Genomic DNA, 144,179 nt, shown 5'->3' on the forward strand with positions numbered 1-144,179 from the left:
TGGAGCCAGCAGGAGAGTTGCAGTTGTGGGGAGTGGGATCTCAGGCCCAGCCTGTAGAGGGATGTATAAGAGTGACAATAACCATCCCACAGTTAAACACAGGAATGATCTGCCCTATGGAATTGGAAGCTCTTGTATGCTCCATGAAGAAAACAATGTGCGCCCCAATAATTTTGGGTACCAACGCAAGAATGGTGCAGGACATGTTCAGGGCCTACCTAACTGAAGTGGGAGATGTATCTCTAACCAGACTGATGGAAGTCAGCCCTGTTCTAGGGAAAGAGTGCCATCGACTAGCCCTACAAGCTAGACCAGGATCATGCCACTACTCGGGGAAAGAACCTTTATTTGTAAGGCCTGGAGAGACTAAGACTCTACGAGCCATAGCATCTATGCACCATGAAATATCAGGAGGAACCAGGCAATACCTCATTGAGTCCTTGCCTGAGGAGGATGCAAAAAAGGGGTGGACTCTCATACCTGAGGTGAAAGACTGGCGGAATCACTGGTGTAAAGATTTTCCGATAATGATAAGAAACTTAACACCCACAGAGATCAGAATTGATCGTCACCAGAAGATTGGTGTGATTCACTTGTTGGACCAAGTCTCTTCAGTAATGTCTGTAAAGGCAGAACAGGGAGGTGATCATGAAGGACCTATAGTTTTTGAACTGGAAGATTCTCCTCTACCACAAAAGTGGAGAGATAGCCTCCGATCCAAATTAGCTACTCGAGAGAAAGTCTTCTCCAGGAAAGAAATGGATGTGGGATGTGCAAAGAGTGCCACACATGCTATCAGACTTTCTGACCCAGCTGCTTTCAGAGAAAGATCAAGGAGAATACCCCCTCGAGATGTGGAAGATGTCCGGGATATACTCAAACAGATGGAAGAATCTGGCATTATTAGAGAGTCCAGAAGTCCATATGCCTCACCCATAGTGGTAGTTAGGAAAAAGAATGGCACAGTCCGGCTCTGCATAGACTATCGGACTTTAAACAAAAGGACTGTGCCAGATCAATATACTCTGCCACGGATAGAAGATCTGCTAGATGCCCTTTCTGGAAGCCAGTGGTTCAGCGTTCTGGACTTGAGGTCTGGGTATTATCAGGTACCCATGAAGAAGGAGGATCAGGAAAAGACAGCTTTCATCTGTCCCTTGGGATTCTACGAGTTTACCAGGATGCCCCAAGGGGTCACTGGAGCTCCCGCCACCTTTCAAAGGCTGATGGAGAAGACTGTGGGGGATATGAATCCCAAAGAGTGCCTAGTCTATCTTGATGACCTCATAGTGTTTGGAAGGACACCAGAAGAGCACGAACAGCGATTGCTGAAGGTGTTGGATCGACTCCAAGCAGAGGGTCTGAAATTATCAATAGACAAATGTCGGTTTGCCCAGAACTCTGTTACATATGTAGGTCACATTGTTTCCGCACAAGGTGTGACAACTGACCCGACCAAAATTGAAGCGGTGATGAACTGGCCCAGGCCAGATAACATCAGTGAGCTGCGCTCATTTCTTGGATTCTGCGGTTACTACCGGAGGTTTGTGAAAGACTATTCAAAGATTGCTCGAGAGCTACACAACCTGTTAAAGACTACCTCTGCTATAGAGGGTGTTAAGGCGCCAAGTCCTAAAGACTCCTTCGGAAAGAAATGGACCTCAGGATGCGAAGAAGCCTTCTTAATCTTGAAGAAAAGACTCACAGAAGCTCCTGTATTGGCATATTCAGATCCTGAGAAACCATATGTGCTCCATGTTGATGCCAGTATGGAAGGCCTAGGGGCCGTATTGCATCAGAGCTACCCGGAAGGGTTAAGACCAGTGGCCTACATAAGTAGAAGTCTAACTGGTGCAGAGAAAAACTATCCGGTCCATAAGCTAGAATTCTTGGCGCTCAAGTGGGCAATTGTGGACAAGTTACATGACTATTTATATGGAGCAACATTCGAGGTAAGGACGGATAACAATCCGCTTACTTATATTCAAACAACAGCAAAGCTGGATGCCACAGGGCATAGGTGGCTGGCAGCATTGTCGAACTATAGTTTCAGCCTTAAATACAAGCCAGGCCCTAAGAATGTCAGTGCGGATGCTCTGTCCCGCAGACCTGGACTTCCTCCTCATGAAGAAAAGGAGGAATGGGAAGAAATCCCTGTGCCTGGGGTAGGAGCCCTGTGCCAAACATATGTAGTGGCTGAGAGGCAGGATGAGTTCTCTGAACTCAGAGGAATAGACTCCATATGTCACTCCCCAGAAGCCGTACCAGAGGTATTCTGTGCTCCTGCAATGCTCCAACAGTGGTCTCACATAACCAATGAAGACAAGAAGAAAGCCCAGTCACAGGACTGGTATATAGGGACAGTCCTCAAGGCAATGAGAGCCAAGAACCCTAAATTACTGAGCTCCCTTCCCATTGGACAAAGAGATTTGTACCGGAGAGAATGGAGTAAACTACATCTAGAAGATGGAATCCTTTATAGAATTATAAAATACCATGACCACCCTGGTCGAAAGCAGCTAGTGTTACCTCATAGATATCGGGGAATGGTCCTAAGAGCCCTCCATGATCAACATGGGCATCTTGGGGTAGACAAGACCTATGGCCTGGTACAAGACCGGTTCTATTGGCCTCGCATGAGAGAACATGTTGAACATTATGTGAAGACCTGCAGAAGATGTATTCAGAGAAAGACTCTGCCTGTGAGAGCTGCCCCTATGGGCCACCTGAGAAGTACAGGACCCCTGGATCTTGTGTGCATGGACTATCTATGTATTGAGAATGATACTACCGGAATTGGGAATGTTCTGGTAGTAACAGACCATTTCACCAGATACGCTCAGGCTTTTCCCACTAAAGACCAGAAGGCTGTGACCGTAGCCAAGGTCCTCTGGCAGAAATATTTTATGCACTACGGTCTGCCCAATCGAATACATTCTGATCAAGGTAGAGACTTTGAGAGTAAGCTGATCAAAGAACTGTTGGATATGTTGCAGGTTCACAAGTCCAGAACAACACCCTACCACCCTGAGGGTGATGCCCAGCCTGAGCGTTTTAATAGGACACTCCTAGACATGCTCGGGACTCTGAAACAAGTGGAGAAGCGGTCCTGGAGTAAGCATGTAGAAGCCATGGTCCACGCATATAATTGCACAAGGCATGAGTCTACAGGATTCTCACCCTATTTCCTAATGTTTGGAAGGGAAGCCAGACTACCGATAGATGTCCGGTTGGGGGTGTCCCCAGATGGGACAAAGTCAGACTCTCACTTCCAGTATGTGAGGACCCTCAGACAAAACCTTCACAGTGCCTACGAGTTGGCCACTCAAGCTGCGGCAAAAATGGAGGAACGCAACAAAAGAAGATACGATACCAAAGTGAAGCATCGGGAAGTCCAAGCGGGAGATAAGGTTCTCCTCCGGAATCTAGGGGTACCTGGGAAACACAAATTAGCAGACAGATGGAAGGATACCGTATTTGAAGTTGTGTCTAAGCTAAAGGGGCTGCCAGTGTATAATATAAAAGGCCCAGAAGGCCGGATCAAAGCTTGGCATAGGAACCATCTACTACCAATAGCCTATATCGATGAAGAGGAAGGGAGTAGTAGTGAATGGGAGAAAAGCACAACGGAGAGTCCTGAAAATGAGGCAGTAGAGACTCCAGAAGCTCTTAGTGCTGAGGATCAATGGTGGTCTCCTCCTGCTGAGGAAACACAGCACTTTCCTTCCTCTCCTCCCTTAGCCTCCTCTACATTGAATCCCAACAGCCCCAACTTTGTGCCTGGGACCCCAAAAAGAGACTCTTGTATCATGGGAGAGCCAGGGTCTCAAGCATCTGGTGATCTCCCCACCCAAGTGGCCAGAGCTGAAGATTCCCAGGCACATTCTGGACTTCCTCAGAGAGAACAGAGACTGGGTACTAGAATACGACAGCATCCCAGGGTTCTTACTTACGATCAAGTCGGAGAACCCAGTTATGTACATATGCCCCAGGTACAGTCTAAAATGGTTGATTTTCTGTATGCGGTTGCGGACATTATGAATGTTGGAACCCCTCTGTACTAGAATAAACTGTAAGATAGTTAACATTTGTTTATAGGACTGTTAGTGCATTTATTATTATTTATATGTTTTGTTTTTTCAATTACCTCTTGGTGGAACCTTGCCAGTGGAAGGCAAGGATTTTACGAGGGGGAGAATGTAGCCCTTCCTGTTGAACATTTTCCTGTGAACTTTTGCACCTGTATACAATCTGCAGGAGATGTTGCCTAGGCAACTATTAGACTGGTTGGTCATGTGATCAAGTGAAACTGAAAGAAGAGTGTAAGACACAGGAGGAAGCAGACATGTCAGAGCAGTGAAGGTGTGTGTGAGGCCTGGCTGTGAGAGAGCTGCAGAGTTCATCTTGTAAAGTAACAGCATCCCTCTGCTGATTTAGTGTATGCTGCCAGCTGCAGTCTGACCCTGTGAGAGAGCTGTGGAGAAGAATGCAGACAAAGTAAATGACTGGCAGACCTTGGAGTTTTCTTTCAGCCTGTTTAGTGGTAAGAAGTATCCTCTCTCCTTGTCATACTAACATGGCATTCTGTCCATCACATAAACTTATAAGCAGCTCTTCCTGTGGATTGCAGTTTCCTATGAGCTGTAACTGTTTAAATGCATGTGGATTACCTTAAAGGGCCCCAACATTTCTGTGCACCAACTGGTACCCATCAGCCATTAGGGTGAAGTCTGAGGGTGGGTTCGCAGGTGGTTTGGGAGGGTGCTGGGCCTGGTTAGAGAGAGTTGGTGTGTTAGTTAGTCACTGTATTTCTTGCCTTATTTTTTATTTGCCATAATCCTTTAATACATGTTCATACTGTTTTACTGTTATTACTGTGTGTGTTGTAGTTATTTATTATGTTCCTGTCTGGGAAACCCATTCTTGCCCTGGATGCCCAGTCAGGTGGAGGCACTGCCACAGTCATGTACCCCAACTCCCAGGTAGCGGAGACTCAGGATCAGCCTGCAGAGCACATGGAGGTAGCTGGGGTAAAGACCCACAGGGGTAATTGTGGGCCTAGGCCAAACCCCGTTACATATATATTGTGTAGCTTTATGTATATAGTGTAGCTGTAATGCACTAGTAGAGGATATGACAGTGACAATGTGCTCTGTGCCAGTGAAAGTGCTAATATATATTGTGTAGCTTTATGTATATAGTGTAGCTGTAATGCACTAGTAGAGGATATGACAGTGACAATGTGCTCAGTGCTAGTGAAAGTGCTAATATATATTGTGTAGCTTTATGTATATAGTGTAGCTGTAATGCACTAGTAGAGGATATGACAGTGACAATGGGCTCAGTTATTTATTCTATTAATTTGCAGAATTTAAAGTGAAGGTAAACTTTGCACGATGCTATTAGTGGCAATGCAAATACTTGTAAAATGAGAGGTACTTTCATTCATCAATTTTCTTATTTACATATATTTACCTATTTCTAATCCAATCCGTTTTATTTCGGTTTCCAATCTTTTCACAATCAGCCCGTTTTTTTTTTTTGTTTTTTTTCTTGGCCGGTCACGTTCTTTAAACAGCCAATAGTCAGTCTGGCCGTTAGGTGGCCGTCATTTGACGTCACACTATTGCCGGACGTTCTGCGCATGCGTTACCATTATTTCTTTCACTTCCTACCCGGGCTCGCTCCACTTTAGCGCATGCGCAATCACGCTAGAGACATGGATATAATTACTGCGTAAAGCAAATTGAAACTAGCTAGTCATTGAATACTATGTGGCAACGATTGACGCCTGCGCTTTAGGCATAACATTTTTTGGGTCACGCAGGCAGGCGCAAATCGATTGTATGGGGAATGGTGCGCATGCGCAATTGTTCCGGCAATCGGGAACGCGCATTTGAAGTACGTACAGAGCGGGTGGGACCGCTCTGTACGTAATAAAGGCAATTATCCGGAAATACATGGAGGGCGGAGCTAGGAACGGCCGGGAATGTAAATATAAAGTGTATTTATAACAACAATAATATATATAAAAATTAAAAAAAAAAAAGTTGCGATCATACTATATATTAGATGAGGAATAGAATACAGGCTGCAAAAACGAAAAACTTTACCTTCACTTTAAACGTATTAAAAAGTATCCAATTTGTCTTTAAAGTGTTTGCATTTTTTTCTTTTGTCTGATTGGCTGCTGCTTAACATGTGACTTCTGCGTGTGTTCTAGGAGATGTAGTTCAGTATTGAACTGAGCTTTGTTCCCCTCCCATTTACTTCCTGTGGAGCTGTTACTGGGTGAGTGAGTCAGGCTGTGTGTATTGTGTGATAAACGTTTTAGTCACTTTCTGGTCTTCTTAAAAAGTTTTATAATTGTTATAAATGTTATTGTTATGTTAATGCATCTTATTCACCTGCTTGTGCCAGGCAATGGGATAGTAAGTGCTGTTTAACTCTTTGTGTTAGTGAAGGGTTAATACACATTGTGCTGCTCTCTGTGCTAGTGAAGGGTTAATACACACTGTGCTGCTCTCTGTGCCAGTGAAGGGTTAATACACACTGTGCTGCTCTCTGTGCTAGTGAAGGGTTAATACACACTGTGCTGCTCTCTGTGCTAGTGAAGGGTTAATACACACTGTGCTGCTATGTGTGATAGTGAAGGGTTAATATACACTGTGCAGCTCTCTGTGCTAGTGAAGGGTTAATACACACTGTGCTGCTCTCTGTGCTAGTGAAGGGTTAATACACACTGTGCTGCGCTCTGTGCTAGTGAAGGGTTAATACACACTGTGCTGCTCTCTGTGCTAGTGAGGGGTTAATACACACTGTGCTGTTCTCTGTGCTAGTGAAGGGTTAATACACACTGTGCTCTTCTCTGTGCTAGTGAAGGGTTAATACACACTGTGCTGCTCTCTGTGCTAGTGAAGGGTTAATACACACTGTGCTGCTCTCTGTGCTAGTGAAGGGTTAATACACACTGTCCTGCTCTCTGTGCTAGTGAAGGGTTAATACACACTGTGCTGCTCTCTGTGCTAGTGAAGGGTTAATACACACTGTGCTGCTCTCTGTGCTAGTGAAGGGTTAATACACACTGTGCTGCTCTCTGTGCTAGTGAAGGGTTAATACACACTGTGCTGCTCTCTGTGCTGGTGAAGGGGTTAATACACACTGTGCTGCTCTCTGTGCTAGTGAAGGGTTAATACACACTGTGCTGCTCTCTGTGCTAGTGAAGGGTTAATACACACTGTGCTGCTCTCTGTGCTGGTGAAGGGGTTAATACACACTGTGCTGCTCTCTGTGCCAGTGAAGGGGTTAATACACACTGTGCTGCTCTCTGTGCCAGTGAAGGGTTAATACACACTGTGCTGCTCTCTGTGCTAGGGAAGGGTTAATACACACTGTGCTGCTCTCTGTGCTAGGGAAGGGTTAATACACACTGTGCTGCTCTCAGTGCTAGTGAAGGGTTAATACACACTGTGCTGCTCTCTGTGCTAGTGAAGGGTTAATACACACTGTGCAGCTCTCTGTGCTAGTGAAGGGTTAATACACACTGTGCTGCTCTCAGTGCTAGTGAAGGGTTAATACACACTGTGCTGCTCTCTGTGCCAGTGAAGGGTTAATACACACTGTGCTGCTCTCTGTGCTAGTGAAGGGTTAATACACACTGTGCTGCTCTCTGTGCTAGTGAAGGGTTAATACACATTGTGCTGCTCTCTGTGCCAGTGAAGGGTTAATACACACTGTGCTGCTCTCTGTGCTAGTGAAGGGTTAATACACACTGTGCTGCTCTCTGTGCTAGTGAAGGGTTAATACACACTGTGCTGCTCTCTGTGCTAGTGAAGGGTTAATACACACTGTGCTGCTCTCTGTGCTAGTGAAGGGTTAATGCACACTGTGCTGCTCTCTGTGCTAGTGAAGGGTTAATACACACTGTGCTGCTCTCTGTGCTTGAAGGGTTAATACACACTGTGCTGCTCTCTGTGCTAGTGAAGGGTTAATACACACTGTGCTGCTCTCTGTGCTAGTGAAGGGTTAATACACACTGTGCTGCTCTCTGTGCTAGTGAAGGGTTAATACACACTGTGCTGCTCTCTGTGCTAGTGAAGGGTTAATACACACTGTGCTGCTCTCTGTGCTAGTGAAGGGTTAATACACACTGTGCTGCTCTCTGTGCTAGTGAAGGGGTTAATACACACTGTGCTGCTCTCTGTGCTAGTGAAGGGGTTAATACACACTGTGCAGCTCTCTGTGCTAGTGAAGGGGTTAATACACACTGTGCAGCTCTCTGTGCTAGTGAAGGGTTAATACACACTGTACAGCTCTCTGTGCTAGTGAAGGGTTAATACACACTGTGCTGCTCTCTGTGCTAGTGAAGGGTTAATACACACTGTGCTGCTCTCTGTGCTAGTGAAGGGTTAATACACACTGTGCTGCTCTCTGTGCTAGTGAAGGGTTAATACACACTGTGTTGCTCACTGTGCTAGGGAAGGGTTAATACACACTGTGCTGCTCTCTGTGCTAGTGAAGGGTTAATACACACTGTGCTGCTCTCTGTGCTAGGGAAGGGTTAATACACACTGTGCTGCTCTCTGTGCTAGTGAAGGGTTAATACACACTGTGCTGCTCTCTGTGCTAGTGAAGGGTTAATACACACTGTGCTGCTCTCTGTGCTAGTGAAGGGTTAATACACACTGTGCTGCTCTCTGTGCTAGTAAAGGTTTAATACACACTGTGCAGCTCTCTCTGCTAGTGAAGGGTTAATACACACTGTGCAGCTCTCTCTGCTAGTGAAGGGTTAATACACACTGTGCAGCTCTCTCTGCTAGTGAAGGGTTAATACACACTGTGCTGTTCTCTTTGCTAGTGAAGGGTTAATACACACTGTGCTGCTCTCTGTGCTAGTGAATAGGTTAATACACACTGTGCTGCTCTCTGTGCTAGTGAAGGGTTAATACACACTGTGCTGCTCTCTGTGCTAGTAAAGGGTTAATACACACTGTGCCCCCAAAGCGCACATTATTAGCCCTGCTTTATCTAGGGGCGCCCAGTAATTGGTGCAGAGGGGCGCCCAGTAATTGGTGCAGAGGGGCGCCCAGTAATTGGTGCAGAGGGGCGCCCAGTAATTGGTGCAGAGGGGCGCCCAGTAATTGGTGCAGAGGGGCGCCCAGTAATTGGTGCAGAGGGGCGCTCAGTAATTGGTGCAGAGGGGCGCTCAGTAATTGGTGCAGAGGGGCGCCCAGTAATTGGTGCAGAGGGGCGCCCAGTAATTGGTGCAGAGGGGCGCCCAGTAATTGGTGCAGAGGGGCGCTCAGTAATTGGTGCAGAGGGGCGCTCAGTAATTGGTGCAGAGGGGCGCTCAGTAATTGGTGCAGAGGGGCGCTCAGTAATTGGTGCAGAGGGGCGCTCAGTAATTGGTGCAGAGGGGCGCTCAGTAATTGGTGCAGAGGGGCGCTCAGTAATTGGTGCAGAGGGGCGCTCAGTAATTGGTGCAGAGGGGCACCCAGTAATTGGTGCAGAGGGGCGCTCAGTAATTGGTGCAGAGGGGCGCCCAGTAATTGGTACAGGGGAGCGCCCAGTAATTGGTGCAGAGGGGCGCCCAGTAACTAATAACCTCACATAGTTTGCCTTATTTGTAGGAGCCTTGTTACTGAGTAGACAAAGGGTTATGTTAGTTTGTTAGCGACACTTGTATTGTTTTACATGATCTTATCACCCTGCTCAGACTAACTAGGGGCAGATATGTAGCAGGGTCAGATTTAAAGGGACATTACACCTAATATATTTATCTCATTATTCAGTGTTACACTAGATACAGAACTGCACAATGTCACTTATAGTATTATGTATGGGGACTGAGGCTGTGACAGAAATATCTCGGTGTAACATTACACTATAGTGGTCTGACATTGTGCAGTTCTGTATCTAGTACTAAAGACACCAGTACAGGCATTGCATTTTATTTTCTATTGATGTGCAAGGGGTGTGCACTTGGCGCTACCAGTGTGTGCATTAATTACTGGCAATATTATAAAGCTCCCCCCATGGTGTCTGGCTCGTGCCATTTGTATAGCTGCAAGTATTGTGTGTTACGTGACATGGCTGCTTTGTAGGGACAAACCGTATGGTACAGTAATTGTGAGGGGGCGGGGATTATGCAGTGAAAGTCAGGTTAGAAGTCAAGGGAGAACTCGGAGGAGCTTGCACTTATCGCTGTGAGACTAAACTCTTAAATACAATGCGCATGCGCAAAAGACGTACACGAGCTTGCTCGACACGGAACAGTTATTTTCAACAGAGCATTCATTTAGGATGACGTCAGGGAAAGGAGGGGTCTGGCGGCCATTTCAAATCGGCCGGAGGATAAAAAGTGATTTTGAACAAGAAACATTTATGCATTAAACATGGGCTACAGGGGGGTTAAATTAACATTAACTACTACATAGGAATAAGTAATTATAATTGTTGTGTTCACTGTCCCTTTAATGATTCAGATAGGGCGTGTCATTTTAAACAACTTTCCAATTTGGTTTTATCATCAAATTTGCTTTGTTCTCTTGGTATTCTTTATTGAAAGCTAAACCTAGGTTTGCTCATATGCTCATTTCTAAGTCATTGAAGGCCGCTTCTTATCTCAGTGCATTTAATAGTTTCACACAGCTAGGCAGTTCTAGTTCATGCGTGCCATATAGATAACATTGTGCTCACTCCCATGGAGTTATTTGAGTCGGCACCTATTGGTTAAAATGCAAGTCTGTGAAAAGAACTGAGATAAGGGGCAGTCTGCAGAGGCTTAGATATAAGGTAATCACAGAGGTAAAATGTATATTAATATAACTGAGATAAGGAGAAGTCTGCAGAGGCTTAGATACAAGGTAATCATAGAGGTAAAAAGTACATAAATATAACTGAGATAAGGGGCAGTCTGCAGAGGCTTAGATACAAGGTAATCACAGAGGTAAAAAGTACATAAATATAACTGAGATAAGGGGCAGTCTGCAGAGGCTTAGATACAAGGTAATCACAGAGGTAAAAAGTATATTAATATAACTGAGGTAAGGAGCAGTCTGCAGAGGCTTAGATACAAGGTAATCACAGAGGTAAAATGTATATTAATATAACTGAGATAAGGAGCAGTCTGCAGAGGCTTAGATACAAGGTAATCACAGAGGTAAAATGTATATTAATATAACTGAGGTAAGGAGCAGTCTGCAGAGGCTTAGATACAAGGTAATCACAGAGGTAAAAAGTATATTAATATAACTGAGATAAGGAGAAGTCTGCAGAGGCTTAGATACAAGGTAATCACAGAGGTAAAATGTATATTAATATAACTGAGATAAGGAGAAGTCTGCAGAGGCTTAGATACAAGGTAATCACAGAGGTAAAATGTATATTAATAGATTCATACTCAGTAGGAGAATAACTATTTTCATTAAGAAGATCTTTTTAGATAAAATGATCAGAAATGAAGCCCAGCTTTGTAACCTAGTTTTGTATTTTCTTAAATATCTCTCTGTAATTTAAAGGGACAGTCTAGCCAAAATAAAACTTTCATTATTCAGATGCATGTGGACATATTTTAAAAGCTAGACAGTGCTAGTTCATGTTGTCAATATAGATAGCATTGTACTCACTTACATGGAGTTATTTATGAGTTAGCACTGATTGGCTAAAATACAAGTCTGTCAAAAGCACTGATATAAGGGGACATTCTGCAGAGGCTTAGAAACAAGATAATCACAGAGGTTAAAAGTATATTAATATAACTGAGATAAGGGCAGTCGGCAGAGGCTTAGATACAAGGTAATCACAGAGGTAAAAATATATTAATATAACTGAGATAAGGGGACATTCTGCAGAGGCTTAGAAACAAGATAATAACAGAGGTAAAATGTATATTAATATAACTGAGATAAGGGCAGTCTGCAGAGGCTTAGATACAAGGTAATCACAGAGGTAAAAATATATTAATATAACTGAGATAAGGGGACATTCTGCAGAGGCTTAGAAACAAGATAATCACAGAGGTAAAACGTATATTAATATAATCATGTTGGTTATGCAAAACTGGGAAATGGGTAATAAAGGGATTATCTATCTTTTTAAAATTATAACAAAACTGGAGTAGACTGCCCCTTTAAACACAGATTTAAGTGCTTTTTCTATATGGTTACAACAGATCATACTTTGGCCGTGTTTTCATTGCGTTGCTAAAGTTTGGAAACTGCTGGTATCATAAAAATTCTCCATAGACTTTAATGGCGATAAATGTTTTTATCACTTCGTTTTCACAATTTACCACCTCAATGGTATTTAGGTCTTTGTGTTTTACAGCTGACAAAGCCCTTTATGACAATAACATTAGTTTATATAAATGTCTATAATGCACCATCATTTATATCAGGAGTTTATAGAGGAATAAAATATCCACACACACATTTTAAAACTATAAAAAATAAAACTTGCTGATTTGGCCTATTGAATCCACTACCTGTACTCAAAATTGAATACTTAAGTATTGGATATTGAAAAGCTATGTAAACAAGGGCCAACAGAAGACATTACACTCCTAGAGGTTAGTAGGACCTATGTGTACTAAATGTTCAATTTAAAGGATTACTTTCTGTTATAATTTTTAAGCTAAACAACTAACATATTAAAGTTAATAAACATTAATTAAAACCTACTGACCTATATTTTCTCCAAAACGAAGTTTCATAACGTTCTAAAAGTTATATCTTTTATTCGCCAATGATGTCACGTTATCCTGCCCACTATTTTCAGCACTGCGTGTTCAAAATACTTAAACCAATAACTTTGTGTTTAAAGCGCCATTTTGAAACCTAGGTATTGTAAACGGATTGGTACAGAGCAAAGGATACCCACGGAGTTTGTTTGGAAAACAATTAAATTTGCAGACAAGATTTCTGCTATACGGTAGAGATATGTTAATGAAATGCTATTGATAAAAAGCGTATTTGGGGTAGTTAGTTAGTAACAGGCATAGAAAATATTTACTTACAGTGGCCCTTTAAATTGTTCTCTACAAATAAAGGGTTTTGGTTTACAGACAGAGAAAAGATAAGGAATCATTCCTGTGTGTAGATGCGATTAGATAAATAGGTATGATCTCTCTAAAGTTCAGCCCATTTTAAAGGGACACTCAAGTCAAAACTAAACTTTCATTATTCAGCTAGAGCAGCAATTTTAATTAACCATTTGAGTGCTAAGCACTTTCCCACCTGGGTGCTAAGCTATTTTAAGAGTTTTTTTTTATTTTTGTATATTTTGCAAAAAAATTAACTTTTTTTTCCTTTTTTCAGATCCCACACTGTTGAAAAGGTTAGGCGATTACCTTTCCAACGGTGAGTCTTGGGGGTCTTGAGCTGCTTAGATGCCTGAGATACAGGCTTCTAAGCAGCATGCCCCCTGATCCTATACTTAACATTCAGCTAGATTACGAGTTTTGCGTTATCAGCGGTGTGGTAATAACTTGCAAGTTATTGTCAACGCTCACTTCCCTATAGCGCTGCTATTACAGGTTTTCCAAAAACCTGCGTTAGCGGGCAATATGGTTGCGTTGAGATCCCTACCGCACACAAATACCAGCGCTGGTTTTACGTCCTCGTGCATGATTTCCCCATAGACATCAATGGGGAGAGCCGACTAAAAAAAGCCGTGATGCGGGAGGTCCTCGGTTTAGGGGTTAATAGGTAGTTTATAGGTGTTAGTGTACTTTGTAACACTTTAGTTATGAGTTTTATGGTACAGCTTTGTAGCGCAAAACTCATAACTACTGACTTTCAGGTGGCGGTACGAAACTTGTAGTTATGGTCTGTACCACTCCCTTTTTGGCCGGACAGGCAAACTCGTAATACCGGCGCTATGGAAGTCCCATTGAAAAAGGACTTTTCTCCAACATAGGTGTGTCCGGTCCACGGCGTCATCCTTACTTGTGGGATATTCTCTTCCCCAACAGGAAATGGCAAAGAGCCCAGCAAAGCTGGTCACATGATCCCTCCTAGGCTCCGCCTACCCCAGTCATTCTCTTTGCCGTTGTACAGGCAACATCTCCACGGAGATGGCTTAGAGTTTTTTAGTGTTTAACTGTAGTTTTTATTATTCAATCAAGAGTTTGTTATTTTAAAATAGTGCTGGTATGTACTATTTACTCAGAAACAGAAAAGAGATGAAGATTTCTGTTTGTATGAGGAAAATGATTTTAGCAACCGTTACTAAAATCCATGGCTGTTCCACACAGGACTGTTGAGAGGAATTAACTTCAGTTGGGGGAACAGTGAGCAGTCTCTTGCTGCTTGAGGTATGACACATTCTAACAAGACGATGTAATGCTGGAAGCTGTCATTTTCCCTATGGGATCCGGTAAGCCATGTTTATTAAGATAGTAAATAAGGGCTTCACAAGGGCTTATTAAGACTGTAGACTTTTTCTGGGCTAAATCGATTCATTATTAACACATATTTAGCCTTGAGGAATCATTTAATCTGGGTATTTTGATAAGATTATATCGGCAGGCACTTTTTTAGACACCTTATTCTTTAGGGGCTTTCCCAAATCATAGGCAGAGCCTCATTTTCGCGCCGGTGTTGCGCACTTGTTTTTGAGAGGCATGACATGCAGTCGCATGTGTGAGGAGCTCTGATACATAGAAAAGACTTTCTGAAGGCGTCATTTGGTATCGTATTCCCCTTTGGGCTTGGTTGGGTCTCAGCAAAGCAGATACCAGGGACTGTAAAGGGGTTAAAGTTAAAAACGGCTCCGGTTCCGTTATTTTAAGGGTTAAAGCTTCCAAATTTGGTGTGCAATACTTTTAAGGCTTTAAGACACTGTGGTGAAATTTTGGTGAATTTTGAACAATTCCTTCATATTTTTTCGCAATTGCAGTAATAAAGTGTGTTCAGTTTAAAATTTAAAGTGACAGTAACGGTTTTATTTTAAAACGTTTTTTGTACTTTGTTATCAAGTTTATGCCTGTTTAACATGTCTGAACTACCAGATAGACTGTGTTCTGAATGTGGGGAAGCCAGAGTTCCTTCTCATTTAAATAAATGTGATTTATGTGACAATGACAATGATGCCCAAGATGATTCCTCAAGTGAGGGGAGTAAGCATGGTACTGCATCATTCCCTCCTTCGTCTACACGAGTCTTGCCCACTCAGGAGGCCCCTAGTACATCTAGCGCGCCAATACTCCTTACTATGCAACAATTAACGGCTGTAATGGATAATTCTGTCAAAAACATTTTAGCCAAAATGCACACTTATCAGCGTAAGCGCGACTGCTCTGTTTTAGATACTGAAGAGCATGACGACGCTGATAATAATGGTTCTGAAGGGCCCCTAAACCAGTCTGATGGGGCCAGGGAGGTTTTGTCTGAGGGAGAAATTACAGATTCAGGGAACATTTCTCAACAAGCTGAACCTGATGTGATTACGTTTAAATTTAAGTTGGAACATCTCCGCGCTCTGCTTAAGGAGGTATTATCCACTCTGGATGATTGTGACAATTTGGTCATCCCAGAGAAGCTATGTAAAATGGACAAGTTCCTAGAGGTCCCGGGGCTCCCAGAAGCTTTTCCTATACCCAAGCGGGTGGCGGACATTGTAAATAAAGAATGGGAAAGGCCCGGTATTCCTTTCGTCCCTCCCCCCATATTTAAAAAATTGTTTCCTATGGTCGACCCCAGAAAGGACTTATGGCAGACAGTCCCCAAGGTCGAGGGAGCGGTTTCCACTTTAAACAAACGCACCACTATACCCATAGAAGATAGTTGTGCTTTCAAAGATCCTATGGATAAAAAATTAGAAGGTTTACTTAAAAAGATGTTTGTTCAGCAGGGTTACCTTCTACAACCAATTTCATGCATTGTCCCTGTCGCTACAGCCGCATGTTTCTGGTTCGATGAGCTGGTAAAGGCGGTCGATAGTGATTCTCCTCCTTATGAGGAGATTATGGACAGAATCAATGCTCTCAAATTGGCTAATTCTTTCACCCTAGACGCCACTTTGCAATTGGCTAGGTTAGCGGCTAAGAATTCTGGGTTTGCTATTGTGGCGCGCAGAGCGCTTTGGTTGAAATCTTGGTCAGCTGATGCGTCTTCCAAGAACAAGCTACTTAACATTCCTTTCAAGGGGAAAACGCTGTTTGGCCCTGACTTGAAAGAGATTATCTCTGATATCACTGGGGGTAAGGGCCATGCCCTTCCTCAGGATCGGCCTTTCAAGGCCAAAAATAAACCTAATTTTCGTCCCTTTCGTAGAAACGGACCAGCCCAAAGTGCTACGTCCTCTAAGCAAGAGGGTAATACTTCTCAAGCCAAGCAAGCTTGGAGACCAATGCAAGGCTGGAACAAGGGAAAGCAGGCCAAGAAACCTGCCACTGCTACCAAGACAGCATGAAATGTTGGCCCCCGATCCGGGACCGGATCTGGTGGGGGGCAGACTCTCTCTCTTCGCTCAGGCTTGGGCAAGAGATGTTCTGGATCCTTGGACACTAGAAATAGTCTCCCAAGGTTATCTTCTGGAATTCAAGGGGCTTCCCCCAAGGGGGAGGTTCCACAGGTCTCAGTTGTCTTCAGACCACATAAAAAGACAGGCATTCTTACATTGTGTAGAAGACCTGTTAACAATGGGAGTGATTCATCCTGTTCCATTAGGAGAACAAGGGATGGGGTTCTACTCCAATCTGTTCATAGTTCCCAAAAAAGAGGGAACGTTCAGACCAATCTTAGATCTCAAGATCTTAAACAAGTTTCTCAAGGTTCCATCGTTCAAGATGGAAACCATTCGAACAATTCTTCCTTCCATCCAGGAAGGTCAATTCATGACCACGGTGGATTTAAAGGATGCGTATCTACATATTCCTATCCACAAGGAACATCATCGGTTCCTAAGGTTCGCATTCCTGGACAAGCATTACCAGTTTGTGGCGCTTCCTTTCGGATTAGCCACTGCTCCAAGGATTTTCACAAAGGTACTAGGGTCCCTTCTAGCTGTGCTAAGACCAAGGGGCATTGCTGTAGTACCTTACTTGGACGACATTCTGATTCAAGCGTCGTCCCTTCCTCAAGCAAAGGCTCACACGGACATCGTCCTGGCCTTTCTCAGATCTCACGGATGGAAAGTGAACGTGGAAAAGAGTTCTCTATCTCCGTCGACAAGGGTTCCCTTCTTGGGAACAATAATAGACTCCTTAGAAATGAGGATTTTTCTGACAGAGGCCAGAAAAACAAGACTTCTAGACTCTTGTCGGATACTTCATTCCGTTCCTCTTCCTTCCATAGCGCAGTGCATGGAAGTAATAGGTTTGATGGTAGCGGCAATGGACATAGTTCCTTTTGCGCGCATTCATCTAAGACCATTACAACTGTGCATGCTCAGTCAGTGGAATGGGGACTATACAGACTTGTCTCCGAGGATACAAGTAAATCAGAGGACCAGAGACTCACTCCGTTGGTGGCTGTCCCTGGACAACCTGTCACAAGGGATGACCTTCCGCAGACCAGAGTGGGTCATTGTCACGACCGACGCCAGTCTGATGGGCTGGGGCGCGGTCTGGGGATCCCTGAAAGCTCAGGGTCTTTGGTCTCGGGAAGAATCTCTTCTACCGATAAATATTCTGGAACTGAGAGCGATATTCAATGCTCTCAAGGCTTGGCCTCAGCTAGCGAGGGCCAAGTTCATACGGTTTCAATCAGACAACATGACAACTGTTGCGTACATCAACCATCAGGGGGGAACAAGGAGTTCCCTGGCGATGGAAGAAGTGACCAAAATCATTCAATGGGCGGAGTGTCACTCCTGCCACCTGTCTGCAATCCACATCCCAGGAGTGGAAAATTGGGAAGCGGATTTTCTGAGTCGTCAGACATTGCATCCGGGGGAGTGGGAACTCCATCCGGAAATCTTTGTCCAAATCACTCAACTGTGGGGCATTCCAGACATGGATCTGATGGCCTCTCGTCAGAACTTCAAAGTTCCTTGCTACGGGTCCAGATCCAGGGATCCCAAGGTGGCTCTAGTGGATGCACTAGTAGCACCTTGGACCTTCAAACTAGCTTATGTATTCCCGCCGTTTCCTCTCATCCCCAGGCTGGTAGCCAGGATCAATCAGGAGAGGGCGTCGGTGATCTTGATAGCTCCTGCGTGGCCACGCAGGACTTGGTATGCAGATCTGGTGAATATGTCATCGGCTCCACCATGGAAGCTACCTTTGAGACGAGACCTTCTTGTTCAAGGTCCGTTCGAACATCCGAATCTGGTCTCACTCCAGCTGACTGCTTGGAGATTGAACGCTTGATCTTATCGAAGCGAGGGTTCTCAGATTCTGTTATCGATACTCTTGTTCAGGCCAGAAAGCCTGTAACTAGAAAGATTTACCACAAAATTTGGAAAAAATATATCTGTTGGTGTGAATCTAAAGGATTCCCTTGGGACAAGGTTAAGATTCCTAAGATTCTATCCTTCCTTCAAGAAGGATTGGAAAAAGGATTATCTGCAAGTTCCCTGAAGGGACAGATTTCTGCCTTGTCTGTGTTACTTCACAAAAAGCTGGCAGCTGTGCCAGATGTTCAAGCCTTTGTTCAGGCTCTGGTTAGAATCAAGCCTGTTTACAAACCTTTGACTCCTCCTTGGAGTCTCAACTTAGTTCTTTCAGTTCTTCAGGGGGTTCCGTTTGAACCCTTACATTCCGTTGATATTAAGTTATTATCTTGGAAAGTTTTGTTTTTGGTTGCAATTTCTTCTGCTAGAAGAGTTTCAGAATTATCTGCTCTGCAGTGTTCTCCTCCTTATCTGGTGTTCCATGCAGATAAGGTGGTTTTACGTACTAAACCTGGTTTTCTTCCAAAAGTTGTTTCTAACAAAAACATTAACCAGGAGATTATCGTACCTTCTCTGTGCCCGAAACCAGTTTCAAAGAAGGAACGTTTGTTGCACAATTTGGATGTTGTTCGCGCTCTAAAATTCTATTTAGACGCTACAAAGGATTTTAGACAAACATCTTCCTTGTTTGTTGTTTATTCCGGTAAAAGGAGAGGTCAAAAAGCAACTTCTACCTCTCTCTCTTTTTGGATTAAAAGCATCATCAGATTGGCTTACGAGACTGCCGGACGGCAGCCTCCCGAAAGAATCACAGCTCATTCCACTAGGGCTGTGGCTTCCACATGGGCCTTCAAGAACGAGGCTTCTGTTGATCAGATATGTAGGGCAGCGACTTGGTCTTCACTGCACACTTTTACCAAATTTTACAAGTTTGATACTTTTGCTTCTTCTGAGGCTATTTTTGGGAGAAAGGTTTTGCAAGCCGTGGTGCCTTCCATCTAGGTGACCTGATTTGCTCCCTCCCATCATCCGTGTCCTAAAGCTTTGGTATTGGTTCCCACAAGTAAGGATGACGCCGTGGACCGGACACACCTATGTTGGAGAAAACAGAATTTATGTTTACCTGATAAATTACTTTCTCCAACGGTGTGTCCGGTCCACGGCCCGCCCGGGTTTTTTAATCAGGTCTGATAATTTATTTTCTTTAACTACAGTCACCACGGTATCATATGGTTTCTCCTATGCAAATATTCCTCCTTAACGTCGGTCGAATGACTGGGGTAGGCGGAGCCTAGGAGGGATCATGTGACCAGCTTTGCTGGGCTCTTTGCCATTTCCTGTTGGGGAAGAGAATATCCCACAAGTAAGGATGACGCCGTGGACCGGACACACCGTTGGAGAAAGTAATTTATCAGGTAAACATAAATTCTGTTTTTGAAAGGTGCAGTAGTTACGTTGCGTTACGGCCAAAAAGGTGTGCGGTACAGCTATAACTACAAGACTAGTAATAGCAGCAGTAGTGAAAAAGAGCCTTAACGCTGCTTTTTCACTCATACCGCACAACTCATAATCTAGCCGATTTTTAAGTATAAATAAAATTGCGCAGTGACGTCATCACGTCATTGCGCGTGACGTCACTGTGCATAACGTGAAGCCCCGGCGATGCCTGTCACTTTGCAGGCCAGGGTAGGAAGGGGGGGGGGAGAGCCCCCAGATTTCCCTCAAGGTGGGAGAGTGCTAGCAACGGCTCTGAGCCGTTGTTAGCACCAGAGTGGGAAACTCTGCGACGGATCAGAGCTGTCGTTAGCACTCAAGGGGTTAAACAACTTTCCAATTTACTTCCATTAAAAAAATGTGCACAGTTTTTTTATATTTAAACTTTTCGGGTCACCAACACCTACTGAGCATGTGCAAGAATTCAAAGAATAAGCGTATATGCATTTGTGATTGGCTGTCACATGGTATGTGTATGCATTTGTGATTGGCTGATGGTGGTCACATGGTACTGGGGGAGTGGAAATAGACACAACTTTTAAAATTTTCAGAAAGAATAAATAAATCTACTACTCATTTGAAGTTCAGACTAAGTGCTATTGCATGGTCTTGTTATCTTGCATGTGTTGATTATGCAAATCTACTGAGTTTACTGGTCCTTTAATGAGTTGTGGTTTCAAAGAGATACATTACTAAACCTAAATTAACAAATATAAAATAATTTTACCAAAAATCACCTTATATAAAATATACATAATACAATGTATTTTACACTTACCCAACTGTGTGACTAACAGTTTCCGATTTGGGCCAGCATTTCTCTGTGGCTCATAAGTTATACTTTACCTGTGGATTTAACCCTTTTGTGAGGTTTAAACACATAGATTTGCAGGGTGTATAGTGATAATACTACATGATCCTGTCACTTTGTCACTATAATGCCCTGATATAAGAGTGTTACTATAGATATATACACCCTGGCACACTCAGCTCTCTGGGCTACTGAACTGATGGAATAATCTAGTTTAGCAGATCTCTTGCTAATAATTTATTATATACAAATGTGTTACTATATTGTGTTTACAGCAGCATTCAGCCTCTTGAATAGTGCCCTGTATATTGTGCAGGTTTACACCCAGGGCCGCCACTAGAAATTTGGGGGCTCCTGACTTAACCATTGATCAGCCACCTCCCTTTGACATGTGCAATTTTTGACCAAGTGACTAAAACGTATATGCACTTTATTCTTAAGCGTAGTCAAACTTAGAAATGTTGTAAAGTTAGTAACACACAAACAAAAAAACACACAGACACACTCATGCACTGAAACACACACTCACACGTAAGGATACACACTCTAGCAAACACAATCGGACACAGACACTCAGCACTTGTTTACATTGACCTGACAAGTAATGAGGTAGACTACAATTTTGTCAAAAAAAAGGAGATTTACAAAACAAAATATCGAGTTCTGATTATCTTTTTATCAAGGAAGATGCCACCAAAATGATGACAACAGCATGCAGTGGCTGAAAGGAAGGGCCCTGAACTACCTAAACAATAATTGAAAGGTTAAATGGTGGATTGGTGACTTCCAGAAAGGTCTCATTAGTCTCAAAGTCTGTAGAAAGATGTGAATAATCAGTAGTAAGGTCAAAATGTCCTAAAAAGGAACAGACAATGGACACACACACACACACACACACACACACAAACTCAAACACAAACTTGCACATACACCTAAGGTAACACTGACAGAGACAGCCTCAGAAAACACACAAAGACATTCTCACACACACATACACACAGATGTTAGGAACAGGGAATATCCTGGGATTATTCTTGGAATGCTGAGTCTTGGCAAAAGCAGGGATCTTCGGAATTCCGGGAACACTTATGAAATAACAACTTGGGCATGATTGTCATTAGCAAGTGCTCGTTTATTATGGGTACAGCAGTAAGTTATATAGCTTATGGATGTACGCAGCATCCGATACGTAACAAGATATTATTTGCATAGCAGATAACATTATAGCCTTATTTGGTATTTTGCATAACATATTTGTGGAAAATGAACAAAAATGAAATTGTACGTTTGTGGTGACGGAAAAAAGATATACACAGTATATAGATCATGTGTCTTAGTTCTGAGCATTGTGCCAGAAAAATAGGAAGCATTACATGAAACATAATATCAGAGACGCGCCTAATGTCAGTGAAGCACATAATATCAAAAAAAGCACCTAATGTCAGAAAAACACCTAATGTCAGAAAAGTACATAATATCAGAAAAGCACGAGTGGTGTGTGATGAGAGTGCAGGTGGCAATGTACCTGACAATTGGAGAGAGTGCATGTGGGTAAGCAATACTAGAGTCTTGAGAAAGGTCATTATTCGACCGAAACGCGTTGGCTGGTAAGGTTTATTTCATATTATTTACCAAATTGTAGCAATCTACACTATTATATATTTTTTCGGCAGAGGGGCCGTGAACTAGCAAGCAGAGGGACAAAAGCTTGAAGAGGCTTAGGGACCGCACGCTTGAGGGCAAAGGGACCCAGGGTGCCTTGAAGATCTTGTATACATAGAACCAGGGACCGTGGGCTAGCAAGCAAGCAGAGGGACAAAAGCTTGAAAAGGCTGAGGGACCGCTCTCTTGAGAAAAGAGAGACCCAGGGTGTCTTGAAAACCTTGTACACATAGGACCGTGAGGATACTTGAAATTATTATTTTTTAACTGTTTGACATTTCACTGCACTGACTCATCCTGAATTGGATTAGTCCGACACTCCACTGACTTATTGGTTGTATTCTATATTTTATTATACACGTATTTATGGAAAAGCACTGGACTGAGGATTAATCACTAGATTGTTTTTTACTGCAATACATTTTTTGATTTTTATATAATTTTTGGATATTTTTTAATATATTTTTTGAATTTTTTAATATATTTTCTATTCTATCATCATATTTTTCAAATATCCTTTGTCACATTTTTCACCACATCACATGTTTTTGTTCTTTTCAAGCGTTTTTTGAAGAGCATTCTTTTTATCACGGTTTTGGAAGAAATTCCAAAGCAGGTTGTACATTGTATAATATTTTAGGAAACACATGAGCATTTGTAATGGTTATAGGAGTCACGTGATTCTTTAAGGAGACACTAGAAAATCACAAGGTTTTAGTATTTGATAGTTTGTGTCATATTATATTTTACCGCACATGTATCTAGGTCCGGTTTTGGGTGATATCATTTAGCCAATCCGGAGAAATAACTGCATTCTGTCTGCCACCCTTAATATTTAAAAGGTATTATTTGTGGTATACTGTATTTAAGAACTTTTAACAGACCGTAGAAGCTTTAAAAGCTCCAAAATTGATTGTACAGCTCCAATGAAAGGTTGGAATAAGGATTAGATTGTTAACATGGATCCATGAGGGACATTAAGATTGTTTTTGTACTGCCAAGCAGAGATTTTTTTTTAAGATCCTGAGGATTGTGTTTTTTAACTAATTGTTTTTTAACTAATTGTTTGTCAATTTTTAATAAAAGCTGTTTAAATACAACATCGGGTTCCACTAACACTGGTCTCATTGTATAAACTTTCACTCTCATTGATGAAAGATAACAATCTTTCAATAGTGTTGATACCAAAACACTGAAACACATTTGTAAAGCAATTTTTAGTGTAATTTTAGTGTATTTAGACCCTGCCTTCTACGGTTGGCGCTTTGATATATATCCAATTCATTCTATTTCCATATTTTGACCACTAGGGGTCAATCTATCTTAGCTAAGGGTCACTTCCAGCAGGCGCTTGGTGAATTGGTCTAAGAACAACCACATAAAACACACAGGCACACACACACACACACACACAACCACATAAAACACACAGACATACACACACACACCCTCACTGAGACATCAACAGAAAACACACAGACATACACACTCTCACAGAGACATGCACAGACATAAGCACACACCCTCACAGAGACACCCACAGAAAACAGACATACATACACACACACCCACCCACCCTCACAGAGGCATCCAGAGAAAATATGCACAAGTAGTAAGAAGTGAATACAGCGCCAACAAGAGGCCAAGGGATAAATATACTCACAGAGAGATAAAAGAAGATTATTTAATGAACCATGTTAAAAAGCATCAGTAATAAAAGACTATATATAAAAAATGTAAAAAGCACATATAAATAAAATTACAAATACAGGAATATCTTACAGAAGCGGCTCAAAGGGCCAAAGCTGATAATTACAATAAAAACAGAGGTAATAACAGGTGATCAGTGTGAGTGGTACACCAGAATAAGAGTGTATACTGATAAAACAGAATTAGCCTAAGTGCAACTGTAGCAAGTGCATCAAGCAAAAAACTAATAAACAATAATACAAACAATAGTGTTCAAAATTAGTGTTACAAAAATAGTGTTCCAAAAAATAGAAAAATGCACTGCAGTGCAAAAAAAGGGGGGTAGCAAAATAATTGTATAGATACAATCAAGTAGTGAGTGAGTGCAAATGGATATAAAAATGCTAGCTACTTAATCCAGTGAGGTTAAGATATAATTAAATAAAATACACAATATGCAATAACATAAAAAATATAATACACAATATGCAATAACATAAAAAATAAAATATAATCCAAAAAAGTGTTCAAAAAGTTGATCAACAAATGTTAGTGAAGAACAAAAATAAGTCAATCAAAACTAAAAAATGGAAAAAAAGGGTGATGAAAAGCAAGGTGAAAGTGAGGAAATTGATTCCTTCCAATGTTAGTTACTTTAACAGATCCAAATTCCTGAGTGTGGTTGCTGAAGTAGCTGATTGGATCCTAGCACCTGTCAGCTGCTCCTATGGTATCCTAAAAAGTGTCCCTGTAAAAAAAAAGAAATTCACAACATAGTGTATCCAATATGAGAATGAAGTAAAGATTAAAGTAATGCTTACCAATATGTCAACGCGTTTCTGCCCTCAAAAAAGGGCCTTTCTCAAGACTAGAATATTGGTAATGGCAGCTGGCCTTATATACAGTTTAGAAGTAGCCTATATGGTAGTTTAATTGATTAATTGTATTGTTTGGGCGCCAAATCCCTCCACTTCCTGTGTAACATCTAAAAGATTCCCCCATAAAGTGTAGCATCACTTCCTGTGTAACATCTAAAAGATTCCCCTCCACTTCCTGTGTAACATCTAAAAGATTCCCCCATAAAGTATAGCATCACTTCCTGTGTAACATCTAAAAGATTCCCCTCCACTTCCTGTGTAACATCTAAAAGATTCCCCCATAAAGTGTAGTATCACTTCCTGTGTAACAGCTAAAAGATTCCCCTCCACTTCCTGTGTAACATCTAAAAGATTCCCCCATAAAGTGTAGTATCACTTCCTGTGTAACAGCTAAAAGATTCCCCTCCACTTCCTGTGTAACAGCTAAAAGATTCCCCCATAAAGTGTAGCATCACGTCCTGTGTAACATCTAAAAGATTCCCCCATATGGCAAACCGGAAGTATATACATTTTCCCGGATTAATTTTATACATATCTAAATATATAGGTAATTCAAAAGGCATGTATATGGCCTTAGATTTATCCAGTTTCTTTCTCAATTGCCGGTATCTTTGTTTTGGCTTACCAGTTTCAAGCCCAATATCGGAGCTACCCGGTAGTGACGTAACCGTTGACGTCACTTCCGGTCCGGCGATATTACATAGACAAGCCGCTAGCAACATTAGCATGTTGCTAGCATGTTGCTAGGACTTTTTTAATAACTAAGCAGTTTGCCCTCTGTAAATAATTCATCACATGTTAATTTCTTCCTCCTCTCACTATGATTCTGATCTTTTATAAAATAAATTAAAATAACTTTATTTCTTATAAATATGCGAGATCTTACCATCTGAGCATGGCTCAATGACATTGAAGGATCCATAAAAGTATATACAACTTCTCTTCTCTTTATGAAATGTCAAACATATCTCAAAATATTTTAACAATATGTTAACACATATTATAATATTTAAGATCACTTAATCCACTACCAGTGTATCTTAAACACACTTTGACAATATGTTAACACATATTATAATATTTGAGATCATTCAATCCATCTACTAGTATAATGATGGATATATAAAATATGGCTATAGAATGAAAATATTATCTGACCCCTTTGGACTTAAGAGAAATAGATAACAAAACCGTTATTTAATTTCCAAAAATACTTGCCGTTATTGTTTTTATTGTTTCCTTTGTCCCACTGACATAAAATATGTGTTAGTTTTTTGTAAATCTCAATGTTTGTGATTACATAGCCTTTATCTATCGTTATAACGTTTGGGGGCCAATAGTGCCTTGACACTTATCCCCTTTATTGACACATTGGTGGGCATTGTTCTGACATCTTTATCCCCAGGGCTCTCTAAGGATTTAATATACTAGATGGGAGGCGTAACTGACAGCCGCAAATATTAGCATTGTACAGCATGCTAATGTTGCTAGCGGCTTGTCTATGTAATATCGCCGGACCGGAAGTGACGTCAACGGTTACGTCACTACCGGGTAGCTCCGATATCGGGCTTGAAACTGGTAAGCCAAAACAAAGATACCGGCAATTGAGAAAGAAACTGGATAAATCTAAGGCCATATACATGCCTTTTGAATTACCTATATATTTAGATATGTATAAAATTAATCCGGGAAAATGTATATACTTCCGGTTTGCCATATGGGGGAATCTTTTAGATGTTACACAGGACGTGATGCTACACTTTATGGGGGAATCTTTTAGATGTTACACAGGAAGTGGAGGGGAATCTTTTAGCTGTTACACAGGAAGTGATACTACACTTTATGGGGGAATCTTTTAGATGTTACACAGGAAGTGGAGGGGAATCTTTTAGATGTTACACAGGAAGTGATGCTATACTTTATGGGGGAATCTTTTAGATGTTACACAGGAAGTGGAGGGGAATCTTTTAGATGTTACACAGGAAGTGATGCTACACTTTATGGGGGAATCTTTTAGATGTTACACAGGAAGTGGAGGGATTTGGCGCCCAAACAATACAATTAATCAATTAAACTACCATATAGGCTACTTCTAAACTGTATATAAGGCCAGCTGCCATTACCAATATTCTAGTCTTGAGAAAGGCCCTTTTTTGAGGGCAGAAACGCGTTGACATATTGGTAAGCATTACTTTAATCTTTACTTCATTCTCATATTGGATACACTATGTTGTGAATTTCTTTTTTTTTACAGGGACACTTTTTAGGATACCATAGGAGCAGCTGACAGGTGCTAGGATCCAATCAGCTACTTCAGCAACCACACTCAGGAATTTGGATCTGTTAAAGTAACTAACATTGGAAGGAATCAATTTCCTCACTTTCACCTTGCTTTTCATCACCCTTTTTTTCCATTTTTTAGTTTTGATTGACTTATTTTTGTTCTTCACTAACATTTGTTGATCAACTTTTTGAACACTTTTTTGGATTATATTTTATTTTTTATGTTATTGCATATTGTGTATTATATTTTTTATGTTATTGCATATTGTGTATTTTATTTAATTATATCTTAACCTCACTGGATTAAGTAGCTAGCATTTTTATATCCATTTGCACTCACTCACTACTTGATTGTATCTATACAATTATTTTGCTACCCCCCTTTTTTTGCACTGCAGTGCATTTTTCTATTTTTTGGAACACTATTTTTGTAACACTAATTTTGAACACTATTGTTTGTATTATTGTTTATTAGTTTTTTGCTTGATGCACTTGCTACAGTTGCACTTAGGCTAATTCTGTTTTATCAGTATACACTCTTATTCTGGTGTACCACTCACACTGATCACCTGTTATTACCTCTGTTTTTATTGTAATTATCAGCTTTGGCCCTTTGAGCCGCTTCTGTAAGATATTCCTGTATTTGTAATTTTATTTATATGTGCTTTTTACATTTTTTATATATAGTCTTTTATTACTGATGCTTTTTAACATGGTTCATTAAATAATCTTCTTTTATCTCTTTGTGAGTATATTTATCCCTTGGCCTCTTGTTGGCGCTGTATTCACTTCTTACTACTTGTGCATATTTTTTGGAGGTTGGTTAGGATCTCTGTTTGGATACAGCTTGGGGATTACCTTAGCGCTTGTACACACACCCTTTTTCGCATCCAGAGAAAATACACAGACATACACACAGACACCCTCACAGAGACACCCATAGAAAAAGCACAAAGACATACGCACACACCCTCACAGAGACACCCATAGAAAAGGCACAAAGACATACGCACACACCCTCACAGACATCCACAGAAAATGCACAAAGACATACACACCCACCCTCGCATAGAGACCCACAGAAAAAAATACATACACACTCATAGAGACACAAACAAAAGCACAAAGACATAAACACAGACACCCACAGAAACACTCATTGGAGGAGTAAAAATGTCTGCACATTGCATCCCCTAAATCAACAGTGTGTGACATACATGATAAAAAAAATTGCAGAAATTAAGAGTTCACTTTTTAAAGAATCATATTTGTAAATGTGCAAACAAAATTAATTCTGTGAATTCAAAATTCTACATTAATTATTTGGGTAGATGGCTAGATGAAGAAAAGTACTTTTGAAAGGTTGACATATGTTTGGGTTTTTTCCCCATTTTCCCCAACCAAGAGCACCACTTTAAATATGGTGTACAAATGTTCCCATCTGTCAGCTGTAATTATGGATTTTGAAATGCTGTACTCTCTATGGTCTTGGTGGAACCATAAGCTGTGGTATTCAGTCTCATACCATTAGATCTGGTTAAATGCATGATTTAGACTTGTTTGTATGTATTTCAAAATTAAGTCAGCTGTAGTGTAAACTGAACAGTGTTAAGTTAACCTGTCTCATTTCAAACACTGAACAATCTTAGTCTGAGAGTATAACATTTTATGTAGAAGTTAAAATCTTAGATAAAATGCCTCCTTGCATAATGGGGCAGTAAACTGGAATGTAATTAAAATATATTTATTAATAAAAAAACCCTCATATCTTCCAAAAGGGCACCTAACATTTGTGTATTGAGGAGGAAACATTTCTGCATGGCTTTAAATATAGAATTTCTACAGCATTTGTAGTGATGTCGCGAACATAAAAAAAATTTGGGTTCGCGAACGCGAACTTCCGCAAAAGTTCGCGAACTGGGTGAACCGCCATAGACTTCAATAGGCAGGCGAATTTTAAAACCCACAGGGACTCTTTCTGGCCACAATAGTGATGGAAAAGTTGTTTCAAGGGGACTAACACCTAGACTGTGGCATGCCGGAGGGGTATCCATGGCAAAACTCCCATGGAAAATTACATAGTTGATGCAGAGTCTGGTTTTAATCCATAAAGGGCATAAATCATAAAACATAACGGTATACATAACGGTATGATGTTGTATCGATCAGGTAGTGTAAGGGTTACACCCGCTTCACAGTGACAGACCAAACTCCCCGTTTAACGCACCGCAAACAACCGCAAACTGTCCATTTGCACAACCGCAAACTCCCCATTTGCACAAGGTTGGATACCAAGCTAGCCATGTCCCGTTCCTTGTCCTTACTGTTGTCATTGAAGGTCTCTTCCTCCACCCAGCCACGTCCATGCTTGGCAGCCGTCAGCAGGTTTACCCAATACAACCCCAAGTATTGATCTAGGCCCATCTTGGTATATTTCATGCCACCATTTCACTGCCAAATGCGATCAAATTAAAAAAAAACGTTAAAATTTTCACAATTTTAGGTTTCTCACTGAAATCATTTACAAACAGCTTGTGCAATGATGGCACAAATGGTTATAAATGCTTCTCTGGGATCCCCTTTGTTCAGAAATAGCAGACATATATGGCTTTGGCATTGCTTTTTGGTAATTAGAAGGCCGCTAAATGCCGCTGCGCACCAGACGTGTATTATGCCCAGCAGTGCAGGGGTTAATTAGGGAGCTTGTAGGGAGCTTGTATGCTTAATTTTAGCTTTAGTGTAGTGTAGTAGACAGCCCAAAGTATTGATTTAGGCCCATTTTGGTATATTTCATGCCACCATTTCACCGCCAAATGCGATCAAATTTAAAAAAAAAACGTTAAATTTTTCACAATTTTAGGTTTCTCACTGAAATTATTTACAAACAGCTTGTGCAATGATGGCTCAAATGGTTGTAAATGCTTCTCTGGGATCCCCTTTGTTCAGAAATAGCAGACATATATGACTTTGGCGTTGCTTTCTGTTAATTAGAAGGCCGCTAAATGCTGCTGCGCATCACACGTGTATTATAGTTAGCAGTGAAGGGGATAATTAGGTAGTTTGTAGGGAGCTTGCAGGGTTAATTTTAGCTTTAGTGTAGAGATCAGCCTCCCACCTGACACATCAGACCCCTTGATCCCTCCCAAACAGCTCCCTTCCCTCCCCCACCCCACAATTGTCCCCGCCATCTTAAGTACTGGCAGAAAGTCTGCCAGTAGTAAAATAAGAGTTTTTTTTTAAATGTTTTATTTTTTAGCATATTTACATATGCTGTGGTGTAGCATCCCCCCTTAGCCCCCAACCTCCCTGATCCCCCCCAAAACAGCTCTCTATCCCTCCCCATCTGCCTTATTGGGGGCCATCTTGGGTACTGGCAGCTGTCTGCCAGTACCCAGTTTGCAAAAAAAAGTGCTTTTTTTTTAAATGTACACTACTGTTACACCAGATATGAGTGGTGGCACTGGGCAAGTGGGCACAGTATAAGCTGTGAGCCTGACACACACGCTGGCAGGCTGGCAACTGCATTTAGATTACACAGGGAAAAAAAAAAAGCAGACTGATGTTCTAGCCCTAAAAAGGGCTTTTTGGGGTGCTGTCCTTACAGCAGTGACGTGCACTCATAAGAGGCAGGTGAGGCAGTGCCTCCCCTGGCCAATCTATGTATTACACCCTTTTTGTACAAATTAAAAAAAAATAAAATCCTTTTTTTTTTCCAATATATATTTTTTTAATAAACAGGTGACCCCCCCTACCCCCCCACCCCTCCACCAAATTTATTTAATTTGTTATGTGCATTGTGCAAAAAAAACTTTATAATACATGTATTAAATACAAATACATACATTCATATTGCGCAATAATAAACTGGAGGCTAGCTATCCTTATATTGCGCAATATGAAATGTATTGGGAACTATGGGCCGCTGAGAGACTGCTGCTGCCATCAAGAGGATAATCCGTGCTAATGCAGCAGTGCTCTCAATGCGGCCCATGCTCCCACACCGGAGGCTCGCCTCGGGAGCAAGTTGGCCGTCTCAGCCAATCAGATCTCAGTATTGCCCGCAACTGTGTCTGAGTCTCTGGGCGGGCTGCCGGAATTGAGGCGCGCGTCGTCAGCGTCTGTCACGTGCCCGGCGTCATCTCAGCCTCAGACTACTAGTGAGACGGAGAGTCGGACATCGAGCAGCAGCACTGAGTATTATTTTACTACAACACTAGCTACGTAGTAAAAAATCTACAGTCTTAGACGACGACGGATTATTTGATCATCTCTTAGGTAGGTAGTAGGTACTAGTGGAAATATGTTTAAAACATTTATTAATTTTGCATGAAGATCTTTTGCAACTCAGAGATTAATTTATGATTCACATTCAGCAAAAATATATAACCTCCACGTCCCTTTAACAATTCTTTTGCATCTATATTTTTATTTAGCTCTACCTTTTTTTACTCAGTATTTTTTAACATTAAACTTCATAATGTATGAGGTGTATTGCCATAAAATATACTAAATGTGGGGTGTGTTATTGAAACTATTCCACAGTGGAATAGTTTCAATAACACACCCCACATTTAGTATATTTTATGGCAATACACCTCATACATTATGAAGTTTAATGTTAAAAAATACTGAGTAAAAAAAGGTAGAGCTAAATAAAAATATAGATGCAAAAGAATTGTTAAAGGGACGTGGAGGTTATATTTTTGCTGAATGTGAATCAGAAATTAATCTCTGAGTTGCAAAAGATCTTCATGCAAAATAAATGTTTTAAACATATTTAGAACTGTCATTTTGCTAGCAACATTTGTGTTGTTTTACAATTCAGTTACAAACTTCTTAAACAGCCTTTTGAGTATTGTTTATCTTACCTCAATGTGGCCAATACACAACATATATAAAAAGAGCTCCTACATATCACAAAACCACTGTGCATTATTTAGGAGGACAATGGTCCTTTTCAAATGGCAGAAAAAGCAGTTGAAATAATGAATATTAACGAAAGTGCATTGTAAAGATTTTCCTTTAGTTTGCATAATTGAACATTTTAAGGGGAAACATGTTTTGAGTTTAATGTCCATTTGAATTTCACAATTGAACTAATCACAGATTGAATATACTAAGCTAAAAAAAAGCCATTTAGAGACAGTCTATAAAATATATGAGCAAATAATTAACAACTTCAAGTTGATTTAACAGTTTTATGTTGTTTGAAGTAGCAGTCTGTTTTTTCTCATTCACTGGCCTAAATTCAAGTTTTCCAATATATTTATCAAATTGGATGAGAATCCATTTCCCACTCATCCACTACCCAATTTTTGATCCAATTAAGCTTCAACTTATCATAGTTGAAGGGACAGGCTACACCTTAGTCATCTTAAAGTCTTACCTTAGAGTAAGCTGCTAAATAACCTCATGCGCCCTTTTTTATACCATGCAGCAGGAACAGTAAAAAAAAAGTAACTTGAAAATGAATATTGTTTCTGGCCACTTTGAAATGGCTGCCAAGCTCTGTTAAATCCAACTAATGAGCCTTTTGTGATTGGACGCCATATGCAGCCCAGTGGTCGGAGCTTAGCAGCCATTTCAAAGTGGCCAGAAACAATATTAATCTTAAAATAACTTTTATCCTTTGTTGAAAAGCATATCTAAATATGCTCAGTAGCTACTGAGCCTATTTAGATATGATTTTCAACAAAGGATATCTGGTTTTCTTCATTCTTTTGATATCCTTTGTTGTAATTCATATCTAAATATGCTCAGTAGCTACTAAGCATATATAGATATGCTTTTCAACAAAGGATATCAAAAGAATGAAGAAAACCAGATATCCTTTGTTGAAAATCATATCTAAATAGGCTCAGTAGCTACTGAGCATATTTAGATATGCTTTTCAACAAAGGATATCAAAAGAATGAAGAAAATCAGATATCCTTTGTTGAAATTCATATCTAAATATGCTCAATAGCTTCTAAGCATATTTAGATATGCTTTTCAACAAAGGATATCAAAAGAATGAAGAAAATCAGATATCCTTTGTTGAAAATCATATCTAAATATGCTCAGTAGATACTGAATGGTGGCTGCATATAGATATTGGCTCGCCCATGTGCAATTGCTATTTCTTCAACAAAGGATATCTAAAGAATGAAGGCGTATCCGATTCCTAGACACTGCCTCACCAGCCTCTGAAGTCACCGCACATCACTGCCTTACAGCAGAGATCAGATGAGTCCTTCAGGACTGAAGTGGACCCTGAATACACTAGCCTAGCTATAGATTTCCCTATTAAATCGGCAGCAGCTACACTGTCCCTCCTCTCACTAAGAATGCAGCTTCAGAATGAATCTAAAATGGATGCTGTCCAGGAGGTGGGAGGGTCTGGGAGGGAGTGTCTGCTGCTAATTGGCTGGAATGTGTCTTGTGACTGTGAGCTACAGGGTCAAAGTTTACTCAATGATGACGAATAGGGGGCGGATCGAACATCGCATGCTATGTTCGCCGGGAACTATTCGCCGGCGAACTATTCGCAATATCACTATTGTCAAATAATCATAAATACACTGCTGCATATTTTTAAAAAATGTGTTTTTATGGACCCCTGCCCCCACCATACAACTACTACCATACTGAAGTTACAATCCAAAATTGCACAAAGAAATAAAAAACATTTATTAAGTAAGCCCTTCCTCCTCTGTAAATGAAAGTGATCTTCTACACAATGTACAAACTTAAAGGGCCATGATACCCAAATGTTGAAACACTTGAAAATGATGCAGCATAACTGTAATAAAAAGGTGACTAGAAAATATCACCTGAACATCTCTATGTAAAAAAGAAAGAGATATTTTACCTCAAAATGTCCTAAGTATTCAAACCCCATTGCAAAGGACTTTAAGCAGCAAATCAGTATGTCTGTCCCGGGACAGCCAAGGGAGTGAGCTTTGGGCACACTCATATTATTTCCCTATTCAGTTTAAGGAAGTTTACTATGAAATCTCATGAGAGTTAATGGGACATAAAACCCAAGATTTTTCTTTCATGATTCAGATAGAGAATACAATTTTAAACAACATTCCAATTTACTTCTATTATCTAATTTACTTCATTCTTTAGATATCCTTTATTGAAGAAATAGCAATGCACATGGGGAGACAATCACATAAGGCATCTATGTGCTGCCACCAACCAGCAGCTACTGAGCCTATCTAGATATGCTTTGCAACAAAGGAGGTGAAGAGAATGAAGCAAATAAGATAATTTAAATAACTTGGAAAGTTATGTTTTTTCTAAATCATGAAAGAAATGTTTTTGGGTTTCATGTCCCTTTAAGTGAATTCTCATGAGATCACAGTAAAAGAGTTCATGACCTCAGCACAGCTGATGCTTATTGGCTGCTGTTCATTTCTTTTTTCTTTTTTTCTTTTTTTTTCCTGCAGCTGGACAGCAGCTGAATTATAACTTTTTACCCAGAACTTACTCTGGTGAGCTGAGGAAATTGTGAGATAAAATAGCTTCTTTTTTACATAGAGATGCTCAGGTGATATTTTCTAGTCAGCTTTTTACAGTTATACTGCATCAGTTTCAAGTGATTTAGCATATGAGTATTATGTCCCTTTAAGTGCCAAGTCTGTCTCACACTGTGCAGAGTGGTTTAATGCACACTCAGAAATCCTCTCAAATGCTAATACTTTACTGTAATAACATTTCCCATGCTCAATAGCACTCTGCTGTAGTTCCCTCTGGTGGCTGCCAAAATTAAAAAAAAATATTCTTGCCTCATGGGACTCCCTGGCCCATTGGGCCCCTGACAGGAGTCACCCTTGTCACCCCCTGATGGCGGCCCTGTTTACACCGTCCCTTTATTAGTATAAATGAGACAAGAGGAAGTGATGCTAATTTAGCCCATGCTCAGTATTTAGTGTTATTGGCTGTTATGTGATCAGGTAAATACAATACATTGTGTCTAATAGCCCCTTATGTCAGTTACTGCCTCTGTGCTCTATACTCCCCTATACATTATACTTCCCTATCTACCCCACCTTCCCCAGCACCTATTCCTTCCAGTTACACAACACTTTGTGCTGATTGTCACATTCTCCCTTATCTATGTATTCTCAGATACTATTGTGTTTTATATTCTGTCTGTTATTAATCGTTTGTTACTTTACTGATCTGTGCTTTATTAAAGGGACATTAAACCCAAAAAATGTCTTTCATGATTCAGATAGAGAATACCATTTTAAACATCTTTCTAATTTACTTCTATTATCTAATTTGCTTTATTCTCTTGATATTCTTTCCTGAGAAGCATATCTAGATAGGTTCAGTAGCTGCTGATTGGTGGCTGCACATAAATGCCTTGTGTGATTGGCTGACCCATGTGCATTGCTATTTCTTCAACAAAGAATAGCAAAAAAATTAAGTAAATTAGATAATAGCAGTAAATTGAAATGTTGTTTAAAATTGTATTCTCTGAATAATAATAATTTGAGTTTAATGTCCCTTTTTAATATCTCTCTGTTTCCTCTTGTCATGTGCACGTATATGTGAATATATAAGCCATTAGCAAAAAACGTACTTTTCCCCCTTAAGGACCGGGCATTTCAGACTAAGGGGCATATCTATCAAGCTCTGAATGGAGCTTGACGGCCCGTGTTTCTGGCGAGACCGCTGCTCCATAACCCTGTCCGCCTGTCCTGCTCTGAGTAGGCGGACAGACATCGCCGGAATTCAACCCGATCGAGTACAATCAGGTTGATTGACACCCCCTGCTGGCAGCTGATTGGGCGCGAGTCTGCAGGGGGCGGCGTGCACCAGCAGCTCTCCGCATTCAGCGATGTATGTCGGACCTGATCCACACTGTCGGATCAGGTCCGACAGACATTTGATAATTCGGCCTCAAAATCTTTCCCAAGAGACCAGAGCATTTTTAGCATTTTTGCCATCACTACATTTAAACAGAAATAGAGTCTTGTTGTTTTTTATTTTATTTACCTATCAAACTATATATTTTTAGTAGACAACCCAGTATTGATCTAGACCCATTTTGGTATAGTAAATGCCAGCATTTCACCGTCAAATGTGATCAAATAAACTTTTCACGAACTTTGGGATTCTCACTAGAATTATTTACATAGCACTTGTGCAATCATGGCATAAATGGTTATAAAAGTTTATCTGGATTCCCTTTTGTTCAAAAATAGCAGACATACATGGCCATTGCTTTTTGGTAATAAGAAGGAAGCTAATTGCAGCTGGGCACCACACTTTTTTACTATTCTCATCAGTGAAGGGGTTAATCGGGTAGCTTACAGTAAATGAACACAAAATCACACACACATATAATAATATATATATATATATATATATATATATATATATATACATACATAATTTATTGGGATGTAATTTTTCTTGCTTCTTTTCTTTTTTGTGCTTCTCTCTGTGTGTATTTAGTCTCCCTATGGGAAAAAGGGGAACCAGATGTGGTATCCTTGCTCAGTGTGCTTAGAGCAGTGGCGACTCTAGGAACAATATATAGGGGGGGCACATAAGATACCACAGTCAAAACTGGGGGGGGGGGCACTAATAATTTTCACCACTAAATTATACCACAGAAAAAAACACATACACACACACACACACATATATATATATATATATATATATATATATATATATATATATATATATATATATATATATATATATATATATATATATATATATATAATTCCAAAATACCAGAGTAGTGCAGTATGCAATGATACCTTTATATTGTACTAAGCTAATACTTAAAAGACAAGCTTTCAAGAGTTTTCCTTTCTTCCTCAGGTATTGCTTCAGACCCGAGAAAGAGAGGAAAACCCTCAAAAGGTTTTCTTTATAGTTTAAAGCAATTTCAGCAAACACCAGGGCTCTGTAAATTAGGGTTCTTCAAACCTTTTATCCCCAAGACCGAGTGCCATGATACCACATACCTTCCTGACCCTATTTTTGTGTTTGGTCTGAAAATGCACACACACACACACCCTCATACAACACACACACCCTCATACAACACACATACCCTCATACAACACACACACCCTCATACAACACACATACCACATCTAACCCTCATACTACACACACACACACCACACCCTCACCCTCATACTACACACACACCACACACCATCATACAACCCACACACTCATCTTAATACAACACAATCACCCTCATACAACACACACCCCCCACTCACCCTCATACAACACACACACACACAAAATAATGTAAAAAAAACAACAACAAAAAACATGAGAGCAATAGTCATTGTGATACACTGCTTGTCACTGGTGCCTAGAACAGGTTCAGTAATTAAGTAATACTGGTACACAAAGGAAATGGAGGGGCAGGGGCTTAAACACTGGCAGCAAATAAAAGCTAACGTCTTACTTGTAGCTGCTGAATACAGTGTTGGAAAGGAATTCCCAGCCCCCCTGCACTTCACTGTTAGATAAACAATCATTACACAGGCAGGAATGCAGCTGAAGTGTCCTGTTGCTGCTGGCTGAAATTAAATGTCCCAGCAATCTTAAGGTGTTAAATTTTTTAGTTTAATCCAGTCAAGCAAATACCAACCCCCCAACTTAATGATCCATAAATTCAATAAAATACAACACTCGGGGTTCGTAGAAAACCAACCTCCCCCACGGGGGGAGGGGTTGTTTTATTAATAAATACATAAATAACTTTAAATAACAAACTGCTAACAGCTGGCAAGACGATCTTGTCCTATCAACCCACTAAGGGGTGTGGCCGCCCTGGGAATGAAGACGCCCTCATTCCGCCTACCTGTCCGCTAAAGGAAGATCGACCAGCGAGCCGACCAATCCCTAGCTCCTTGGCGACTAGGGTCCTAAACGCCCACTGTACTTTCCTTCTATGCTTGTTATAGTAAATTTGAATTTGTTGCCACACCCCTTTCCTGAACAAACCCGCATAATCTATTCTAATGTTATCATGCAAGACAACCTTCCCACCTGAAGCCAGCACCACCCTACTCGCATCCCAATTGAGCTTCCTTTTTACTCGGAAGCTCGCCTTCCTGGCAGCCATATGCCTCCAGACATTTCTTGAGATAATATTCGACCATATAATGGTCACTCCCTGAAACTGCGCTTTAAGCCATCTGATGTTCGAGACCATGACATCTGACAGATCCCCCATTGGCATCGTCCCTACATCATTCCCTCCCAAATGAAGGAGAATAACGTGAGGCCTGCCCCATCTCCTCCTGGCTTCTGCAACCTGCTCCAGCAAATGAGTCCACATCATACCCCTCCTTCCTAACCATCTAACAGATCTTTTCAGATGGCAGTCCTAGCTGCTGACCTCCCAGCTGCGATGCAGCCCGAACAGCCACCCAATGTATGTATGAGTGGCCCACAATCCAAATCATCCTGCGACCTGACCTGAAAAGAACATCAACAAACCATAAGGTCCTGGCTTCCACAAAAACACTCCCAAACCCCATATCCAACTAACAACTGAACCAAAAAACTGACAAACCCCACGTCACGTAACACTGATTCAGGGGCCTAATATATTTCTTATATTGCCCTGACGACCATCGCCCTAGTGCCTTGATCTGTCCCTCTGAACGCCCAGACATGGCCGCATCCGTGGACAACCCAATGCGGAACGAATGAGGAGCTACTACCGCTGGGTCCCACCCCAATCTGCACACTACCCTTTTTAAAACTGTTCGAAACTGAAATTAAGATAAATATGTCCCATCCTCGTGCAACGGCCCTCCCACATCCGGCCTGATTGCAACAAACCTCTTGCAAAGAACTGCAGGACAAATAGATGGCTCCACCTGCGAAAGCAAATTGAGCCATCTACCCCGCCCCACCTGATCCGTCTTAGACCTTGCCACCAATACTAAAACTGCCTGATCCTCCAATCTCACATGTTCCCTCAATAAGCCTGTACCCGATAAGCTCCTGGACCTTGCCACTAATTCACTTATTCTAAGGGCCGCAAAGTATGACAAGGAGAATGCAACAGAGACAACAATGTCTCAAAACCAGAACTACAAACACTGTCCAATTGATCCATTAATTGAGCTAGCCTGACCCTAGTAATAGGCTCCCTCACATCTTTTCGACTGCTCCCTAACCTACAAACTCTCTTCAAAGCTGCCCTAGCCAAAAAACTCTTAGTCACATCTTCCACCCCGTACAGTTTAGAGAAGAAGGCAACCGCTGCAGCCTTGCCCCCAATAGCCCCGGGAGAGAAACCCGCTACCTCCAGGGAACCTAACCAACTAATGAATAATTAAACCGAAGGTGCTCTCCATGTGGTATTGAAAACAGTTAGAAAGTTACCCCACTCACTCCAAGCAACACTGTATGCCTGCCAAGTCCTAGGCACCAGCGAACCCTTTAACAGCCTTAGTGCAGCTCCCCAGAACTCACCACCTGCCAGAGATATGTTGGACACGTGTTACCCTCACTGACCGCTTCTGGCGCTAACTCCCTAAACTTAGCCCATTAAAACCGCGATAGAGCATCGGCAATCCCATTATGAACCCCAGGTACATGTCTAGCGCTAAAAGTGATATTATGCCGCAGGCATCTACGCACTAACTGTCTCAGTTTGTTAACTACGGGTGGAGAACTAGCAGAAAGCCTGTTGACAGCATAAACAACACTCAGATTATCGCACCAGGAAACTACTACCCTATTCTGCAACATATCCCACCACAGCTCAATGGCTACTAAGATTGGGAACAACTCCAAGAGGGTCAGATTCCTGACCAGGCCCGTATTGTACCATGCCTCTGGCCAAACCAACGCACACCATCGACCATTAAAATAAGCCCAAAAGTCTGCGCTACCCGCTGCGTCCGTGAACAGGTACAATTGCTAATTGGGAACTGGTGAATCCCTCCAAATCATCACCACATTAAACTTCCTTTAAAAATTATAACTGCCCTGGACAGCCTAATGCGCGACCTAGGATTGCTCACGCCCCTTGTGGCGGCCTCCATCCTCCGGTTGAATATTCTCCCCCATCGCTGTACTATTGCCAAAGCAGATTTAAACGACTGATAGGCCACAGAAGTGTCAGCCTCATCAAGCTCGTCATTCACTGAATTCCCTCTAGGGTGCAACAGGTGCTGTATGAGCCTGAACTTCCCAGGTTCTTTTTTGGGAACCATTCCCAGAGGGGAAACTACCAAATTTGTAAATGGAGGGAAAGAAAAGGGGCCTGCGATCCTACCCAACCTGACTTCCTTATCAATTTTATCTTGCAGCACCTGTGGAAATTGATACGCTGATTTTTAAATTGCGTATCGCAAATGGGGGGGAAACTAACCTACGCACCGGGATTTGAAAACCATATGACAGACCAACTCTAAGAAACTCTGCCCCCTCTCTATCCGGTAATTCCTAAGTGCCCCAAATTATTGCTGTGAGGTTCATTGGTGCCCTTTCCTGCAGAACCCTGTCTGAATTGCTGCTTGCCGACGTAACTATCTCTTTTCCGGTTACAATTGTGCCCTGGGTGTGCCCCTCCACAATAGATGCACATGTGCCAAAAAAGGCACTGTGCCCCCCTGTCACATAACTTTTCTTGAAAACGCCAGCATTCCCTACCCCCTTTCTTATGAAAGGGACGGTCCTGCTGACACTAAACGACTTCGCTGGTACTGCAACTGTCCCATCCAGGAGATCCAGATTGGACCAAAGGTCCATTTCCTTCATCCCAAAAGTCAGAAGTGCGTTTGCCTCCAACATACTCCTAAACTGAGCGTCATATTGACGCCAAGCCGTACCCTTACCCCTTTCATGGATATCATCAATGACTTCCATATATTTGAGTATATTAACTGCCTGGCTCGGATTTGCTTCTATGTAGCAAGAAGCAAGCACCCTAAAGCAACGCATCCACTCCTGATAAGTTTCTGGCCTCTTCACTTTCTTATCCCCTGTACCATTCTCTGCCATCTCCTTAACCTGATACGCTGCTCTCGAAAAAGATCTTAACATAGCGCCCCTCTCTACTCTTTTTAGCAATCCTGGGTTTCAAGTGAGAGTGTAAAGAATTTTACAATGCAGGGATAGGTGTCCGCTGTACCGGCCACCCCTGATTTTTCCCCCTACTAGAACCCTGCACTGCCACAATCCCCATAGACCCTGATACCTCACTCCCTGGCAGAACACGTTGCACACCTACTGTCTTAGGCTTCTTATCTACCAACCTACGAATCTTCCTAAATAACTTACGATGTCTCTCATCCTTCAGCCCCGTGGAACTATCTGAATCCCCTGATGTAGAGGAATCATCTTCCCTAATGTGTGGTGCAATTATTGACTCGCCACTCCCTGACGCCCTGAAGAAGGGACTGCCCCTGCCATTGATGTTGTGGCTCCAGATGACCCCTCCACCGCCTCTCCTTCAGTAGTCACCACTGCGGTGGTAGAAGTGGGCACCTCCAGACCGCTAGAAATCACCTTCACCCTCTCCACATTATGATTGGCCCACCTGTGGAACAGAAAAAACAGTGGGAGCACCACAGGAAGAAACAGATTACTCAGAGGACCCCCAGCTGCTATCTCAGATGGCCTAGCCCCTAAAAATTGGCCCCAGAAACGTTTATAGCTAATAACCTTTTCCTAAGACTAGACATAAGATCCATGTGTCCCAATCTAACTTTTGAAACTCCCCTACCAGGGGTTATAAATGGCCCTACTGGCCCTTTAACTGACCGTTTATTCTGCACAGTCTTATGATTGCCAGTGGATACCTTATTCACATTCATGCCCCACCTACCTCCATCGTTGGCTGTTGCAGAAGACTCTGTGTGCCCGCAGACGAACCAGGACCGACCACCGCCGATGCAAAGGAAACACTCTCCGGATCCAAGATGGCTACCAGGAGGGCATAGGGTGGGGCCAAGTCGCGCGCCCACAGAGTCTGCAGCAAGAGCCGGAAGAGGATGCCTGAGGCCATGCGCCTCTAAAAACGGTCCACATGGCCTTCCTTCCATCCCCTGCTGCCCTGAGATAAAAATGGGCGAAGGGGATCCCCCAGTTCTCCGCTGAGAAAAGCGGAGATCTGGGGACAGCAGCAGCTGTTCAGCTGCCAAGGAAGACTGCACCACAAGGTCAGAAGAAAAAGAAGCCACAAGAGGAGGGGGGAATATTGGAGCAGGGAGGGAAAGGCTTGAGACCGGAGGGGTGAAAAAACGGGTGGGGGGCACAAGAGACTCCAAAGAAACAGTACAGATAGGGAAAGAGGAAACAGTAGATGTAGATAGGCTAGGCAGAGAAACAGGAGAAGAGAAATAGGGGCAGAGGAATGAGTAGGAACCGAGATAGAATAGATAGGCAGAAATGCACCAGTCCTAGGAAAAGCCCCAGCAGCAGAGGAAACTGCAGGGACAGACATAGACAGCTGGGGAAGTCACTGAAACAGGGATAGAGGGGGCACAGACCACCACCTCGTCACCAGTTGTTGATATTGCTGTCCTCTTCTTCCTTGCAGGTAATTCTTCTTCACCGAACCTCCTTGGAGCCTTCGCAGAACGCCTGGATCTCCCCATGATGACACCTGCAAGACAAGAAACAGGTTAATGATTCAATTTCTGTTCTGCAGTTCTTTTTATCACCTCTGAAACTCCACCTCCTATGCTGGACTATAGCTGTCCAGCATACTCCACCTTTTAACCCTTTCTTCTCTTTCCTTTCTTCCAAAGAAATGACCCCTTAAATTGTTCTGTCCCTAAATAGGTCCTTCACTTTCCTTTGTGGTGGAGTGCAGATGCTAGATGTGCCCAACGTATACATAAGCCAGAACTCGTAGCAGCAATTAGCAGGAAGGAGGGGGGATTATTATGTGTAGGGACCCAGGCAGAGTTTAGAGGTAACGGAGGAAGAGCTGCTGCAACCATGCTGATAATATATCAGATAATGTAGAACGTAGTGCAAAGCAACTTGTGTATGCGCAGAGATAACATACAGTGTGTGCGGCACAGATACATGCAAAAGACTGCATCATTTTTAGTAACTTGCACTCATTAAATCATTTCATAGGATGCTCTTTTTAAATTACTTTTATTGATTCAGAGGAAATGTGATGTAGGCGATTTATAACTGTGTATAGAACAGGTTAAAATTGCTGCTCATCATAACTTGCACGTGCAGAGATCATATGAGATGTGCTGCAGAATAATGTAATATAACTAGTAATAGGTGATGTTAATTTGGCTGCAGAACCATTTTTAAATTGTAAATTGGAGACGCTGACCTTTTAGTGCACATTATAGTGTGTCGCCATTAGAACATGCAAATCCACGCTTCAGGGTGTACTGTCACAGCTTCTTGTATTGTACCCCTGGTGGTGTTTGATACAGAAAGCACGGGCTGACCATTTTCTATTAAGTTAAAGGTGCTAGGGAAAATATTGGTGGAGCCGCCTGGTAAAACAGAACATTCATGTAACAGTATGATCTTTTTGTACACTACCCCAGAATCAGCTCTCTCCTTTGGACCAGGGACGACATCACAGACCGTGAGACCGATCTTTACAATGCGCCACACTCAGCCACCGCAGTGCCAGTCAGTCCACAACATGGAGACAGCCAGTCAGTGCAAGGAGCTCCTTCCCCCGCGCTTCTGCAGAATCTGCACAGTGCACACACTGCACCATGGCTTGCTCCTCTCTCTTCCCAGAGTCTCCGGTCATGAGTTCCTTGTGCTGGGCCTGTGAAGGAACGTGAGGGCACTGGGACTGATCTGGAGGACTTAGGAGGAGGAGCAAATAACGCCAGCAGCAAGCATTGTATGGGGTAATTGTAGGAGTGCCGCCCGTGGTGCTGCGTGCAGAGCAGGCTTGAGGCACGTGCTGAGTGCTGTGTAAAAAATATAAATAGTCTCTCACACATACTCCTGACTCCTCAGTCCTCCCTCCTCCTGGTCCCTGAAGAATTATGAAAGTGCCGGGGCTGGCCCCCCTTGCCCCCCCCTAGTGACGCCACTGGCTTAGAGGAATATGGCTACACCTCACTGACAAGGCCCAATGAAGGCCGAAACGATCATCTGGGGTTGCTGTGTTCCTTAGGAATTGCCTGGTATTTTCGGTGCTGGACTGACCGTAATAGGCGAGATCAGACTGATATAGTACATGAAAGTTCTTCTCTGTGAAAAGCATTTCTGGGCTAAAATAAGCTGCACCCAGGTGGTAAATCGCCATGGAACAGGCTAACAATGATATTGAGCTAGTTGCTTCTTCCTGTGATTGTGCTTCTCTCTGTGTGTATATGTGCATGTGTATGTATATATGTATATGTGTAAATAAAAGCAAGAAAAATTCCATCCCAATAAATTATGTGTGTTTATGTGTGTGTGTGTGTGTGTATGTATGTATGTGTGTATATATATTCTTGGTTTGTTATTTTTGAATTTAACTTATTGCACATTATAAAGCTTATTTGTGAATTAAAATTTTTAATAAAAAGTTAATTGAATTAAAAAAAAATATTTTTAATTAAAAAATTATTTAATTTGATCATCTGAAAAAAACTAAGGAGACCAACAGAAGGTTCATTATTGGAATCTATGCTTCTGTTTTCAATTTTATTATATAAACTGAAGCTTTTAAAAGCTATAGTGAAAAGGCCTCTAATTTTATTCTGTATTATGTCCGCCTTTCACCATGAGTGTGTATTATCTTATATCCAAACCTCACTTTAGAGGAGGGTAAAATATTTTTGGTGTATGTATGTATGTGTGTATATATATATATATATATATATATATATATATATATACACACACATATACACAACATATATATGTGAATGATAATGTAGACATGCACGCCTCCACCTGCGTACAAACACACACTTGTACCCACCACACACACACACATGTAATATGCATATCTTTCTAGATCCTTAGTCAATTTGGCTTAAGTGTGTTTAGATGTTGTGTACTATGTTAGAAAGGCCTGGATATCAACTTCCCTATTCATGCCAAAGGGTTCCATAGTCTGGAGGGAGTGAATCCAGAAGGTCTCCCTTTGTCGTAGACGTAACATTCTATCTCCCCTTCTTTCATTTAGTGTGACTTGTTCAATAGCTTTAAATCGAAGACTTGAAGGGTCATTGTTATGTACCTTCCCCTTCTAAAGTGATCTGTCACTCCATGCGATACATCGCCTTTCTCAATGTTAGTTATATGTTCCAGGACCCTCCTCTTCACGGTTCTTTTGGTCCTGCCTACATATTGACAATGACAAGCACATTCTAAAACGTATACTACGTATTTAGAATGGCAATTCATACAGTTTTTTATTGGTTTCTTGAAACCATTAACTTGGGATCTTATTTGTTTATTGTTTGTATCTATAATGGGACATGTATTGCAATTTTTACGATTACATCTAAAAATCCCATAATTTGCTTTATTTAACCAGTTAGGTTTAGTGTCTTGTTTTAAACGACTTGGGGCCAGGATATCCTTTAGATTTTGATTCTTCCTAAACACCACTGTTGGTGTCTCGTCCAAAGTGTCTTTAAGGACTGAGTCCTCCAAAAGAACATGCCAATGCTTTCTAATCGCTTTCTTAATACACCAAGCTTTCTCATTATACTTAGTTAAAAACAGGTTGTTTTTCTTACTGTTCTGCATAATTTGATTGTGATTCCCTTTCTGTTTTAATAAGTTACAGTGCTCTAATTCGCGGGCTTTTTTATACCCATTTTCCACCAATTTTTCTTGATAACCTTTCGCCCTGAATTTAGTTTTTAATGTGATAATTGGGGTATGGAAAAACTAATGAATGGCTTAGACCAATATACCCTAGACTTACTTTTTGATCTAGAAAAATCGAATGAAGAGTATAAAAAAGGTCATTCCTTTAAACCCAAGTCCATTTTTTATCCCCTACAGTCACAGGGTAATCACATACCGTTTTTTTATGAACTAGTAGAAAAAGAATTAATGGACTTGTGTAAAAAGGAAAACCTGACATCAAAGAAGAATCCAAATCTAAATGAATTTGAGATGAGAGCACTCAATAGGTTAAAACAAGACAAATCAATAATCATTAGGGAAGCGTATAAGGGGGGAGGCATAGTCATTCAGGACAAAGATGACTATTTGGCAGAAGCCTATAAAATCCTGAATGACTCTGCCACCTATCTAAAACTAAGAAGTGACCCTACAAACCACTATACGAAAGAATTGAAACTCTTTCTAGAAGAGAGCTTACAAATAGGTGTAATTACAAAAAATGAATATGACTTTCTTTTATTGGAAAAGTGTAGAGTGGCAATCTTCTACCACTTGCCAAAAGTCCACAAAAATTTAGAACATCCACCGGGATGCCCAATCATCTCGGGCATAAATTCTTTGACAAGTAATCTATCCCAATTTGTGGACTTCTACCTGAAACCTATGGTTATTACACTAAAATCATATGTACGGGATACCCCACACATATTATCCATTATGAATAATATCAAATGGGAACCAGATTATATCTGGTTGACATTGGATGTGGCCTCTCTCTACACCTGCATCCCACATGATGCAGGTGTAGAGAGTATCAAATACAGTTTTAACAGATATGACCATCTTCCTCTAGTACAGAGAGATTTTCTATTGAAGGCAATAACATTCATCTTGCAGAAAAATTATTTTTTGTTCGGTAGAGAATACTTTTTGCAGGTTGGGGGCACAGCGATGGGTACTCGCTTTGCCCCCAACTATGCAAACTTATATATGGGAGCATGGGAGGACAAATATATATGGCACAACAACCCCTTCAAAGATAACATTATTGTTTGGAAACGTTATATAGATGACGTGATTGTCATCTGGAAAGGGGAGATGAATGAAATTGAATCATTTTTTGAATATGTGAACAGGAATGAATTCAATTTAAAATTTACCAAAAATGCCAGCAAAATACAGATAGAATTTCTAGACATAATCTTGTCAGGTAGTGGAGACACTATCATGACTAGTCTATTTAGAAAAGAGACAGACTCGAACAGTTACCTCCACGCCAGAAGTGGACATCATAGGAATTGGATAAGGAATATACCTTATGGCCAATTCCAGAGGGTGAGGAGGAACTGTTCGAGTCTAGAATCTTATGACAGAGAATCGGAAATGTTAAAAACTAAATTCAGGGCGAAAGGTTATCAAGAAAAATTGGTGGAAAATGGGTATAAAAAAGCCCGCGAATTAGAACGCTGTAACTTATTAAAACAGAAAGGGAATCACAATCAAATTATGCAGAACAGTAAGAAAAACAACCTGTTTTTAACTAAGTATAATGAGAAAGCTTGGTGTATTAAGAAAGCGATTAGAAAGCATTGGCATGTTCTTTTGGAGAACTCAGTCCTTAAAGACACTTTGGACGAGACACCAACAGTGGTGTTTAGGAAGAATCAAAATCTAAAGGATATCCTGGCCCCAAGTCGTTTAAAACAAGACACTAAACCTAACTGGTTAAATAAAGCAAATTATGGATTTTTTAGATGTAATCGTAAAAATTGCAATACATGTCCCATTATAGATACAAACAATAAACAAATAAGATCCCAAGTTAATGGTTTCAAGAAACCAATAAAAAACTGTATGAATTGCCATTCTAAATACGTAGTATACGTTTTAGAATGTGCTTGTCATTGTCAATATGTAGGCAGGACCAAAAGAACCGTGAAGAGGAGGGTCCTGGAACATATAACTAACATTGAGAAAGGCGATGTATCTCATGGAGTGACAGATCACTTTAGAAGGGTACATAACAATGACCCTTCAAGTCTTCGATTTAAAGCTATTGAACAAGTCACACTAGATGAAAGAAGGGGAGATAGAATGTTACGTCTACGACAAAGGGAGACCTTCTGGATTCACTCCCTCCAGACTATGGAACCCTTTGGCATGAATAGGGAAGTTGATATCCAGGCCTTTCTAACATAGTACACAACATCTAAACACACTTAAGCCAAATTGACTAAGGATCTAGAAAGATATGCATATTACATGTGTGTGTGTTTGTACGCAGGTGGAGGCGTGCATGTCTACATTATCATTCACATATATATATGTTGTGTATATGTTGTGTATATGTGTGTGTGTGTGTGTATATATATATATATATATATATATATATATATATATATATATATATATATATATATATATATATATATATATAATATACATACATACATACATACATACATACATACATATACACCAAAAATCTTTTACCCTCCTCTAAAGTGAGGTTTGGATATAAGATAATACACACTCATGGTGAAAGGCGGACATAATACAGAATAAAATTAGAGGCCTTTTCACTATAGCTTTTAAAAGCTTCAGTTTATATAATAAAATTGAAAACCGAAGCATAGATTCCAATAATGAACCTTCTGTTGGTCTCCTTAGTTTTTTTCAGATGATCAAATTAAATAATAATTTTTTAATTAAAAATATTTTTTTTTAATTCTATTAACTTTTTATTAAAAATTTTAATTCACAAATAAGCTTTATAATGTGCAATAAGTTAAATTCAAAAATAACAAACCAAGAAACTAAGTGTTTCAGTATTTTATTTAATATACAAAAAATACGAATTAAGGTAGGAAGTGTTAAGACAGACTTTCAAATGTTTATGCAAACACACCCTTAAGGCCAAGTCAATATGTAAGAAATTATTAAATCAGATCTAGTTCAGTACAGTATAGTTCAATATATTTGTTTAAGCTTCAATTAGCTTATGCTGCAACTGTTTGTTTTTTTCAATTGATGAATTAACTAATTTTATCAATTTAACAATGTTCAAATAAATATTATAACATGGTATCACACTTAGTAGAGTAATCGCTTATAGGCAGGCGTGTGTTGTCAAATAGGCTTTTATAAGGAGTACATATGTAAACATATACGGTGCTAAAATGACAGGTATTGATTTTTCTTTGCAATACCATTTTCATGAAGTAAGGTGGGAGTGTACCTCTACGCTGACTACAAATGTTCAGCTGGTAAGGTGGGAATCATCAAGCCTCTGACGAAGCGGTTGTTTACCGTGAAACGCGTAAGGCCACGCCCACCTTACGTCATTGCCGACAGACACGCTGAAGAGCGACTCTGAGCATCGCAAAAGGAGCCACAGCGGTTATTTCAAACTCTGAATAGAGTGTTTTTTTACATCTCCACAAAATGAACTTTGATCTCCACTGAGCACATGAGGAGTATTTGCTCAGCTAACCGGAAAAGAAAGCAAACAAGCGTTACCAACGAACTCAAGATTTTGAGACTGACTTCACAATTCAGCGCTTTTCCAGGTTATAAGTGGGGACACTTTGAGAATCCAATTGCTTATACTTACCTCATTCGATTGAGGTTATATTTGTGAGTAAGGATTACCTTCCATAGTTTTTATGTATTTTATATGTTTTTGTAATAAATCCAATTGATCTGCACTATGAGAGGTGTCTCTGTGCGCTTGTTTTATATATATATATATATATATATATATATATATATATATATGTTTCTTTCATGTAATTAGCAAGAGTCCATGAGCTAGTGACGTATGGGATATACATTCCTACCAGGAGGGGCAAAGTTTCCCAAACCTTAAAATGCCTATAAATACACCCCTCACCACACCCACAATTCAGGATAATCAGTATTCCTTCATTCAGACTGTCATTTTTATTATTTGGGATAATGCATATGAATAAATATTTTTTTCTTACCTTGAAAATTTTCAATTGACTTTTTTCCCTGCGGGCTGTTAGGCTCGCAGGGGCAGAAAATGCTTCAATTTATTGCGTCATTTTTGGCGCGAACTTTTTTGGTGCAAAATTTTGTCATTTCCGGCGACGTAGTTGCGTCATTTTTTGTCACTTGTGTGTTCAGACGTTTTTTTGCCCCAAAAAATGTGTGCGTCGTTTTCGGCGTCGGAGGATGTGGCGTCATACTTGGCGCCAAAAAATATGGGCGTTGTACTTGGCGCCAATAATGTGGGCGTCATACTTGGCGCCAAAAATGTGGGCGTAATTCTTGTTCCACTTTTTTTCACATTATTTAAGTCTCACTTTTTTGTTGCTTCTGGTTGCTAGAGGCTGGTTTATTTTGCATTTTTTCCCATTCCTGAAACTGTCATTTAAGGAATTTGATAATTTTGCTTTATATGTTGTTTTTTTTTTTTTTCTATTACATATTGCAAGATATTCAATCACTGTTCCTGTATCAAGAAATGCTGAGGGATTCCTGTTGACTGATATCAGTCCTACCAAAGCTAAGTTCATTTATTTTAATGTTATGAATGTTTATCTTTAGCTATGGTTTGTAATAAGTTATCATGATAAACTTTTACATGCAGAATCCATTTGTATTTATGCTTTATATATTGCTATTCTTTTTATATCTTATGTGCAAGATATACTTAGAAATTTATAAGAATATTTTTCTGATTCTATTTTAAAGGCTTTGTCTGACATCCTGCCTTCTAATAAAATTTTTAGGTCTTTTTCAAACTTCTTTTTTAGTTGATGAAGTTTTAAATGACCAACAACATAATGAATTATCCTTCTCTGATGGTGTTTTTTCTCATTCAGAATTTTTCTTCATCAGATATTGACACTAACAAATCTACTTTTTTATTGTTGATTATTTTGGATATTGAAGTAACTAGTTCTTTTGATTTTAAAAACCTAGCTAACTTTTCAATTCTGCTTATTTATCTTCTGTGGTTTCTTCAGAGGTTTTTTTCCAGTCCCTGATACTAGGGAATGGAATAGGCTGAGAATTTTCTTTTAGTCCTTCTTTAAGGTTTTTAAATTGTATTCTTTGCCGGCAGTTAGTTTTCAGTTTTGAGGAAAGATTCCCCAAGTTTATGGGGCTATCTCTACTCCTGCTAAATATACTATTATTCTTATAGAAAATAGTATTTATTTTTTTCCTTCAGATGGTCGTATCTTATTTAAGGAAAATTATTTTCAGGTTCTTTTCTTAGACCTGTAATTTATTTTGCTGATGTTGCAATTGCTTCATCTTTCTGGTTGGATACTTTAAGATCAAGTATCGGATTATGTTTTGTTTAGCATTGTTAAAAGGACAAAATCTACTACTTATTTGAAGTTCAGACTAGGTGCTATTGCATTGTCTTGTTGTCTTGCATTTGTTGATTGTGCAAGTCCAGTGTGTTGACTGGTCCTTTAATTTGATTAACATGCTAATAATTTCATTTGTGTTTTCATTTTATTAAATATTTTTGCAAATGAGGTTTAATCTATGTCTTTAGCTATTTTAGCTAGAAGAACTTTGTGATTTCAATTTTGATTTCTAAAATCCATATTTCTTTTTTTCCAAGATAATCAATTATTTGGTTCATAATTGGATTCAATTCTTTAACTGTTACTCTGGGCTTCAAGATTGAGTTCTAAGACTAAGACTTTAAGCTTATATTAGTTTTCTGTTCTTACTAAGGAACAGAATCCTGAATTTTTTCCCCAAGTAATATGTTTATAATTAGAAGTTTTTTCCTCATTCAATTAAGCCTTTTAAAAGTTCAAAGCTCCCCAAATTTGCATGTAGGTGCGGTTCTTATTCCAGCTTGGCTGGTAAGGGGCAGGTTAAGATTTTTATTTATTTTTTTAAATGTATTTGTTTCTATTCGGTCCAAACTTCTTAGACTTTGGGTACAGAATAGGTTTCAGAGTAAAACTGTCTGTGAGAAGTCTTTTTTCTCTATCATATTCCAGCTATTCCAGTGAAACTAACACTTTCCTGAAGTGTGTTTCAGACCTATATGTTTTGAGTACTGGTGAAGTGCGGCTGGTCACCCGTTGGGGCTCAAGCGCTGCTCAGACCTGGAGTTTTCTGGGGTATTTATTCCAGTTTCATTTTAGGAACTGGGTTTTGGGGTTTTATTCAAGACTATTCATTGTTCCAAAGATAGAAAATCTTTTTGAACTGTCATATAAGTGTACCATCTTTAAGAATGGTGTTTATATGGTTTATTCTGCCTTTTTGGTCATTGATGGCATTATTTGTTTACAATAGATACAATAGATGCATATCTTCATTTTCTGTTTTCATTCAGATTATTTTTTATTTTCTGAGATTCTCTTTTTTTGACAAGCATTACCAATTTGTTGCTTTTTCTTCTGGTCTAGCGACAGCTCTAAGAATCTTTTCAAGGTTCTCAGTGTTCCTTATTTGGATGGTATCGTGGTACTGGCTCAGTCTTTTCGTTCTGCAGAATCTCATACGATTCAACTTTGTTGTTTCTTCAAGACATGTTTAGAGGATCTTTTTATCAAAAGCTCCTTGATTCCTCACACAAGAATCACCTTTTTTAGGTTTCCAGATAGATTGTGTCAATGTTTTTGTCTCTAACAGACAAGTGACAAGTTTATGGTGAAAATATTTTTATTCATAAATTTTTACAAATACAAAAACAGTAAACAGTGGTCATAAGTTCCAACATTTTCAAGTCGCTCGGTACAAATCACATACATTACAAAGAAAAACACTTTGACATATGGGTACAAATGTGTCTCCATTCTCCTAAGATGTTTTGTGGTCCTATTTTATATAAGTTTTGCTTGGCCTAGTCCATTCCAGCCCCCCCCCTCCTCCTCGAGGCTTCATAGTAATGTATGAAGGGTTCCCATTGCTGAAGAAATGTTTTTTTATCGTCTAGATATTCTGCTGTGGCGCTCGCCATATCAAAATGATATATCATCTTTTGTTTAATCATATCAAAACTAGGGGGGGTTCCCTTCCAGAATTGGGCTATGCTCAGTCTGACAATAGTACAGATCCATCTTGCTAACTTATTATTATGTTTGGAGATTCCTGGAATCGGGAAGTGGAGGAGAGCCTGCTCCATTGTCAACGTTATTGTTTTTTGGAGAATCTCACTCACTAGGAAGGAGGTCTGATTCCAAACTTCCTTAACTAGTCTACAGTCCCACCACATGTGGGCGTATGTCCCAGTTTCGCCGCACCCTCTATAACAAAGTTTGGTGAGAGGGTCTCCCCCTCCTCCCGACCTAGTTGGGAATAAGTACCATCTGAAGGCTACCTTAACAAAATTTTCCCTGAGAGCCGCATTTTGTGAGAAAGATAACCCACTGGCTAAATTCTCCTTCCATGTCTCTATAGACCAGGTTTTTCCTGTGTCATTTTCCCATTTTAGCATTATGGGTGGTTTGCTATCTTGTGGAGTGCTGTTGAATAGTGTATATAGGGTAGAGATCCCACCTCTGACGTTCTGATCAGAAAGGCAAAGCCTCTCTAGTGTGGTACTTATAGGAACCTTCTCCCCCCCCATAATTTGTTGTGCTCTTGATTTTAATTGGAGGTAATGATACCAAATATTTCTATCTTCGCTATCTAAGGCTTGATACTGTTCGTATGAAATTAACTTGGCGTCTTTGTATAAGTCTGCTATTCTGTAAAGCCCTTTATTATGCCATTTCTGTTGTGTAATTTTATCGAGTGGGGTGTTTTTGGGTGTCAAGGGAGTGATCATTGATCTCCTATTGAGGAGGGGGAATTTGGAGTTCACAGTTTTCCAAATGTGTAGGGTATGCTGAATTGCAATAAATTCACATTTTTTATGAGTGATATCATTGTTGGGGGTCCATAAGAGATTGGATAATGGCGAGGTGTTCATAATGTTAGATTCAATTTTTATCCATTGCGAATTATCATGAGGTTTGAACCAGTGTAAGGTCTGGGCCATACGGGCTGAGTAATAGTATGGGACAAGGTTTGGGAGACCCACCCCCCCCCTCTCTTTTTGAAGTACACATGATATTTTTATTGATTCTTGCTCTTTTACAATGCCATACAAACTTCGAGATATCCTTTTGGAGTTTATGTAAGTCTGACAGGGGAAGAGATATTGGCAGGGAGCGGAATAAATACAGCAATTTGGGTAGCAGGGACATCTTGGTAGAGATAATTCGTCCATATAGAGAGATTTTGAGTTTCGTCCATTTTATTAATAAGGCTCTAATTTTTTTAAACATGGGGAGGTAATTTAATTGATATAGGGAGTGTATATTATTAGATAGGTTAATTCCTAGATATTTAATGGACTTTGTTGGCCATTTGAATGCAAAATTAAGTTCCATAAGTTTTTTAGTGTGGTTTGGCAACTCGATTCCTAGGGCTTCGCATTTCTCCTCATTTATTTTATAACCCGATAGGAACCCAAACCGCTGTATTAATTTGTATACCGGTGGGAGGGATAATAAGGGTTTAGTTAACGTCAAGATCACATCATCGGCAAACAGGGATATCTTATGTTCTGTTTGGCCTACCTGAATTCCGGAGATATCTCGATTTTCTCTAATTTTAATAGCCAACGGTTCTATGCTCAAAGCAAATAGCAGCGGGGATAACGGGCATCCCTGTCTGGTTCCGTTGTTGATATGTATGGTTTTAGACTGATATCCTGCCAATTTTACAAAAGCTGTTGGGAATGAATATAGTGATTTGATAGCGCCATAAAATGACCCTGAAATACCCACCCTCTCCAGAACCGCAAACATAAAGTCCCAGTTAATTCTATCGAATGCCTTCTCTGCGTCCAGAGAGAGGAACAGAGAAGGCATTCTTCCCACCGTGGCTATATTGATCAAATCAATAATCTTCCTAGTGTTGTCTGGGGCCTCTCTTTGTGAAATAAATCCAACTTGGTCTGGGTGAATTAGTTTAATAAGGAGTGGGTTTAGGCGGTTCGCTAAGATTTTAGTAAATAATTTAATATCCTGATTGATTAAGGAAATGGGTCGGTAGTTGTGGCAATGTTGTTTATTTTTCCCCGGTTTTGGGATTACTGTAATTCTGGCCAACAGCATTTCTCTAGGTATATCTTTACCCTGCATCATGGCATTAAATACTTTGACTAGCTGAGGTATCAGAATGGGATGCAGTATTTTATAAAAGATGGCAGGGTAGCCATCAGGTCCTGGGGCTTTAGATCGTTTAAGATTTTTAATATTCAATTTTATTTCCTCTTGGGTTATGGGGCTATTTAGGGATTCTAACTCCTCTTCTGTTATAGTTGGCATCGTACTCTCTCCGAGAAAGGCGGATAGGTCTGGGGCTTTGTCTCTACCTTTATTTGCTAATGATATATTATACAGTTTATCATAGAAGTCTGCAAAAATGTTGGCAATGTCCTGGGGGTCATTGGTCATTTTGTTATTTGGAGATTGTACCTGGGGGACTGTTGTGATTTTCGTTATTTCTTTTAGTTTGTTAGCTAGCATTCGGTCAGGCTTATTGCCGTAGATATAGTACTGAGTGTCCACTATTTTTATAGATCTTGCTGCTTCCTTATTTAGAAGTGAGTCTAATTCTGCATTTTTGGTCTTGAGTAGGTTAGTTAAGTTACGTGAAGGGTTAAGCCCTATTTGTGATCGAAGCCTGTTTGTCTCCGCTTTTAGGTTTAATAATTTAGTTTCCCTAAGTTTATTTTGTCTGCCAGATTCAGCCATAAGTAAACCTCGCGTATATGCCTTTAGTGCTCCCCATTCTAAGATAGGGTTCTGTGTGGAGTTATTGTTGATATTGATAAATTCAGTGATTTCTTGCTTAAGTTGTGTTAGTTCCGGACCTTCCCTAAGCAGGGATGCATTTAGAGTCCAGGATTTAGTCCTGTGTGGGTTAATCAGTCCTGACAGAGTGATTTCCACTATGGAGTGGTCTGACCAGGAGCAATTTGTGATAGACGCTTTGGAGAGTAAGGGTACTAGAATTTGACTCACAAAGATATAATCTATTCTAGATTGAGATGAATGCATAGGGGAATAATATGTGTAATCTCTAGTTCCGTGATTTAGAGCTCGCCACCCATCTATCAGATTATGATCTAGTGAGAAGTCAAGCAGGATCCTGCTTGATTTGGTGAGTTTGTTAACAGGCGGCTTCGCTTGTGAGGATCTGTCAATTCTGTCATTCATAGTGAGATTGAAGTCCCCACCCACTATAATTTTATACCTTTTCCACATCGTGAGGTGCTTGCTAAGTTTAGAAATAAAATTGGCTTGTAGCTCATTAGGGGCATACACGTTAACTAACAGAATTGGGGTATTTTGTATTGAACCTTGTATTATTAAATATCTGCCTTCTCTGTCTTTTGTAACAGATTCCTCATGGAAATTTAGGGAAGAGTGTATTAGTATTGAGACCCCGCATTTCTTTTTCGGGCCTATAGCATGATATTGTGTGGGGAACGCCTTATCCCAATATGTGGGTGTGTATGCTGACGTGAAGTGTGTTTCTTGTAGCATTATTATCTTGGCCTTTAGCGCCTTGTATTCTGAGATTGCCTTTTTCCGTTTGATATCGGAGTTTAAACCCCTAACATTATGTGATATTATTTTTATTGACATGATATATCTTTAGACAGAACAGCTATAGTAAGGTACCTTAGGGCCTCTGATGAATGGATCGCGGTCTCTCCTTTCTGGAGGGGGAGCTCCATGGACCAGGCCAAGCTTGGTTTCTGTGGGAAAGTTATGATCAAGCCTACATAGTGAGTGGAGGAAAAAATTAGCAAAATAGGTAATATTGCAATAGGCAGTACATGAGAATAGATATCCGAATAAATTGTCACAGTGAATGTGTGGGATGACCTGGAAATTAGTGACCAAGAGTGAAGTAAAAATAAAATACCAATAAATTCTAGAAATAATAATAATAAATATGTGATGTGGGACATAGTGTTTACATCACATTTACCTGATCAGAAAGTTTAGCATGAACATGGGTTAGGGGAAGGGGGTAAGGGATGGGGGGAATGGGGAGGTGGGGAGGGGAGGGGGTGGGGGAGATCCTGGGAATATTTATTACTCTTTTAAATTCTACTAGTAAACATTTTGAATGTAAATCTAACTAAAAATTGTAGGCAATGCGTTTTCAAAAACTTAAATAGGATAATTAAGTTCAGAGAGGCAGTAGGGGCTACCAATATTTCTTATGCTATCTATTAGTTGAAGAGCTAGCTTAGACAAATATGAATTTGAAGGTGGTATGCTATCTAAGCGGGGAGCTATACCTTTCTGAATTGAGCATTGCCTACGGACTGTAACATATAAACATTGCAACCAAAAAGTAACCCTAAAACAATAACATATCAAAATTGAACCTCAAACAAAAGAATGTCACTATACAAGCCTTGTCCCTTCGAGTTGGGTCAATCCTCTCAACTTTTGAAAAAGTCCTGGAATAGATAAAGATTCCAGATTAGCCTTGTTCTCATGGTGGGGGATCTACTGTGTCATCAGTTTCTTCTCCGTCAGTTTCCTTGCTGGGGTTTGCCCTTTGTTTCGTTGCTTTTCCTTTTCTCCCGATCGGGATCCATTCTTTCTGAAAAGTTTTCCTAGTGGAAGATGAGCTTGCAGGAGTAACAGGAGTGTCCATTTGTATTTGTAGACGATCTAGTATGGCCTTTCCTTCCTCCAAAGTAGTACAGGTGTAATTTCCGTTCTGATATGTAAAGGCCAGTTTGAAGGGAAAGTTCCATCTATATTTTATATACTCCTTTGTTAGAGCTGTGGTAATGGGTTTCAAGTCCCTTCTTTTCCGAAGTGTTATTGAAGCAAGATCTGAGTATATTTGCAGATTATGACCTTCATATTCTATGCATTTTTGGTCTCTGGCTGCTTTCAAAAATTTTTCTTTAACATGGTAGTAGTGCAGTTTTAGAATAATGTCTCTAGCAGAATTTGGTTGCGGTCTTGTGAGAGCCCTATGGACCCTGTCCATCAATAACATATTTGGTTCAATATCTGGGATTAGTTGTGTGAATAGATCAGTAATGGTTTCTTCAAGATTTTTAAAAGTCTCTGGGAGATTTCGAATTCTCAGGTTAGATCTGCGAGATCTGTTTTCCAGATCTTCAATCTGTTCTTCAAGTCTGCAGATGTATGAAGAGTTGTCTTGTATGGAGTTTCTGAGTATAGGGATTTATTCTGTTACATTGTCTAGTTTTTCTTCTAGTTCCGCTGTTCTCCCACCTATTTCTCTAATATCTTGCCTTATCTCAGACAGGGCCATTTTGAATTCTTCCTGGAATATTGATTTAATTTGGGCTAGAAGCTCTTTATTGTTCTCCTCTGTTCTTAAACCTCCAGGAGTCTCAGGGGTTTGTGTTATTGAGTTAGTTGCCACAGGAGAGTTACTTTTATCCGGTCCCTTTTGTTTTGATTGGGACCTTGATAGGCATTCTTTCACTGTTTGTGACTTGTTCTTCATGGTGAGAGTGATGATATGTAGGCAGCCCTATATTATATCTTAAATTTGAAATAGTCCCTGACTTGTGTTGTTCCTTGTGCTTCGCTATTCTCAGGATCTTTGGGTAGTGTTTAGGGGTGTTTGTTCATGCTAGTGGTAGTCCAACACTTGGCTAGTGCATATCGGTTAATTGTCAGGAAATGTGATTATTGGAGTTCTTTTTCAATTTCACATAATGCGTTTAGGGTAGGGAGATGGTATTTTTGAAAAGTCTCTCTTGTCTGGTGACTTGTAGGCTCCTGCTAATTCTCAACTGATATTCCCAAGTTGTTGCTATAAAGCTCCACAGCCTAGGCCGAGAATTTGGTATAGTGGAGTCTTGTAAGGAGACTGTGCTTAGATAAATATGATGGTACTCACATTAGAGCAACGAGAGGGGTGTTAACAGAGGCTTTATGTGTCCCTGTTGCAGTGTCTTTTAAATGGCGTCTTTTCCCGCCAGCTAGTTCTCAGCCCCTATTAGCCTCTTGTATTTATTGCGGTATGTATGTTTATTTTGAGGAGCTATAGATGTAGGGTATAGGTGATAATAGTGAGTGATATCACTGCTGTTGCGGTTGTAAGTCAGTGGTATTCAGTGATGAGGTGCCTGATGTTAGAGGGTTCTAGTCTTGTGATACTGCAGGTGAGGCCTACCAGGTGTGAGATGTGTAGGCCTCAGGGCTCCTCAAGACGAACCATGCACTGCCTTTTTTGTTGTTTCTTTTTTTTTTTTTTTTGGGTTTTTCTTTCCCTCTTATTTTTTCCCCCAAGTGTTCTCAGAAAAAATGGGAGGAAATCGATAGGGGTAGGTGTCAATCTAGGGTATTCCTCCGGTTGTGTGTGTTTAAGTTGGGATTGACTCACCTCCCCCTGCGTTTTGCTGGTTCAGATCAGGCCTGCAGTCCTCCACCCCAGCCGGGCCCACTCCTCCAAGAATCTCCGTTCTCCGGCAGCCAGGGGATGCAACAGGAGCCTCTCCCCTGGGACCGGAGGTTGTTGATCGGCAAAATACCTTCGATTGCGGACCCTTCTGAGCACACCAGCAGAGGCCGCGCCGTGTCAGGAGAGAAAGGCCCCAAGCAAGATGGCGGCTCCCCGCGCCTAAAGTTGTTCAGGCGCGCGGAGGATTCGGTTCCACAGGATCACAGGTAACAGTTCGTGAGGCTTGGGTCGTGGAATGACTGCTCCCGGGATGATGATCAGTGGGGCTGTGTAAGCAGTCCCAGGGGAAGGTAAGGCCCAGCCTGGGCAACGTGAATGGTGTTGCTGTTAGGTCTCCGGTCGCAAGTGTAGCGGTCAGACTGACCTCCTAGCCGGCAATGAAGCAGCAATCTTCTGCTCCGGAGCGGATCCTCGACCCTCCGGAGCTAGTAAGGGTCTCCTCAGCAAGGATGAGCAGTTACTGGGCCTGTGAATGCGCCCGCGATTCAAAAGTTTTGATAGAGGTCCCTTATTTTATGCAAGGATAAGGAGGCTATAGTTGTGGTCTTATATATATCAAAATTGCCCCCAAATATAAGTAATAATGAGGCTTTTATTTAACTTTTATGGGTCTAGAGTCAGGAGCTCTCCTCTGGCACGTCTGCTCCCGTTGGCTGTCGACTCCGCCCTCCAAGTGACAAGTTTATTGGGTTCCGTTTGTCGGAACTTTCAGTCTCTATTATTTCCTTCAAGTTGCTATATCTGCATGGAAGTTTTAGGTTTCATGGCTGCAGCATTGGATTTGTTTTCCTTTGCTCATTTCATAGGAAACCTTTCCAGTTTTTTATGCTGAATAATGGTGCAGGGATTCTAGGATATCACTTTTTATATCTTTGAGTCCTAATGTTTATCTATCTTGATTCGGTGGTTAAGATCACCATCATTTAGTTCTACAGGTCTCTTCGGTTCTTTCAACCTGGACCATGATCTCTACAGATGCAAGTCTTTTAGGTTGGGAGGCTGTCTGAGAATCTCTGTCAGCACAAGGGGTTTGGAAATCTCAGGAGGCGAGATTACCATTTGATATTTTGGAACTCCGTGCATTCTCAGTTCTTCAGTTTGGTTTCTTTTTGAAGAAGAGACGTTTTTTTTTCAGACAGACAATGTCAAAACTGTGGCGTATGTCAATCATCAGGGTGGGACTATCAGTCTTTAGGCTGTGACAGAAGTATCTTGGATATTTGCTTGTGCTAAATCCAGCTCCTATCTAATTTCTGTGGTCTTTTTCCAAGGTATAGTTAATTGGGAAGCGGATTATCTCTGTTAATCAAGCTTTATATCCGGGAGAATGGTCTCTTTACCCAGATATGTTTTTTAATTTTTCAGATGTGAGGGCTTCCAGAAATAGATCTGATGGCATCTCATCTAAATAAGGAACTTCCCAGGGGCCTATTCAGGTCCTGGGATCCTCAGGCGGAAGTAGTGTATGCATTAACACTTCCTTGGAATTATCAATCTGCCTATATTTTTTCATCTCTGGTTCTTCTTTTTAGAGGGATTTTCTAAATCATCAGAGAGCAATCTTTGGTATGGCTGGTGGCTCCAGCATGGCCACACAGGTTTTGGTTCTTGTTCGGATGTCCAGTTGCCAATCTTGGTTACTTCCATTAAGGCCAGACCTTTTATCTTAACATTCGTTTTTTTCATCAGGAATTCAAATTATTAATTTGATGGTATGGAAATTTAACGCTTTGTACTTAGTCATAGAAGTTTCTCTGACTCAGTGATTATTACTATGTTGCAGGCTCGTAAATCTGTGTCTAGTAGGATTTATTATCGAGTTTGGAAGATTTACATCTCATGATGCTCTTCTTATGAATTCTCTTGGCATTCTTTTAGAATTCCTAGGATTTTATAGTTTCTTCATAAGATTTTGTCTGCTTGTTCCTTGAAAGGACAAATCTCTGCTTTTTCTGTGCTGTTTCACAGTAAGAATTGCTAAATCTTTCTGATATTCATTGTTTTGTTCAGGCTTTGGTTCGTATCAAGCCTGTCATTAAGCCAATTTCTCCTCCTTGGAGTCTTATTTTGGTTCTGAAGGCTTTACAGGCTCTTCTGTTTGAGCATATGCTTTCTTTGGACATTAATTACTTTCATGGAAAGTATTGTTCTTTTTAGATCTCTTCAGCTAGAACAGTTTTTGAATTATCTGTTCTTTCTTGTGAATCTCCTTTTCTGATTTTTCATCAGGATAAGGTGGTTTCTTGCTGTCCTCATTTCAATTCTTACCTAAAGTTGTGAATTCTAACAACATTAGTGGAGGAATTATTGTCCCTTCTTTGTGTCCTAATCCTAAGAATTCTTTGGTAAGATTCTTACATTTTTGGATGTGGTAAGAATTTTGAGATATTATGTTGAAGCTACTCAGATTTCAGACATACTTCTAGTCTATTTGTTATCTTTTCTGGTTTTAGGAAAGGTCAGAAGGCTTCTGCCTTTTCTTTGGCATCTTGGTTAAAGCTTTTGATTCATCATGCTTATTTGGAGTCGGGTTAATTCCCGCCTCTGAGGATTACGGCTCATTCTACTAGGTCAGTTTCTACTTCCTGGACTTTTAAGAATGAAGCTTCTGTTGATCAGATTTGCAAAGCAATGACTTGGTCTTCTTTGCATACTCTTACTAAATTCTACCATTTTGATGTTTTCTCTTCTTCAGAAGCAGTTTTTGGTAGAATAGTACTTCAGGCAGCTGTTTCAGTTTGATTCTTCTGCCTATATTTCAGTTTTTTTCATTATAAAAATTGAAACTTTTGATTTGGGTAGTGGATTAATTTTTTCAGCAGAATTGGCTGTCTTTATTTTATCCCTCCGTCTCTAGTGACTCTTGCGTGGAAGTTCCACATCTTGGGTATCTGCTATCCCATACGTCACTAGCTCATGGACTCTTGCTAATTACATGAAAGAAAACATAATTTATGTAAGAACTTAACTGATAAATTCATTTCTTTCATATTAGCAAGAGTCCATGAGGCCCACCCTTTTTGTGGTGGTTATGATTTTTTTGTATAAAGCACAATTATTCCAATTCCTTATTTTTGATGCTTTGGCTCCTTTCTTATCACCCCACTTCTTGGCTATTCGTTAAACTGAATTGTGGGTGTGGTGAGGGGTGTATTTATAGGCATTTTAAGGTTTGGGAAACTTTGCCCCTCCTGGTAGGAATGTATATCCCATACGTCACTAGCTCATGGACTCTTGCTAATATGAAAGAAATGAATTTATCAGGTAAGTTCTTACATAAATTATGTTATATATAAATATATATATATATATATATATATATATATATATATATATATGTATGTGTGTGTGTATATGTGTATGTATAAATATATATATATATATATGTATGTGTGTATATATCTCCCAACATTTCAAAAGAGGGACACCCCCCCCCCCGCAGCAAAACATTGAAATGTGGAGGGCAGGAGCAGGGGTGGGGCTTAATAAAAAATCATAAGACCAAAGTAATATAAATACAATTCTACATAAAGTCATATCTTTTAATACTCTTAGGCAGCAAATCAAACACAAGCTCAAACCACTGGTATAGCTATATGAGCTCTGTATTTAATTAGCCTTTGCAGAGACAGCGCTAAATATTTTTATCTTCATTGGACGTTTAATAATAGATTCTTTAAAACTGCTCTCTGCTTTCCTTATTAATATTCTAGATTCTGGGCTTTAAAGTTAGCAAAAATGCACAGTAACACACTACATAGCATACTTATATGTATACATAGCATACACATATGCAGATACACACACACACACACACACACATATACACACACACACACTACATTGCATACACTAATACATGCAGATACACACACACACTACATAGCATACACTTACACATACAGAAACACACACACTACATAGGATACACTTACACATGCAGATACACACACACTACATAGGATACACTTACACATGCAGATACACACACACTACATAGCATACACTTACACATGCACACACACTACATAGCATACACTAATACATGCAGATACACACACACTACATAGCATACACTTATACATGCAGATACACACACTTATACATAGCATACACTTACACATACAGAAACACACACACACTACATAGCATACACTAATACATGCAGATACACACACACACACACTACATAGGATACACTTACACATGCAGATACACACACACACACTACATAGGATACACTTACACATGCAGATACACACACACTACATAGCATACACTAATGCATGCAGATACACACACACTACATAGCATACACTTACACATGCAGATACACACACACACACACACACTACATAGCATACACTTACACATGCACGCACACACACACACTACATAGCATACACTAATACATGCAGATACGCACACACACACTACATAGCATACACTTATACATGCAGATACACACACACTACATAGTATACACTTACACATGCCGATACACACACTTCATAGGTTACATTTATACATGCCGATACACACACTTCATAGGTTACATTTATACATGCAGACACACACACTACATAGGATACACTTATACACACACACACACACACTACACAGCTGACACCTATACACTTATGCCTACCTTGTTCCCATGTGTGTTACCCCCACAACTCCCCAACTCCCCCAGTAAGTATTCCCCACCCCAGAACCACCACTGATTTTTGTGCTTAATTTAACAGTGAGTATTAAAACTAATAAAGCAAGCTAAGAGGCATCATAAGATCACTGATTATTAGTCTGTGATGATTAAGTTAGTAAGGAAGACTAAAAGTGCTAAACTTATAACCCTGTGTGCTATTTAAGGGACTCACTACTAGTCTGGAGAATATGTACAGCAAAGGTGGAATAATCAGCGCTAAAATGTACTTATTGTACTAGAGAGCTAGGGTTATACAACAAACAGTACAAAACTATAGATCTCTTAATGTAGACTTCTACACACAAATATATATTGTACTAGAGAGCTAGGGTTATACAACAAACAGTACACAACTATAGATCTCTTAATGTAGACTTCTACACACAATTATATATTGTACTAGAGAGCTAGGGTTATACAACAAACAGTACACAACTATAGATCTCTTAATGTAGACTTCTACACACAAATATATTGTCTCAGAAATAAAATCTCCCACACTATCTCAATATGTCAACAGGATTTAATATAAAAATGTCTAAAGCACATAAATTTCTAATACACATAAATTCCTAAAATATATTCCTCAAAACATAAAATAGAATAAGCAATGAACAATTATATATCTCTAAAACATATCTCGTAAAATATATATGTGCACAATGAGCTAATGGATACACAAGGACGTCTCCTCTTATGCAGCGATAGTAGGAAGCGACGGTCAATTACTAAATACCACCTTAAAAGTTAAAACCGCCTCACGGTTTAGTAACTATAATACACAAGTGTTCATCTGCTTTATGTTTAAACTTCTCTTGCCTGTGATAATGAATAGTTCATATGTTCAATATAATGGGCAGTTCATATATTATAATAAAATAACAGTTCACTTGTTTGGTGTATCAACAGGTCTGTGAAAACTTCAAGGTTTACGGGTCACAATTCGATATTCTATAACGGATTAGTAACAGTCCGTTTATATGTTCAAAAATTGGCAATGATGTTAACACGAGATTACTTAGTGGGGATACTTTACCAGTCCCTTCACCACTTGAGATGTCTCATCTCAGCTCAGAACTTTCCAATAGCTGTCAGTAATGACTGATTGTAAAAATGCTGTGCGTATGTTCCTATACGCTTCCGGTCTTTTCTCTGACCTTTAGGAGTGTGACTATGTCACGGCAAAATTATCAATAATATAGATCTTACCAATGTTGTACGTCTTGTGTTGGTGGCGGATTGTACAGGGCTACTGGTTTATTTTACACACACTTTGGCATATATTCTCGTCCGCTGTAAAGGTGCTTGTATTTCTTCAACGATGTTTGAATTTCTTTGGACCCCTGCATAATTGTCAACGCGTTTCACCTGTAACTAGGCATTTTCAAGACTGATATTCATGGGGACATTAGCTGAGTTTAAATACCCCTCCTTGAGTTTTCATTTGTTGAAAGTTCACCAATTATTTCTTTGAAATATAAGGTGGTATTCTCTCATTGTTCATTTAAGGTGATATTATACTGTTATTTCATAGCCTTATATCACTTAACAACATAAATAACTTAAATATACTTCCTATACCTGTTTTGAATTCTTATATATTATACATTCTTAAGCATTATCCTTAAATTGTGATACCCCTATTTTTGATATATTTGTGTATGCTTTATTTAGGCTTAGTTATTACACTAATATTACTTATAAATAATATATATATATATATATATATATATATATATATATATATATATATATATATATATATATATATATATATATATATACACATACACTTCTTCAATTTAAATAAATAGACCTAAGTAGCTCAGCTGTAGATTTACGTGTATGTCAGAACAATTAATGTTGCTAAAAATATATCCCTCATTGGCAAAGAGGGATCTAGCTATATATATATAAAAAAAATTGGTTTCTATTTATTGAGGGATATATTTTGCTTGCAGAGTATATCCATATTTAGCTATATCGATTTATTTTATTAATCCTGATACTAGCTTTTTATTAACTTTTTAGTCCAATATAAATGGACTAAGGTCTAATTCTGAATTGAGTCCCTTCGGATGAAGGGTTCCCATATTGTTTATATATAGTCGGCTTCTTTTTCAATAATAATTTTTCAAAATTGCCTCCTCTCCATGGTTTTTATTACCTTTTTAATGCCCCAATATGATAAATCACTGATATTATTGTTGTGTAAAATGTTCATATAGGTGAGTTTCTTGTTTACCCTTTTCTATATTCCATAGGTTTCATAAATCAGTGTACGGAGACATCTGGTCGTTTCACCTAAATATTGTAATTTACAACTGCATTGGAGTGTGTATCTATATATATATATATATATATATATATATATATATATATACACAAATATTTGTGTATGTATGTGTGTATATATATATATATATGTATGTATATGTGTGTGTGTGTATATGTGTGTGTGTATATATATATATATATATATATATATATATATATATAGATATATATATATACATATACATATACACACACACTTTTTGGCGCTTTATGTATTCATATAAAGTTTTAAATATATGTATTTTACTTATAATTGCCATGAGTCAGGTCTATGTATATTTCCTTTTGCAGACTGTCAGTTTCAGTTTGGGAAGCATGTTTTAGGAGGTTGTTTTTCTTACCTGTGGTATAGTCCTTTTTTTCAAATTTGACTTTTTTCTTTTAGTTTCGCGGGGCAAAATTAGGCTCGCGAGGTTGCAAAATGCTGTTATTTATTGCGTCATTCTTGGCACGAGAATTTTTTGGAACGAAGGTACGTCTTTGATGAGGCAAGTTCGTCATTTTCAGCATCTTAGTTGACGCCAGGTTTACTTGCACAAGGTTGTGTCTGTTATGACGCGAGTTGCGTCATTTCTGGATGTTGTTGATGCCAAAAAATGTTTTAACTTCCTTTTGCGTTGTGCGCCATTCTTGGTGATAAAAAACTTTGTTTATTTTTAACCCCACTTCCTATATGCCTCTTGCCTTCTATATGCTCAGAGGGCTTTGCTGTTTGCATTTTTTCCCATTCTTGAAACTGCCATATAAGGAAGTTGTAAATTTTGCTTTAATGTTGTATTTTCTTTTATATTTTGTCTCAATCTGATCCTGTCTCAGAAGCAACTGTTGGAACCCTCCAGCTGTAGTATGTAACAATTGTAATGATAAGCTTTTGCACGCAGAAAATGTTTCCATCAGTACTAGTACAGTATCTATTGTTCCTTCAACATCTAATGTACATGATAACCCTGTTGATGTGAAAAATGATATTGCTGATGCGATACAGAAGGCTTTGCCTGCTATTCTGCCTTCTAATAAATGGAAAAGGTCTTTTAAAACTTCTCATAAAATTTATGAAATTTCTAATGACCGGCAACATACTGAAATATCCTCTGATGAGGATCTCTCTGATTCAGAAGATCCTACCTCAGACATTGACACTGACAAATCAACCTATCTTTTCAAGATTGAGTATATTCATAGCTTGTTAAAAGAAGTGTTAGTTACTTTGGATATTGAGGAGTCTAGTCCTCTTGATATCAAAACTAGTAAACGTTTAAATTCTGTTTATAAACCTCCTGTGGTTACTCCTGATGTTTTTCCAGTTCCTGATGCTTTTTCTGATATGATTTCTAAAGAATGGAATAAGCCTGGTGCTACTTTCATTCCTTTTTCTAGGTTTAAAAGGTTGTACCCTTTGCCAGCGGCTAGATTAGAGTTTTGGGGAAAAGTCCTCAAAGTTGATGGGGCTATTTCTACTCTTGCCAAACTATTCCTATGGAAGACAGTACTTCTTTTAAAGATCCTTTAGGAAACTTGAATATTATCTAAGGAAAGCTTATTTCTTTCTTTCATGTAATTGGCAAGAGTCCATGAGCTAGTGACATATGGGATATACAATCCTACCAGGAGGGGCAAAGTTTCCCAAACCTCAAAATTCCTATAAATACACCCCTCACCACACCCACAATTCAGTTTTACAAACTTTGCCTCCTATGGAGGTGGTGAAGTAAGTTTGTGCTAAGATTTCTACGTTGATATGCGCTTCTCAGCATTGTTGAAGCCCGATTCCTCTCAGAGTACAGCGAATGTCAGAGGGACGTGAAGGGAATATTACTTATTGAATACAATGATTTCCCTAACGGGGGTCTATTTCATAGGTTCTCTGTTATCGGTCGTAGAGATTCATCTCCTACCTCCCTTTTCAGATCGACGATATACTCTCAATTTACCATTACCTCTACTAATAACTGTTTTAGTACTGGTTTGGCTATCTGCTATATGTGGATGGGTGTCTTTTGGTAAGTATGTTTTCATTACTTAAGACACTCTCAGCTATGGTTTGGCACTTTATGCATTTATATAAAGTTCTAAATATATGTATTGTACTTATATTTGCCATGAGTCAGGTTCATGTATTTCCTTCTGCAGACTGTCAGTTTCATATTTGGGCATGTAAAAATTTTAAGAAATTTATTTCTTACCTGGGGTTTAGTCTTTTTTCTATTGACTACTTCTTGCAATTGCGGGTATTAGGCCCGCGGGTGCGTCAAATGCTAAACTTTATTGCGTCATTCTTGGCGTGAAAAAGTACGTTTATGATGCAACTTCGTCATTTCCGGCGTCATACGTGACACCGAGACCTTTCACACGGCGGCGTCATTAGTGACGCACGTGTGTCATTTCCTGTCATTTTTGGTGCCAAAAAAGAGTTTACGTTACGTTGTGCGTCATACTTGGCGCCAAACTTTTTCATTATTTCAATACCCCTTGTTTGTTTGCCTCTTGCTTTTTGCTTTCAGAGGCCTATGCTATTGCATTTTTTCCCATTCCTGAAACTGTCATATAAGGAAATAGATAATTTTGCTTTATATGTTGTTTTTTCTCTAACATTGTGCAAGATGTCCCAATCTGATCCTGTCTCAGAAGTTTCTGCTGGAACATTGCTGCCTGACATCGGTTCTACCAAAGCTAAGTGCATTTGTTGTAAAATTGTAGAAATTATTCCACCGAATGTCATTTGTAATAGTTGTCATGATAAACTTTTACATGCAGATAGTGCTTCCATCAGTAATAGTACATTGCTAGTTGCAGCTCCTTCAACTTCTAATGTGCATGATATACCTGTAAATTTTAAAGAATTTGTTTCTGATTCTATTCTGAAGGCTTTGTCTGCATTTCCACCTTCTAATAAACGTAAAAGGTCTTTTAAAACTTCTCATTTAGCTGATGAAATTTCAAATGACCAACAACATAATAATTCATCCTCTTCTGATGAGGATCTATCTGAAACAGAAGATTCTTCCTCAGACATTGACACTGACAAATCTACTTATTTATTTAAAATAGAGTATATGCGTTCTTTATTAAAAGAAGTGTTAATTACTTTGGATTTTGAGGTAACCAGTCCTATTGACGTTCAGTCTAATAAACGTTTAAATGCTGTTTTTAAACCTCCTGTGGTTTCCCCAGGGGTTTTTCCCATTCCTGAGGCTATGGTACTTCTTTTATTCCTTCTTCAAGGTTTAAAAAATTGTATCCTTTACCAGCAAAATCTATAGAGTTTTGGGAACAAATCCCCAAAGTTGATGGGGCTATTTCTACTCTTGCTAAACGTACCACTATTCCTATGGAAGATAGCACTTCCTTTAAGGATTCTTTAGATAGGAAGCTTGAATCTTATCTAAGGAAGGCCTATTTATATTCAGGTCATCTTCTCAGACCTGCTATTTCTTTGGCTGATTTTGCGGCTGCATCAACTTTCTGGTTGGAAAATTTAGCGCAACACGAATTGGATTCTGACATATCTAGCGTTGTTTGCTTACTGCAACATGCTAATCATTTTATTTGTGATGCCATTTTTGATATTATCAAAATTGATGTTAGATCCATGTCTTTAGCTGTTTTATCTAGAAGAGCTTTGTGGCTTAAATCTTGGAATGCTGATATGACATCTAAATCTAGATTACTATCTCTTTCTTTCCAAGGTAATAATTTATTTGGTTCTCAGTTAGATTCTATTATTTCAACTATCACTGGGGGAAAAGGAGTTAGGTAAAAAAACCTAAGGGTAAATTTAAGGCTTCTAACCGTTTTCGTTCCTATCGTCAGAATAAGGAACAAAAACTCAATCCTCCCCCCAAGGAATCTGCTTCCAATTGGAAGCCTTCCTCAAATTGGAATAAATCCAAGCCATTTAGGAAACCAAAGTCAGCCCCTAAGTCCGCATGAAGGTGCGGCCCTCATACCAGCTCAGCTGGTAGGGGGCAGATTAAGGTTTTTCAAGGATTTTTGGATAAAATCTGTCCAAAATCATTGGATTCAGAGCATTGTCTCTCAAGGGTATCGAATAGGATTCAGAGTAAGACCTCCTATGAGAAGATTTTTTCTCTCACGCATCCCTGTAAATCCAGTAAAAGCTCAGGCTTTTCTGAAGTGTGTTTCAGACCTGGAGTCTTCAGGGGTAATCATGCCAGTTCCTCCTCAGGAACAAGGTTTGGGGTTTTATTCAAACCTATTCACTGTACCAAAGAAAGAAAATTTATTCAGACCAGTTCTGCATCTAAAAATTTTGAATCGTTATGTAAGAGTACCAACTTTCAAGATGGTGACTATAAGGACTATTCTGCCTTTTGTTCAGCGAGGACATTATATGTCCACAATAGACTTGCAGGATGCATACCTTCATATTCCGATTCATCCAGAACACTTTCAGTTTCTGAGATTCTCTTTTCTAGACAAGCATTACCAATTTGTTGCTCTTCCATTTGGCCTAGCAACAGCTCCAAGAATCTTTTCAAAGTGTGTGTGTGTGTGTATCTGCATGTATAAGTGTATGCTATGTAGTGTGTATGTATCTGCATGTATAAGTGTATGCTATGTAGTGTGTGTGTATCTGCATGTATAAGTGTATGCTATGTAGTGTGTTACTGTGCATTTTTGCTGACTTTAAAGCCAGAATCTAGAATATTAATGGGGTATGCAGAGAGCAGTTTTAAAGAATCTATTATTAAATGTCCAATGAAGATAAAAATATTTAGCGCTGTCTCTGCAAAGGCTAATTAAATACAGAGGTCACATGGCTATACTAGTGGTTTGAGCATGTGTTTGATTTGCTGCCTAAGAGTATTAAAATATATGACTTTATTTAGAATTTTATTTATATTACTTTGGTCTTATGATTTTTTTTTAAGCCCGTCCCTGCTCCTGCCCACCACATTTAAATTTTTTTCCGCGGGGGGGGTTGGGGGGATGTACCTCTTTTAAATTTTGAAATGTTGGGAGGTATGATATTATACTGACTTTATTTACTGGGAAAACAGAATAGATCACTCATTTACCCCTTAACGACCGACGACGTATGCCATACGTCCTCAAAAAAACCCCCACTTAATGACCGAGGACGTATGGCATAAATCGTCGGTTAAACAGAGCACTGGAAGCGATCGAAATCTCTTCCAGCTGCTCTAACAGTATTGCAGGGATGCCTCGATGTCCAGGCATCCTGCAATACTGTTCCCGAGTACCCAGACTGGATTGATCACTCGCCCACGAGTGATCACTTCCGTTTTTGCTCCACATGGAGCCCGGCAGTGTTTCAGAGCATCGGAAGTGATCGGACACGCTTCCGATGCTCTGCTTGTGTGCTAAGTGCCTCGGTGGGTCGAGGCACTTAGTAAGTTATAAAATAATAAAAAAAATGGTAAAAAAAGGTAAAAAAATAAAAAAACAGCCCTAAATAGCCCCCCCCCTCCCCCTTCACAAGGCATCCAAGATGGCCATGCCCAGTGCATCATGGGGCCTCTGGGGGTGTCCCTAGCCTGCCTCATCATAGGGCCAAGCTAGGGTCACCCAATCTGAGCCTCCCACACCAAAAAAAAATAATAATAATAAAATCTCCCATTTGTCTGATCAGGTCAATATTTGTAAATATTGGCACTGATCAGTGTGGATCTCCCTCCCTCTCCTCACTTGTGATTTTGTTGGAGAGAGAGAGACCTGTATTTAGCAGAGAGAGATTTATTTCTTTTATTTGTTAAAAAATTATAGAACCAAAGGCTCTTTTCAGAGCCATTAACCCCTAGCTTGCCAGTGATCACTATAAATCACTGGCAGTAGCATAGCTGCACTTTTTTTGCTGTCTGTGCATTTTTTTAGGGGTTAATTTTTTTGTTGTATTTTTTAAAAAAAAAAACCAAAGGCTCTTTTCAGAGCCATTTAGCTAATTTAATTTAATTTCCAGAGTCATTAACCCCTACCACGCCCCTCGCGATGCACAGCCACGCCCCCATAGCGACGCTCCAGTCGGCCACGCTCCCTGACACTCCGCTTCAGCCTTGCTCTGTGCTGAGTGTCAGGATCCAAACGGCCAGGTATGTTTGTCACGTGCAGTCTCTACTGCGCATGACTGCATCTGACAAACATACTTGGCCATTTATTAAATAGGATGTGAAAAAAAATCACAAACGCATGTCAGACATTTGGCATTGCACCCCCCAAACAAGCTACCAAACCTATTCATAGGTGGTATCACTGAACTCAGGAGATGTAGGTGACCACATATTTTGGTGTCTTCTTTGGTAGTAACACATAACAGGAGCTGTGAATCCATGTCTAAAGTACAATGTATGTGAAAAGTAACACAAAAAAATGAATGCCCAATAGTTTGACAAAGACTAGTGGTTGAATTAGTGCATGTAACGTGTTAAAATACCAGCATTTGAAATACCCTAGGATGTCTACTTTTCAAAAAAATATGATTTGATGGGGGTAAATTTCATTGGCCGGTATCAGAAATGTCTTAAATAGGACATGGGTGCATGATGACCGATGTGAAAATTCAAAGTGGAAAAAATGGAAAGCGCTTCCTAAAAATAAGGCCTTTTATCCCCCAGAGAACCCGACACACCTATACATGGGTGGTATCACTGTACTCAGGAGATGTTGTTGAACACACATCGAGGTGTTTTTTGGCAGTAACACATAACAGGAACTGAGAATCCATGCCTAAAGTACAATGTGTGTGAAAAATAACACAAAAAAATGACTACCCAAAAGTTTGACAAAGACTGGTGGTTGAATTAGTGCATGGAAAGTGTTAAAATACCAGCATTTGAAATACCCTAGGGTGTCTACTTTTCAAAAATATCTGGTTTGATGGAGGTAAATTCCATTGGCCAGCTTCAGAAATGTCTCAAGTAGGACATGGGTGCATGATGACCGATGTGAAAATTCCAAGTTGAAAAACTGGAATGCGCTTCCTAAAAATAAGGCCTTTTAGCCCCCACATGGGTGGTATCACTGTACTCAGGAGATGCTGCTGAAGACATATTAGGGTGTTATTTGGCTGTAACCCTTAACATTATCAGTAAATGTATTCTTAAATTGCTATTTTGTCAAAAAATCTAATTATTATTTTTTTTTTTCCAAACTTTGGCATAGATTGGTGGTAAAATGGTTGCATGAAAAAAGTCAAAATACCCCAAGTTTAATACCTTAGGTTGTCTTCTTTTTAAAAATATACACATTTGAAGGGTTATTCAGGGATTCCTGACAGATATTGGTGTTACAATGTAACTATCGCCAATTTTGAAAAAACATGGTTTTGAAATAGCAAAGTGCTACTTGTACTTGCTACTTGTATTTATTGCCCTATAACTTGCAAAAAAGCAAAGAGCATGTAAACATTGGGTATTTCTAAACTCAAGACAAAATTTAGAAACTGTTTAGCATTGGTATTTTATGGTGGTTGTAGATGTTTAAGAGATTTTGGGGCTCAAAGTTAGAAAAAGTGCGGTTTTTTTCCATTTTTTCCTCATATTTTATAATTTTTTATTATAGTAAATGATAAGATATGATGAAATTAATGGTAGATTTTGAAAGTCCATTTAATGGCGAGAAAAACGGTATATAATATGTGTGGGTACAGTAAATGAGAAAGAGGAAAATTACAGTTAAACACAAACATTGCAGAAATGCAAAAATAGCCTTGGTCCCAGATGGTCAAAAGATTGAAAAATGGTCTGGTCACTAAGGGGTTAAAGGGACTCTGAACCCAAATTTTTTATTTCGTGATTCAGATAGAGCATGAAATTTTAAGCAACTTTCTAATTTACTCCTATTATCAAATTTTCTTCATTCTCTTGGTATCTTTATTTGAAATGCAAGAATGTAAGTTTAGATGCTGGCCCATTTTTGGTGAACAACCTGAGTTGTCCTTGCTGATTGGTGGATAAATTCATCCACCAATAAAAAAGTGCTATCCTGAGTTCTGAACCCCAAAAAAGCTTAGATACCTTCTTTTTCAAATAAAGATAGCAAGAGAATGAAGAAAAATTGATAATAGACGTAAATTAGAAAGTTGCTTAAAATTACATGCTCTATCTGAATCACGAAAGAAAAAAAATTGGGTTCAGTGTCCCTTTAAACAAATATAATCTATTATATTTATATCTGAATCTTTAAGAACATTTGTGTCAGTGACGTTATAAAGAAGGAGCAACTCCTATAGGACTGAGGAGGAGGGTAAAAAATACTACTCCCCCCTCTGTCCTTATAGACAGACCATGTCTAACAACTGCCTAACCTCATCCCCAGGCCTGGTTCATTACTCAGAACAACTGCAACTCCATTTTCCCCTGCCCTGACCTCGCTCATGGAACACCAATAACTACACTTATGCCTATCTTGTTCCCATGTGTTTTACACCCACAACCCCCCCCCCCCCCAGTGTTTCCCACCCCAGAACCACCACTGATTTGTGTGATTAATTTTACAGTGAGTATTATTAAACTAATAAAGTTTTTGGCTGTTTATATAAATCAAACAACCACACCCTCTCAAAACATCTCACACTGATTATTAGTCTGTGAGGATTAAGACATGTTCTTACCCAACTGGTTAAAGGGACACTAAACTCAAATTTCTTTTTTAAGACACGATGAGTCCACGGATCATCTTAATTACTAATGGGATATTCACCTCCTGGTCAGCAGGAGGCGGCAAAGAGCACCACAGCAGAGCTGTTAAATAGCTCCTCCCCTCCCTCCCACTCCAGTCATTCTCTTTGCCTACGTTAGTGATAGGAGGTAGTAAAGTGAGGTGTTAGAATAGATTCTTCAATCAAGAGTTTATTATTTTTAAAGTAGTGCAAGATTGTGCTGCTTTGTCCTAGGGTGTAGCCGTAGTCCATATCAGTCTCTTCGGTAGAGCTTTGGTGGCTTTAGAGCAATGGGAACTTGTGGGACATAATTCTCACTGCTCCTCCCATGTATTTTTGCTGCCCTGTATGCCTTAGTCTGAGGAAAAGATTACTCAGCATGCCTTTTTTCCACAGGTCAATGGGAGGGAGAGGACCTCTTAAGCCTGTGAGCTGCCTAGCTGTCAGGCAGAAGTTAAGGTAAGTGCTACTTTATATATTTTCTGGGGGGAACCAGAAAGGAGTAAGCACACCCTTATTGTTATTAAGTGCAATAGGAAGGCACTTATATTGGGACACTAAGGACTCTCCTAGTCTGGAGAGGTATTGGGACAGTATTTATGTGCAGGCACTGGGGCTGGGGATCATTGCTCTGGTGGTTTTCACCTTATTCAAGAATCCTTTGCTCAGAAATCATGTATTTATGTGCTTAAACGGAACTGAGTTTTTCTTACTGATGTGATACGCCCACGATGGGTGGAGCTTCCGAGTTCGTGCCAATCCACTTGCGCATCGGGCAGGAAGTTACTCAGATCACATTTTCTGAGGTGCTGCTTTGAAACGCATGGTCCGTGTAGAGCATGCGTTTTTAGCACCGGTTGGGAAATCTGTACTGTAGCGCTCCGGATTGAGGTTAATACTGCAATGCAACGGATGAGAATTGGCTACTGCAGCTCTGAGCGGATACACAGGCACCAGTTTTCCAGTCAGGTAGGAGCACCTCAGCACGGTTGCTGGGGTGCAGAGGTGTTTCTTCTTTTGGCATATTTTGGTAGCAAAATTAACGTTACAGGCCTTAAAGTAAAAAAGTGGTCACTTTGAAATTAAAGAGACAGTAACGTCTTTTGGGTTTAAAATTTTTATCATATAAAAAAGTCAATTGTGAATAAGTATGGACCAAGGGGCCTTACAAAATGTTTCTTGCTCCTTGTGTTTTGAAGCTAATGTGGAACCACCAATCCCTTTCTGTCCCACATGTATTGAGAGGACTTTAAATTATAGGGAAAAGATTTTTTCTGAGCAAAACTTTTCAAAAACGGACAAGGGTCAAGTTATGCCGCAGCTTTCTCCACAAGCATCCCAAAGTTTACCGCCCGCATAAGCAGTGCCCTGCACTTCTGCTCTAGCGCCCGCTGGAGTTACTTTAAAAGAGAGCTTCTCTCATGTCTTCTACAATTTCTGATGCATTGTCTGCCTTTCCAATGTTGCAGGGCAAACATAAAAGGAAAACCAGAGATTCTGTAAGTTCTGACGCCATTGTGGTAATTTCGGAGGTACCCTCCCGAGGACACGAAAAGGAGGGTACTGCTGTAGTATCTGAGGGGGAAATCTCAGATTCAGAAAGTGCTTTGCCTCTGACAGATTCGGAGGTTGTAACTTTTAGATTTAAAATAGAACACCTCCGCCTATTGCTTAGGGAGGTTTTGGTTACCTTGGATGACTGTGATTCTACAGTAGTGGTTATCCCTGAGAAGTCTAGTAAATTGGACAGATACTTTGAGGTTCCTTCTTACTCAGACGTATTTCCAGTTCCAAAGAGAGCTTCAAAGATTATTACTAAGGAATGGGAGAGACCAGGCATTCCTTTTTCTCCTTCTTTTATTTTCAAGAAGATGTTTCCCATGGCTGACTCTCTTTTAAGGAGGTTTGGCAAACAGTTCCTAAGGTGGAAGGGGCTGTTTCCACCTTAGCCAAGAGAACTACTATTCCAATAGAGGATAGTTGTGCTTTCAAGGACCCTATGGATAAGAAGTTAGAGGGTCTACTTAAGAAGATTTATGTTCACTAGGGTCTGCAATGGCAACCAGCTACGTGCATTGCTACCGTCACTAGCACAGCGGTCAATTGGTTTGATGCTCTGTCTGAGTCTTCCTTGGAAGAGATTCAGGACAGGATAAAGGCTCTGAAGCTTGCCATTGCCTTTATTACAGATGCTTCTCTTCAAATTATTAAACTGGGAGATAAGATTTCAGGTTTCTCTATTCTAGCCCACAGAGCTTTATGGTTGAAACTTTGGTCTGCGGATGTGTCTTCAAAGTCTAAGTTTCTGGCTATCCCTTACAAGGGGAAGACCTTGTTTGGACCTGGCCTAACGGAAATTATCTCTGATATCAAATGAGGTAAGGGTCATCTTCTTCCTCAATATAAGAGAAACAAACAGAAAGGAAGACAGAGTAATTTTCGTTCCTTTCGAAACTTCAAAGGAAATTCTTCCTCTTCCTTCTCTAAGCAGGAACAATCTAAGCCTGCATGGAGACCTAACCAGTTTTGGACTAAGGGAAAGCAGTCCAAGAAGCCTGCTATTGAATCCAAGACAGCATGAAGGGCATGCCCACGATCCGGGATCGGATCTTGTAGGGGGCAGACTTTCCTTCTTCACTCGTGTTTGGGTTCAGGATGTTCAGGATCCATGGGCAATAGAGATTGTGTCCCAGGGATACAAACTATAGTTCAAAAGTTTTCCTCCCAGAGGCAGATTTCTACTTTCAAGGTTATCTGCAAACCAGACAAAGAGAGAGGCGTTCTTACATTGCGTAAGAGACCTCTCTGCCCTGGGAGTGATTGTTCCTGTTCCAGTGCTGGAACAGAGTGAGGGTTTTTATTCCAATCTGTTCGTGGTTCCCAAAAAGGAGGGAACCTTCAGACCAATTCTAGACCTCAAGAGTCTAAACAAATTTCTAAGGGTTCCATCCTTCAAGATGGAAACTATTTGTTCCATTCTTCCCTTAATCCAGGAGGGTCAATTTATGACAACTGTGGATTTAAAGGACGCGTACCTTCATGTTCCGATTCACAGGGATCATCACAGGTTCCTAAGGTTTGCCTTCCAGGACAAGCACTTCCAGTTCATAGCTCTTCCTTTCAGGCTGGCCACTGCTCCCAGACTTTTAACAAAGGTTCTAGGGTCTCTGTTGGCTGTCCTTCGGTCTCATGGTATTGGGGTGGCACCTTATTTGGACGACATTCTTGTCCAGGTGCCATCTTTTCAGCAAGAAAGATCCCACACCGACATAGTGTTATCTTTCCTGAGAACTCACGGGTGGAAGGTAAATTTGGAAAAGAATTCCCTAGTTCCAGACACAAGGGTCACCTTCTTGGGAACAATAATAAACTCCCTGTCTATGAAAATTTTTCTGACAGAGGTCAGGAAATCAAAGATTATCGATACTTGCCTAGTCCTTCATTCTACTTCCCGGCCGTCAGTGGCTCAGTGTATGGAGGTAATCGGGCTGATGGTAGTGGCAATGGACATCATCCAATTTGCTTGGTTCCACCTCAGAGCTCTGCAGTTAAGCATGCTCAGTTAATGGAACGGAGACTATGTGGACTTGTCTCCTCGAATAACTCTGGACCAGGAGACAAGGAATTCTCTTAATGGTGGTTGTCTCTGGATCATCTTTCCCAGGGAACCTGCTTTTGCAGACCATCTTGGGAATTCTCTTAATGGTGGTTGTCTCTGGATCATCTTTCCCAGGGAACCTGCTTTTGCAGACCATCTTGGGTGATTGTAACAACAGACGCCAGCCTTCTGGGGTGGGGAGCAGTCTGGGGCTCCCTAAAGGCTCAGGGAGTTTGGACTCAGTCAGAGTCTATTCTTCCTATAAACATTCTGGAACTGAGAGCGATCTACAATGCTCTCCTGGCCTGGACTCAGTTAGCCACGGTCAAGTATATCAGGTTCCAGTCGGACAACATAACTTCAGTGGCTTACATCAATCATCAGGGAGGAACGAGGAGTTCCTTAGCGATGACAGAGGTAACCAAAATAATCCAGTGGGTGGAGGCCCACACTTGTTGCCTGTCGGCAATCCACATCTCAGGGGTAGACAATTGGGAAGCGGATTTCTTGAGCAGGCAGACCTTTCATCCAGGGGAGTGGGAGCTTTATCTGGGAGAGTGGGAGCTCCATCCGGAAGTGTTCTCAAACCTGATTCTCAGGTGGGGTCAGCCGGAATTGGATCTCATGGCATCTTGACTGAATGCCAAGCTTCCAAGATACGGGTCGAGGTCCAGGGACCCCCAGGCAGAACTGATTTATGCTCTGGCGGTTCCTTGGAACTTCAGTCTAGCATACTTATTTCCTCCGTTTGCTCTTGTTCCTCGGGTAATTGCTCGAATCAAACAGGAGAGGGCCTCTGTGATCCTCATAGCAACTGACTGGCCTCGCAGGATTTGGTATGCAGATCTGGTAGGGATGACATCTCTGCCGCCTTGGAAACTTCCGCTGAGGAAGGACCTTCTGTTTCAAGGGCCCTTCACACAAATCTAGTTTCTCTGAAGCTGACTACCTGGAGATTGAACGCTTAATTTTATCCAAGCGGGGGTTTTCTGATTCGGTCATAGAGACCATGATTCAGGCTCATAAGCCTGTAACTAAAAGGATTTACCATAAGATTTGCGTAAATATCTCTATTGGCGTGAATCCAAGGGCTACTCATGGAGTAGAGTTACGATTCCTAGAATTTTGTCTTTTCTCCAAGAGGGTTTGGAAAAGGGTTTATCGACTAGTTCCCTAAAGGGTCAAATCTCGGCCTTATCTATTTTGTTACACAAACGTCTGGCGGATGTCCCATATATACAATCATTTTGTCAGGCCTTGGTCAGGATCAGGACTGTGTTCAAACCAGTTACTCCTCCTCAAGAGTCTTAATTTAGTTCTCAAAGTTTTACAAGGGGCTCCGTTTGAGCCTATGCATTCCTTAGATATTAAGTTGTTATCTTGGAAAGTTTTATTTCTTGTTGCTATTTCTTCTGCTTGAAGAGTATCAGAGCTCTCTGCATTGCAGTATGAGTCTCCTTACCTTATTTTCCATTCAGACAAGGTGGTTTTACGTACAAAATTAGGAATTCTTCCTAAGGTTGTTTCTGATCGGAACATTAATCAGGAGATTGTTGTTCCTTCTCTGTGTCCTAATCCTTCTTCTCAGAAGGAGCGACTTCTGCACAATTTGGATGTGGTCCGTGCTTTAAAGTTTTACCTGCAGGTGACTAAGGACTTTCGTCAGTCTTCTTTGTTTCTGATTTTCTCAGGAAAACGTAAGGAACAGAAAGCTACGGCTGCTTCTTTCTTTTTAGCTGAAGAGTATCATACGTTTTGCATATGTGACCGCTGGACAGCAGCCTCCCGAGAAAATTACGGCTCATTCCACGAGGGCTGTTGCTTCCTCATGGGCATTCAAAAATGAAGCTTCTGTGGAACAGATTTGCAAGGCTGCAACTTGGTCCTCTCTGCACACTTTTTAAAAATTCTACAAATTTGACACGTTTGCCTCTGCTGAGGCCGCTTTTGGGAGAGAGGTTTTTCAAGCAGTGGTGCCTTCCGTTTAGGTGCCCTGTCTTGTCCCTCCTTTATCATCTGTGTATTCTAGCTTGGGTATTGGATCCCATTAGTAATTAAGATGATCCGTGGACTCATTGTGTCTTTAAAAAGAAAAGAAAATTTATGCTTACCTGATAAATTTATTTCTTTTTTGACACGATGAGTCCACGGCCTGCCCTGTTCTTGTAAGACAGGTTGTTGCTTATTATAAACTTCAGACACCTCTGCACCTTGGCTTTTCCTTTCCTTAACTTCGGTCAAATGACTGGAGTGGGAGGGAGGGGAGGAGCTATTTAACAGCTCTGCTGTGGTGCTCTTTGCCGCCTCCTGCTGACTAGGAGGTGAATATCCCATTAGTAATTAAGATGATCCGTGGACTCATCGTGTCAAAAAAGAAATAAATTTATCAGGTAAGCATAAATTTTCTTTTTTTCTTTCATGATTCAGATAGAGCATGCAATTTTAAAAAAACTTTCTAATTTACTCCTATTATCAATTTTTCTTTGCTCTCTTGCTATCTTTATTTAAAAAGCAGGAATGTTATGCATAGGAGCTGGCCCATTTTTTTTTGAGAACCTAGGTTATGCTTGCTTATTGGTGGATAAATGTAAGCCTCCAATAAGCAAGTGCTATCTATGGTGGTGAACCTAAAATGGTCTAGCTGCTAAGATTTACATTCCTGCTTTTAAAATAAAGATAGCAAGAAAACGAAGAAAAATTGATAATAGGAGTTAACTAGAAAGTTGCTTAAAATTGCATGCTCTATCTGAATCATGAAAGAAAAAATGTGGGTTCTGTGTCCCTTTAAGCATGAGCCGGACAGGGCTGTATGTGCATTTGCTTGTGCAATATTAAATGAGGACGGTGGATGCCACCTCTCCTGCCCAGAATACAGATGTACTTGTTCCCTGGCTGAGAAAATTTTTCACACGCACCTTGTTTAATGCGGCCCTATAACTTGTTTTCATCAGTAATCAGTAATTTAATTTACTGTAATGATAACAAATACCATAGTATCACAAAAACGCAAAAAATGTGAAATAAATGTGATAAAAATACAAAGAAAAAGTGATCAAAAAATGACCCAATATGTGTTAAAACTTAGATAATTGTGTAAAGTTCATATAAGGATATATGGATTCTTCTTAAGATTCTTCATGCTTCTATTTTTCTTTTGATCCTCATATGAAAGAAAAGAAATGCCACATAACGTAACTCTGTAACCTTTTTTCAGTGCAGAATGTATATATGCAAATGATTACTCACATGGGATGGAGCTATAGCCAAGCTCAGGTTAATGCGCACACCCACTTTTATACTGTTGGGTAAACAGTTACTTGAACAGGATATTTGAATAAAAAGATTTATTTAAAATACAAATATAAAAAGCGTCACAAGAGCTGCTGGGAACACCAAATACAACAGGATTGGCAATACAATACAGTATTTGCTCAAGTTGAGCTTAAACACAATACCAGAGACCGTGGTAAGGAGTGCAGAGATTTAACCACACAACCTCCCCCTTAAGAGTCCAGTATATGTTGCTCTCCTTATTGGTGTGCAGATTCTTGGAAGGACGCCAAAGAACAATGTATCCGACGTACGTTTCGCTAATGAGCTTTATCAAGGAATGGTGTGCGCATGTCCAAAAACCTTATTTGAATACTTCAAGTTCGTTAAACCAGATATCCGGTATCAAGTCCTCCATTTTGGAAGTGGGCATAAAGTGTTATTTAGGGTCAAAAATTGGACTTCCTTAAAATGAAAGTGTTTCAAGAGAAAACTCTAGACGATATATATGTATCTGTTAAGGACAATCTTAATTTACAACCAGTACTCACTTATAAGCGTCCTACACATGATTTATTAAGATAGTATTTTCTAACGGGTCTAATAAATACCATATTAGTAAATAACATTTACAATTTAATATATACCCAATCAGTAAAGAACATTCATATCTCTTACTAATATTCTAATATTTCTTATCTACATCAGGTTTGTCTGTATTCATATTAATTAAAATATGGTCCTGTTTTCTTAATGATAGCATCAGAAACTTAGATTCACAATGTGTATATAAATAATCTTCTACACATAAATAATGCTATTGGATGTCATTATTAAGCATAGATAAAGATTATAATTTCAGACACAAATATTCATCTTGATGTTACTAATTCTTTATAGTTTAATATTATTACGTGTATGTCCTAAGATGAATAAGGGTATTATTGGTTCGTGAGAGGATTTTTTGGAGGGTGAGTTGGTACTAAGTTTATAAGAAATGATGTAACTCAAAATCCTTGTTAAGGCCGTTCGGTATGAAACTGTCCATAATATGGATCCATTTCATCTCTAAGCGACCTAGCTGGTTCTCTACATCTCCTCCTCTCCAGCCATATTCTACCTTCCTAATACCAAAAAATTCAAGGTCTTCTATTCTCCTATTATGTTTTTTATCAAAGTGTGCCGATAATGAATGTTTTTGAAAACCCTTTTCTATATTATAGATATGCTCATTTAATCTGGTTTTGAGAAGCCTAGAAGTGCGACCTATATAAATTAAATTGCACGTACAACGTAACAAGTATATTACGTTCTTGCTGTTACATGTGATGAACTGATTAATATCATAGGTTTTTCTACCATCAGCAGAATAAAATTTATTACATATTCTAGGTCCCTTTCTCATTCTCTTGCAGGCATTGCAGAACTGGCACCTTCTAAATCCCACTTGGGGAGAGGGTAACCAGTTTTTGTTTGAACTTATATCTTCTACCTTTTTTATCTTGTGTGAGAGTTGTAATTTTAAGTTAGGTACCTTTCTAAAAATTATGTTGGGTCTGTCTCCTAAAACCTCTGTTAAACTTGGGTCTCTAAATAGAATACCCCAGTGCTTTTGTATAATCTCTCTAACTTCGTTACTTTGAGTGCTATGTTGTAGAATAAGTCTACTTACTGTTTTGTCATTATCCATTATCGGTATACCCTTACTTTTATGTTTTTACTGCAATAAATTCTTCCTATCTAGTTTCGCAACTTCCTCTATTTTTTCTTCTAGGAAGGTGTTAGGATAGTTTTTTTCTCTGAATCTGTCTTTTAATATTTTAGCTTGAGTTTGGAAAACAGCTTCATCCCTACAGTTACGTCTAAGACGAACAAATTGTCCCTTTGGTATATTTTTTAACCAGTGTCTTTGATGACAACTGTTCAGACTAATGTAGTTGTTTACATCAATACTTTTGAAAAAGTTTTTTGTTTTGAACATATTATTTTCTATGTAAATTTCTAAATCAAGAAACTCTACCCTAGTACTACTATGGGTCCATGTTAATGCTATATTAAACTCATTATTTTCCAGATACTCTTTGAATTCAATTAATTGACACTCGGTTCCTGACCAAATCAGGAACAGATCGTCTATGTAACGACGATAGGACACCAGATACTGCGCCCAGGGGGAATTGAAGATGTAAAGATTTTCCCAATTCGCCATATAAAGATTGGCATAACTGGGCGCAAATCTGGTGCCCATTGCAGTTCCACTTATCTGAAGATAATATTCTCTATTAAACCAAAAGTAGTTGGTTTCAAGTATGATCCTAATCTCATCTAGAATAAACTGTAATTGTTTAGGATCGAGGGTAGTGTCTTCTTTTAAAATATTTTGTACTGAAGTGATACCCAACTCCTTGTCTATAATGGTATAGAGAGATGTTACATCTCCAGTTACTAGCAACCAATCTTTATTCCATTTGATGTTTTCTAAATCATTCAATATACTAATCGTGTCTTTTAAGTAGGATTTAGTATTTTTGACATATGTTTGCAAAAATGTATCTATATATGCAGACAGATTGCTAGTATGTGAATTGACCCCAGACACGATAGGTCTCCCTGGAGGGTTTTTTAGATCTTTATGGATCTTGGGGAGTACATAGAAACTAGCAGTCTTAGGGAATTGATTATATATGTATTGATATGCCTTCTTATTTAAAATACTTTCTTTTAGCCCTTCATTCAGATATTTTTCAATTCCTTTTTTATAGATAAATACAGGATTTGAGTCTAGTTTTTTATATGTACTTGTATCGTTTAACTGTCTGAGACATTCTTCATTATATTTATTTCTATCCATTATAACTGTGCCTCCGCCCTTATCGGCCGGTTTCACCACTATATCATTATTATCTTGTAATTCCTTTAATGCTACCTGTTCCTCTTTAGTCAGATTGGATGTATAATTGGTTTTAAGATGTTTAATATCCCTATGAACTAATTCCAAGAAAGTTTCCATTGGGGCTGACTTATATTGAGTGGGATTAAATAAAGATTTATTTTTAACTTCTGCATGTCTATATTTATTAGATTCCGAGATGTTATTTTTTACAATTGGACTGTTCAAAAACAGAATTTATGCTTACCTGATAAATTACTTTCTCCAACGGTGTGTCCGGTCCACGGCGTCATCCATTACTTGTGGGAAATGTTCTCCCCCACAGGGAAAGGCAAGGAGAGCACATAGCAAGAGCTGTCCACATAGCTCCCCCTCTGGCTCCGCCCCCCAGTCATTCGACCGACGGTTAGGAGAAAAAGGAGAAACTATAGGGTGCCGTGGTGACTGTAGTGTATAAAGAAAAAATTTTCAACCTGATTAAACAAAAAAAACCAGGGCGGGCCGTGGACCGGACACACCGTTGGAGAAAGTAATTTATCAGGTAAGCATAAATTCTGTTTTCTCCAACATTGGTGTGTCCGGTCCACGGCGTCATCCATTACTTGTGGGAACCAATACCAAAGCTTTAGGACACGGATGAAGGGAGGGAGCAAATCGGGTTACCTAAACGGAAGGCACCACAGCTTGCAAAACCTTTCTCCCAAAAATAGCCTCTGAAGAAGCGAAAGTATCAAATTTGTAGAATTTGGCAAAAGTGTGCAGAGAAGACCAAGTCGCTGCCTTACATATCTGGTCAACAGAAGCCTCGTTCTTGTAGGCCCATGTGGAAGCCACAGCCCTAGTAGAGTGAGCTGTGATACGGTCAGGAGGCTGCCGTCCGGCAGTCTCATAAGCCAAGCGGATAATGCTTTTCAGCCAGAAAGAGAGAGAGGTAGCAGTAGCTTTTTGACCTCTCCTCTTACCAGAGTAAACGACAAACAAGGATGAGGTTTGTCTAAAATCTTTTGTTGCTTCTAAATAGAACTTTAAAGCACGAACAACATCTAAATTGTGTAATAAACGTTCCTTCTTTGAAACTGGATTCGGGCACAAAGAAGGAACAACTATTTCCTGGTTGATGTTCTTGTTGGAAACAACTTTTGGAAGAAAACCAGGCTTAGTACGCAAAACAACCTTATCTGAATGGAACACCAGATAGGGTGGATCACACTGCAAAGCAGATAATTCAGAAACTCTGCTAGCAGAAGAAATAGCAACCAAAAACAGAACTTTCCAAGATAGTAACTTAATATCTATGGAATGTAAAGGTTCAAACGGAACCCCTTGAAGAACTGAAAGTACTAAATTTAGACTCCAAGGAGGAGTCATGGGTCTGTAAACAGGCTTGATTCTAACCAAAGCCTGAAAAAAGCTTGTACATCTGGCAAAGCTGCCAGTCGTTTGTGCAACAAGACGGATAATGCAGAAATCTGTCCTTTTAGAGAACTAGCTGACAATCCTTTATCCAAACCTTCTTGGAGAAAGGAGAGAATCTTTGGAATTTTAATCTTACTCCAGGAGAATCCTTTGGATTCACACCAACAGATATATTTTTTCCATATTTTATGGTAAATCTTTCTAGTCACAGGTTTTCTGGCTTGGACCAGAGTATCAATCACAGAATTTGAAAACCCACGCTTGGATAAAATCAAGCGTTCAATTTCCAAGCAGTCAGCTGCAGAGAAACTAGATTGGGATGTTCGAATGGACCTTGTACTAGAAGGTCCTGTCTCAAAGGTAGCTTCCATGGTGGAGCCAATGACATATTCACCAGGTCTGCATACCAAGTCCTGCGTGGCCACGCAGGAGCTATCAGAATCACTGAGACCTTCTCCTGTTTGATCCTGGCTATGAGCCTGGGGAGGAGAGGAAACGGTGGAAACACATATGCTAGGTTGAACGACCAAGGCGCCACTAATGCATCCACTAGAGTCGCCTTGGGATCCCTGGATCTGGACCCGTAGCAAGGAATCTTGAAGTTCTGACGGGACGCCATTAGATCCATGTCTGGAATGCCCCTTAATTGGGTTAACTGAGCAAAGACCTCCGGATGGAGTTCCCACTCCCCCGGATGGAAAGTCTGACGACTCAAATAGTCCGCCTCCCAGTTGTCTACTCCTGGGATGTGAATAGCAGATAGATGGCAGGAGTGATTCTCTGCCCATTGGATTATCTTGGTTACTTCCTTCATCGCTAGGGAACTCTTTGTTCCCCCCTGATGATTGATGTACGCAACAGTCGTTATGTTGTCCGACTGAAATCTTATGAACCTGGCTTCCGCTAGCTGAGGCCAAGCCAGGAGCGCATTGAATATAGCTCTTAGTTTTAAAATGTTTATCGGGAGAAGCGACTCTTCCCGTGACCATAGGCCCTGAGCTTTCAGAGAGTGCCAGACCGCGCCCCACCCCAAGAGGCTGGCGTCGGTCGTGACGATGACCCACTCCGGTCTGCGGAAACTCATTCCCTGAGACAGGTGATCCTGGGTCAACCACCAGAGAAGTGAGTCCCTGGTTACCTGGTCTACTTGAATTTGGGGAGACAAGTCTGTATAGTCCCCATTCCACTGATTGAGCATGCACAGCTGTAATGGTCTTAGATGAATTCGAGCAAAAGGAACCACATCCATTTCTGCGACCATAAGTCCTATTACTTCCATGCATTGAGCTATGGAGGGTTGAGGAATAGAGTGAAGAACTCGACAAGCTTTTAGAAGCTTTGTCTTTCTGACGTCTGTGAGAAAGATCTTCATTTCCACAGAATCTATTATTGTTCCCAGAAAAGGAACCCTTGTGGACGGTGACAGTGAACTTTTTTCTATGTTCACTTTCCACCCGTGAGATCTGAGAAGAGCCAATACAATGTCTGTATGAGCCCTCGCTTTGGAAAGAGACGACGCTTGGATTAGGATGTCGTCTAGATAAGGTGCTATAGCGATGCCCCTCGGTCTTAGGACCGCTAGAAGGGACCCTAGCACCTTTGTGAAAATTCTGGGAGCGGTGGCTAAACCGAATGGAAGAGCCACAAACTGGTAATGTTTGTCCAGAAAGGCGAACCTCAGGAACTGATGATGAGATTTGTTTAATATCTTTAAATCCAGAATTGGCCTGAAAGTTCCCTCTTTTTTGGGAACCGCAAACAGGTTTGAGTAAAACCCTAGACCTTGTTCCCCGGAGGGGACTGGGTTTATCACTCCCATCTTTGATAGGTCTCTTACACAATGTAAGAATGCCTGTTTCTTTATCTGGTCTGAAGATAAGCGAGACAGGTGGAACCTTCCCTTTGGAGGAAGTCCCTTGAATTCTAACAGGTATCCCTTGGAAACTATCTCTAGTGCCCAGGGATCCAGAACATCTCTTGCCCAAGCCTGAGCGAAGAGAGATAGTCTGCCCCCTACCAGATCCGGTCCCGGATCGGGGGCTACCCCTTCATGCTGTCTTGGTAGCAGCAGCAGGTTTCTTGGTTTGTTTACCCTTGTTCCAGCCTTGCATGGGCTTCCAAGCGGGTTTGGGCTGGGCCGCGTTACCTTCTTGTCTAGCGGCAGTGGAGTTATTAGCCGGTCCGTTCCTGAAATTGCGAAAGGAACGAAAATTAGACTTGTTCTTAGCCTTAAAAGGCCTATCCTGTGGGAGGGCATGGCCCTTACCCCCAGTGATGTCTGAAATAATTTCCTTCAATTCCGGCCCAAAAAGGGTCTTACCCTTGAAAGGAATATTCAGTAACTTAGTCTTGGACGACACATCCGCCGACCAGGATTTTAGCCAAAGCGCCCTCCGCGCTACTATAGCAAAACCTGAGTTTTTCGCCGCCAATTTCGTTATTTGAAAGGCGGCATCCAATATAAAGGAATTAGCTAACTTTAATGCGTGAATTCTGTCCATGACTTCTTCATAGGAAGTCTCTTTCTGGAGCGACCTTTCTAGTTCTTCAAACCAAAAGGACGCCGCTGAAGTGACAGTAATAACACACGTAGCTGGTTGAAGGATGAACCCTTGCTGAACAAAAATCTTTTTAAGCAATCCTTCCAATTTTTTATCCATAGGATCTTTGAAAGCGCAGCTGTCCTCTATAGGAATAGTTGTGCGCTTCGCTAGTGTTGAAACAGCTCCCTCAACCTTCGGGACCGTTTGCCATGCGTCCCTTCTAGGGTCTACTATGGGAAACATTTTCTTAAATATAGGAGGTGGGGCAAAGGGTACACCTGGCTTCTCCCACTCCTTTTCCACTATGTTCGCTACCCTCTTAGGTATTGGAAAAGCGTCGTCGTGCACTGGGACCTCTAAAAATTTGTCCAATTTGCACAACTTCTCTGGTATTACCATGGAATCACAGTCATCCAGAGTAGCTAATACCTCCTTAAGCAAAGCGCGGAGATGTTCTAGCTTAAACTTAAATGCCACTAGATCAGGTTCTGCCTGTTGAGAAATTTTTCCTGAGTCTGAAATTTCACCCTCAGACAGCCCTTCCCTCACAGCCAATTCCGATTGATGTGAGGGTAAAATAGATAAGGCATCGTCAGCGTCTGATTGTTCATCCTTTTTATCTGTATTTAAAACTGAACAATCACGCTTTCTCTGAAAAACTGGCAGTTTGGATAAAAGATTTGCTATAGAATTATCCACTACTGCTGATAATTGTTGCATAGAAATAAGCACTGGCGCGCTAGGTGTCGCCTGCGCGGGCAAAGCTGGTGTAGACACAGAAGGAGAGGATGTAGAGCTATCCCCACTACCTTCATTAGATAAATCATCTTGGGCAACATTATGAAAAATAACAGAGCTGTCCTGATTTTGTTTGGACGCAATGGCGCAATTATCACAAACACTCGAAGGGGGAACCACATTTGTCTCTATACACACAGAACATAGGTTATCTGATGGAACAGACATGTTAAACAGATTTAGGCAGGCAAACAATGCAATAAAAACGATTTTAAACAAAAACGTTACTGTCTCTTTAAATAATAAAATGACACATTTATTTCTGAATGTTCAAAAAACTATGAAGGCAATATCCGATTTTTCTAGCATTTAAAACAAGCAAACCGGAGCTAATTGTTGGATTTAACCGTTTTTATACACCACAATCCCAGCTACAGCCTTGCTGCAGCTTTTTACCTTCCTTAGGGGTCACCATTCACAGAAAAAAACCTTTTGGAGTCACTTTCTGAACCACAGGACCCTCTCACATGAATCTGCATGCACTGCCTTGAAATTCAACTGCGCAGCTGAAGTGCCAAAATGAGGCTTCCTCCCTCAGCACACTAGAGTGAAGGGGCCTTCCTGACTAGATTTAGGTGTCTAAAACAAGCCAGATCAATAAAAAACGTTCCCAAGTGTATGTGAGCTTATAAAATATTTCAAATGGTATAATATTGTAATAAAAACCAATCGATTTAGCCCCTAACAGTGTCTACCAGCATAAAAAAACAAAAAGGGGAAGCCTGTTCTCTTTTTTGCTGAGGTGAAAGAAAAATGGCTTACCGTTAGCCTGTGTTGTTAGAAGGAGACTAGTCATACCTGAAGCAGATGAGTCTGCAAACTGTTACCCCCAACTGAAGTTCTCTTGTTTCAACAGTCCTGCGTGGTAACAGTAATGGATTTTAGTTACTTGTGCTAAAATCATAGCCCTCTTAAACAGAAATCTTCATCACTTTTCTGTTATAGAGTAAATAGTACAAGCCAGCACTATTTTAAAATAACAAACTCTTGATAGAAGAATAAAAAACTACAACTAACACCACAAACTCCTCGCCATCCCCGTGGTAGATGCTACTTGTTCAGAGCGGCAAGGAGAATGACTGGGGGGCGGAGCCAGAGGGGGAGCTATATGGACAGCTCTTGCTATGTGCTCTCCTTGCCTTTCCCTGTGGGGGAGAACATTTCCCACAAGTAATGGATGAAGCAGTGGACCGGACACACCAATGTTGGAGAAAAATATTTTTTAATGCACAAGTTACGTATAAATTTTTGCACTCCTATGTATGTATCGAATTTATTAATTCTATAACTGGGGGAAAAGTTTAATCCTCTATTTAAGACTGAAGTTTGTGCTTCTGTTAGTGTTACTTTGGATAAATTAAAGATACCTTTGCCTGTCTTTTCCTTATTTTTATTCTCTATTACAGGTTTACATTTAATGATTTTTTTTGTATCTCAATGTTCTACCCTGTCCATATTCCTTCTCCTTTTGTTGAACAGGTCTGAGTCTGTTCGATTGTATTTCCTTTTGCCTGCCTCTAAAAAAACCTCCTCATCTTCTTCTGAGCTAAATCTATTTAAATTGTCAAATCTATTATGTGTAGGAATATCTTCCTGATAGTATACTCTCTGTTTTTTAAAGGGATTTCTAGGTTGCTGCCAATCATATTCTTCCTTCCTCTGTTGTTCTGTGCGGTGATAATTTCCTTTATGTTGCATATGATTGCTGCTACCTGATTCATATTGGTAATCGTTCCCTTTATGACCCTGTCTTAAGTCTCTCTCATTATTATGCGAGTAATAATTCTCTCTCTCTCTATGTGCCAAAGTGTTCTGATAGTATCTATTCTTTTTACCATTATTTTACATGACTCTATTATTTTGCCCTGATCTATTCTCACTATGACGACTCTCTGCATTGTTTCTACTACTATTATTATGGTTATTAACTCTAGAATTCCTAGTTTTAAAATTTCTTTCCTTTCTCTCTTTATAATCGTCATGGTCTCTGAAGTATTTCTTTCTTTTAGTATTTTTTATTTCTTTCTTTAAGGAATCTAGATTCTCAGCTATTTTCTGTGATAATTCCTCATAGTTTTTATTATTCATATGGGGAATGATTTTTTGCTCTAACATATTAATTTCTTCATTTGCTTCATCTAATAGTTTCTTTCTTTCATTTATGATTAGATTCATGAGTTTTTTAGTACATTCTTCTAGAATGTGGTTCCATTTTGTTATGAACATAAGGTTATCTTGTCCAAAAGTAGGATTTTTAAAAATTCTCAAACCTCTTGGTGTGATTTGTTCTTTCAGATATTTTTCTAGTGTAACTATTTCAAGATGATATTTAATTTCTTTAGACATATATTTTTCTACCTCTCTTAATAGATTTTCCAAACTCTCATTAGTAGTGTCCGAATTATCAAAAAAATCATCAGCACATGATGTAGTTGTGCGTCTGTTGAGGAATAAAGACATCCTTAATCTTTGTTTTGCCTTAGAGGGAAATATTGTCTGGATAAAAATAGAATAGTGAGTATGATGGTCTTCTAATGCCAATAGAACTTTATCTCAATATAGTGCCTACTGAAATTCGTACGTGAATATTGTAGATGTTAATAAAACAAACTTATAATATAATAACCTCCCTTCACAGATCTAAATAGCTATGTTTATACCTGCGGATGATATATAGTGCAAAAACTCTTATCAAATATCAAATATAAAACCAAACGTGTCATAAAATATATAATGTGGATATGAAGCTATTTTCACTGTCAAATCCACTCATATAATAATGGATAATAAAATCCAACTTATTGTGAGGTGCTACGAAATCTAAAATATATCTTAAGATATATCTAAATGATTTTAGACAATGGAATCTTGTGCACAAACATAAACGGTATCAAATACAAAAATGATAACAAATACCATAGTATCACAAAAACGCAAAAAATGTGAAATAAATGTGATAAAAATACAAAGAAAAAGTGATCAAAAAATGACCCAATATGTGTTAAAACATCTTCAATTCCCCCTGGGCGCAGTATCTGGTGTCCTATCGTTGTTACATAGACGATCTGTTCCTGATTTGGTCAGGAACCGAGTGTCAATTAATTGAATTCAAAGAGTATCTGGAAAATAATGAGTTTAATATAGCATTATCATGGACCCATAGTAGTACTAGGGTAGAGTTTCTTGATTTATAAATTTACATAGAAAATAATATGTTAAAAACAAAAAACGTTTTCAAAAGTATTGATGTAAACAACTACATTAGTCTGAACAGTTGTCATCAAAGACACTGGTTAAAAAATATACCAAAGGGACAATTTGTTCGTCTTAGACGTAACTGTAGGGATGAAGCTGTTTTCCAAACTCAAGCTAAAATATTAAAAGACAGATTCAGAGAAAAAAACTATCCTAACACCTTCCTAGAAGAAAAAATAGAGGAAGTTGCGAAACTAGATAGGAAGAATTTATTGCAGTACAAACATAAAAGTAAGGGTATACCGATAATGGATAATGACTAAACAGTAAGTAGACTTATTCTACAACATAGCACTCAAAGTAACGAAGTTAGAGAGATTATACAAAAGCACTGGGGTATTCTATTTAGAGGCCCAAGTTTAACAGAGGTTATAGGAGACAGACCCAACATAATTTTTAGAAAGGTACCTAACTTAAAATTACAACTCTCACACAAGATAAAAAAGGTAGAAGATATAAGTTCAAACAAAAACTGGTTACCCTCTCCCCAAGTGGGATTTAGAAGGTGCCAGTTCTGCAATGCCTGCAAGAGAATGAGAAAGGGACCTAGAATATGTAATAAATTTTATTCTGCTGATGGTAGAAAAACCTATGATATTAATCAGTTCATCACATGTAACAGCAAGAACGTAATATACTTGTTACGTTGTACGTGCAATTTAATTTATATAGGTCGCACTTCTAGGCTTCTCAAAACCAGATTAAATGAGCATATCTATAATATAGAAAAGGGTTTTCAAAAACATTCATTATCGTCACACTTTGATAAAAAACATAATAGGAGAATAGAAGACCTTGAATTTTTTGGTATTAGGAAGGTAGAATATGGCTGGAGAGGAGGAGATGTACAGAACCAGCTAGGTCGCTTAGAGATGAAATGGATCCATATTATGGACAGTTTCATACCGAACGGCCTTAACAAGGATTTTGAGTTACATCATTTCTTATAAACTTAGTACCAACTCACCCTCCAAAAAATCCTCTCACAAACCAATAATACCCTTATTCATCTTAGGACATACACGTAATAATATTAAACTATAAAGAATTAGTAACATCAAGATGAATATTTGTGTCTGAAATTATAATCTTTATCTATGCTTAATAATGACATCCAATAGCATTATTTATGTGTAGAAGATTATTTATATACACATTGTGAATCTAAGTTTCTGATGCTATCATTAAGAAAACAGGACCATATTTTAATTAATATGAATACAGACAAACCTGATGTAGATAAGAAATATTAGAATATTAGTAAGAGATATGAATGTTCTTTACTGATTGGGTATATATTAAATTGTAAATGTTATTTACTAATATGGTATTTATTAGACCCGTTAGAAAATACTATCTTAATAAATCATGTGTAGGACGCTTATAAGTGAGTACTGGTTGTAAATTAAGATTGTCCTTAACAGATACATATATATCGTCTAGAGTTTTCTCTTGAAACACTTTCATTTTAAGGAAGTCCAATTTTTGACCCTAAATAACACTTTATGCCCACTTCCAAAATGGAGGACTTGATACCGGATATCCGGTTTAACGAACTTGAAGTATTCAAATAAGGTTTTTGGACATGCGCACACCATTCCTTGATAAAGCTCATTAGCGAAACGTACGTCGGATACATTGTTCTTTGGCGTCCTTCCAAGAATCTGCACACCAATAAGGAGAGCAACATATACTGGACTCTTAAGGGGGAGGTTGTGTGGTTAAATCTCTGCACTCCTTACCACGGTCTCTGGTATTGTGTTTAAGCTCAACTTGAGCAAATACTGTATTGTATTGCCAATCCTGTTGTATTTGGTGTTCCCAGCAGCTCTTGTGACGCTTTTTATATTTGTATTTTAAATAAATCTTTTTATTCAAATATCCTGTTCAAGTAACTGTTTACCCAACAGTATAAAAGTGGGTGTGCGCATTAACCTGAGCTTGGCTATAGCTCCATCCCATGTGAGTAATCATTTGCATATATACATTCTGCACTGAAAAAAGGTTACAGAGTTACGCTATGTGGCATTTTTTTTCTTTCATATGAGGATCAAAAGAAAAATAGAAGCGTGAAGAATCTTAAGAAGAATCCATATATCCTTATATGAACTTTACACAATTATCTAAGTTTTAACACATATTGGGTCATTTTTTGATCACTTTTTCTTTTATTTCACAATTTAATTTACTGTGATGTAGTAATGTTTACATTCTGTCTCATGCTTTTTTAATTTGTGATTTACAGGTAAATAAATGTAAAAGAAGACATTTTTTAGTAAAAAAAATGTTTTTTTATTGAGATAGATTATATTATAATGAATAAACATTCTTATTTTTCTTTATTCCATTTCTTTTTATGTAGACAAACACATCAATAGTTCATATTCATCCTTCACTACAGGAAGCATCAGAATGATACCGCAAACTCCAAAAGTCTTAGACACCAATGACTATTTACAAACATTGGGGACATCACAGCAGATATTTCAAGAAGATGGTGAATTGGAAGGAACTGGGCAGCAATCATTATGTACAGAGAGTAATTTAGTCATCAAACAAGAGGACAACATTAATGCCTTATCTAGTGAAATTATTATCCCAGAAGATAAACCACATACATTTACAGATTATTCAAAACATATTAAAGAAAGGAAAAGTCTACAGTTTACCAAAATAATTCATACAAAGGAGCAACCTTTTAAATCTACAGGATGTGAGAAAATCTTTAGAAAGAAGTCTAATCTACTAGAACACCACAAAATTCACACAGGTGAGAAACCACACATATGTACTGAGTGTGGTAAATGTTTTACACAAATTAATCATCTGAAAACTCATAAAAAGTTTCACACAGGAGAAAAGCCGTTCACATGTACAGAGTGTGGAAAAAGTTTTACACTAAAGAGTCATCTGAAAACTCATACAATGAGTCACACAGGAGAAAAGCCTTTCACATGTACAGAGTGTGGAAAAAGTTTTACACAAATAGGTAGTCTAAAAACTCATGAAAGGATTCACACAGGGGAAAAGCCTTTCACATGTACAGAGTGTGGAAAAAGTTTTACAAAAAAGAGTGAACTGCAAATGCATGAAAGGAGTCACACAGGGGAAAAGCCGTTCACATGTACAGAGTGTGGAAAATGTTTTACACAAAAGAGTCATCTGAAAACTCATGAAAGGAGTCACACAGGGGAAAAGCCGTTCACATGTACAGAGTGTGGAAAAAGTTTTACACAAAAGAGTCATCTGAATAGACATGAAAGGATTCACACAGGAGAAAAGCCTTTCGCATGTACAGAGTGTGGAAAAAGTTTTATAGAAAAGGGTGAACTGGAAATGCATGAAAGGAGTCACACAGGGGAAAAGCCGTTCACATGTACAGAGTATGGGAAAAGTTTTATACAAAAGAGTCATCTGAATAGACATGAAAGGATTCACACAGGAGAAAAGCCTTTCGCATGTACAGAGTGTGGAAAAAGTTTTATAGAAAAGGGTGAACTGGAAATGCATGAAAGGATTCACACAGGGGAAAAGCCGTTCACATGTACAGAGTGTGGAAAAAGTTTTATACATAAGAGTAATCTGAAAACTCATGAAAGAAGTCACAAGGGAAGAAACCTTTAACATGTTTAGAAAGTGGAAAAAAGTTTTTTTTATTAAAGTCAGGTATCACAAAACGCCAAATATTTACACACAAATAAACTTTATATACACAGTATATAACCTCTTTACAATTATTCTAAAGAGGACAAACTCTCTAAATAGAAGCATCAAAAAAGATCCTATTGTAAATAATACTTTCTAATCCCAGTTATAAAAGCCTCAGATTGGAAGTGCTCTCCTGCTGTCCTTTGTTCCTCTATATATGTGCACCTCAGTTTCTCTCATATCAATGGGATAGAATCCAAACACCATACATTTTACACATATGAGTAATCTGAAAACTCATGAAAGGATTCACACAGGAGAAAAGCCGTTCACATGTACAGAGTGTGGAAAAAGTTTTACACAAATACGTAATCTGAAAACTCATGAAAGGAGTCACAAGGGAAGAAACCTTTCACATGTTTAGAAAGTGGAAAATTTTTTTTTTTTAATTAAAGTTAGGTATCACAAAATGCCAAATATTTGCACACAAACTTTATATACACAGTGTACAAACCTCTTTACAATTATCCTAAATAGGGCAAAAATCCCAGTTACAAAATCTTCATATTGGAAGTGCTCTCTTGCTGTCCTTTGTTCCTCTATATATGTGCACCTCAGTTTCTCTCATATCAATGTGATAGAATCCAAACACCACACAGGAATATACAGATCTGTCCTCATACTGATCAGTTTACACAACCATTCACCACCAAAGCACCCCCAGTGTTGTTTATTAATATGCCAGTGTTAGGAGTTGTACGTTTGTTTTACATAGGGGAGGAAATAATTACATTTACAGAATAAAGAGTCTTTATATGAATAGAGTGTTAGAGAATTCTATAAACAAGAACATCAGTCTCAAATGATTGACATCTGGGAGATATATTTAATGTGCACATCATGTGGATAAACCTTTTCTTATAGCAATAGATGCTTAGCATTGTACATGTTATATACCAGAGGAATTACTGAGGGGGAACTGATTTTATTTAATGAGACACAATATCAGTAACTGGTACATTTGTGATCATAATCAGTTTAATTTAAATGGCTACTATAACCTACATGTATACTGGGTATGTAATATGTGTGTCATGTGATCATAATCAGTTTAATTTAAATGGCTACTATAACCTACATGTATACTGGGTATGTAATATGTGTGTCATGTGGTCATAATCAGTTTAATTTAAATGGCTACTATAACCTACATGTATACTGGGTATGTAATATGTGTGTCATGTGATCATAATCAGTATAATTTAAATGGCTACTATAACCTACACGTATACTGGGTATGTAATATGTGTGTCATGTGATCATAATCAGTTTAATTTAAATGGCTACTATAACCTACATGTATACTGGGTATGTAATATGTGTGTCATGTGATCATAATCAGTTTAATTTAAATGGCTACTATAACCTACATGTATACTGGGTATGTAATATGTATGTCATGTGATCATAATCAGTATAATTTAAATGGCTACTATAACCTACATGTATACTGGGTATGTAATATGTATGTCATGTGATCATAATCAGTTTAATTTAAATGGCTACTATAACCTACATGTATACTGGGTATGTAATATGTGTGTCATGTGATCATAATCAGTTTAATTTAAATGGCTACTATAACCTACCTGTATACTGGGTATGTAATATGTGTGTCATGTGATCATAATCAGTTTAATGTAAATGGCTACTATAACCTACATGTATACTGGGTATGTAATGTGTGTCATGTGATCATAATCAGTTTAATTTAAATGGCTACTATAACCTACATGTATACTGGGTATGTAATATGTGCGTCATGTTCTGTAACTTGATATTATGTCTGTTAGATGTTTTCATATTAGTTAGAAGCCACAAGAACTGATGATAGCACATACTGTATATATAAAGGGAACATTATATGTCTGATAAATCCCTTTGTATCAAGAGCACAAGTGTTAGGTATATTTATACCATTGTGTGCATATATCATGTAATGCTGCTGTTTACTATATAATGATATACAATGTTTTTTCATGCAAATAAAAAGTGATTGTAATCCAGACCAGTATTTGTGTTTTTTTGTCTAATTAAAAACTAAATATCACAGAATAAAAAGGAAAACATCATCAAAAACAGAAACCAAATCTGACAGTGAAAGTTAAACGCTGATAATTCAGATAGAGCAGAAATTTTACTCAACTTTCCAATTTACTTCTATAATCTAATTTGCTTTGTTCTTTTGGTATCCTTTGTTATAGAGTAAACAGGAGGCTGATATTATATGAGCTTAGGGGCGTGCACGTGTATTTAGCACTCTGTACAGCAGTGTTTGTAACTATGTATAACATAGCTATAAATGTGCTTGCAAACTCTGCTGTCTGAAGATACGTGCACGCTCCTGAGTTCACCTAGGATTACTCTTTAACAAACATACTAAGAGAACTAAGCACAAATGATAATATAAGTAAATTGGAAAATTGATTGAAATGTCATGTTCTATCCAATCCATTTAAGTTTAATTTTGATTTTACTGTCCCTACTGTCTAAATGCTGTCAGCATTTATCATTGCACAAGCAGTTCTTGTGAACTGCTTGTGCAACACCGCCTCCTGCAGATTCACAGCCAATCGGCCGCTAACAGGGGGTGTCAATCAGCCCGATCATATAGGATCTGGCAGATTAATGTCCACAGCCTGAGAACAGGCGGTCAAGTTATGGAGCAGCGGTCTTTAGACCACTACTTCATAACTGCTGTTTTCCTGAAGGCTCGCACAGAAACGGGCATCAAGCAACATTCGGAGCTTGATAATTCGGCCCCAGTGCACAAGGATGTGACTGAGAGAGCAAACATTTTACTTGTTCATTGTAAAGATTTTTATTTGGCTTTAAAATTTGAATATCTTTTTGTTTTTGTAAATCCTAAAATAAACCTTTTTTTTTCTTATACACTCAATGACTGATATAGGTAAAATATAACACTGTTATTCTAAACTATAAAAATATATTTCTTTCATATTGGCAAGAGTCCATGAGCTAGTGATGTATGCAATATACAATCCTACCAGGAGGGGCAAAGTTTCTCAAACCTCAAATGCCTATAAATACGCCCCTCACCACACCCACAATTCAGTTTTACAAACTTTGTCTCCTATGGAGGTGGTGAAGTAAATTTGTGCTTGATTTTTATGATTTCCTCTATGATAAGCGCTTCTAAGCATTCTGAAGCCCAATTCCTCTCAGAGTACAGTGTTTGTCAGAGGGACGTGATGAGAGTATCGGCTAATGATTTTTTATGGTTTCCCTTGTGGGAAATAATTTCAAGGGTTCTCTGTTATCGGTTGTAGGACTTCATCTCCTACCTCCCTTTTCAGATTGACGATATACTCTTATATACCAATACCTCTGCTGATAGTTTTCAGTACAGGTTTGGCTGTCTGCTATATGTAGATGGGTGTCTTTCAGTAAGTATGTATCATTATTTTAAGACACTCTTAGCTATGGTTGGTGCTTTATGTATTTATATAAAGTTCTAAATATATGTATTTACTTATATTTGCCATGAGTCAGGTCTATGTGTATTTCCCTTTGCAGTTTTACAGTTTCAATATGGGAATCATGTTTTAGGAAATTTTTGTCTTACCTGTGGTATAGTCTTTTTTTTCAAATTTCACTTGTTTTTCTTTTAAAAAATTTGTGGGCAAATTAGGCTTGTGAGGGATCAAAATGCTGTTATTTATTGCATCATTCTTGGTGCGAGAATTTTTTGGCTCGAATGTGCGTCTATGATGACGCAAGTTCGTCATTTCCTGTGTCTTAGTTGACGCCAGGTTGTTTGGCACAAAGTTGTTTGTTATCACGCGAGTTGCGTCATTTCCGGATGTTTGTTGGCACCAAAAAATGTATATGCTTCTTTTTGCATCGTGCATCATACTTGGCGCCAAAAAAATTAGTTTTATTTTACCCCACTTCCTATATGCTCCTTGCCTTCTTATGCTCAGAGGGCTATGCTATTTGCTTTTTTTGTCAATTTTAGCATTTGCATTTTTTCCCATTCCGGAAACTGCTATATCTCTCAATCTGATCCTGTCTCAGAAGCTGCTGTAGGAACCATGCTACCTGAACACAGATGTCTCAATCTGATCCTGTCTCAGAAGCTGCTGTAGGAGCCATGCTGCCTGAACACAGTTCTACCAAAGCTCTCTTCTGCCCTTACCCCTATACTCACAGACATCTTCAACCTCTCCCTCAGCACTGGTATAGTTCCCACATCTCTTAAGCATGCATTAGTCACACCTATCCTCAAAAACCTTCTCTTGATCCAACCTCCCCATCCAACTACCGCCCTATTTCTCTACTACCTCTTGCCTCAAAGCTTCTTGAAAGCTAGTATATGCACGTCTATCCCATTTCCTTACACTAAACTCGCTCCTTGACCCACTGCAATCTGGATTTCGCCCCTTCACTCAACAGAGACAGCAATTGTTAAGGTTACCAATGACCTACTTACAGCAAAATCAAAAGGCCACTTCTCTCTACTTATCCTCCTTGATCTGTCTGCAGCCTTTGATACTGTCGACCTCCCTCTTTTGCTCCACACCCTCCAATCCTTCGGCATCTGTGACACAGCTCTCTCTTGGTTCTCTTCCTATCTGTCTAACTGTACCTTTAGTGTAGCCTTCTCTGGGACATCCTCTGCCCCGTTACCTCTTTCTGTTGGGGTACAGCAAGGCTCTGTCCTCAGTCCCCTTCTCTTCTCAATCTACACATCCTCACTAGGTTCCTTAATAAAGTCTTACAGGTTTCATTATCATTTGTATGCCGATAATACCCAAATCTACCTCTCTGCACCAGAACTACCACCTTCCTTGCTAACCCATGTCACTAACTGTCTCTCTCATATCTCATCTTGGATGTCCTCTCACTACCTCAAGCTAAATCTCTCCAAAACTGAGCTCCTTATTTTCCCCCCTTCTTCCAAAATCTCCACCCTTCATGTCTCTATAACTGTTGATAACTCCATCATTACCCCAACCTCACATGCCCGATGTCTTGGGGTCACACTGGACTCAGATCTTTCTTTCACTCCTCACATTCAGACCTTGGCTAAAGCCTGCCGCTTCCACCTTAAAAACATCGCTAAAATTAGACATTTCCTTACACAAGACACAACAAAGATTTTAATCCACTGTCTCATCCTTTCCCGCCTCGACTGCTGCAACTCTATCCTCTCTAGTCTCCCTAGCTGCCACCTAGCTCCTTTACAATCCATAATGAATGCCTCTGCCAGGCTCATCTTCCTTGCACATCACTCTTCATCTGCCGCACCTCTCTGATAATCCCTTCACTGGCTTCCTCTTGCCTCCAGGATTAAACACAAAATTCTCACTCTGACACACAAAGCCCTCATGATCTCCTACTCTCCTCCTCTCTTGTTACCTCCTCACATTCCGTCTTCAAGATTTTTCCAGATTGGCTCCCATCTTATGGAACTCTCTGCCTCACTCCACAAGAATCTCCCCTAGTTTTAAAAGCATCAAGTTCTCCCTGAAGACTCTGCTATTCAGGGACACTTACAACCTGCACTAACCTTCCTATCTCCATTGCTATCCCCTAAGACCCCATAGCATGTAAGCCTATGAGCCCAGCTGTTTGTAGTTCATCTTCATAAGAGCCGACTACAACAATGCAACTCTCGGCAGGACCCTCTCTCCCCATTTGATACCTGTAATCATTTTTATATACCACCTATGTTCATAGCGCTGCAGAACCTGTTGGTGCTCTACAAATACCTGATGATGATGATAATAATAATAATAATAAGCTAAGTGTATCTATTGTAAGCTAGTGGAAATTATATCTCCTGCTGTAGTATGTAACAGTTGTCATAATAAGATTTTGCATGCAGAAAAGATTTCTATTAGTGGTAGTACAGTATCTGTTGTTCCCTCAACATCTAAAGTACACAATATCCCTGTTATGAAGAATTATATTGCTGATGTGATACAGAAGGCTATGTCTGCTATTCCGTCTTTAAATAAATGTAAAAGGTCTTTTAAAATTTATCATACTTCTGATGAAATTTGTAATGACCGACAACCTACTGATATATCCTCCTCTGATGAGGATCTCTTTGACTCAGAAGATCCTACTTCAGACATTGACACTGATAAATCATCTTATCTTTTTAAGATTGAGTATATTCGTTCTTTGTTAAAAGAAGTGTTGATAACTTTGGATATTGAGGAGTCTGGTCCTCTTGATAATAAATTCAGTAAACATTTAAATTCTGTCTATAAACCTCCTGTGACTACTCCTGAGATTATTCCTGTTCCTGGTGCTATTTCTGATGTGATTGCTAAGGAATGGTCTAAGTCTGGTACTTCTTTTGTTCCTTCTTCAAGGTTTAAAAATTGTATCCTTTGCCACTGGCTAAATTTAGAGTTTTGGGAAAATTTGCTAAGGTTGATTGGGCTATTTCTACTCTTGCTAAACGTACTACTATTCCTATGGAAGATAGTACTTCTTTTAAGGATGCTTTAGATAGAAAAATTGAATCTTATCTAAGGAAAGCTTATTTACATTCTGGCTATATTCTCAGACCTTCCATTTCTATGGCTGATTTTGCGGCTGCATCAACATTTTGGTTGGATAGCTTAGCACAACGGGAAAAAGACTCTGATTTGCATAGCATTGTTCGTTTGCTTCAACATGCTAATCATTTTATCTGTGATGCTATTTTTGATATCATCAAGATTGATGTTAAATCTATGTATTTGTCTATTTTAGCTAGAAGAGCTTTATGGCTCAAATCATGGAATGCTGACATGGTATCTAAATCTAGGTTGCTATCTCTATCATTCCAGGGTAATAATTTATTTGGTTCTCAGTTGGATTCTATTATTTCCACTATTACTGGGGGTAAGGTAGTTTTTTCACCCCAAGATAAAAAGTCTAATGGTAAATCTAAAGCTTCTAATCGGTTTAGTTCCTTTCGCCAGATTACAGAACAGAAAACCACTCCTTCCCCTAAGGATTCTGGCTCCAATTGGTAGCCATCTTCAAGTTTGAATAAATCCAAGCCTTATAAGAAACCAAAGCCAGCCCCCAAGACTGCATGAAGATGCGGCCCTAAATCCAGTTCTACTGGTGAGGGGCAGATTGGAATTTTTTAAAGACATTTGGGCAATCATTGGATTCGGAATATTGTTTCTCAGGGCTATCAAATAGGTTTCAAAATAAGACTTCCTGTAAGAAGGTTTTTTCTCTCACATTACAAAAAATCATGTGAAAGCTCAGGCCTTTCTGAAGTGTGTTTCAGATCTGGAGCTTTCAGGGGTAATTGTACCAGTTCCACTTCTGGAACAGGGTTTGGGTTTTTATTCAATTCTATTCATTGTCCAGAAGAAGGAAAATTTATTCAGACCAGTTCTGGATTTGAAATTTCTGAATCGTTTTGTAAGGGTTCCAACTTTCAAGATGGTGACTATAAGGACTATTCTGCCTTTTGTTCAGCAAGGTCATTATATGTCCACAATAGACTTAAAGGATGCATATCTTCACATTCTGATTCATCCAGACCACTATCGGTTTCTGAGATTCTCTTTTCTAGACAAGCATTACCAATTTGTCGCTCTTCCATTTGGCCTAGCGACAGCTCCAAGAATCTTTTCCAAGGTTCTAGGTGCCCTTATATCTATAATCAGAGAGCAGGATATTGCTGTGTTTCCTTATTTGGACGATATCTTGGTACTGGCTCAATCTTTTCATTTAGCAGAATCTCACACACATCAACTTATGTTGTTTCTTCAAAGACCTGGTTGTAGGATCAATTTACCAAATAATTTCTTGATTCCTCAGACAAGGGTCACCTTTTTAGGTTTCCAGATAGATTCAGTGTCCATGACTTGTCTTTAACAGACAAGGGACTAATAAAATTGGTTTCTGCCTGTCGAAACCTTCAGTCTCGATCATTCCCCTCAGTGGCTATGTGCATGGAAGTTTTAGGTCTCATGACTGCAGCATTAGATGCGATCCCCTTTGCTTGTTTTCATATGAGATCTCTTCAGCTTTGTATGCTGAATCAATGGTGCAGGGATTATACTCGGATATCACAATTGATATTCTTAAATCCCAACACTCAACTCTCACTAACTTGGTGGTTAAACCATCACCTTATTGTTCAAAGGGCCTCTTTTGTTCGTCCTTCCTGGACTGTGATTTCTACAGATGCAAGTCTCACAGGTTGGGGAGCTGTCTGGGGGTCTCTGACAGCACAAGGGGTTTGGAATCCTCAAGAGGCGAGGTTACCAATCAATATTTTAGAACTCTGTGCTATTTTCAGGGCTCTTCAGGATTCACCTCTACTAAAGAGAGAATCATTCATTAGTTTTCAGACAGACAATATCACAACTGTGGCATATGCCAATCATCAGGGTGGGACTCACAGTCCTTTAGCAATTAAAGAAGTATCTTGAATACTTTCTTGGGCAGAATTCAACTCCTATCTAATTTCTGCTATACATATCCCGGGTGTAGACAATTGGGAAATAGATTATCTCAGCCGTCAGACTTTACATCCAGGGGAGTGGTCTCTCCATCCAGATATATTTTGTCAGATTGTACAGATGTGGGGTCTTCCAGAAATAGATCTCATGGCATCCCATCTAAAAAAGAAACTTCCCAGGTATCTTTCCAGGTCCAGGGATCCTCAGGCGGAGATGGTAGATGCGTTGACATTTCCTTGGCCATACCAACCTGCTTACATCTTTCTGCCTCTAGTTCTTCTTCCAAGGGTGATCTCCAAGATCATAATGGAACAATCGCATGTGTTTCTGATAGCACCAGCATGGCCTCACAGGTTTTGGTTTGTGGAACTTGTCCAGATGTCAAGTTGCCAACCTTGGCCACTTCCTTTAAGATCAGACCTTCTGTCTCAAGGGCCGTTTTTCCATCAGGATCTCAAATCGCTAAATTTGAAGGTATGGAAATTGAATGCTTAGTGCTTTGTCATAGAGGTTTCTCTGAGTCAGCGATTAATACTATGCTACAGACTCGTAAGTCTGTTTCAAGGAAGATTTATTATTGAGTTTGGAAAGCCTTTATTTCATGGTTTTTTTTTCATAAATTCTCTTGGCACTCTTTTAGAATTCCTAGAATGTTACAGTTTCTTTAGGATGGTTTGGATAAAGGTTTGTCTGCAAGTACTTTGAAGGGACAAATCACCGCTCTTTCTGTTTTATTTCATAGAAAGATTGCTAAACTTCCTGATATTCACTGTTTTGTTCAGGCTTTGATTCATATCAAGCCTGTCATTAAACCAATCTCTCCTCCTTGGAGTCTTAATTTGGTTTTGAAGGCTTTGCAGGCTCCTCCTTTTGAGCCTATGCATTATTTTGATATTAAACTACTTTCTTGGAAAGTGTTGTTTCTTTTAGGTATCTCTTCAGCTAGAAGAGTTTCTGAATTGTCTGCTCTCTTGTGAGTCGCCTTTTCTGATTTTCCATCAGGATAAGGCTGTTTTGCGGACTTCGTTTAAATTTCTTCCTAAGGTTGTGAACTCGAACAACATTAGTAGGGAAATTGTTGTTCCTTCCTTGTGTTTTAATCCTAAGAATACTCTTGAAAGATCTTTACATTCTTTGGATGTTGTAAGAGCTTTGAAATATTATGTTGAAGCTACTAAAGATTTCAGGAAGACTTCTAGTCTATTTGTTGTTTTTTCTGGTCCTAGGAAAGTTTAGAAAGCCTCTGCCATTTTTTTGGCATCTTGGTTAAAGCTTTTGATTCACAAGGCTTATTTGGAGGCAGGGCAATCTCAGCCTCAGAGAATTACAGCTCATTCTACTAGATTAGTCGCCACTTCTTGGGCTCTTAAGAATGAAGCTTTAGTTGATCAGATTTGCAAAGCAGCAACTTGGTCTTCTTTGCATACATTTACAACATTTTACCATTTTGATGTATTTGCTTCTTCTGAAGCAGTCTTTGGAAGAAAGGTTCTTCAGGCAGCTGTCTCAGTTTGATTCTTCTGCTTATGATATAAATTTTACATAAATTGAAAAAGAAACTTAAGAGAGACTTATTTTTTTTCTGTGAATTCATTTTTTTCTGCGGAAATAGCTGTTTCTTTCATGTAATTAGCAAGAGTCCATGAGCTAGTGACGTATGGGATATACATTCCTACCAGGAGGGGCAAAGTTTCCCAAACCTCAAAATGCCTATAAATACACCCCTCACCACACCCACAAATCAGTTTTACAAACTTTGCCTCCTGTGGAGGTGGTGAAGTAAGTTTGTGCTAGATTCTACGTTGATATGCGCTCCGCAGCAGGTTGGAGCCCGGTTTTCCTCTCAGCGTGCAGTGAATGTCAGAGGGATGTGAAGAGAGTATTGCCTATTTGAATTCAATGATCTCCTTCTACGGGGTCTATTTCATAGGTTCTCTGTTATCGGTCGTAGAGATTCATCTCTTACCTCCCTTTTCAGATCGACGATATACTCTTATATATACCATTACCTCTACTGATTCTCGTTTCAGTACTGGTTTGGCTTTCTACTACATGTAGATGAGTGTCCTGGGGTAAGTAAGTCTTATTTTTGTGACACTCTAAGCTATGGTTGGGCACTTTTATATAAAGTTCTAAATATTTGTGTTTAAACATTTATTTGCCTTGATTCAGGATGTTCAATATTCCTTATTTCAGACAGTCAGTTTCATTATTTGGGATAATGCATTTGAATAATCAATTTTCTTACCTTAAAATTTGACTTTTTTCCCTGTGGGCTGTTAGGCTCGCGGGGGCTGAAAATGCTTCATTTTATTGCGTCATTCTTGGCGCTGACTTTTTTGGCGCAAAAATTTTTCTTTGTTATTTCCGGCGTCGTACTTGTCGCCGGAAGTTGCGTCATTTTTGACGTTTTTTGCGCCAAAAATGTTGGCGTTACCGGATGTGGCGTCATTTTTGGCGCTAAAAGCATTTAGGCGCCAAATAATGTGGGCGTCTTTTTTGGCGCCAAAAAATATGGGCGTCATTATTGTCTCCACATTATTTAAGTCTCATTGTTTATTTGCTTCTGGTTGCTAGAAGCTTGTTCTCTGGCATTTTTTCCCATTCCTGAAACTGTCATTTAAGGAATTTGATCAATTTTGCTTTATATGTTGTTTTTTCTTTTACATATTGCAAGATGTCTCAGATTGATCCTGAATCAGAAGATACTTCTGGAAAGTCGCTGCCTGGTGCTGGATCTACCAAAGTTAAGTGTATCTGCTGTAAACTTGTGGTATCTGTTCCTCCAGCTGTTGTTTGTAATGAATGTCATGACAAACTTGTTAATGCAGATAATATTTCCTTTAGTAATGTTACATTACCTGTTGCTGTTCCATCAACATCTAATACTCAGAGTGTTCCTGTTAACATAAGAGATTTTGTTTCTAAATCCATTAAGAAGGCTATGTCTGTTATTCCTCCTTCTAGTAAACTTAAAAGGTCTTTTAAAACTTCTCATTTTTCAGATGAATTTTTAAATGAACATCATCATTCTGATTCTGATAATAATTCCTCTGGTTCAGAGGATTCTGTTTCAGAGGTTGATGCTGATAAATCTTCATATTTATTCAAAATGGAATTTATTCGTTCTTTACTTAAAGAAGTCTTAATTGCATTAGAAATAGAGGATTCTGGTCCTCTTGATACTAAATCTAAACGTTTAAATAAGGTTTTTTAAATCTCCTGTAGTTATTCCAGAAGTTTTTCCTGTCCCTGATGCTATTTCTGAAGTAATTTCCAGGGAATGGAATAATTTGGGTAATTCATTTACTCCTTCTAAACGTTTTAAGCAATTATATCCTGTGCCATCTGACAGATTAGAGTTTTGGGACAAAATCCCTAAGGTTGATGGGGCTATCTCTACTCTTGCTAAACGTACTACTATTCCTACGGCAGATAGTACTTCCTTTAAGGATCCTTTAGATAGGAAAATTGAATCCTTTCTAAGAAAAGCTTACTTATGTTCAGGTAATCTTCTTAGACCTGCTATATCTTTAGCGGATGTTGCTGCAGCTTCAACTTTTTGGTTGGAAGCTTTAGCGCAGCAAGTAACAGATCATAATTCTCATAGCATTGTTAATCTTCTTCAACATGCTAATAATTTTATTTGTGATGCCATATTTGATATCATTAGGGTTGATGTCAGGTATATGTCTCTAGCTATTTTAGCTAGAAGAGCTTTATGGCTTAAAACTTGGAATGCTGATATGTCTTCCAAGTCAACTTTGCTTTCCCTTTCTTTCCAGGGTAATAAATTATTTGGTTCACAGTTGGATTCCATTATTTCAACTGTTACTGGGGGGAAAGGAACTTTTTTACCACAGGATAAAAAAATCTAAAGGTAAATTTAGGTCTACTAATCGTTTTCGTTCCTTTCGTCACAATAAGGAACAAAAGCCTGATCCTTCCCCTACAGGAGCGGTATCAGTTTGGAAACCATCTCCAGTCTGGAATAAATCCAAGCCTTTTAGAAAGCCAAAGCCAGCTCCCAAGTCAACATGAAGGTGCGGCCCTCATTCCAGCCCAGCTGGTAGGGGGCAGATTACGATTTTTCAAAGAAATTTGGATCAATTCGATTCACAATCTTTGGATTCAAAACATTGTTTCACAAGGGTACAGAATAGGCTTCAAGATAAGGCCTCCTGCAAGAAGATTTTTTCTTTCCCGTGTCCCAATAAATCCAGTGAAGGCTCAAGCATTTCTGAAATGTGTTTCAGATCTAGAGTTAGCTGGAGTAATTGTTCCAGTTCTGGAACAGGGGCTGGGGTTTTACTCAAATCTCTTTATTGTACCAAAGAAGGAGAATTCCTTCAGACCAGTTCTGGATTTAAAAATATTGAATCATTATGTAAGGATACCAACATTCAAAATGGTAACTATAAGGACTATTCTGCCTTTTGTTCAGCAAGGGCATTATATGTCCACAATAGATTTACAGGATGCATATCTGCATATTCCGATTCATCCAGATCACTATCAGTTTCTGAGATTCTCTTTCCTAGACAAGCATTACCAGTTTGTGGCTCTGCCGTTTGGCCTAGCAACAGCTCCAAGGATTTTTACAAAGGTTCTCGGTGCCCTTCTGTCTGTAATCAGAGAACAGGGTATTGTGGTATTTCCTTATTTGGACGATATCTTGGTACTTGCTCAGTCTTCACATTTAGCAGAATCTCATACGAATCGACTTGTATTGTTTCTTCAAAAACATGGTTGGAGGATCAATTTTCCAAAAAGTTCATTGATTCCTCAGACATGGGTAACCTTTTTAGGTTTCCAGATAGATTCAGTGTCCATGACTCTGTCTCTGACAGACAAGAGACGTCTAAAATTGGTTTCAGCTTGTCGAAACCTTCAGTCTCAATCATTCCCTTCGGTAGCCTTATGCATGGAAATTCTAGGTCTTATGACTGCTGCATCGGACGCGATCCCCTTTGCTCGTTTTCACATGCGACCTCTTCAGCTCTGTATGCTGAACCAGTGGTGCAGGGATTATACAAAGTTTTCTCAATTAATATCTTTAAAACCGATTGTACGACACTCTCTGACGTGGTGGACAGACCACCATCGTTTAGTTCAGGGGGCTTCTTTTGTTCTTCCGACCTGGACTGTGATTTCAACAGATGCAAGTCTGACAGGTTGGGGAGCTGTTTGGGGGTCTCTGACAGCACAAGGGGTTTGGGAATCTCAGGAGGTGAGATTACCAATCAACATTTTGAAGAGCAATTTTCAGAGCTCTTCAGTCATGGCCTCTTCTAAAGAGAGAGTTGTTCATTTGTTTTCAGACGGACAATGTCACAACCGTGGCATATGTCAATCATCAAGGAGGGACTCACAGTCCTCTGGCTATGAAAGAAGTATCTCGAATACTGGTATGGGCGGAATCCAGTTCCTGTCTAATTTCTGCGGTTCATATCCCAGGTATAGACAATTGGGAAGCGGATTATCTCAGTCGCCAAACGTTACATCCTGGCGAATGGTCTCTTCACCCAGAGGTATTTCTTTAGATTGTTTAAATGTGGGGACTTCCAGAAATAGATCTGATGGCTTCTCATCTAAACAAGAAACTTCCCAGGTATCTGTCCAGATCCAGGGATCCTCAGGCGGAGGCAGTGGATGCATTGTCACTTCCCTGGAAGTATCATCCTGCCTATATCTTTCCGCCTCTAGTTCTCCTTCCAAGAGTGATTTCCAAGATTCTAAAGGAGTGCTCGTTTGTTCTGCTGGTGGCTCCAGCATGGCCTCACAGGTTTTGGTATGCGGATCTTGTCCGGATGGCCACTTGCCAACCGTGGACTCTTCCATTAAGACCAGACCTTCTATCGCAAGGTCCTTTTTTCCATCAGGATCTCAAATCCTTACATTTGAAGGTATGGAGATTAAACGCTTGATTCTCAGTCATAGAGGTTTCTCTGACTCAGTAATTAATACTATGTTACAGGCTCTTAAATCTGTATCTAGGAAGATATATTATCGAGTCTGGAAGATTTACATTTCTTGGTGTTCTCATCATTTTTCTTGGCATTCTTTTAGAATTCCTAGAATTTTACAGTTTCTTCAGGATGGTTTGGATAAAGGTTTGTCTGCAAGTTCCTTGAAAGGACAAATCTCTGCTCTTTCTGTTCTTTTCCACAGAAAGATTGCTAGTCTTCCTGATATTCATTGTTTTGTACAGGCTTTGGTTCGTATAAAACCTGTTATTAAGTCAATTTCTCCTCCTTGGAGTTTGAATTTGGTTCTGGGGGCTCTTCAAGCTCCTCCGTTTGAACCTATGCATTCGCTGGACATTAAATTACTTTCTTGGAAAGTTTTGTTTCTTTTGGCCATCTCTTCTGCTAGAAGAGTTTCTGAATTATCTGCTCTTTCTTGTGAGTCTCCTTTTCTGATTTTTCATCAGGATAAGGCGGTGTTGCGAACTTCTTTTAAATTTTTACCTAAGGTTGTGAATTCTAACAACATTAGTAGAGAAATTGTGGTTCCTTCATTGTGTCCTAATCCTAAGAATTCTAAGGAAAGATCGTTGCATTCTTTGGATGTAGTTAGAGCTTTGAAATATTATGTTGAAGCTACTAAAAATTTCCGAAAAACTTCTAGTCTATTTGTTATCTTTTCCGGTTCTAGGAAAGGTCAGAAGGCCTCTGCCATTTCTTTGGCGTCTTGGTTAAAGTCTTTGATTCATCATGCTTATGTCGATTCGGGTAAAACTCCGCCTCAAAGGATTACAGCTCATTCTACTAGGTCAGTTTCTACTTCCTGGGCGTTTAGGAATGAAGCTTCGGTTGATCAGATTTGCAAAGCAGCAACTTGGTCTTCTTTGCATACTTTTACTAAATTCTACCATTTTGATGTGTTTTCTTCTTCTGAAGCAGTTTTTGGTAGAAAAGTACTTCAGGCAGCTGTTTCAGTTTGATTCTTCTGCTTATAATTTCAGTTTTTTTTCATTATAAGATTTAAACTTTGTTTTGGGTGTGGATTATTTTCAACGGAATTGGCTGTCTTTATTTTATCCCTCCCTCTCTAGTGACTCTTGCGTGGAAGATCCACATCTTGGGTAGTCATTATCCCATACGTCACTAGCTCATGGACTCTTGCTAATTACATGAAAGAAAACATAATTTATGTAAGAACTTACCTGATAAATTCATTTCTTTCATATTAGCAAGAGTCCATGAGGCCCACCCTTTTTGTGGTGGTTATAATTTTTTTGTATAAAGCACAATTATTCCAATTCCTTATTTTTTTATGCTTTCACACTTTTTTCTTATCACCCCACTTCTTGGCTATGCGTTAAACTGATTTGTGGGTGTGGTGAGGGGTGTATTTATAGGCATTTTGAGGTTTGGGAAACTTTGCCCCTCCTGGTAGGAATGTATATCCCATACGTCACTAGCTCATGGACTCTTGCCAATATGAAAGAAATTAATTTATCAGGTAAGTTCTTACATAAATTATGTTTTTTATTTTGTCCCTCTTTCTAGTGACTCTTCTGTGGTCTTCCACATCTTGGGTATTTCTATCCCATATGTCACTAGCTCATGGACTCTTGCCAATTACATGAAAAAAAAACAACATAATTTATGTAAGAACTTACCTGATAAATTCATTTCTTTCATATTAGCAAGAGTCCATGAGCTAGTGACGTATGGGATATACAATCCTAACAGGAGGGGCAAAGATTCCCAAACCTCAAAATGCCTATAAATACACCCCTCACCACACCCACAAGTTTAACGAATAGTCAAGTAGTGGGGTGATAAAAAAAAGAGTAAAAAAGCAAACAAAAAGAGGAAATGGAAATAAAATTGTGCTTTTATACAAAAATCATAACCAGTCCTCATGGACTCTTGCCAATTATGTTTTCTCTTGTATTTTTAGCACCATTTTTTAAAAACTGTTTAAAAGACATACGGCTAGATTACGAGTTTTGCGTTAGAGGCTGTGCGGTGCTAACGAGCAGTTTATGCTCACCGCTCACTTACAGACAGCACTGGTATTACAGGTTTTTACAACCCAGACAAAGGCCTCTATTTAATAAGCTCCGTACTTACCTGCATTCGCCGGCCCCAATACGCCCGCCTAAGTTCGCCTAACCTCGCTGCCGCGGACCTGAATACGCTCGCCAAATTTATCAAAAAAGCTGTGCACCAAGTTCGGAGCGATGAGCAGCGGACTGTGTTATTTATCAGTCATCGATCTCGCTGCTCTTCGGCTTTTTCCCAGCTATATTGATACCCTGTCACTAAGCACCTATACTATACTGTTATACCCCCTATACCGCCGCCCCCGGAGCCCCGCCGCAACTATAATAAATATATTAACCCCCTAAACCGCCGCTCCCGGACCCCACCGCAACTATAATAAATATATTAACCCCCTAAACCGCCGCCCCCCCCGGACCCCGCCGCCACCTACATTATACCTATTAACCCCTAATCTGCCGCCCCCTATACCGCCGCCACCTATATTAAACTTATTAACCCCTATTCTGCCCCCCTACACCGCCGCCACCTATATTAAACTTATTAACCCCTATCCTGCCCCCCCTACACCACCTCCACTATATTAAACTTATTAACCCCTAAACCTAAGTCTAACACTAACACCCCCCTAACTTAAATATTATTTTAATAAATCTAAATAAAACTTACTATTATTAACTTAGGCCTAGATTTGGAGTTTGGCGGTAGAAGGGCTGTTAACGCTCCGCAGGCTTTTTTCTGGCCGCACCATAAATTTAACTCTGGTATCGAGAGTTCAAACAAATGCTGCGTTAGGCTCCAAAAAAGGAGCGTAGAGCATTTTTACCGCAAATGCAACTCTCGATACCAGAGTTGCTTACGGACGCGGCCAGCCTCAAAAACGTGCTCGTGCACGATATCCCCATAGGAAACAATGGGGCTGTTTGAGCTGGAAAAAAACCTAACACCTGCAAAAAAGCAGCGTTCAGCTCCTAACGCAGCCCCATTGTTTCCTATGGGGAAACACTTCCTACGTCTGCACCTAACACTCTAACATGTACCCCGAGTCTAAACACCCCTAACCTTACACTTATTAACCCCTAATCTGCCGTTCCCGCTATCGCTGACCCCTGCATATTTTTTTTAACCCCTAATCTCCCGCTCCGTAAACCGCCGCAACCTACGTTATCCCTATGTACCCCTAATCTGCTGCCCTAACATCGCCGACCCCTATATTATATTTATTAACCCCTAATCTGCCCCCCACAACGTCGCCGACACCTGCCTACACTTATTAACCCCTAATCTGCCGAGCGGAACTGAGTGCTACTATAATAAAGTTATTAACCCCTAATCCGCCTCACTAACCCTATCATAAATAGTATTAACCCCTAATCTGCCCTCCCTAACATCGCCGACACCTAACTTCAATTATTAACCCCTAATCTGACGACCGGAGCTCACCGCTACTATAATAAATGGATTAACCCCTAAAGCTAAGTCTAACCCTAACACTAACACCCCCCTAAGTTAAATATAATTTAAATCTAACGAAATTAATTAACTCTTATTAAATAAATTATTCCTATTTAAAGCTAAATACTTACCTGTAAAATAAACCCTAATATAGCTACAATATAAATTATAATTATATTATAGCTATTTTAGGATTTATATTTAGTTTACAGGCAACTTGGTAATTATTTTAACCAGGTACAATAGCTATTTAATAGTTACCTAGTTAAAATAATAACAAATTTACCTGTAAAATAAATCCTAACCTAAGATATAATTAAACCTAACACTACCCTATCAATAAATTAATTAAATAAACTACCTACAATTACCTACAATTAACCTAACACTACACTATCAATAAATTAATTAAACACAATTCCTACAAATAAATACAATTAAATAAACTAGCTAAAGTACAAAAAATAAAAAAGAACTAAGTTACAAAAAATAAAAAAATATTTACAAACATAAGAAAAATATTACAACAATTTTAAACTAATTACACCTACTCTAAGCCCCCTAATAAAATAACAAAGCCCCCCAAAATAAAAAATTCCCTACCCTATTCTAAATTAAAAAAGGTAAAAGCTCTTTTACCTTACCAGCCCTGAACAGGGCCCTTTGCGGGGCATGCCCCAAGAATTTCAGCTCTTTTGCCTGTAAAAAAAAACCATACAATACCCCCCCCCAACATTACAACCCACCACCCACATACCCCTAATCTAACCCAAACCCCCCTTAAATTAACCTAACACTAAGCCCCTGAAGATCTTCCTACCTTGTCTTCACCATCCAGGTTCACCGATCCGTCCTGAAGAGCTCCTCCGATGTCCTGATCCAAGCCCAAGCGGGGGGCTGAAGAGGTCCATGATCCGGTCAAAGTCTTCATCCAAGCGGGGCAGAAGAGGATCTTCCATCCGATTGAAGTCTTCATCCAGGCGGCATCTTCTATGGTCTTCTATCCGGAGCGAAGCGGCAGGATCCTGAAGACCTCCAGCGCGGAACATCCATCCGGCCCGACGACTGAACGACGAATGACTGTTCCTTTAAGGGCCGACGCGGATCCATCCTCTTCTTCCGGCGTCTCCCGACGAATGACGGTTCCTTTAAGGGACGTCATCCAAGATGGCGTCCCTCGAATTCCGATTGGCTGATAGGATTCTATCAGCCAATCGGAATTAAGGTAGGAATATTCTGATTGGCTGATGGAATCAGCCAATCAGAATCAAGTTCAATCCGATTGGCTGATCCAATCAGCCAATCAGATTGAGCTCGCATTCTATTGGCTGTTCCGATCAGCCAATAGAATGCGAGCTCAATCTGATAGGCTGATTGGATCAGCCAATCGGATTGAACTTGATTCTGATTGGCTGATTCCATCAGCCAATCAGAAAATTCCTACCTTAATTCCGATTGGCTGATAGAATCCTATCAGCCAATCGGAATTCGAGGGACGCCATCTTGGATGACGTCCCTTAAAGGAACAGTCATTCGTCGTTCAGTCGTCGGGCCGGATGGATGTTCCGCGCTGGAGGTCTTCAGGATCCTGCCGCTTCGCTCCGGATAGAAGACCATAGAAGATGCCGCCTGGATGAAGACTTCAATCGGATGGAATATCCTCTTCTGCCCCGCTTGGATGAAGACTTTGACCGGATCATGGACCTCTTCAGCCCCCCGCTTGGGCTTGGATCAGGACATCGGAGGAGCTCTTCAGGACGGATCGGTGAACCTGGATGGTGAAGACAAGGTAGGAAGATCTTCAGGGGCTTAGTGTTAGGTTTATTTAAGGGGGGTTTGGGTTAGATTAGGGGTATGTGGGTGGTGGGTTGTAATGTTGGGGGGGGTATTGTATGTTTTTTTTTACAGGCAAAAGAGCTGAAATTCTTGGGGCATGCCCCGCAAAGGGCCCTGTTCAGGGCTGGTAAGGTAAAAGAGCTTTTACCTTTTTTAATTTAGAATAGGGTAGGGAATTTTTTATTTTGGGGGGCTTTGTTATTTTATTAGGGGGCTTAGAGTAGGTGTAATTAGTTTAAAATTGTTGTAATATTTTTCTTATGTTTGTAAATATTTTTTTATTTTTTGTAACTTAGTTCTTTTTTATTTTTTGTACTTTAGCTAGTTTATTTAATTGTATTTATTTGTAGGAATTGTGTTTAATTAATTTATTGATAGTGTAGTGTTAGGTTAATTGTAGGTAATTGTAGGTAGTTTATTTAATTAATTTATTGATAGGGTAGTGTTAGGTTTAATTATATCTTAGGTTAGGATTTATTTTACAGGTAAATTTGTTATTATTTTAACTAGGTAACTATTAAATAGCTATTGTACCTGGTTAAAACAATTACCAAGTTGCCTGTAAACTAAATATAAATCCTAAAATAGCTATAATATAATTATAATTTATATTGTAGCTATATAAGGTTTTATTTTACAGGTAAGTATTTAGCTTTAAATAGGAATAATTTATTTAATAAGAGTTAATTAATTTCGTTAGATTTAAATTATATTTAACTTAGGGGGGTGTTAGTGTTAGGGTTAGACTTAGCTTTAGGGGTTAATCCATTTATTATAGTAGCGGTGAGCTCCGGTCGTCAGATTAGGGGTTAATAATTGAAGTTAGGTGTCGGCGATGTTAGGGAGGGCAGATTAGGGGTTAATACTATTTATGATAGGGTTAGTGAGGTGGATTAGGGGTTAATACATTTATTATAGTAGCGCTCAGGTCCGCTCGGCAGATTAGGGGTTAATAAGTGTAGGCAGGTGTCGGCGACGTTGAGGGGGGCAGATTAGGGGTTAATAAATATAATATAGGGGTCGGCGGTGTTAGGGGCAGCAGATTAGGGGTACATAAGGATAACGTAGGTGGCGGCGCTTTGCGGTTGGGAGATTAGGGGTTAATTATTGTAAGTAGCTGGCGGCGACGTTGTGGGGGGCAGGTTAGGGGTTAATAAATGTAATACAGGGGTCGGCGGGGTTAGGGGCAGCAGATTAGGGGTACATAAGTATAACGTAGGTGGCGGTCGGCAGATTAGGGGTTAAAAAATTTAAATCGAGTGGCGGCGATGTGGGGGGACCTCGGTTTAGGGGTACATAGGTAGTTTATGGGTGTTAGTGTACTTTAGGGTACAGTAGTTAAGAGCTTTATGAACCGGCGTTAGCCCAGAAAGCTCTTAACTCCTGCTATTTTCCGGCGGCTGGAGTTTTGTCGTTAGAGCTCTAACGCTCACTTCAGAAACGACTCTAAATACCAGCGTTAGAAAGATCCCATTGAAAAGATAGGATACGCAATTGACGTAAGGGGATCTGCGGTATGGAAAAGTCGCGGCTGAAAAGTGAGCGTTAGACCCTTTAATCACTGACTCCAAATACCGGCGGTAGCCTAAAACCAGCGTTAGGAGCCTCTAACGCTGGTTTTCACGGCTAACGCCAAACTCCAAATCTAGGCCTAAATTATTCCTATTTAAAACCAAATACTTACCTGTAAAATAAACCCTAAGATAGCTACAATATAACTAATAATTATATTGTAGCTATTTTAGGATTTATTTTTATTTTACAGGCAAGTTTGTATTTATTTTAACTAGGTACAATAGATATTAAATAGTTATTAACTATTTAATAACTACCTAGTTAAAATAATTACAAAATTACCTGTAACATAAAACCTAACCTAAATTACAATTACAACTAACAATACACTATCATTAAATTAATTAAATAAATTAACTACAATTACCTAAAATTAAATACAATGAAATAAACTAAACTATAGTACAAAAAAACAAAACACTAAATTACAGAAAATAAAAAAAATTACAAGAAGTTTAAACTAATTACACCTAATCTAAGCCCCCTAATAAAATAAAAAAGCCCCCCCAAAATAATAAAATGCCCTACCCTATACTAAATTACAAAGTAATCAGCTCTTTTACCTGCCCTTAAAAGGGCTTTTTGCGGGGCATTGCCCCAAAGTAATCAGCTCTTTTACCTGTAAAAAAAATACAACCCCCCAACATTAAAACCCACATACCCCTACTCTAAAACCCACCCAAACCCCCCTTAAAAAAAACTAAAACTAACCCCCTGAAGATCACCCTACCTTGAGCCGTCTTCACCCAGCCGGGCCGAACTCTTCAACCAAGCGGGGAAGAAGAGGTCCTCCATCTGGTAGAAGTCTTCATCCAAGCGGCGTCTTCTATCTTCAATCATCCGGAGCGGAGCCATCTTCCATCCAGCCGACGCAGAGCCATCTTCTTCCAACGACGTCCTAACTCCGAATAATGGTTCCTTTAAATGACGTGATCCAAGATGGCGTCCCTTGAATTCCGATTAGCTGATAGGATTCTATCAGCCAATCGGAATTAAGGTAGGAAAAATCTGATTGGCTGATTCAATCAGCCAATCGGATTGAACTTCAATCCGATTGGCTGATCCAATCAGCCAATCGTATTGACCTCGCATTCTATTGGCTGATCCAATCAGCCAATCGGATTGAACTTCAATCCGATTGGCTGATTAAATCAACCAATCATATTTTTCCTACCTTAATTCCGATTGGCTGATAGAATCCTATCAGCCAATCGGAATTTGAGGGACGCCATCTTGGATGACGTCATGTAAAGGAATATTCATTCGTCGTTAGTCCGTCGGCCTAGAAGGATGTTCCACGCCGGAGGTCTTCAAGATGGAGCCGTTCCTCGCCGGATGGATGAAGATAGAAGATGCTGCATGGATGAAGACGTCTGCCGGTCCGGATGTCCTCTTCTGACCGGATAGGATGAAGACTTCTGCCGGTCTGGATGTCCTCTTCTGCCCCATCGGATGAAGACTTCGGCCCGGCTGGGTGAAAACGGCTCAAGGTAGGGTGATCTTCAATGGGGTAGTGTTAGGTTTTTTTAAGGGGGGATCGGGTGGGTTTTAGAGTAGGGATGTGTGGGTGGTGGGTTGTAATGTTGGGGGGGGTATTGTATTTCTTTTTTTTTACAGGCAAAAGAGCTGATTAATTTCGGCAATGCCCCGCAAAAAGCCCTTTTAAGGGCTGGTTAAAGAGCTGATTACTTTGGGGCAATGCCCCGCAAAAGGCCCTTTTAAGGGCTATTTGTAATTTAGTTTAGGATAGGGAATTTTATTATTTTGGGGGGCTTTTTTATTTTATTAGGGTGCTTAGATTAGGTGTAATTAGATTAAACCTCTTGTGATATTTTTTTATGTTTTGTAATTTAGTGGGGGGTTTTTTGTAATATAGTTTGGTTTATTTAATTGTATTTTATTTTAGATAATTGTAGTTAATTTATGTAATTAATTTATTGATAGTATAGTGTTAGGTGTTTTTGTAACTTAGGTTAGGATTTATTTTACAGGTAATTTTGTAATTATTTTAACTAGGTAGCTATTAAATAGTTATTAACTATTTAATAGCTATTGTACCTAGTTAAAATAAATACAAAGATGCCTGTAAAATAAAAATAAATCCTAAAATAGCTATAATGTAATTATTGGTTATATTGTAGCTATATTAGGGTTTATTTCATAAGTATTTAGTTTTAAATAGGAATAATTTATTTAATGATAGTAATTTTATTTAGATTTATTAAAAATAGATTTAAGTTAGGGGGGTGTTAGGGTTAGGGTTAGACTTAAGTTTAAGGGTTAATACATTTAGTATAGTGGCGGCGACGTTGGGGGCAGCAGATTAGGGGTTAATAAGTGTAGGTAGGTGGCGGCAACGTTGGGGGGGGCAGATTAGGGGTTAATAAATATAATGTAGGGTTTGGCGATGTTAGGGGCAGCAGATTAGGGGTTCATAGGTATAACGTAGGTGGCGGCGGTGTCCGGAGCGGCAGATTAGGGGTTAATATTATAATGCAGGTTGCGAGAATGTCGGGGGCGGCAGATTAGAGGTTAATAAGTGTAAGATTAGGGGTGTTTAGACTCGGGGTTCATGTTAGGGTGTTAGGTGTAGACATTAAAAGTATTTTCCCATAGGAAACAATGGGGCTGCGTTAGAAGATGAACGCTGCTTTTTTGCAGGTGTTAGGTTTTTTTTCAGCCGTCTCAGCCCCATTGTTTCCTATGGGGAAATCGTGCATGTTTTAGCCAGCTTACCGCTACCGTAAGCAACGCTGGTGTTACAGGGAGAAGTGGAGCTAAATTTGCTCAACGCACACTTTTCTGAGGCTAACGCAGCCATACAGAAAACTTATAATACCAGCGTTGTTTAAAGTCAGCGCTGGAAAAAAAAGGAGTGTTAGCTTTACCGACAAAACTCGTAATCTAGCTGTATGTTTCTTAAATCTCACACCACAGCTGATACTAGTTTAATGACTCTGATGTTATCAAATTTTAATCGTCTTGTCCTTTCACTTTCAAGACCTATTTATCATATTTCCCATCCTTCTATTTCTCCTCAGTTTGTTGCACTTTTTGTTGCTAGTGTGAAAAAGTTTGATTATTTACAAGAATGGTATATTAATGCTTCTCATCTTATTATTCCAGGATATTGTGGCATACCCCATACAGGAAAGAACATCTGTCTCCTATGCAGTATTGATTTACTTTCTTCTCCTGCAGGAATTCTACATGATGATAATAAACAAGTTCCTTTGGTTATGTCAGATAATATTTTATCTTGTGATACAAGTAGCACAGTAGATTTCTCTAATGTTTCTTATATACCTGCTACTTTATTAATTAATCATTTGAATCCTTTTGATTCTGTAGGATTATGGCAGTGTATGGACCATGGTATTTCCCAATTTTCTGTTCATATTAGTTTATCTATACATTGATACTACTACTTCACTTCCGTTGTCTAAACCTATTCCTACCTCCTTAGATAAACCTTTTCATGAAGGTGATCCTATTCAGGTACGTTTAGATTCTGCGACACAAGTTGCTTATGATGTTGAATATCGTTTAGTTACTTGGCATCTTCAATTGTCAAGGTGGATGGTTTCTACACAATATTCAAACTGCACTCCCTTTGTGTCTGTACAAGAAAAATCATTCCAATGGTGGTTTCATGAAAGTTTACTGCAAAATGTTTCTCTTCGATCTAATCATAGACCTAGGAGAGATGTACTTGCGACTGGCTTGGGAGCATAAGGTAGTATGATTGGCTCTACTGCACAAATAAATTCTGAAATATTAAGATATAAATTAGTAAATCTTGCCTCTCATGCAGCTACAGGCTAAGATACTCAATATGGAATTAACAATAATATTGCTAATCTCCAGCAACATCAAACAAGGGAAAATATTTTAATTAATATGATTCTCAGTTTACCACAACATTTCAATGAGCACTAATATTTAATATATAACCTTTAATCAACTTACAGTATTTTATACACTAATACTAGCAATGTTTTCTAGTGTTAGTTATCACTCAGTTATTACAATATCCCTAAGCATCACTTTTAATTCTCCTTTTTTTCGTTTTTCCAAAAAAAAAATCTTTTCTTTTTTATTTTTTTATTTTATCCCACATGCTTTATTTACATTCACACCTTCACTATCATTCAGTCTTCTTTAGCACTTAATCATTTTCACTTCGAGGCTCAGTGCACTATATTTATTTTGGTGTTGAGCATTGTTAAGCACCAGTGACAACATAATAACTCAGGTCAATCCCTACATACATTTCAGTATATTAAACGGCTCTAATATCTGATCTAAAATTGAACAATCTGACTTGCATGCGAGTTCTGCACACATGTCTTGAGCAAACCTATATTATTAAGTCTATTCCATTTTTAACATCGTAGCATTGAGTCTAAAAAAAATTAAAACACTGTTACTGTTAATTTGCAACTTTGTTTCAATTGCGATGTCAATACGGCAAGGAAGCCACACCCCGTGTATACTGATTGACACATATTCCTCCAATTAGCATAGAAGCTTTAGCCCAATCGTATTCCAGAGGTGGCCAACATTAAGCCTATATAACACCGGATGTATGTCGGCCCGCGTAACCCCTCTGAGGAAGCGTTAGTGAAACGCTGCGTCAGGGGTCCTCTCCTTTTAAACTTGCCTCTCCTGTTGTTAAAATATAATTTAAGTCTTAGCATGACCAGTTACTAATTAGTTTAAGCACTTAGTTATTGCAGCTCCTTAAAGGAATTGGCAGCGCTTCTAGTGATTAACTTTGGCTCAAAACATATTCACAATTTGTTGGTTTATTTAAAGTTGACGATAGTTACATTAAGCTAATGACTATCTATAGGCTAATAGCACCGTAACTTTTATGAGCAACTACATCTCAGTTAAAGATTCTTTAGTGAAGGTACTTATTAATTCATAGCGGTTATACGATCTGTTTATTCCAGAAGCAGTGTGCACTAGCATACTTACCAGTCTAAAGGGGCAGACAACATTAATTTTTGTTACCAGTAATAATATTAGGCTAAGAGCTAGCCTGAGGTAATCCAGTTAAAAGGATTAAGCAATTTAATTAGCGGATATCAAAGTGTAATGACACCATGTACTAACAGCAGGACACCTGCTATCTAGCTCTAGTACATTATTTATAGCATACTCAGAATCACGCCAGCTATTACCTGACAAATTATCTAACATTGTAGTAATTTGTATGTTCTCAACAACGCTGGATACCACTATCAGCAGTATTTAAAGGTGTAGATACCCACAATACAATATCAGCGTTTGTTTGGCAATACATTATAAGCTATAAATATCCAACCATCCACTATGTGGTTTAACATTACCGTGTGTTCAGTGTGACATCTAAGAACATATGCTCGTATAACATTAATAGATTATCCCTTAACTGATAGGAATATGCAATTTCCAATCATATATTAGTTATCGTTGTACCCTCACTCATCACTAGTATCATCTCACAGAGATATATTGTATTGTATAAGTTTCTTATTAACTTATGATTTAAGTCTCTTTATAAATAATACCAACAGAGACTGGGATCTGAGCCAAACAGTTATTGTTAGGTGCTGTTGAATGAATGAGCTGTACTAAAGCCAAATAATAAATAAAGGTTACAGCAATATATAAACATATGCAATAAGTGTAAGAATGTTATCCAGAGGTATCTATGTTACATGCCAGATCTAAGGCAACATAGACCCACAAGAATTCTAAATATAGTTTTTTCTGCAATCTAACTTGTGGCTGAGGATATTTTTTTAAGTGCTTTTTACATATAAAACTGCACATGCGGAATACTAAATAACAAACAGGGAGTGTGTTTTTAACATTTCCGGGCAGCATACACAAACATTTTATGCTGTCTTTTTTAACAATTATTGTGGTGATCTGAGACATAGTAACGGAGGAACTGTTCCAGAGCTTGATTAGACCGTTCCGCAGCCCCATTGGATTGAGGGTGATATCCCGAGGAGAAGGAAAGCTGGATCCCCATTTGAGCACAAAAGGAACGCCAAAATCTGGAGACAAACTGGCTACCGCAGTCCGACACTATCTCCTTGGGTAACCCATGTAAACGGAAGACCTCCCGGGCAAAAATTGAAGCAAGCTCCTGAGCGGTAGGCAGCTTCATCAAGGGAATGCAATGTGACATTTTAGAAAAACGGTCAACCACCATAAGGATAATAGTATTGCCATTAGAAACAGGGAGCTCGACAATGAAGTCCATGGAAAGATGTGTCCAAGGACACTCACCATTAGCAATAGGTTGAAGAAGACCTACAGGAAGACGTCGAGGAGTCTTATTCTGTGCACAAACTGAGAAGGAGGCAACATACGCAGCAACATCAGAACGAAGACCTGGCCACCAGAATTGTCGAGTGACAGACCAAATCATTTGGCTCTTGCCTGGGTGACCTGCGGCTTTAGGATAGTGGTAAGAGTGCAAATGTTTAGTTCGAAGATTCTCAGGAACAAAACACCACTAGGTTTCTCAGGAGGTGAATTGGTTTGTGCAGCCAGGATCTCCTCCCCCAAGGGAGAAGTCAAATTAGTACGTATGGTAGCCAAACTATGGTCAGGAGGTATAACAGGAGTAGGTACAGTCTCCTCCTTGGACAGAGGCGAAAATTGTTAAGAGAGGGCATCAGCCCTAACATTCTTACTACCAGGCAGGTAGGAGACCACATAATTAAACCGAGACAAAAATAGCGCCCATCTGGCCTGTCGGGGCGGAAACATTTTGCTTCAGATAGATAAGTTAAATTCTTGTGGTCAGTAAGAATGAGCACTGGCACGCTAGTACCCTCGAGAAGATGCCTCCATTTCTTAAGTGCCAAAATTATAGCCAGTAATTCCCTGTCACCAATTTCATAATTGCACTCTGCTGGAGACAATTTCCTAGAGAAGAAACCACATGGATGCAAAGAACCGTCAGGTGTAGGACGTTGAGACAAGAGGGCACCTACTCCAGTCTCAGATGCATCGACCTCAAGAACGAAAGGCAGGACAGGGTTAGGATGAGCCAGAACTGGAGCGGCAGCAAAGGCAGTCTTAAGACTATCAAAGGCCTTAATGGCAGTAGGTGACCAATGGAGTGGATCATTCTCTTTACGGGTCATGTCTGTGATAGGTTTGACCAAGGAAGAAAAGTTTTTAATAAACTTTCTATAGTAATTGGCGAAGCCCAAAAAACATTGAATAGACCGAAGACCAACTGGGTGAGGCCACTGCAGAACTGCAGATAACTTGTCAGGAATCAGGATCCATGGAGAACCCTGAAATGGAGATAACATAATCTAGGAAGGTTACTTGAGTCTGATGGAACTCACATTTCTCGAGTTTACAAAACAGGCCGTTCTCACGTAGTCTCTGAAGTACCCGTGTAACATCAGAATGATGAGCCTCAAGTGTGGGTGAGTGTATGAGGATGTCGTCTAAGTACACCACAACACACTGTTGCAACATATCTCGTAGGACATCATTAATAAATTCCTGGAAAACAGCAGGAGCATTACATAGGCCAAAGGGCATTACAAGATACTCATAATGCCCGCTCCTGGTGTTAAATGCTGTTTTCCATTCGTGGCCCTCCTTAATCCTAACGAGATTGTACGCTCCTCTCAAATCAAGTTTAGTAAAGACCGGAGCTCCCTTGAGGCGGTCAAAGAGTTCTGTAATAAGCGGAATAGGATAAGCATTCTTAATGGTAAGACGATTAAGACCCCTATAATCGATACATGGTCTTAACTCGCCACCCTTTTTCTTCACAAAGAAGAAGCCAGCCCCTGCAGCAGAGCAGGATTTGCGGATGATCCCCCGCGACAGAGCATCGGCAACATACTCCTCCATAGCACAATTCTCTGCAACAGACAGAGGGTACACCCGTCCCCGAGGAGGAATGGCTCCGGGTTGCAGGTCTATGGCACAATCGTAAGACCGGTGAGGAGGCAACGTACTGGCACGCACCTTGTCAAACACTCTTGGTACTCCTCTGGCAATTGAGATACCGAAGAAGTGCACAAGACTTTAACTGGTTTCCAAAGACAAGTGGAAATACATTGCGGGGACCACGACAAAATTTCGGACCTGCGCCAGTCGAGACTGGGATTGTGCTTTTGGAGCCAGGGATAACCCAGAACAACTGGAAAATGCGGAGAGTTTATCACTTGGAACTGGAGGGTTTAAAAATGGAGAGCCCCAACAGCCATGGACAAATGAGCAGTTTCGTGAGTAACGAGTGCAGGTTGAAGGGGCCTGCCATCAATGGCCTCAATAGCAAGCGGAACGGACCGAGGCAAAACAGGAATGGAGTGCTTTGATACAAAAGCACTGTCAATGAAATAGCCCGCAGCACCGGAGTCAACAAGAGCCTGAGTGACTATGGAGGAGTCCACCCAGGAAAGGACAACCGTGACCAAAGGTTTCTCCTTAAGTGGTTCCGGGGACGAGGATAAACCACCCAAGGTCTGCCCCAGACAGGACCTTAGGTGTGAGCGTTTCCCGGCCATGTAGGACAAGACTTCAAAAGGTTGCCCTGTAACCCACAATAGAGGCAGAGCCCCTCCCTCCTCCTAAAGACCCTCTCCGCCGTGGAGAGACGTGTGAATCCCAGCTGCATCGGCTCAGCAGTACGTGGTGATTCGGGACCAGGAGGCATCAGAGGAGAGGGATGCATGGGTGGGAACGAACACGTAGGAGACAATGGAACAGGAGGCTTCCGCAAGCGCTCCTTGAAAGAGGGCCTCTCTTTGAGTCTGATGTCAATTAGGATCAAAAAAGACACCAATGCCTCGAGATCCTCTGGCAAATCTCTGGCAGCAACTTCGTCTTTGATCGCATCAGAGAGCCCATGAAAGAAGGCGGCAACAAGGGCTTCATTGTTCCAACCTACCTCTGCGGCAAGCGTACAGAACTCAATAGCATACTGAGCAACAGATCTTGTACCTTGCTGAATGGACATGAGTCGTTTAGCAGCAGAGGAGGAGCGAGCCGGAACATCAAATACCTTTCGAAAGGAGGCCACAAATTCATGTTAATTTGAAATCACAGGTTTATTAGTCTCCCACAAGGGATTAGCCCAGGCAAGAGCTGTGTCAGAGAGTAACGAGATGAAAAATCCCACCTTAGCTCTGTCAGAGGGAAACGCCTGAGGTAACATCTCAAAGTAAATGCCCACCTGGTTCAAAAACCCTCTGCACTGAATAGGATCGTCTCCATATCGCTGAGGTAGAGGTGCAGAACCGGACATGCTCCTGGTAGGCATAGGTGCAGCAGCAGAAACAGGAGCAGCCATAACTTGCGAGACACTTTGGTCCAAATGTGCAGTGCGAGTCAGCAGGGTTTGCAGAGCTAGTGCAAATTGATCCAAGCGGTGATCCTGTTCATCCATCCTGGAAATGATGGAAGTAAAGGTGGATTATTAGCACCATCAGGATTCATGGCCCTTGCGTAATGTCAGGGGGCCAGGAATCAGACTGAGACAAGAAGTGCAAAAATAATCACACCTTTATTAATAGCAAAAAATAATAAAAAGTCCACAAGTCAAATAAGCCAGGAGTCAAAACCAGAAGAGCCGAGTCCGGAGCCAAAGCGAGTAGTCAGGCGAGCCAGAATCAGGAACAAGGAAAACAGCAGAGTCAGGAACAAGCCAGGGATCAGGAACCAGGAAGGACGTCAGGCAGCCAGGTAAAACACAGGAGCTCTCACAAACAGGTCTGAGACAACGCAAGGGCAAAGCATACTGAACAGAGGCCCTTTAAATAATAAGTGATAACATCACAATTCTGAGACCGCATCCTGTCTCACATGGATGATGCACACCAGTCTGGCCATAAAAGGAAGTGTAGGAAATGAGCAGCATCCCCCACAATGCACCAAGTCAGGAAGAGAGGTGAGTAAAATGGCTGCCAGCAGCACATGGCAAACACAACAGGGAAAAAACCCTGACAACTGTTTGGGAAGCATCAGGGGGTGGGATCTGACAGGTGGGAGGCTGATATCTACACTAAAGCTAAAATTAACCCTTCAAGCTCCCTACAAGCTCCCTAATTAACCCTGTCACTGCTGGGCATAATTCAAGTGTTGTGCACAGTGGCATTTAATAGCCTTCTAATTACCAAAAAGCCATGCCAAAGCCATATATGTCTGCTATTTCTGAACAAAGGGGATCCCAGAGAAGCATTTACAACCATTTGTGCCATAATTGCACAAGCTGTTTGTAAATAATTTCAGTGAGAAACCCAAAGTTAGTGAAAAAGTTAACAATTTTTTTTATTTGATCGCATTTGGCAGTCAAGTGGTGGCATGAATTATATCAAAATGGGCCTAGATCAATACTTGGGGTTGTCTACTACACTACACTAAACCTATAAATAACCCTTTAGGCTCCCTACAAGTTACCTAATTAACCCCTTCAATGCTTTGCATAATACACGTTGGGTGCGCAGCGGCATTTAGCAGCCTTCTAATTAACAAAAAGTAATGCCACAGCCATATATGTCTGCTATTTCTGAACAAAGGGGATCCCAGAGAAGCATTTACAACCATTTGTGCCATAATTGCACAAGTTGTTTGTAAATAATTTCAGTGAGAAACCTAAAGTTTGTGAAAAAGTGAACATTTTTTTTTTTTTTTATTTGATTGCATTTGGCGGTGAAATAGTGGCATGAAATATACCAAAAAGTGCCTAGATCAATACTTTAGGTTCCCTTCTAAAAAATATATATGCATGTGAAGGGATATTCAGGGATTCCTGCCAGATATCAGTGTTACTTGTATTTATTGCCCTGTAACTTATAAAAAAGCAAAGAACATGTAAACATTGGGTATTTCTAAACTCAGGATAAAATTAAGAAACTATTTAGCACGGTGTTTTTTGGTGGTTGTAGATGTGTAACAGATTTTCGGGGTCAAAGTTAGAAAACGTGTGTTTTTTTTCCATTTTTTACTCATATTTTATATTTTTTGTTATAGTAAATTATATGATATGATGAAAATAATGGTATCTTTAGAAAGTCCATTTAGTGGCGAGAAAAATGGTATATAATATGTGTGGGTACAGTAAATGAGTAAGAGGAAAATTACAGCTGAACACAAACACCGCAGAAATGTAAAAATAGCCCTGGTCCTTAAGGGAAAGATTTTGAAAAATGGCCTTGTCCTTAAAGGACCAGTACACTCAGTGAAATAAACTCCAGTATCTACAATTGCGCAGTTGTCATGACTATAAAAATGTATACTGATGAATACATTTTGTAAAATTCTGTATAAATGTTACCTTTTGTAACACTGCTTGTAGTTGTAGCTTGACGATTGTGGAGCACCCAAGCAAAAGGGCTGCACTTCCATGCTACTTTACCACGCCCCACGGCCTATACAAACCACTTATCTAATAATATGCAAATCATTTCCCTTAGAAATGCTCATTCTGTATTCAGCTACAATCTCCAAGCAACAAGCAGGGGGTATAGAAAACAATTGTATTTTCTGTGTGATTGTATGGGTGATTATTTATAAATAAATTAACCAAATTATCAGTACTAAAAAAAATATTACCATCAAAATTCCTAATTGTTTTCTATAACCCCTGTTTGTTGCTTGGAGATTGTGGCTGAATACACAAACGGGTTATAGAAAACAATTATGAATTTTGATGGTAATATTTTTTAGTGTGAAATAAAACTGAAATAAAACCAAAAGCAGAAATAAAACCAAGATTAGAGCATTGTATACATTCTAACAGTTAGATGTGTTGGCATACATTTGCAATGTAAACAAATTTGATGTTGCTATTCCAACTCCAAAAATAAATTTGATGTTGCCATTTCAATACCAAAACTAAATGTAAAAATCCTATGTTGCTATTTCAACACCAATTGTAACAGCTAGATGCATTGGCATACATTGGCAATGTAAAAGTTGAATATTTGGAGAACATCAAACATAGAATGTAAAACATTTTTTGGGTGTGTAAATAGCTACATAAAATTTATTTTTGGAGCTGAAATAGCAACATACAATATAAATAAATGTGAAATCATTGTGTGACAGTAATTTTCAGGGGACACAAAACAACATTATTGCTCTGCAAAGTGACTCTGTGATTTATGCTGCTCTAATATAGGTTACAATGCACAGCCACTCTATGATAGATGACACAGACATTTCTCAGGGTAAAACTGTACACACAAACACATAGATAAACACATACATAAACACAAACACACTCAAATATATACACAAATACACACAAACACCCGTGCATACAAACACACACATACTCATAGACACAAATACACACAAACACCCGTGCATACAAACACACACATACTCATAGACACAAATACACACAAACACCCGTGCATACAAACACACACATACTCCTAGAAACAAATACACACAAACACCCGTGCATACAAACACACACATACTCCTAGACACAAATACACACAAACACCCGTGCATACAAACACACACATACTCCTAGACACAAATACACACAAATACACACAAACACCCGTGCATACAAACACACACATACTCATAGACACAAATACACACAAACACCCGTGCATACAAACACACACATACTCATAGACACAAATACACACAAACACCCGTGCATACAAACACACACATACTCCTAGACACAAATACACACAAATACACAAACATACATACACATATAAACCCATGCACACTAACACACATACTAACACGCACACTAAACACACACCACAATTACAATAACACCATTCTGCTATTTATATGGTAATACAAATGCGACACCAATGGATTATATTCTAAGCATGCTTATTATAGTCACATCCCTAAAAATAAAAAGTGCATTATTGGGGACTTGCAAGGAATAGAATTATGCCACATACTGTGAAATATGTACACATATAACAGGATTTTATTTATTTATTATCATTTCTATGGCAATGGATGATAATAGAAGCATGGTAATTGTGGTGACATTAGAATAAATATATAAAAAGTGCATTACTGGTGCACATTATAGAATCAGGCTTATTATTGTGCTGTGTCTCCTAACTAAAATGTCATTCTTAGGCTACTGTGTAATGGGCAATTTAGTGTGCCTTGTATAATTATTGTTGTCAAGTCTTTTTATTATTATTATTATTATTATTCTTTATTTATAAAGCGCCAACAGATTCCGCAGCGCTGCCCATGTATACAAGGATAACAGTACAATGGAGAAACAATACGATAAAAGACAACATTTTACAGACAAATACAGTTGGAATTGAGGGCCCTATTCCCATGGGAACTTACAATCTAGATGGGTAGGAGGATGGGAAACAGGAGGTAGGGACTGCAAAGGTGAGAATGATATTAGTGAGGAGATAGAGAGCAACTGTTAGTTAAAGGGACAGTCAAGTATAAATTAAACTTTCATTATTCAGATAGGACTTTTAATTTTAATTGACTTTCCAATTTACTTTTATCATCAGATTTGCTTTTTTCTCTTGGTATTCTTAGTTTAAACTAAACCTAGGTAGGCTCATATGCTAATTTCTAAGCCTTTGAGGGCTGCCTCTTATCACATGCTTTCTACATCTCTTTTCAACACAAAGAGACTGAAAGTACACGTGGGCCATATAGATAACACTGTGTTCAGGCACAGAAAGTTATTTAAGATCTAGCACAAAACAATGCTAAATTTAAGACAATAGATAATAAACAGTCACAGTCATGTGATCAGGGGGCTGGAAGAAGGTTCCTAGATACAAGGTAATCACAAAGGTAAAAAGTATATTAATATAACGGTGTGGGTTATGCAAAACTGGGGAATGAGTAATAAAGGGATTATCTATCTTTTAAAACAATAACAATTCTATGGTTGACTGTCCCTTTAAGTGAAGTTAGTTTATTAATAAGTCGGGTGATAGGCTTCCCTGAACAGAAAGGTCTTTAGGGAACGTTTAAAGGAGGAGAGGTTAGGGGAAAGTCTGACAGCTCGAGGAAGTGCGTTCCAGAGGGATGGTGTCGCACGAGAGAAGTCCTGTAGTCTAGCATGAGAGGAGGTGATGGTGGAGGACGCAAGAAGCAGGTCATTGTTGGATCTTAGGGGGCGGGCAGGAGTATAATTGTTAATGAGTGAGGACAGGTAGGGTGGGGCAGCATTGGTGAGGGCTTTGTAGGTCAGGGTGAGAATTTTGAATTTAATTCTGTTGAGAATGGGGAGCTAGTGAAGGGACTCACAGTCTAGAGAGGTGCAGCAGAAACAGAGCATCAAAAGAGGTGGATTAGCCTGGCAGATGCATTTAGGATGGATTGGAGGGGAGAGAGGGAGGCCAGTTAGTAAGTTGTTACAGTAGTCAGGTTGGGAAATTACCAGGGAGTGGATTAACTGTTTAGTAGTTTCAGCACTTAGAAACGGATGAATTCTGGAGATATTGCGTAGGTGGTTGCGGCAGGATGAAGAGAGCAATTGGATGTGGGGAATGAAGGACAGATTTGAGTCAAGGGTGACTCCGAGGCAGTGGACTTGGGGTGATGGGGAGATAGTGGTGCCGCCAACAGTGATAGAAAAATTAGAAACTGGAGTAGAGTTAGAGGGGGTAATTAGAAGTAGTTCAGTCTTGGACATATTTATTCTTAGGTGGTTAGAGGCCATCCAGGAGGAAATGCCAGATAAGCAGTCGCTGATGTGAGAGTTGACAGAAGGAGAGAGTACAGTCTTTTCACCTGTTGTCTATGTCCCTACTGTTTCAATTCACACATTGCTTTCCTATTGTGTAGTGTTGAATCAATTCAATCAACATTTGACAAAGCCCAACTTTCTGTCTGGTTTCCAATAATTCTATTCCTAACTTGTCTGGACTTCATAAGAAGTTTATTACTATGTCTATGGCTAATTACTGTGCCTCCTATAATACATAAAAAAGGCTTTCCTTGGAAATAGCTACATTTGCAATGACTTGGTACAGTCCCTTCTAACTTCATAACAACGTTATAGTACAAATAGAAGCAGGTTGATTACGGTTTACTGCGCAACATAACAATTTTTATTTAACAACAATAACTTTTATAAATATAAATAAAACTTGCTCTATACATAAGTCTATAAATATAATGGCTAAAGTAAACAATACAATCTTTTTAAAGTGCACACAATTTCTCTCTACATATTTTAAAAGGATTCCAAAAATCACTATTCTGATTATCCAGGGTAGGGTATGCAGATCTTATGGTGTGGACAACGCAGGATGGTATAGGTCGCCTATTATAAGGTCCAAGGTAGCCATGCACAGTCATGGTGAAGTCTCTGTACGCGATTCTTCTAAAGTCTCTATATAAAAATAAAATTATAAAAATGTTAATCCTTTTTTTTGTTTTTGTTTTTAAATTATCAGGTTGTGTAATAATGTCTATTACCTTTCAATAAGATTACATTCATTTGGCAGATGTAGTAGACGATACCCTTTACTGTGCCGATGTAGACGTTTCAGGCGGTTACGATCCAATAAGCAAATCTTAATATAATCGCTTTCTGAGATGCACACATGTGTACCCTCAAGTAGTGGTTCAATTTTGCAGATTGCAATTTCACGGCAGCAGATACTTTCTTGTTCCGTCGGCATTTCGATGCACTTATTACAAGTGCACCAATTGACATTTCCGCAATGTGACGTTTGTGCATCATGTGTTGGTGGAGTCGAATGTCCTGAATTTTGTGTTCTATTGAAAATAATGGGGTCCCAGCGATTGCTTTGGGATGGTTGTACTGGTAACGGTCGATTATGCCGTTCCATATCCAAGATAGCTCTCTAGTATATGAAAATAAGTTAGTCAATTGTTATAATAATAACAATAGAATTACAATATAATAATATTGTATACTAAATCAGTATTATATATATATATATATAATATCATAGAAACTGGAAACCAGCACACACTTTTTACAAGCAGCTTCCAGTGTGCACCGCAAAGTCCGGTATACAAGTTTGCTAATGTTGGGAAGGCACTCTCTGTATTAAAAACTTTACTTTTTAAAATGGAGAGTGCATTCCCATCATTTGAAAAAATTGTTTATATATATATACATACTGTGAAAACTTACCAATTGGTCAGCTTCTTGCATCATCTCATTGTCAACAGGTCTCTTTATTTTAGGGGCCATTGTGTATGGCTGTGAACATAAAAATTACCAAATATCTTTTGGAGTTAATTGAGATTTGTGCTGTTCTATCAATGATGACTTTGAAGGCATCTCATGGGGGGCAATGTTTGGAGGCATTGTGGCTGATCGTGATTGCCAGTTATGGGCCAATTCTCCTGTAATCATTTTTAAGACATCATCCATAAGTATGTAAACATGTTCATGTCACATGGATTCAAATATAGCCTTCACTTGCCATTTTTTATTTATATTTTTATTTATTTTTTTCTCAGTAAAAGCTTTATTAAATGAACAGACATAATATCACAACTGCAGTCAAATCATCTTGTGACACAACATGTGACAAATAGTATGAGATACATGGATAACAATAAGAGACTTGTCCAGTGCTATATTTATATAACTGAATAACAATACATCTGGTCATTTATATCAATCAGATAAGTGCTTCAAATAGGTATCAATTAACCACTATTACGGCCGAGTGCGCTGAGGCAGAGTCTTTATATATTTGCGAGCTGTGCAACCTTCAGGTGTCTAGGGTGGTTAATCACTCTGCAGTCCATAGTGTACTCAACACACTCGGCGTGGTCTGGTCTTTGAAGTATTTGGGGGGACATTAAATAGGGGAATCAAGAGAGAGGTCGGGGTGGGGAGGAAAGAGTCTGAAATGGGGCTGTAGAGAAGAGGAAGGGAGGAGGGGAGGAGCAAGGGAAAAAAAAAAAAAAGGATTAATCTATAATACGCCTGATTGTGTACCACGTACCACCACAGAGCACTTTCTACAAAGCGCAAAACGGTCATCTTACGGGGGTTACACTAGACTACAGGTCCCTGCCCTCCCAAATTAGTGTCATATACTCATGTGTTTCTAGTTTCCCGATCCTAAGGTAATGGAACCTTTCTAGATTTAGAAGGTCTTGTACCTCTGCTTTCCATTCCTCTAGGTTTGGTATCTGAAGTGATTTCCAATGTCTTGGTATGAGACCTTTGGCCCCATTCAACATCAGAAGGAACAGATGGTGTCTAGCTTCCATTGCCATCTTTGGAAGCTCATGGTAGATCAGATATTTAGGATTTGGTGGAAGGATAATTTGTAGAAGCCTGCCGCTTTCGAGAAATACGCTCTCCCAAAAGGGCTGTAAAAGTGGACATTGCCACCATATGTGCAGCATCGAACCCTCCCCCCCACAGCCTCTCCAGCACTCCCCACCCGCATGAGGGTATATCTTCCTCAGTCTCTGTGGAGTGAGATACCACCTGCTCAAAAATTTGAAATGCATTTCCTGGAGCCTAGCTGAAACAGATGCGCGTTGGGCTTTATGGAAAATCGACTGCCAAGTTTTAGCCTCGATCTCTACACCTAGATCCCTCTGCCATGCAATAGTATAAGAAGGCAACACCTCTCCACCTCCTTCCAGGAGTAGTTTATACAGAATTGAAATCAAGGGGCGCGGTGGGGTCTCCAAAGTACACAGCGACTCGAAGTGCGTTTTCGGTCTATTCAAGGAATTTCTATTCCCAAGAGTGCTAATATAGTGGCTCAGTTGAGCCACTCTGAACCATGAAGAAAAAAGTTCACAATCCCATTCAGCAAGCTCCCTTTGTGTTTTGACTGCCCCATGTGTTAGCGCATTGGAAATGGTGACTTCCGCCAATGGATAAGACAAGCCCGTAGTATGTGTTTTGTTGGCAATACCAATGTCTGAATTCTCCCTAACTGGAATCAGCGGGGAAACCATTGTGGAAATATGATTCCCCGTTTTGAGTAGTCTGTCCCAGTTCTGTAGGACATCTCCAATTAGGGGGTAATGGACAATCCAGCTCGGGTAGAGGCCAGGGCTAATCCAGGCGAGTGCACCCACATTTCCCCTCCGAAGGATCTCTCCATCCAAGGATATCCATGCCTTGTCTTGTGATCCACGACACCACTCTACTACGCGCTGGAGAGAAATTGCCTTAAAGTAGCTGTTACGGTACCATAGTGTGCCAGTCTTATTTTGACCGCCCGGTCAAAGCTTGCTTCTTCGGGGGTTCTGTCTGACATGCTGGGCTCATTGGTTCCTTCGTGCCCTGATACTCCGTCCATCTCGGACAGTCTTGCAATAATCTCCCTCTTCCTGAGGTTACTGGTTTGTTGGCCCCGTTGCTCTAGCAGGTCTTTAAGGGTAGCTCTTTTTAGCCTTTCATACGGTGTTCCCATTCGGTCTGGATCCGTAGTTGCTCCTTTGGGCGATAAGGATTCTCCCGTCGCTTGCCACCAATGTTACGGTACCAACTGTATACCAAGGGTTAATACCAGATGAACAATGTCCTGCATACAGAATCAGCACTTCACAACCTTGATCAGTTTCCCTGCAAACATGAGACCAAGCTCCACATTTCAGGTTTAAAACAGGATAACAACTTTATTTGAAGGCAGCACACAGATTTATACAGGTTTTTGACCCCCCCCTCAGATGGGGGTTGAAAGAATGTTGTACATTAGATAAAAGGGAGAAGCGCCCTTGACATGATACAATAGGATTATATTACTTAAACACTTCAACCACAGGACACTCTTGACTCTCCTTATCACTTAGGCGTTTCTCTCTGGGGGTGATCAAACAATAGAATGCTAAGCATTAATTAGATTGTAGCTGGAGCCAGCCACTTGTGGTTAGAAAATAAAGTTAACACTTTCAGTCCTGACCGAAGGGTCTGTCACATAGCTCCCCCCTTGTGGAACACTCCGGCAGACCCGGCTTGACCCTTTGGCGGGTCAACTTGGGGATGACCGGACTGGGTGGTGGTAGGCATATCAGTTTGCCGGGACAATCCATCGGCATTCCCGTTTAGCTTACCGGGCCGGTAGCTGATGGTGAAGTTATAGGGCTGGAGGGCTAAACTCCACCTCAGCAATCTACCATTGTCTCCTGAGACCCGGTTGAGCCAGACTAAGGGATTGTGGTCCGTTATGAGGGAAAATTCCTGTCCATATAGATAAGGGTTCAACTTTTTCAGTGCCCAGACCAGGGCTAAACATTCTTTCTCCACTGCCGCATAGCTTACTTCCCGAGGTAATAACTTTCTGCTTAGGTATGCGACAGGATGCTCTCCTCCATCCTCCCCGACTTGACTCAGTACAGCCCCCAGTCCATACATGGAAGCATCTGTATGAATGAGAAAACGTTTGTTGGGAACTGGGGCAGCCAAGACAGGGGCATTCACAAGGGCCTGCTTCAGTGCCTGAAACGCGGCTTCACAAGCTGGAGACCACAGGACCTGTTTGGGGAGGTTCTTTTTAGTCAGGTCAGTCAGGGGCTTGGCGATAGTACTGTAGTCGGGGACAAAACGTCGGTAATACCCGGCCGTCCCCAGGAAGGCTAGTACTTGGGTCTTAGTGATAGGTGTGGGCCAGTTAGCCACAGCCTCTACCTTGGCTGGCTCCGGTCTCTGGCTCCCACACCCCACTCGGTGCCCCAAGTACTGTACTTCAGCCATACCTAGATGGCACTTGTCCGGTTTCAAGGTCAGGCCAGCGGCCCGAATCTTGTCCAGTACCAGCCCTACATGGGTAAGGTGTTCTTCCCAGGACCCACTGTAAACCGCAATGTCGTCCAGGTATGCACAAGCAAATTCCTGGAAGCCATCAAGGAGTCTATCCACCATACGCTGGAAGGTAGCCGGAGCATTCTTCATCCCAAAGGGCATGACCTTAAACTGGTACAGGCCGAATGGGGTGACGAAGGCCGACTTGGGGATAGCATCCTCGGCCAGGGGAATCTGCCAATAGCCTTTACACAGGTCTATGGTTGTCAGATAGCGCCCCCTAGCAATACGGTCTAGTAATTCGTCTACCCGGGGCATCGGGTAGGCGTCAGTGGTGGTCCTCTCGTTGAGCCGCCTGTAGTCCACACAGAACCGGGTGGTTCCATCCTTCTTAGGTACCAGGACTACAGGGGAAGCCCAAGGACTATCGGAGGGCTCGATCACTCCCAGCCGGGCCATCTCCTGTATCTCCTTCCGCATTCCTTCTCGGACTGCTTCGGGTATACGGTAGGGAGGCTGTCGCAGGGGATTCTGTCCGGGAGTCTCTACTTTATGTACAGCTAGGGTAGTGTAGCCGGGCTCTTGGGAGAACGTCGCCTGCTTCTCCCACAGGAGCTGTCTTGCCTGTACCCTCTCGGTAGGGTTCAACCGGTCCCCTAGCTGCACAAGACTAGTGAGGTCAGTCTGGGGGTCCTTCTCTAATAAGTCGGGTAGGGGTAAGTTCTCTGGGTCATCTGCAGCAGGGGCACATACTGCGGCTACGTCCTCTGGCCTCTCCTGATACTCCTTCAGCATGTTCACATGAAAGGATCGCTGGATCCTCTCATCTGCACAGCTGGCTATAACATAGGTAGTATCACACACCCGGGATAACACTTTATACGGGCCCTGCCAAGATGCTTGCATCTTGTTGGCCTTCACAGGCTTGAGCACCAAAACCTTCTGTCCAACCTGGAAGACCCGCTGCCGGGCACCTTGATCGTACCACCCCTTCTGTCTTTCCTGGGCCACCTGGAGATTCCCTCTTACCATCAGAGACAGTTTCTCCATGCGGTCCCGGAGTTCCAGAACATATGGCACGATGGGGGTTCCCTCCTGCTCTATCTCTCCCTCCCAGTGTCCTCTAATGAGGTCCAGAGGGCCGCGGACTCTTCTCCCATAGAGTAACTCAAAGGGAGAGAACCCAGTGGACTCCTGGGGCACCTCCCTGTACGCAAATAGCAGATGAGGCAGGAATCGTTCCCAGTCTCTGCAAGTGTCCGTGAAGGTCCTCAGCATCTGCTTGAGGGTGCCATTAAAGCGCTCACAGAGACCGTTAGTCTGGGGGTGATAAGGCGAACTGAGCAACGGTTTAATGCCGCACACCTTCCACAGCTGCTGGGTGAGCACCGCGGTAAACTGGGTCCCCTGATCAGAGAGAATCTCCTTAGGGAACCCGACCCTAGTAAAAACCTTAACTAGGGCATCAGCGACTGTCTCTGCCTCTATATTCGACAGTGCTACTGCCTCTGGGTAACGAGTGGCATAGTCCACCACAGTGAGAATATACTTCTTACCTGATGGACTAGCCCTGGCAAGGGGACCCACAATGTCAACGGCTATGCGGGAAAAGGGTTCCCCAATGACAGGCATAGACATAAGCCTAGCTTTGGGGTGGTCCCCCCGCTTACCCACCCGTTGACAGGTGTCACAAGTACTACAATATACCCGCACATCTCGGTTAAAATTGGGCCAGAAGAAATTCTGGGTGATCCTATGAGCGGTGCGGCGGGACCCTAGATGTCCAGCTAACGGTACATCGTGCCCAATCCGCAGAATCTCTTGCCGGTATTTTGCAGGCACTACCAGCTGCCGATTTGGCGGAAGGGCAGTACTTTTCTGGGCAGGTTTGGGGATTCTATATAGCCTATCCCCCATCCACTCATAACGTTCCCCATCTACTCCCTCTTCTCCAGTGTCTGCCCTAGCCCTGTACTTCTGAAGGGTCGGATCCTCCCGGGTTTCCCTCCCGTACGTCTCTGGGGTATCCCAACTCAAGGGGGTCTGGTCTAGGGTATAAGTCGGGGAAGAGAGTCTTACCTGGGTCTCAGCAGCAGGTGGGTCGGTCTCGGTGGCACGGGCCTGGGCACGGGTAGTCACCGGGTTAACATCAACGGGACCCATGGGAGCGTAGGCCGAAACAAGGGGGGCCAAGTCATTTCCAAGGAGAACATCAGCTGGTAAATCCCTCATGACCCCCACATTCACATGTCTAGCGCCCACTCCCCAATCCAAATGTACCCGGGCAACAGGTAGGCGGAACACAGTGCCCCCTGCCACCCTCACAGCCACAGTGTCTCCAGTGTGCTGGTTCTCGGACACCAAGTTCTTTTGGAGAAAGGTCATGGTAGCACCAGTATCCCATAGACCACTGACCTCCTTCCCATTTACTTTAACCAGTTGCCGGTGCTGTTGCCGGTTATCCCGATGGACAGCTTGTACGGGGTCTGCTTCATGTAGGATGCCCCAACACTCTTGATCCTCTACGCAGTGGGCAGCGGGCTGAGGGTTACGTGGGATTCCGGCGGCGGGTCTCCTCCAGGACTGTGCTTGGTTGGCCGTGTTGAGGGGACACTCCGACCTTTTGTGTCCGATTTGCTTACATCCAAAGCACCGGATAGGCTGGGAGTAATCCCGTGAGGTGAACCGGGCTGTCTGAGGGTAGTTCGTGACTGGAGGCTGTGTGGCATAGCGGTGCACCGGGGGTTGGTAAATGGCAGCTGCTGGGGTGGCCGGGGGGCTGTACTCCACTTTAGCAGGGGGCTTAGTGGTAGCAGTGTCCAGTTTGCGGGCATCCGTATACTCATCTGCCAAGCGAGCAGCTTCATGCAGGGTGGAGGGTTTACGGTCCCGAACCCACTCCCTAACTCCTGCTGATAACTTGTCAAAGCAATGTTCCAACAGGAATAGCTGCAGCACCTCTTCCCCAGACACGGCTTGGCACCCCGCCATCCAGTGCGATGCTGTGCGGTGCACCTTACATGCCCACTCAACGTAGGAATCGCCAGCCAATTTAACAGTGTCTCTGAACCGCCTCCGGTATGCCTCCGGTGTAACCGCATACCTGGAGAGCAGAGCCTCTTTCACAGTATTATAATCCCCAACTTCCTCATCTGGAATGGCCCGAAAAGCCTCACTGGCCCGGCCGGATAATTTTCCGGATAATATCGTGACCCAGTCCTCTGCGGGTACCTGGTGTAGTGCACATTGTCTCTCAAAATCCGCAAGGTACCCATCAATCTCTCCTTCTGTTTCCAGAAAGTTTTTAAAAGCGGTAAAATGCACTTTTCTCTTTTCCACTGGGGTTGCGGTGACTTGGACTGCTGCAGCGCCGCTTTGGCGAAGTAGGTTGGCCTCCACAGCTGCTATGACCCGGTCGATAATTTCCGCAGATGGGTTGGGGCCATAGTGTGCCAGTCTTATTTTGACCGCCCGGTCAAAGCTTGCTTCTTCGGGGGTTCTGTCTGACATGCTGGGCTCATTGGTTCCTTCGTGCCCTGATACTCCGTCCATCTCGGACAGTCTTGCAATAATCTCCCTCTTCCTGAGGTTACTGGTTTGTTGGCCCCGTTGCTCTAGCAGGTCTTTAAGGGTAGCTCTTTTTAGCCTTTCATACGGTGTTCCCATTCGGTCTGGATCCGTAGTTGCTCCTTTGGGCGATAAGGATTCTCCCGTCGCTTGCCACCAATGTTACGGTACCAACTGTATACCAAGGGTTAATACCAGATGAACAATGTCCTGCATACAGAATCAGCACTTCACAACCTTGATCAGTTTCCCTGCAAACATGAGACCAAGCTCCACATTTCAGGTTTAAAACAGGATAACAACTTTATTTGAAGGCAGCACACAGATTTATACAGGTTTTTGACCCCCCCCTCAGATGGGGGTTGAAAGAATGTTGTACATTAGATAAAAGGGAGAAGCGCCCTTGACATGATACAATAGGATTATATTACTTAAACACTTCAACCACAGGACACTCTTGACTCTCCTTATCACTTAGGCGTTTCTCTCTGGGGGTGATCAAACAATAGAATGCTAAGCATTAATTAGATTGTAGCTGGAGCCAGCCACTTGTGGTTAGAAAATAAAGTTAACACTTTCAGTCCTGACCGAAGGGTCTGTCACAGTAGCCCCCCCCCCCCTGCTCCTGGGAAGGTACATTGTTTTTTTTTGTATCCTCGGTCTCTGCCCCCTCCAGATATATGTCTCCATTGCAGATTGTATTTGATGGATTAGATGGCTAGCAGAAGCCAAAGGGACTGCCTGCATTATATATAAGACTCTGGGCAGGACATTCATTTTGATGACATGAATTCATCCCGTCCAGGAGATGGTTTTATTTTCCCACGACGTGAGGTCCTGCAGAACCTCGTCTCTAATGCACTTATAGTTCCCATTGACAATATCTTTGACCGAAGGGGCTAATGTAATACCTAAGTATTTCAAGTGTCCTGTTGCGATTTTCAATGGGCAATGAAAGCCCTGCGTTGCGAAAATATCTTGGGGCATCGAGACATTCAGAATTTCTGATTTTGAAAGGTTAAGTGAGAAATCCGATACCCGACCAAACATCTCAAATTCTTCTAGTGAGGTCTGTAGTGATAGGGCATTATCAGCCAAGGTCAAAAGGACATCGTCGGCGTACATTGCCAATTTGTGTTCCAAACCACCCATTCTAATACCGCTGATGTTTGGGTTAGCTCTGATATGGCTCGCCAGCACCTCCATAACTAGGGCGAAGAGCAGGGGTGACAATGGCCACCCCTGTCTTGTGCCGTTGGAGATGGAAAAGGGTCTCGAGAATAAGCCATTCACTCGTACTCGAGCATTAGGGTTGGAGTATAATGAAGTGACAAAGTTTATGAAACGCGCTCCCAAACCCATTCTATGTAGCGTATGTCGCATAAAGATCCAATTTACCCTATCAAAGGCTTTCTCCGCATCCGTTGACACAAGGATCAACGGTGCGGAGTTGGCCCGTGCGTAAGAAATCAGCTGGATCACCCGTAGGGTGTTATCCCGAGCTTCACGCGCTGGTATAAATCCCACCTGATCAGTATTGACCAGTTGGGGCAGGAATTTTTTAAGACGGTTTGCTAGTACTTTGGCCAAAATCTTCACGTCGCAGTTAAGCAATGAAATAGACCTATAACTGCTGGGTTGGTTTTCGGGTTTTCCTGGTTTTGGAATAACTGAGATGAAGGCTTCTAACATTGAGCGCAGCAGTGTAGGGGTTTCAGATAGCTGATTGAAAAGTTTAAGCAAGTGAGGTGTGAGGACCCCAGCAAATTTTTTATAGTAGCGTGTCCCGAACCCGTCTGGGCCGGGGCTTTTGCCCACTGGAAGGCTCTTAATGGCTGCCAAAATCTCCTCAGAAGCAATGGGAGCATTTAGTTGTTCCGCATCCTCCATGTCTATGCGTGGGAGGTCACCCGTCTCTATATATTCTCGGATACTCTGTTCAGGTATCTGCTCATTTCCCGAGGCCCCTTGTTTTTCAGTGGGAGCATGTAAATTATAAAGGGACTCGTAGAAGGTCCCAAATGTGTTGGCTATAGATTGGCCGTCTCTATGCCTCCCTCCCTCTTTGTTGACTAACTCATAAACATAGGATCTCAGTCTCTTCCTCGCTAGAGCGCGAGCTAGCCACTTGCCCGCCTTATTGCTGTGCTCAAAGAACTGTTGGCGCAATATAAGCGCTTTTTTGTGTTGCTCTTTCTGCAAGTGTCTCAGCAAGGCCTTTCTAGCATCCGCCAGAGCCCTCTGCCTCGCGGGGTTATTGGGTTGGTCCTTGTGTGCCAACTCTGTTTGGGCCACTTGGTCCATTAAGGTATTATAGGTGTCTCTTTTGGATTTACGCAATGCTGCACTGTGCCGCATTAGTAAGCCTCTAGTGACACACTTATGAGCTTCCCAGACAACCAAGTCGTCCATAGCCTCGTTCGTGTTTAGCCGAAAGTATTCTACAATACTGTCTTGCAGCTTTTGAGTTAAGAGTGTATCATCAAGTAAGTATTCATCCAATCTCCAAACATACGGTATTATCGGAGTTTTGGGCCAGTCTATTGTGCATCTGACTGGGGCGTGATCCGACCAGGTGATCGGGTTTATAGTGCAACTTGTCATGACCATCAGACCCGTCGAGTCAGTGAGGAGGTAATCAATCCTCGTGTACTTCTTATGAGGGAAGGAATAGAAAGTGTAGTTCCTGTCCGTTGGGTGGAGAGTCCGCCAAATGTCATGTAGGGCCAGCTCCTTGAATGAGCAAGTCAGGTGTTTAAGCACTTTGTGTGGAGTGCTGGAGAGGCCATCCGAGGCGTCTAAGGCTGGATCCAAAGTTACATTGAAGTCTCCTCCCACATACAATGTTCCCCTCTGTGTCTCAAGCAGTTTAAGAGCTACATTTTTGAAAAAAGTATCTTGTGTTCTGTTAGGGAAATAAAGTTTGGCCAGAGTCATGGGCCTTCCGTATAATGTGCCTACCAGTATAAGGTACCTACCACT

At 40.2% G+C, this 144,179-nt stretch overlaps 1 protein-coding gene across 1 annotated transcript; it reads left to right on the forward strand.

Annotated features, from left to right (window-relative positions):
• The first annotated feature begins 6,247 nt into the window (after positions 1-6,247).
• Positions 6,248-98,588, forward strand: LOC128659725 (gastrula zinc finger protein XlCGF52.1). The gene is made up of 3 exons (XM_053713305.1): positions 6,248-6,291; positions 42,698-42,781; positions 95,237-98,588. Exons 2-3 carry the CDS (start codon positions 42,754-42,756, stop codon positions 96,496-96,498), a joined length of 1,290 nt encoding a protein of 429 aa, XP_053569280.1. The 5' UTR covers positions 6,248-6,291; positions 42,698-42,753; the 3' UTR covers positions 96,499-98,588.
• The last annotated feature ends 45,591 nt before the right edge of the window (positions 98,589-144,179 follow it).

This window comes from Bombina bombina, chromosome 5, assembly GCF_027579735.1.
Source record: "Bombina bombina isolate aBomBom1 chromosome 5, aBomBom1.pri, whole genome shotgun sequence".
NCBI classification, from domain to species: domain Eukaryota; kingdom Metazoa; phylum Chordata; class Amphibia; order Anura; family Bombinatoridae; genus Bombina; species Bombina bombina.

Coding starts and splice junctions, on each gene's coding strand:
- LOC128659725 (XM_053713305.1), top strand. CDS start 42,754: ATGATGACACCTGCAAGACAAGAAACAG. Junction 42,782..95,236: donor ACCTGCAAGACAAGAAACAG/GTTAATGATTCA, acceptor CTTTTTATGTAG/ACAAACACATCAATAGTTCA.